The sequence below is a fragment of the Rana temporaria genome, chromosome 2, assembly GCF_905171775.1.
Source record: "Rana temporaria chromosome 2, aRanTem1.1, whole genome shotgun sequence".
NCBI classification, from domain to species: domain Eukaryota; kingdom Metazoa; phylum Chordata; class Amphibia; order Anura; family Ranidae; genus Rana; species Rana temporaria.
In genome coordinates this window covers 465,499,334-465,614,098 of record NC_053490.1, presented here as the reverse complement: position 1 = coordinate 465,614,098, position 114,765 = coordinate 465,499,334, and the positions used below count along the sequence as shown (strand labels likewise).

Sequence of the window (114,765 nt, the reverse complement as noted above, 5' to 3'; positions counted from 1 at the left end):
CTGGATAAACAAAGCTTCATTTTCTAATTACAACATTTCCGACATACAGATTTTTTTCAGTATTCAATAATGACCCATCACAGGTAAGGTGTCTTTCAAATAGCTACACTAGAAGAAACTCAGCATCAATCAAAGTTGGTACAAATTACTTTTATGGTCTTTATTCCTGGGTATAGCTGAGAACTCAATTCCTGCTCCATAACGGGAGCAATCACACTGTGCACACTCACATTTGACACAGCAGATAGTTAGTCAGGTTGAAAAAAGACACAAGTCTATCCAGTTGAACTATAAGAAAATAAGTAAATAAAATTAAAAATATCGTACAATCCCATATACCCAATTCTATTCCCACAGTTTATCCAGAGGAAGACAAAAAACCCCAGCAGAGCATGATCCAATTTGCTACAGCAGGGGGAAAAATTCCTTCCTGATCCCCTGAGAGACAATCGGATTTTCCCTGGATCAACTTTACATTTAAATGTTAGTACTCAGTTATATTATGTACATTTAGGAAAGTATCCAGCCCTTTCTTAAAGCAATCTACTGAGCTGGCCAGAACCACCTCTGGAGGGAGTCTGTTCCACATTTTCACAGCTCTTAGGCCCCTTTCACATGGGGCGGATCAGTAATGATCCACCCCGTGAACCTCCGCTTGCTCAGCGAGGATCGCTCCGTTGATCCCCGCTGAGCCGTCGGATGACAGGGCGGTCCCCGCACACTGTGCAGGGACTGCCCTGTCTTTTCTCCGCTCTCCCCTATGGGGGGATCGGATGAACGCGGAACGTCTGTCCGTGTTCACCCGATCCGCCAGACGTATGGAAAAGTAGGTTTTTCCTCTCGTCACACTTTGGCGGATCGGATGTCAGCGGCATGTCACCGCTGACATCCGCGGCTCCATAGAGGAGCACGGAGCGCCCGTTCAGGTCCGCCAAAAAAACTGGCAGGTGGACCTGAACGGGCCGCCCGTGTGAAAGAGCCCTTACTGTGAAGAAACCTTTCCGTATTTGGAGATTAAATCTTTTTTCCTCTAGACGGAAAGAGTGCCCCCTTGTCTTTTGTGTTGACCGTAAAGTGAATAACTGCGTTAGTGTCTGCTTTCCAAAGCCAACCTTCTCCTTGCCTGACAGCTGGGATTGGACATACATTTAAGGATCCTACACTCTCCTACAACGGTGCAGCTCACCATGCTGCACCCCTGTTTGGTCCAAATTTTACATGTTGGGAGTGGGGCCAAAATCAGAATTCTCAGGAACCTTTGGCCACATCCCACAATGCAACCTACAACAGCAGTGGGAAGTGGGATATTTAGCATTGGTATTGCTACCTGCTAAACGTGACTTCCCTCTCATGCTGTTTGTAAGGGAGCTGGCAGCGACCATGGGTACAGTACATCCATGCCTGGTCACTCAGCTGTCAGCGGGGGACTCTGACTAACAGCTTAATGCAAACAAAATAGTGGGACGGGTCGCTGACACATAAAAAAAGGCCTCCAAAATATATACCAGTTCCTTTTGGGTTTGGTGTGAATTTTAAGAAGGCGCCATATGCAAAAATCAAACAAGAAATTACCCTCCCCACCCCTCAGATTCAACAATGACCCTCATCTAAGCATGCAGCCTGATTGTCCAGAAAAGGGGCCCTCAACATGGGGATGGTACCCAGCCAGGGAAGAACCTTCTAGCAAAGCACCTTGTCACTATATTGAAGAGGACAAGGGCCATGGGCCCAGAGTTGTGGGAGTCTGCATGCAGGAGGCTTATCAGAATTTGGAAAACTCTTTAAAAATAAGGGTGCCGTGGATATCATTTGCCTATTAGCCTTAATTGTCAGAATTGATTTTAAAGATTTAGCCCCCTGTGACCTCAGTGGGGTTTGGATTTACATTCAAAACATGTGAGCTGTTGAATGAACCTACTGCTAACCAAACCCAGGTACTTTCAGATCATCCCTAGCTAGAATCAAAGTATGTGCTGTCTGTCTATATTCTATGCAGAGAAAGATGTATAATAAAAGTTTCAGTTTTTGAAAAACTATCCTTTTGTTCTTAAAGATATGCGTATCTATAGGATTCTACTTACATTTTTGTAATTAAGGAGTATTTTGTGAGCACCACAGCTGATTTATTGTCTCCTCCGCTGTGTATGTCTTGGTCAGCTTAAATCTGCAGGCTTTTCCCAGATTTTGTGGCACTACCCATGGATGGGGAATGCTCACACTCATGTTCTCCCTCTCTCTGTCTATCTCCTACTTTGTCCCGAGGTTTGTGTGTGTTTGGGAAACTGTAAATTGTGGCATAGTAAGTATTTTGTAGTGCAAGGACTGTAGCCTAGGTGGGCAGTATATACAGCAACTAGGAACGGATTCTTTTTAATCAACCCAAATTTAAGCTACTACCACTGTAATGCCCCATACACACGTTCGGAAATTTCACCAGCAAAAGTCCGATGTGAGCTTTTGAACGGAAATTCTGACCGTGTGTGTGCTCCATCTGACTTTTTCTGGCGGAATTTCCACCAGCAAAAGATTGAAAGCTGGCTTTCGAATTTTCATACGGAAATAAATCCTAACGGAAAATCAGTGTGCTGATTTTACTAATTGATTTCTATGTTTCTCATCCATGCTTTGCAGAGATTGCCCCCTGTGTACAGAGCCCTGTGTTAAATGCCAACACAGAGCTCTGGGCTGTGAATATACACAGATGACCAGCAAGTCCCAGCTGTGAATCATTGGTTGGGACTTGCTGATAGGCTCCCATTGTGTACAATCACAGCGAGTGCTGGTGGGATGGGCATGCATGTACGCGCCCTAAGCCCAGAAGTAGGCAGCCACATAAGGGTACATCACTTTGCCTACAGTACTTTGTGGGTGGGTGGGTGGGCGGTCGCTAATTCCTTCAAGAAGTTTTTAGTTTAGTTAATGTGTATGTTACCCAAACATTTCATGTTCCTCATATGTGACTGTGTTTCCATGTATTCGTATGAAAATGTAGCCTTTTATTTGCATTGTTCCCTTTGTGTGAAATACCAAGTGATCCTGCCAGTCCTCCTGCTTTTTCAAACTGACCACACAAGGGCATGTCAGCACATGTATCCCAGCATGGTCAGTTTTCTGTTTTGCATTCTATTTGGGTGCACAGTCTGCCTGTACCCCAGTGGTCAGACCTGTGATGACACCCCCAACCCCCCCCCCCCCCCATGCACAGCTAGTCACTGGAAAAATCTGTATATTGCTACTTCTCTGACAGGTCTCCCTAAAGTCTCCACCCCAGCTGAAAATAGAGGTCATGTGATCATTTATAAAAAATATAAAAAAGGTATCTATAATGTTTTTTTTTTATAAATACACACACACCTTTAAGTAGAGAATTTAAATAAAAAAATAAAGAAATATCAAAGGGGTGGTACGGACTTTAAGGAGATATGTGTTTACAGACGGCAAAATAAAGAGAATGAAGAGATTGTAACTTCACAAAAAGGGCTTAGCAGCAGGCAAGGAGGCATTGGAATAGGATCGCAATATTCATTCATTATTAATTGCTTGGAGTTTTGTTTAATACATCATTACTTTTGGTTTGAGGAACAATTCTATTTACAAAAGATAGGGGCAGCAATGGGAGCCAGAATTTCGCCCAGTTTGGATAATTAATATATGGACCCATGGATGAGGAACTTTTTTTATGGTAAGGTTTGGCCTCAGTTACATTTTTGGAAAAAAAATTATTGACAATATTTTTTATCACATTGAGAGGAGATTAATGCCGCGTACACCCGGTCGGAATTTCTGACAACAAATGTTCGATGTGAGCTTTTGGTTGGATATTCCGACCGTGTGTATGCTCCATCAGACATTTGCTGTTGGAATTTCCGACAACAAATGTTTGAGAGCTGGTTCTCAATTTTTACAACAACAAAAGTTCTTGTCGGAAATTCCGATTGTCTGTATGCAATTCCGACGACCAAAAATCCTACGCCTAGATCGGAATCAATTCGACGCATGCTTAAAATCATTGAACTTTTTTCTTGTCTCGTCGTAGTGTTGTACGTGACTCATTCACATGAGCTCATTCACATGGGTGTACTACAGCATACACTTATGACAGGGCCATGCTTGCCTGCATGGAATGTCAGGTGTTCCGTGTGTCCCTATGCAGGCAGTCCCATTTATGTCAGTTGGAATGCAGCTGCTGAACGGATGCAGCCACTGCTCCCGATTTGAGAGCTGTCCAGGATGACCCCAAAGGGCTGTCAAATTTACATAAATGGGACTGCCTGCTGGCAAACATGGCCATTGCATGGGTGTATGCTGTAGTGTGTCTGGGTGAACAAGGCATTAATGCATCAGTGTAATCAAAAAAAATTACATTTTAAATTTTTAGATCTTCATATTAGAGTACTGGGGAATCAAATTGTTGCTAAAACCCATTTTAAGGAGACTCACCATAACGGTTATCTCCGCATATTGAGTTATTCATCATTAATGGCTCTTAAATTTTCCAAGAGGGCAGTTTCTACACATATGGAAAAATTGCACTACACATGAAGATTTCTCCCAGCTGGATATTATCTTAAACTACTTAAGGACCAGAAGGATTTGCCCCCTTAATGACCAGGCAATTCTTTGCGATACGGCACAGTGTCGCTATATCTGACAATTGCGTAGTCGTGCAACGATGTACCCAAACAAAATGCACGTCCTTTTTTTCCCACTTATAGAGCTTTCTTTTGGTGGTATTTGATCACCTCTGTGGTTTTTATTTTTTGCACTATAAACAAAAAAAAAAAGAGCATCAATTTTGAAAAAAACTAGGGGCCTGATCCACAAAAGGGATACGCCGGCGTATCTACTGATACGCCGTCGTATCCCTGTTTCTATCTATGGAACTGATCCACAGAATCAGTTTCTCATAGATAGGCAGAAGATCCGACATGTGTAAGGGACTTACACTGTCGGATCTTAGGATGCAGTACCGCAGCCGCCGCTGGGGGCATTTTTCGTCGAAATCCAGCGTCGGGTATGCAAATTAGCACTTACGGAGATCCACAAAGCTTTTACGCTTCGTTTTTTCTCCGTAAGTATTAGTTTGCCGTCGCAAAATTAGGGCTGCTTTTACAAAGTGTAAAGTTAGTACACCATGTAAAAGTAGACCCTTCTTTCCCTCGACGCTGTCCAATTATTATTTTTATTTTTTTTTTCCAGCCGCATCTCTTTTTTTTCCCGACGCAACTTTTTTGACCCGGCACGATTCACAAAACTTGGCGTAACGTAATTTCGCGCAATGCACGTCGGGAAAATCGCGTCAGGAGCATGCGCAGTACGTCCGGCACGGGAGCACGCCTAATTTAAATGGGACTCGCCCCATTAGATTAGGAACGCCTTGCGCCGGACGGATTTAAGTTACACCGCTCAAAATTTCTAGGTAAGTGCTTTGTGGATCGGGCACTTAGGTAGAGATTTTGCGGCGGTGTAACTTAAACGGGAAAAATTAAGTTACGCCGGGTTTTTGTGGATCAGGCCCTATATTTTTTACTTTTTGCTATAATAAATATCCACAGTTAAAAAAAAGATTAAAAAGGCTAATTTATAACAACTTTTAAAATCCAATATAAAGCGATGGAAAAGAATCTTAGTAGACATTAATCCATTATTTTGGGTGATAAGACATTGGATCCATTAATACTGAGAAAAGCACAGTTCATATATAGAATGAAATGGAATTAACTGGCAAAGAATATAATCCACCTATCAGTAATAACAATGTGACATTTCTGCATAAGACAGGCTTCTTTAGAAGATGTCAAGTTGCTGTCATCAGGGCCGGATTAACAATGGGGCTGATGGAGCTGCAGCTCCAGGCCCCTTTCTCAAGATAGGCCCATTTGCCCAAAAAAAAAAAAAAATGTTTTTTTTTTCCTAAGAATTTTTTTTTTTTAAGATCGAATTTGGGGGGTTGTAGCTCGATGACCAGAGGTCACAGAAACCCCACATTTGGGGGTAGGCATGGGAAGAGCTACCCCACAACTGGTTAAAATGTGGGACGGCTATCATTTATGGTTCCGGAGATACGGGCCTGCTTGCACAGCCTGTCAGAAGCTACATTCAGAGCGGCCAATATAAATACAAGCTGACACACTACAGCAGACTGATAGGATCACAGTGCTTATAATAATTATTTGTATATTACTCATGGTAATTAACCCCTTGCCACCCAGGCCAATTCTGACACTTCTCTACTACATGTAAAAATCATCATTTGTTTTTTGCTAGAAAATTACTCTATGGTGGTCTTTGCACTTTTTATGTTGCAGGGTACAGAGCTGCACGATTCTGGCTAAAATGAGAATTGCTATTTTTTTGCTTAGAAGATAGATCACGATTCTCTCACGATTGTTGCGGCGTAACATCATCTTTCACATTAAAACAAAAAAAACAAAAAAAAATGGGCTAACTTCACTGTTTTGTTTTTATGGTTTTTATTATTCATTGAAGTGGGAAAATGCAGTGTGACATAACATATTGCAGCAATAGCCATTGTATTCCCTAGAGTCTCTGCTAAAATATATATAATGTTTGGCAGTTCCAAGTAATTTTCTAGCAAATAATATTGCTTTCTAACTTAAAGGAGTTCTCTGACCTAAAACTTTTAACCCGCGCTGTGCCCGGGCTGTAAAAAAATAGAAAATAAACTGTCACTTACCTGCCTACGATCCCCCGTTGTTCCGATATCGCCGTCCCGTTCTCCGGTCCCGGTCTCTTCCGCTTCCTGTGTGTCGGTGACTCATAGTGCGCTCAGCCTATCAGTGGCCGCGACGGGACATTGCTGCGGCCGCTGATAGGCTGAGCGCACTATGAGTCACCGACACACAGGAAGCGGAAGGGGCCCGGGACCGGAGAACGGGACGGCGATATCGGAACAACGGGGGATCGTAGGCAGGTAAGTGACAGTTTATTTTCTATTTTTTTACAGCCCGGGCACAGCGGGGGTTAAAAGTTTTAGGTCAGAGAACTCCTTTAAGAAACAAGTGTTGGACTTTAAGTGGTTAAATTTAGTTACAATGTTAGTTAGTTACAATGTTTCATTTTGTTTACAAACTTCGCAGACTGCCCAGATTTGTTCTTTACACACAGAAGTGTATCCCTTTGATCTAAGAAGGAAGTGTTAGTTACAATGTTTCCTGTTAAAAACTTGGCAGACTGCCCAGATATTTTCTTTTGACAGCTGAAAGTCTCTCCACTTGTTATATGAAAGAATCAGCAAACTCTGCATTGAAGATCGTCAGGGGGGTTAAATCGAGAGCACGATTTTTTTAACGATTAATTGTGCAGCTCTAGCACGGTATTTGCGCAGCAATTTTCAAACTTGTTTTTTTTTTTTAAATGTTTCATTCATTAAAAAAACAGTTAGTTAGTTAGTTAAGTTAGCACAATTTTTTTTTTTGGTATCCTAGGCGATGCTTTACATTTTTTTAGGTTACATGTTTAGAGTTACAGAGGAGGTCTAGTACTAGAATTATTGTTCTCGCTCTAACGATCGTGGCGTATGTAACCTGTGTGTATCTGGCTCTGATACTACCAGTGCCTACCCAGCCACTGACTAGTATCTCTCCCCAGCCTGTCCCCACACACCCTCTCACCTGCTGACCTGTGGATGGGGGAATCACTCCTGCAGTGTTATTGTGTTCTGCCAGTGCGTACAATGATCAGTGTTGCTAACTTTAGCTGGCAGCACTGATTGTTTTAAGAAAAAAAAACAGGCTGGTTGTACTCAAGTTGATTAATAGATTGACTTGTGTAAAACCAGCTAGCCCATACATAGATTGACTATGGCTGGTCTCTGCATAATTGGCGTAATTTCAATCCATGTATGACCCGCTTAACCACTACTCAGTCCCTAAATATCCTTCCACTCCTGTACATAGTGCTCACTGTCATACTCTCCACACTCCTCTCCTGTACATAGTGCCCACTGTCATACTCTCCACACTTCTCTCCTATACATAGTACCCACTGTCATACCCTACACACTCCTCTCCTGTACATAGTGCCCACTATCATACCCTCCACACTCCTCTCCTATACATAGCGCCCACTGTCATACCCTTCACACTCCTCTCCTGTACATAGTGCCTGCTGTCATACACTTCTCTCCTGTACTTAGTGCCCACTGTCGCACCCTCCACACTCCTCTCCTGTACATACTGCTCACTGTCATACCCTCCACACTCCTCTTCTATACATAGAGCCCACTATCATACCGTCTACATTCCTCTCCTGTACATACTGCCCACTGTCATACCCTCCACACTCCTCTCCTGTACATACTGCCCCATCATACCCTCCACACTTCTCTCTGGTACGTACTACACTCTGTCATACCCCCTCACTCTTCCTGTACATACTGCCCATTGTCATACCCTTCACACTCCTCTCCTGTACATAGTGCTTTTTTCCGTACCCTTTGTACTCCTCTCCTGTACATAGTGCCCACTGTTAGACCCTCCACATTCCTCTCCCTCACCTGCACATACTTCCCACTTATATACCGTCCATACTCCTCCCCTATGTGGTTTACCCACAAAAACAGTTCTTTAAAATTATACTGAATATCCTCAATGTTACCAGCTCTAGAATGGACACACTTTTGTTAGTTCAACTAAAGGAAATATCAGTTCTTATATTTGTTCTGCCCCATTATTAGTACTCATTTAATTTTGTGATTACTACTATGATGTATAGAGGAACATCAGGGATCTCAGCTACTCTAAATATAGCACTTATATAAAAAAGTGGCCCTGAAAATATTTTTTAAATGTTGGCAACTGTGCACTTAGGCACTGCCCAAGGGCCACCGTCCACTGGGTCAGTAGGGGGCCCCATGAGATGCTCCTGGGATCCTGTGATAATAAAGCGGTAGTAAACTTTCCTGACATTACTACTTTTTAGAGGCCCTGGGGTAGGTTATGCCACAACGTACAAGTATGCACAGCATATTAGCACATTAGTGTACACTTACATTTTCAGACTGAGCCCTCCAGTGCTGTGATGAATCAGGCGGGGCCTGGACACTTCCATCTTCACCCGGTCTTCCTTCTGGGTTCTGTGCCTTTGGTCACTTGCCTTGGCTGGGCTGCGTTCATGTCATTCCCACGCATTTATTTATTATTTATTACACCCCATTCACACCTCCGCGACAAAACGCCCGACGCCGGCCGCTCGTGCCGCTGGAGGGGAGAATTCCCATTGCTGTCTATGAGATGGTTCACATCTCATAGACGCCGTACACCTGCGGCATGAAAAAAAGTCCCGGACCCTTTTTTTCAGGCGGCATTGGCGTTCGGCCATACAAAGCAATAGGAAGGATTTGTAAAAAAAAAGTTACACTATTCGCGGCAAAATACGCGGCGTACGCGGCGTTACTTGTCGCGGAGGTGTGAATGCAGCCTAAAAGGCCCCACCAAAATCCTCAGCACCAGGCCCATGATGTTCTTAATCTGGCCCTGGCTGTCATAGCAAAATGATTAAAAGTTAGAGGGAATTTCTTTGTCTCAAATTACTGTATAGTAATAAAGAATACCATATTAAACATTTCATTTTTTGTAATACAACAGGTCACAATGTCCCTGCTACTTACAATATGTGGACTGTACAGTAAGGACTTTATCTAAAAGAGAGCTATGCAGTAAGAACCATAAGAGTGATTTTCTAAATGCAAATAGGCTGTTCACTTTGCCCCAGAGTGATCGAAGCGAAGCTCGGTTGGCTTTGAACATCCAATTATCTGCAGGCAAAAATGCTGTTTTTAAAAATTTCCATGCAACTGATTGGGTATTTGTTACAAAGGGAAACTTCACCATAATCACTAAAATGTGGTACTAATTCCCTTGCAAAGTGCAACTTCTCTTGAAAAGTAAACAGCCTATTTGCCTTTAGTAAATCAACCTCATAATGTTTCAGTCCACTTTGATCAATATCATAACAGAAATCCAGAAGGTTTACATTTTTGTTGCATAGTGGGAATTAAAAATGTTTAGAGGGGTGGTAATTTTAACTGAAAAATATCTCAAATGGAAACTAATGCCGCGTACACACCATCACTTTATGTGATGAAAAAAAAACAACGTTTTAAATCATGAAATAAAACAACGTTTTTGAAACTTCATTTTCAAGAACGACGTTGCCTACACACCATCGTTTTTTTCAAAATGCTCTAGCAAAGTGCGGTTACGTTCAGCACTCTTTTCCATTGAAGCTAGCTTCATAACTTGCTTTTGAGCATGCGAGGGTTTAAAAACGTCGTTTTAAACGTCGTTTTGCCCACACACTATCATTTTAATTGACACAAAAAACGACGTTTTGAAAAACGACATAAAAAATTGAAGCATGCTTCCATTTTTTTTGTCGTTTTTCACAAGACATAAAACAACGTTTTCCCCCAAACATGGTAATTTTAATTGACGTTTTTTAAAACGTCGTTTTTTTTCATCACATAAAGTGATGGTGTGTACGCGGCATTAGTGAACTCATATGAAACGATGGTTTCCAAGGGGGGTTAAAATGCTATCTCTGTGGACTACAACATTCTTCTTTGTGTTATGGAGAAGAGAGGGGGGTGTTTTGTAGCCCTAACACACTACCTGTCCTAGAGTGACAACACTGCCTAGTACAGTTGCCACCCTAGGACATGAAGTGTGCGAATGGAAAGGTTACCAGGTTAAATTAAAGCGGAAAAAAAGTGTGAAAAAAAATCCACTGCAGTCACCGCATTTAAGGACATGTAAGCTGCAGCACTTGCATAGACTGACTTATGAATTGCATACACATGTTGTACTTTTAAGGACTTTTTCAGTTTTATGCGATTTATTGTGAGATTGTGATTTTGTCATTTTGTTGCGATTTTTTTCAAAGTACACATTTTATTTCACATTTTCACTTATATTTGTGTATTCACTAAAGACACTAAGAAGGAAGGCTTCAGATTTTATTTGCACTTTATAATTTAACCCAATTTTATTGACACTACTAAGAGCACTAGGCACAACAACATACTCTCATTAAGCTGCAACACTATCATATTTTGTTGGGGTTTTTACTACAAAAATAAAAGACTTCATAGGGTACAGCAGTGTAAAACTGGCCAGCATGTACTGTAAGATAAGCTATGACCTGACAGGCATTGTCACCTAAATTCCCATCAGCGTTTTTTCTTGAATAGGATCGGTACCCATCTGTAGTTGGATTAACTTCTGCCGTAATTATTTTCATTTTTATTATAAAGGATTTATATAGCGCCAACAGTTTGCGCAGCGCTTTACAACATTGGGGGTAGACAATTCAATATGGGAGAGATCAGAGGGCCTTGCTCGTTAGAGCTAATGTGTCATACTCCTGGCCATAGGCCTACTAATATATGGTGACCAGACATCCCCGGTTTCCAGGGACAGTCCCCAGATTGAGGACAATGTCCCCAGACCAAGCCTGTCCCCGGTTTTGTCCCCGGACTGGATTGGAACAGGGGCTGGGGCAATTTCAAAGACAGTCAGTGCAGAATAAAAAAAAAAAAAATCTGAATTACACACCCCCGCTCCACTGCACCTACTAGCTTAAAGGGGGTCTATTTTTTTCCATTATCCGTGCCCCTTTCTGATGATCATATGCTGGTCAAAGCGGAGGGATTATTTCTTCAGTTTTGGGTGCATGCCCATTCTGCTCCGCTCGCATGTTCTTCTGCCTTGGCTCAAGTCCCGGCCAGCTGCCTGCCTGCTTATCTCCTTGCCTTCCCTGGCGGAGTGATCTTCCTCCGCTCCCCACCCAGTAGTAGTCGGGGCCTGGAGAGTAAGACTTGACAGGCTGTGAGGCGGGGGCAGAGAGTCGCTGATTGCCGCCATTACTAGTAAAAAAAAAATGTCCCCGGATTTCATTTTGAAAATCTGGTCACATTATACTAACAACATCCCTGGTTTGAGGCCTTATATGAGAACACTTTACTGTGATGTCACAAAGATTTTCATGACATCTGACATCACATTTGACACACATCAGGACTCTTCAGTCACACATAGGAGTAGACATTCTTTAGCGATCATTTCTGCTCAGAACACAAGCACATATCTTTTAAACCATCTTCCTTCTATACCTTCATTCCTCTCCTTGGGAGGATCCGCTTCTATTGAATCTTCCATCAGCTCATCACAGTATCTGCTGCTGAGGGTCAAGGGGATCAAGATGCCCTCTTTAGTATACCATTCTCTTTCCCTCTGATTGTCCCTTCTATAGCTTTGCCCAGCTAGGTACGCGCCTATATAGCACACTCATTCCGACACTTCACCAATACTACAAATGCTGTTTCACCTTGCCTTGGACTTCATCCCTGCAAAAGGCATTTAGATAAGCACTGCAAAAGACTACATTTCAGCAGCTCTGGGGTATCTGTCTCCCATGCTCTGTCTACCATGGGCTCCACCCATCACTGGCATAGGCGTGCACATGGGGTGTTCTGAGTGTGCCTGGGCACACCCTAATCACCCAGTGCAGAGCAGATTTTCCCTGCTGATAATTCACCAAAGCTCCTAAAAAGAATTAAAAAAATATATAAATAGAATGGTAACGAAAAAATAATACAAAAATAAAATAATAAAAAAACTACCCAGTTTCCAGTACAGGTTTATTTTAAACATTGAAAAATGCAACTAGCCATTCAAAGCCGGTGCCATCATTTGTGCATATTTTTAGACGTCTGAGTCTAAACATATGCACAAATGACTCGGTTAGACCTGATTTTTGTCACAATTTAAGAGTAAAATGTAAGATCACGCAGATAAGCTGTAAAGGCACGTGTAGGTGGCTGTTTAATTAAGCCTAGCCAGAAAGGTCAGCAGTTGCCTGTTTCATGCTTTGTAAATAGGAAAATCTTTTGAATTGCACCTGCACACAATCGCTTTGTTAATAAAACAAAAGACAGTAATTATGAATTTTATTGTGTTCCATAAATGCATGCTAGCCTTAAGTTCTAAATTGCAATTCACTCATATTCTGTAAATAAATGGATGTAAATCGTCAGATTTAAACATTGTGAACCAGGCCCAAAAACAGAGGTGCTCTCCCCGATTATATACAAAACGTCACCATAATTCTTAGGTCCTGTTGCCAATCTGCTGAGGTAGCGGGACTCCAGAATCACTTGCTTTTTAAATAATCTAGAGGACCCAACATTAACTATTTGTATTCCCATTTCACTCATATGACTACACCCATTATCAAGTAAGGAGGTTGGCGGTCAGATTTATGGTTCATTCACACTTCTCGCTTCCTGTACATTGCGCTAACAAATGCACATTAAGCCACGTGTTAATGTGCATTGCGTACATTTTTAATTGGCAATGTGCTCTGAATTTTGAATGGTAGCCCAACATACTAAGGCAATGCAGCTCCCAACACACATGCGCTGCAGGGCACTACAACACACATTAATGCAATATCATTCATCGATTTGCCTTGCGTTGGCAAAAATGATGCAAGTCTGTTTTTGAATTTTCTTTGGTGTGGTGCCAGCCCAGGGTGTGAAAAAAATGCATGTTGTTATTGCAATGCACCAAGGTACTAAGGTCTGCATGGGCATGACAAAAAGTAAAGAGCCTGGCTTTACACCAAACAGCAAACTATGTTAAGGGAATCTAGAAAATATAAATTTCCACTACATGATTAGGTGTTTGAAGTAAACACAAGTTCACTTCACCTCACTTTATTTTAGAAAGTAGCCCCCTTGATATTCATTTGGAACTGAAAATGTGGAAATTAATTTGAATCCTCTTCTGAGTATAACGGAAAGACACAAGTAACCAGAGGGCTTATAATCTTTTATATGGAGTGAAGTCTCTTGAAGAGTTAGTTTGTCTCTTTTCGCAACATTTACTGTCTAGTTGAAGAACTGTATTTAACTCCTAGGCACCAGTTAGCTCATCTACTTCTTTTTTGTTTCGGTAGGTTGAAAGATGAAGGAGAAAAGTTAATTGGTTGCTAGGAAAAATACAGATGGTTCTCCTGTGAGTGATGCTTATTACTTATTACTATAAGTGCATAGGTGATGGATGAAGGGGAACGTCAGTCATGACATGACTCATGGTTCTGTTCAGTTCTTTTGACTTGGGAAACACTCCAGTTGAAGTTCTCATTTAGGACATTTGAGGTTCTTAGTTCCTATTGTAAAGATGATGATAACTGAGAGCCGTATTATATGAACAACTTCCAGGATTCTTCATAGTTTAAAAAGCTGTTTGTGGCTCCTCTTCTACATCTTCATAGGCTTTATTTTGTTTCCCAGATTCTTCATAAATGTTGACTGGAATCGAAGAATCTTTCTCCATTGTTGTTGCCACTAGAATTTCAGAAACTCTGTCTAGGTCTTCTTTCTTAGATTTTTTGAGCCTTCGGATACAAAGATATGTCAGTAGAGAATAGCAAAACTTAATTTAAATGAAAAGTAAATATAAGTATAATTAATAGTACGTATTTGAGGGAATGGTAATGGAGTCTATACAGAAACTTGTCTGTAATTAAAGGTAGCTGAGTGACAACCAGCATGGTCTTTATGAAAGACCGTTCTTGTCTCACCAACCCCTTATTCTATGAGGAAGTAAGTAAAAAATTCAATGGTGGAAGGCCCCTTTCACACTGGCCAGACGCTGGCAGCTGACCTTCCTGTTCAGCAAGAGATATCTCCTCTGATCCCTGCTGAACAGGTGGATGACAGGTACGTGTCTACTCCACTGATGCAGAAAGGACACGGACATAGCCCGCTATTCCTTATGGGGTGGTCGGATGAAAAACAGACAGCCTGTTTGTTCCCATCCGACTGTCAACCAATCCGATCTGCTGGATGGATAAGGAACAGATCCCCATTTGTCTGTTTTTAGCAGACAGGATCGTATACCGGCAGGTGTCAGCAGACATCGGCAGATCGGTTTGGAGCATTCCTTGTGAAAGGGGCCAAAGTCCAGTGGACGTAGTCTATCTAGATCTTTCCAAGCATTTGATAATGTAGCTCGTTTAATCTATAAAATAAGTTCTGTTGGAGTTGAAATCATTTGTACATAGATAGGAAACTGGTTACATGAATGGGACCAGAGAGTAGTGATATATGACTCTGAATGGTCTAAAGTTGTGAATGGTGTGCCCTCAGTCTTGTGGCCAATGCTGCAATTTGTTTATTAATGATATAATGTAATTAAGAGCTGAATTCCAGTGTTTGCCGATGAAGATACCAAACAGGAAGACCATACAACTATGGGCAACTATGTGGCAGATAGGGTTCAATATTGTAAAGATATGTACTTGGGCGCCAAAAATACACATGCAGATTGACAGATTGATGACCAATAGGAGGAGGAGCTGTCATCTGAAGGTGGCAAAAAAATGTAAACATGAGAAGTGAACCAGAAGTGACATCAGGATGTGGGCTGTAATGCATTTCGGAGCATGCGTACAGATTGGTCTGAGGAAGGAGCATGCTTCGAAGTGCATTACCGCCCACATCATGATGTCACTATTGGTTTGTGTGGTCCATGAGCATGGCGTGCGTTCCACCGCCACCTCTGGATGCCAGATCCCCCTCTTATCGGCCATCAATCCTTCCAATCTCTGCTGGTCGGCAACGGGACTCGAAGCCACAGGGGCAGGAACCTGGTCTTGGATTGTGATTGTCAGATGAGCTCATCACACACCTGCATATTGTAAGTTTAATTTATTGTGTTGATTGAATAAATGGTGTAATACTGCACTTTGAAGCGCCTTCTCTACCTCTTTTCTTGCTAGCCACTAGTTGCTTCCACTCTCAGAAGAGCTGCTCGGGTGATAGTGTTTTTAGCTTCTACATCCCCTGTCCTCGCTCCTTTTGGAATCTAAGGCTCCATTCACACTGGCACAGGATCCATTGGAAAGAAGCGCCCTATGTTCCATGTTTTGTCGTTAACATGGGGGTGCTTGTAGATTACAGACTTAGCAATGCCGAGCCTGGGCTTGGTCACAGAGGTGTGCATTTCATTGCTATTAATTTAGAATGACATGCCAGGGCTCACGCATGAATTAAAGTGGAGGTTCACCCTATAAAACATTTCAAATTTTTCTAGAAATTTTTTATAGGGTGAACCTCCCCTTTAATCCATTGCCCCTAGCCTTCAGTGCAACACATATAATAAGGAATATAATTTGTTGGCTTAAATTGCGCTGCAAATTTTTTATTTTTTTTGTATAGTATACGTATGTTGAAAATCGATGGGCAATACAATGAAATACATGCTGTAAATGCACACATGCGTGAGCAGGGGCCCTCAGTGATTCACTAGATGCAGATGGTTCTTTTTGTTGTGTTGCATACACACGGTCACACAAAATTCCGACCGTCAAGAACGCAGTGACGTACAACACTACAACGTGCCGAGAAAAATTAAGTTCAATGATTCCGAGCATGCGTCGAATTGATTTCGTGCATACGTGTTTTTTTGCGCGTTAGAATTGCATATAGACGAATGGAATTTCCGACAAGAACTTTTCTTGTCGGAAAAATTGAGAACCAGCTCTCAAATTTTTGCTGCCGGAAATTCCGACAGGAAAAGTCAGATGGAGCCTACACACGGTCGGAATTTCCAACCAAAAGCTCACATCCAACTTTTCTTGTCGGAATTTCCGATCGTGTGTACGCGGCATTACAGTGTTTACAAATCTTTGTTGAATCCTTGCAAGCCAATGATGCTGGGACTGGATTCAGTGCACATTCATTACCATAGCTCTCCTAATAACACGATCAATGTTGGTCTATGTTCAAAATGACAGCAAATGTTGCTTTAAGGTAGTAGGACAGTTTTGGTGAATCTGGGGTTGTGAATGAATTAAGAACTTACTTCTTCTTATCTTTATAGCCAAGGACAAGTAGGACAACCAAAGCTATAACTAGAAATGCAGCCACAACACCAAACACTACAAGCCAGACTTCAAAGGATTGTTCCCTGGCTGGTGAAAGTGTAGGGGGGATCCCCAGGAACTCCAAGGAGTAGTCATCAAGATAGAATGTACTGCTGATTCGACCTCTGGACAAGCTGCAATTGAAGTACAGTAAGATAATGAGTATTTTATGTAAAATTTTATATAAGCATGACAGACCCTACAAAAAGCCTTTGCCAGTAGAATGAAACAAACTAGGAAATAACTTCTTGAAGTGTAACTAAACACAAAACTTTTTGTTTTAGTTTTGAATAGAGCGGGGAGGGATTAGAACACCTGTCAGTTTTTGTTACTGTCTGTGTTGTTCCCTTTAGAGAAATTGCCCTTCTCTATTAGTCCTGTTTACTTCATCAGAAAACTAATAGAGGGGAAATCTTCCAATGGGAACACAAGTTCTGGTACCCTGGTGACACATCAGGATTCCTACACTTTGGAGGGAATTCCTTTCACTTCCTGTTTTGGCTATTGGACAGGAAGTGCAAAGAAATGCCCCAATGGGACACAAGTGGCAAAAAAATAAGAGTTACTATCCAAAATGAAAAAAATAAAATGTTTTCCTTTAGTTACACTTAAATGACTGTGATTATAACTGGAAAGCATACTTTCTTGCCTTATAAAATGATATAGGGAAGGTTATTCTTAAAAAAAAAATGTAGCCCCCCTCCAAACAAACTATGACCAATGTAGTCTCCGTTTCTGAGTCTGAGAGATCTGATAATATGCAAACCACCTAATCTCCTAAACCAGACACTTATGCCTCGTACACGCGACCATTTTTCTCGCCAGGAAACAAAAAAACAATATTTTTCCGTACGTGATTCCTCTCCAGCCTGACTTGCATACACATGTTCATGCAAAAAAACGTCTGACCAAAGCGCGGTGACGTACAACATGTACGACGGGACTATAAAGGGGAAGTTCCTTTCAAATGGCGCCACCCTTTGGGCTGCTTTTGGGCTGCATACTTGATTCTGAGCATGCACATTTTTTTCCCCTCTGGAAAAGCATACACACGTCCGTTTTTCGCAACGAGAAAAAAACTGACGGGAAAAGAGAGAGCTGGTTTCAATCCTTTGCTAGGGAGCATACACACGACCGGTTTTAAAGACCAATATAAAAAATGGCAGTTTTCTCGTTGTGAAAAACGGTCGTGTGTACAAGGCATAAGAATATTTTTGAATCTGTAAATGACAGTGGCACAGAAAGCAAATACAGATTTGTCGTTTAATAATCTTGAAGGTATTTACCTATGTTGAGGTGAGAGATTCCACATTGGACGCCGGGCTCTTATCCTGTTCAGGACAAGCTATTAAAATTGAAAGCTCGGTCCGCCTAGGGTGCCCGTCCGCTAGTTTCACTACTCTCCATCTTCTGCGCTATGTAGTTTTTTGGTGCTGTGGTGACTGTATGAGGTGGATGCCTCTGCCTGCTGTCTGCAGCATGTAACTACAGTAACTCAGGTGACAGCCACCCCGTCCGTAACTTAGTAGTGTCAGAGGTGCAGCGCAGCAATGGAGGACTGTGTCCCAACAGAACCGAAGCACACATCCCCTGCGCACCACAGCCCTATGATCAGTGACCTGTCTCTCCCTCTCTGTGTCTCTGCCTCTATCCATATGGGATTCCTATGCCAAGTCATGTGACCCCCTGACCCCTCCCCCTGCCATGTCACTGCCATTCGTAGAGGCCGCTCTCCCTCCAGGCCTGTCCTGTACAGCGGCAGAGTGTGCTATGTCCTAATCAGATTGGAGTAGAGGGCTGGTGACAGCTAGACACTGACATTGTATTAGGAATCAAGTAGGTCAATGTAATAGTCAGGTAGGTCAGTGTTGGGGTCAGGTAGGTCAGTGTAGGGGTCATGTAGGTCAGTTATTGTAAGGGTCAGGCAGGTCAGTGTAATCGTCAGGTAGGTTAGTGTAGGGGTCAAGTAGGTCAGTGTCGGTGTCAGGTAGGTCAGTATAAAGGTCAGGTAGATCAGTGTAGTGGTAGGTTAATGTAGGTGTCAGGTAGGTCAGTGTAGGGGTCAGTGGAGAGGTAAGGTAGGTCAGTGGAGATGTAAGGTAGGTAGGACAGTGTAGGGGGTTAGGTAGGTCAGTGTAATGGTCAGAGAGGTCACATGAGCAGGGCAAAGCGGGTAGAATCAGGGGCAGCAAAATTAGGTTTTGCCTAGGGTGTCAAAAATCCTTACACCAACCCTGTCCCAGTGTGACAGTCACTATCTGTTTTAGGATCTCTGACTGCTCCTGACCAGAGCCCTGATGATTAAACAGGGAGAGCAGCTGGTAATTGTAAAAAAAAAAATTGTTTCTGTATATTGCACTGGCCATTGCACGTTTAAATGTATAAGCTAGCCATCTAAGATTGGTACCTTCACCTTGGGTGCCAGTGGACCTTCTCCCAGCACTGCTTAGATGTTTAGGAATATTTATCCATGACTTTCCTATAGTTACATGGTAGTAGTTCTCCTAAGTGGACTACAGTGAGGAAGTGCATGGTTGTACAGAAGCTTCAGAAGGACAAACAGGGTTCTCCAAAAAAAAAAAAAATGCCTGGAGACAGAGAACCTTGTAATGATTACATTTCAAGTGAAGTCCCATGCCTTTTTTTCCCCTTTATAGCCCCATGTCATGTTATGGTCTCTAACTTATTCTGGAAATATCCTCCAACTCTGGTGCTCTATGCTGGCAGCAATGAGTAATGGCCCCACCACTCATCACAAGTGTCCTCCCACATAATTGAATTGCAGAGGAAAAGCGAGGATGTGTCTGACCAGCTTATTACACAGTGCACCAGGTCTATTTTGCCTCTCGGGGGGTCAGGAAGGATTTTTTTCCCCTGCTGTAGTAAATAGGATCATGCTCTGCTGGGGTTTTTCACCTTCCTCTGGATCAACTGTGGGTATAGAATTGGGTATATGGAATTTTATGATATTATTATTATTATTTTTATTTTTTATGGTTGAACTGGATGGACTTTTTTTTTCAGCCTAACTGACTATGTAAGTATGTAACTATGTATTTTGGTGCATATTGGACAGCCATTTTAAGCCACACTGTGCAACTCATATAGCAAAAAGGTGAAGGTAGGACTAGGAACATGGATCCATTATTAAAATGACTATCTAACTGAATATATATTTCTATAAGTTGTAATTAACCTAACCCAAAGAAGCATTGAGAAAAATGGCTTTACCGAATAGCAGCTTCAACTTCTGATTTTGGCACTACCTCTACAAGTTTACCCGGCATCGTTACATAGAAGAAGAAAGAGATTCTTTTTGTTTCTTTGAAAATGTGTACATCATCATTTCTGCAAGAAAAAAAATCTGTATGAGATGCATAGTAAATAATTGACATTCTAGATAAAAAGTTACATTTTATTTATTTACCAATTCATTTTCCTTAACCCATCTAAGCCAAACTGAGTTTAAGGTACTGCTCAAATTTAATACATAACGTTTTCCTAAACTTCTTGCAGGAATGGCTAGATAAAAAGTAAGGGAAGGGATGAAATGCTTACCCTACCTGGCATTTCGTCAAATGGTTTCTGCTGAAGAGAGGGGTTAGGTAGTCTGAACAGTGAAATCCTCCTCAGAAGAGATCAGATGACCAAATGCCTAGGCTTTTGGAGTAGGCCTGGTGCAGCCTTTTTCTCCAAAGGACTATTTCAGTTACTCTTTGTCTATCCCAGCAAGTCTATTAAATAAAGCTTTTAAAAGTTGAATAAGCTTGCATTTAAAGCTGAATTCCAGGTATGGATGTTTGGGTATGTAGCGCTACCACCGCAAGAGCTGCTGATTTTTAACTGGTTGTCCCCCAAACAGCACACAGGCTACCAGCCACCCAAGCAACACTCCATTCACTCTGGCTCCTTTTTGTCTTTTTTTGTGATTTATTGCTGATTAAACTTCTAACAGGAGAGGGGTTAGGGACCATGAGATACTTTAAAACGCTCAGAAGTAGATAGTGGACAGTGCTCCTAGCAGTAGCATTAATGGCTAATAGTAAACAGTCCAATGGCCCCACAGTTGAAGACCATGGGGCAAGTCTTTGGGCATCTGCTTACCCTGCGCCAGTGTGCAAACATCGGTATCCAGCGCAGCATCCAGCACAGCATCCAGCACACAATCTCAGGGGTCAACTTAAGATCACTACTCACATGGCCCCAGGGCAGCTGCCTCATGCCAGTTTACTCCAAACACAACCCAGTGAGTGAGATGGTGCCTCTCAATTTGAGCCTTTGGTCCTGGCACCTTCAGTGTCTCAGACTATTTATCTATATTCCAGTCCCCTTATGGACACTTGTCCCCCAGGGATTGGCCATGACCTGATAAATATTCAGCCTGCTTGATTTGATTCTCCCGTCCTAAGCTCTGGAACTTCTTCAAGAAGCAGAGGAAGTAATGAAACTCCCAGCCTGTGAGACCCTGATTAGGCCAGACAAACAATTACTGCTCCCTTGATTACAGAAGGAGCCAAAGCTAAATTTGCCTTGCAATCTATGCTAAGAGGATGTGTCACATAAATATATTGGTCCAATGTAAATACTGTATGCATATTGCATACCTGGTTGATCCCTGTGGATGAGGAGAATCCACCACTACTACAGGGAACACTTAGAATTTTTCATAATGAATGTGAAGAGTTCTGACTGGGCAATGTGGTGATTCACTTCATAAATGCAGTTAAGCAGGGTTTTCTCATCAATATAGGTAATATAATGATTGAGGATAAACCTGGGCCCAGAAGAGGTTACAGAAAAACATAATCCCATCATTACCGCCAAAAGAATACAAGTTGAGTCTAAACTGTGCACTCTCCAACACAATATCGCAGGATAAATTCAAATTTTCTGTGTATTTAAGACAATTGCATCTTGGGCAGCTAACTACTTTCACTTTGCAAAGACGCACAATATTTTTGCCATTGAACTTGTGGCAGTTTACCACGTAAAACATAAGCAAAATTTAAGAAGTGTTTAGGCACCATGTTTTATATTTGCAATGTGCTATGTCTGAGCAGCAGAAGAGGAAGAAAACAAAAAGCGGCGCCCTCTAAGCGTAGTATGGAAGTTTAATAAAAAGGACAAACAACAATAATTCTTATGAGAGGTTACTCACAAGAATGCAGGGGGTACAGGTATTGAAATACTGGTGTCATCTGTGGCTGGCGTCTGGAGTGCATGGACTCTGCTGGGAAGGTCTTCTTACAGGCTTCAGGCAGCGTGATGGTTAATCCACGAGGTAAGGGCCGAGTGCGGTGTCTCTGGAGGTCCCTAGAAGGCTCTGACGAAGAGACACGCATGTCTCGAACGCGTGCACCGCCCTGAGACTGCATCCGGAAGTGACGCTCTGCTGTTTGCGCTCCACGGCTGCGTTCCACCATGCCGAATGTGGCGTTCCTGCCTCCCCCCGTACCAGCGCTGTGTTACCATCTAGGGACCTCCAGAGACACCGCACTCGGCCCTTACCTCGTGGATTAACCATCACGCTGCCTGAAGCCTGTAAGAAGACCTTCCCAGCAGAGTCCATGCACTCCAGACGCCAGCCACAGATGACACCAGTATATCAATACCTGTACCCCCTGCATTCTTGTGAGTAACCTCTCATAAGAATTATTGTTGTTTGTCCTTTTTATTAAACTTCCATACTACGCTTAGAGGGCGCCGCTTTTTTTGTTTTCTTGTTGTTGTTTCAGAATTGCTTCTTCTTGACAGCTGGCAGCCCTCCAAGCAAGAGTGTATATTTAATATAATACAATTTGTGTTACTGCTCCATGAACTTTCTATGGACTGAACTTTTACCACAAATAATTTTAATTTTTTCATTTTTTGATTACATTTTTAACAACTCTCTCATGGACAGCTGAATTTGACCACTGCCCCACTCCTTATATCCTCCTTTTTACATTTTTTTTACTTTCAGCTATCACATGAATCTCACCTTTTCACCATTCCCCCCTTAAGCATGTATTCTTATCTCCCTCATTTAATTTTGGTGAGCGCTTGATTTTATCTGTTTTTTGCAGAAGAGGAAATCTATGAACTGTGAACCTGATGGCAAATCTACCCAATAATTTGTATGACTGGTCCTGTTTTGCATTTCTGTGCTTTGTCAAAAAAGGTACTTACGAAAAAACGATCTCTTGCTCCTTCACTGAACCAAAATATTTGGACATGGCATATGCAATTGTAGATTTGAACAAATTCATCTCACTGTTGTCCCACGTATACTGTTAATATACAAAATATATGATGTTAGAAACATATACAGTATCTACACGCGCACATATATATATATTTTACACACATCCATGTATACTGTATATACAGTTAGGTCCATATATATTGGAACACAGGCACAATTTTCTTACTTTTGGCTCTGTATGTCACCATAATAAAATTTAAATGAAACAATCCAAATGAATTTGAAGTTGCAGACCTTCAGCTTTAATTCAAGGGGTTGAACTTAAATATCAAGTACAAATTTTAGGAACTGCAACTATTTTTATACACATTCTCCCCATTTTCAGGGACTCAAATGTAATTGGACAAATGAATATAATCATAAATAAATAAAATGTTAATTTTTAATATTCTGTTGAGAATCCTTTACTCGTAATAACTGCCTCAATTCTGAAACCCATGGACATTACCAAAGACTGGGTTTCCTCCTTTCTGATGCTTTGCCAGGCTCTAACTGCAGCCGTCTTCAGTTCTTTGTGGGTCTTTAGTTTTGTGAAATGCATGCTCAATTGGGTTGAGATCAGGTGATTGACTCGACCATTGCAGAATATTCCACTTCTTTTCCTTCAAAAGCTCCTGGGTTGCTTTTGCAGTGTGTTTTGGATCATTGTCCATCTGTACTGTGAAGCACCGTCCAATCAACTTTGCTGCATTTGGCTGAATCTGGGCTGACAGTATATCTGTAAACACTGCAGAATTCATTCGGCTGTTTCTGTCTTCTGTCACATCATCAATAAACACCAGTGCCACTGGAAGCCATGCATGCCCATGCCATCACACTGCCTCCACAATGTTTTACAGATGATGTTGTGTGCTTTAAATCATGAGCTGTTCCAAGCCTTCTCCATGCTTTTTTCTTCCAGTCATTCTGGTAAAAATGAATCTTAGGTTCATCTGTCCAAAGAATGCTTTTCCCAAACTGGTCTGGCTTTTTAAGATGTTTTTGGCAAAGTCTAATCTGGCTTTTCTATTCTTCTTTATGAATGGTTTGCACCTTGTGGTAAACCCTCTGTATTTGTTCTCGTGAAGTCTTCTCTTGATTGCAGACTTTGACAATGATATGCCCACCTCTTGAAAAGTGTCCTTCACTTGTCTGGATGTTGTGAATTGGTTTTCCTTTACCATAGAGAGGATCCTGCGATCATCCACCACTGTTGTCTTCCTTGCACGTCCAGGCCTTTTTATGTTTCTGAGCACACCAGTTCGTTCTTCTTTCCTCTGAATTTACCAAACTGTTGATTTGGCCACTCCCAATGTTGCTGCTATCTCTCTGGTAAATTTGTTTCTTTTTAAAGCCTTATAATGGCCAGTTTCACTTGCATGGACAGCTCCTTTGAATGCATTATGTAGGTTCACAGCAACAGATTCCAAATGCAAATACCACACTTAGACGCTACTCCAGGCCTTTTACCTGCTTAATCGATTAAGAAATAAGGAAGGAGTAGCCCACACCTAGCCATAAAACAGCTTTTGAGTCAATTGTCCAATTACTTTCAGTCCCTTGAAAAAGGTGGGATGGCGTTTCTTAAGAGTGGTCATTTCTAAACCCTTCCTCTGATTTGGATGTACATACCCTCAAATTAAACCTGAGAGTGTGCACGTTCAGCCAATATCCATTTTATAACTACAGCTTGAACATGTTTTGGTAAATACCTGAAAAAAACAAAAATTGTGCCTGTGTCCAAATATATATGGAGCTAACTGGATATACTGTATTGTGTCAAAGGGAGAGAGGGAGACTCTATCCAAGGGAGTCTGAACAGAGTTTCATTAGGTGCATCTGGCAGGCAGCCAAATATGACATCACAAGTTAGAGTTCTCCACAGTGTTAAGTGACGCCTGCATGGTTTTGGCACTAATGTCACTTGGCAGAGCTAGTGTCAAGAGGCAGTAGACTGACCACTAAATAAGGAAATACTTTTCCTATTACTACCAATAAAAAGGAGTACTACACTGTCTACCAATGTAAAATGGCACTTCATTGTCCACCAATGTAAGTGGGAATATCTCTACTGACTGCCAATATTAAGTGGGACTTGCACTATCCATCAACGTAAGGGGGCACCACTAAATGTAAGGGGCCCCTATATGAGATAAGTGGCATTCATTGTTTTCCGCTAACTACCAATGTAAGGGGGTACTTCTCAGATAATCTCGGTTGTAAAGAGGGCTCCTCTGTCATCGACCACCAATGTAAGGGAATACCTTTCCCCTGACCCCCTAAAAGGGGCATTTCTCCACTGACTACCAATGTAAAGGGGCACTTTATTTTTCTGACCATTAGTATCACTTATTTGAGTTCATGATTGTTTCAAAAACATTTTTTTGTATAGAAAGTGGTGTTAAAACCATTTCAGCTCTGGCCATTATATACTCTAGCTATTCCCTTATTCTTTAATTTATACAATGCTTAACTTACTGATTACTACTATAATGCACAGTGAGCTATAGATATATTAATTTTGTGGGGGTTCCTGGACCTGAAAGTTGTTCCATAGAAAAAGGATGAGAAAGGCTGGATTAGACCAATCCAAAAACAACAAACCTGTTTATAGATTAGACCAAGCCAAAACAGCAATTCAAGACAGTAAACTCTAATGTGCATGCATGTACTGTATATAGAAATTGTTGAATCAAACTTTACACTTCCTTCTGTTGAGCTATGTATTTTTTTATTTAAATGTAACCTGTTCTTCACGCTAGGCAAAATAACAAGTTCACTTTATGAGAGGCATCATAAGTGGTCTTTACTTTCTAAGTATGAGGAAACAGATGACATTCGCCCTGCCACATAATGCAGCGCATAACGACCAGCCAATCACCAAGCTTCCACTTTCATAAACTCTAAACTAACACAGGAATTTTCGAATGGCAGATCGGGAAAAGATTTTGGTACCTCCTATAAAGTTAACCAGCTACTTTGCCTGGTTCACCTTACGCCTTCATAATACATTTATATGTAAATACATACAAGATAAATTCAAAATAATGTTGACATTCTCTAGATATTTTTTAACTGATAAAACGAGATGAGCTCTACCCTTACCGCAGCATCTCCTAGTCCAGCTTTCAGACTAATCCTTACTTTGATTGAATCTGCTGTAACTGGAAAGCACAGAAAAAATGTAATTGTTAGTTTTGCATTTATGATACCTTCACAAACAATGGTGTATATATGGTAAACACATTCACGAGAAAGAATAGCTTTCCATCCCCACAAGTGGAATGGACTACACATAGGACTAAAACATCCACAATATTTCAGGATCATGATGGAGAGAGGGTTGCACCAACTCCTATGGACCGTATAGTTCCATCCGGCAGGATACTTTTTTTCACTGCATGCCTTAAACTTACTGATACTAATATGCTGATTTGACCAGCATAGGTACATTATGTATTCGCTTCTCCAGCCCTTTCCTATGGCCAAAAATGATTGAAAATTGTATTTTTCCAACCAAGGTTGCTGGTTATGAAGTATATGTATACTAAAAATGAAAATTAAATGCTAACTTTTTTTTTTGTTTCAGTTAGAGTGGGCGTGAATTTTAATTTCTTTCAGGTTTTTATTTCTGTCAGAGACCCCCACTGGGAGGTCTTTCCTCACATCCTGTTCCACAAGATGTTTTTATTCTCACATCTCCCTGTCTCCTATCTTCTCTCCTTTTCAGCACTGCAGCCTCTAAAAGATGCTTCTGTATTCAATACTTCTGATTTGGATGCTCATGTTCCCTGCCACCAGGTGTATAATATTCACTAGGTTAATTATGAAGAAACATTCTTTGAGTGCATGATCAATAAAGTGGATGTTTCTTCAAGGTTTGCTTTGTTATGGTTTAGACAAAAGAGGGTCTGAAGAGGCATTAAAAAGATTGTGGGAGTAAAATAAGCCCAATGTTTGTGTCAATGGCAGTAAAAATCACTCCCCGCATTGGTGTAAGTGCCAGCAATAACCTGTAGCATGCGTCAGGGCCAGCAATAACCCCCAACAAGATTCTGACCAAACAATAACCCTCAATATAAGTCCAGGCCAACAATAACCTCCTGTAAGGGTCAAGACCATCTCACAAGCACAAATTCACAATGCACCAATATCCCTTTCCTCCTCTGTGATAAACAAGTACTTATCTCCTTTCAACACAATCTCCCCCAAGCACAATTCCCCATCACACCATAACAATACACAAGTCTCACTCCAGGACAAACCCCCCCCCCCCTACATCTAAAAGAACAGATCTTCCTCTATCAGAGATGTCTTCTCCTCAGTACATACCTCTCTTATGCAGACCATTATCCCTGAGATACTGAGAGGCTTCATGTACACACCTCTGCTCTGATCCGCATTGTACCTGAATTTAGACAGGACCACAGCATTGCGGGGACTTCTGTGTACTATCACAGTGCATGCCCCAAAAAGTAGACCTGGGGTACATGTTGGCAGACTCTTTTGGGGCGGTGTTATTTATCTACACCCCTGCCTGCTGCCTTCCCCTGACCCTGTTGAAGTTAGGGTCTGAGGAAGGAACTACAGCACACAGCAGCAACCACAGATATTTGACTCTCCTAGAAGTGTTAAATGCTGAAGAGATTGATTAAGGTTGCAGGACAGAAATAGATGGATGGTAGGAAAAAGGACTGCTAGAAAAGTTAGTATAATACCTCTTCCATTGTAGGGACATGACATTGGGAATTTTTCAGGGAACTAACAGGTTCTCTTTAAAACCTTCCATTGAAAAATAAATGATTACTACTGTTGGATATCAAGATTTGCATAAACTAAAGAGCAGTTGTTTCTTCAGATGCAATTCCTTTTGTGCAAACGGGGGGTGTACTGGACTCTACAACCCGTTCACATTTACAAGGTGCTAATATCTTTATGTAATTGGGGAAAGTAAAGGTTTTGTTTAAAATGTTGGGTGTAATTGTACAGTCATGTAGAGTATAAGCCCTATAATAACATAGCATGAAGTGGTCTATGAAAACCTCTGAGAGCTTAAAGAAGAATATGTCTCTGAAGGATGAAAACTACACTTGCGTCATTAGCTGAGCCAAAAAGCTACTAGACATATAAAGAAAGTTAAAGACTGTCATTGATAGCAAAATAATATCCTGCTTACATGGGTCCCCTTCTGTAGTCCACCCAGCTGTCCTCCCTTCAGCTTTGTTATTGATTTCTAGCCATTCCTTTAAAGGTTGGAAGTAACTCAGTAGAGGTCCGGCATTCATCTTCAGCTCCCCTGTTATGCTCTCCAGGGCTTCAGTCCAAGGTTTTGAATTCCCCAATTCTAACATAGACCTGCAGGAGTTTGTTGAAGTTAATCAAACTGTGAGAAAACAAGACTTAAAAATAAACCCGTAATTTTAAAACATAGTGAAGTATTTAACCCACTTTAATTTATTGCCCGCTGCTGTGGAGTTAGTGATGTCACAGGAATGAAGAGGACCAGTGTGACCGGCAGCCTTACAAAGAGCATCCTGAAACTGGAACTGGTAAATGGTTCTGGTATAATACCTGAATAAGAAGGAAATGTACATGTTACAAATCTAGGAGGTCAACAATGAAGTACATGTAAATAGCAAAAAGTCCAGGTTGTTTGTAAAGATGTGTAATGATTTGAAATATTAGGGTAATATGACACTTAGGCCCCGTACACACGACCAGTTTCCTCGGCAGAATTCAGCTTCCGACCGAGTTTCTGGCTGAATTCTGCCGAGAAACCCGGCCGTGTGTACACTTTCGGCCGAGGAAGCCGTCGAGGAGCTTGGCGAGGAAATAGAGAACATGTTCTCTATTTCCTCGTTGTTCTATGGGAGCTCTCGCCCCGCCGAGCTCCTCGGCGGCTTCAGTGCTGAACTGGCCGAGGAACTCGATGTGTTTGGCACGTCGAGTTCCTCGGCCGTGTGTACGAGGCCAAAGGCCCAGATTCTGGTAGAAAGCCGCAAAAAAGTGCAGGCGTAACGTATCTCATTTACGTTACGCCGCCGCAAGTTTTTCAGGCAAGTGCTTTATTCGCAAAGCACTTGCCTGTAAAGTTGCGGCGGCGTAGCGTAAATCACCCGGCGGAATTCAAATTTGGCGGGTAGGGGGCGTGTATCATTTAAATGATGCGCGTCCCCGTGCCGAACGAACTGCGCATGCGCCGTCCGTCAAATATCCCAGGGTGCATTGCTCCAAATGATGTCGCAAGGACGTCATTGGTTTCGACGTGAACGTAAATGCCGTCCAGCCCCATTCACGGACGACTTACGCAAATGACATAAATTTTTAAAATTTCGACGTGGGAACGACGGCCATACTTAACATTGGCTGCGCCTCATAGACCCAGGGGCAACTTTACGCCGGGAAAAGCCTAATGTAAACGTCGTAACTTTACTGCGTCGGCCGCGCGTACGTTCGGGAATTTGCGTATCTAGCTAATTTGCATTCTCAACGCGGATTTCGACGGAAGCGCCACCTAGCGGGAAAAAAAATGCAGTTTAGATCCGATGGCGTAAGAGACTTACGCCTGTCAGATCTAAGGGATATCTATGCGTAACTGATTCTAAGAATCAGTCGCATAGATACGACGGGGCAACGCAGAGATACGACGGCGTATCTGGAGATACGTCGTCGTATCTCTTCTGAGAATCTGGGCCTTAGTTTCTAATATCAATATCAGCATCTGTAACAAGGTAATCTTTCCAGTGTTCAGATACATTGCTAGAAGATCCCCAAGATTAGTGAACTAGGATTGAGAGAGAGATGTTAACAGAGAAGTTGCTGAGCCAGGCCCTTAATTTATGGAATTTATGAAAAGATGGACAGAAGGACCCAACATCAGTAATAGAAACAAGATATACCTGCTCTCCGATCCCAATAGCTTGTACATGCATATAATCTGCTAAAGTTTACCCACTACATTACTATTGTGATCTCTGAATAACGAATACTTCATCTATCAGTCAACTGTGTTACTGTTCAACACTGAAAAGGAGCCTCCTAAACACTTAGGCCACTTTCACATGGGCGAGCCCATCAGGTCCACCTGTCAGTTTTTTAGGTGGACCTCATTGGAAAGGTCCATACTGTACAGTCCCATGGACAGGTGAGTGTAAACGGAGTTGTGTCTGTTTACACCTGCCGATCTCTGGGTCAGATCCGGTCTGGAAGGGAATCTCTCCTCTTCCGTTTGGGTGGATTGGGAGGGGTCCTTTCACTCCTGGCCACCCATAGAGCAGAGCAGGCTCTGTCCGTATCCGCTTTGCAGTAACTGACCGGACATCCACCAGCTCTGCTCCGATCAGCAGGGGATCTGTGAGCTGCTGATTGGAACGGAATCTGCCCCGTGTGAAAGAGGCCTTATCTATCCCGAGTCCCAAGTAGAAAAACTATGAACCGGCATTAAAAAAAAGCTACTGTTAATGGACTACAATGGACATTATATATATATATGTTATGTAAACTATAAGCTATGTATGTTTTATATCAACAAAACCTTACAAATATAAATAATACACTGTCAGCTGCCATGTTCCCATAAAGAGGTCATTTATTATGCAAACATTAAAAAGATACTAGTATACCTGACCTCTTTAACCCCCCCCCCCCCCCCCCCCCCCCCCCCGTCATAGGTCCTCGATCTCATGGTTTTGGATAATATGGGTGCCCAAATGTCAACTAGTATAATGGAACAGCACAGTGTATTTGAAAGTTCACTGACACAATACCTGATAAATGAATAATCATTAGCGACGTGGAACAGAGCAGCAGGATCACAGTATGTCTCATCATGAGCAACTGGCTCCATTACACCAACAAGGTCTCGCCTAATAGAAAAAGAAAGTGTAAGAGAATCATATACACATACTACAATAGAGGAAATAACACACTGGTGCTATCCAGTTTAAAGTAATTAGATGCACATGGGCCCTCATGTAGAATGTGATCTAGGGTACCAGGACATATCCTTAGGGGCCCTCATCCTCATTGTTCTTCAACATTACCAAGGCCTGTATCTAGATATCATGGGGTCATTGTCCTAATAAATAATCTGTTATAGTCAAATGTGCTTCATACCATACAGAATACTCTATGTGACATATGTGGTTAGAGAAAGCATTCAGACTTACCATTTAAAGTCATGATCTGATTACACAGCTCAATAAAGAGCCTACAAATTAAAAACACATAGTAGCTGTGTATTACAAGAGCTGCAAAGAGGGCTTTGGTTGCTCTTTAAACCCCTCATCTCCCCCAGTTCCTATTCTGGCTTTATCTACACACAGATTTTTTTTTTGAAATGAAACTAAAAATAAAAGGGGAGATTTACTAAAGCTGGTGTGCACAGAATCGGGTGCAACTATATAGTATAGTAACCAATAAGCTTCTAGGTTGTATTGTCAAAGCTTAATTGAACAAGTTGAAGTTAGAAGCTGATTGGTTACAATAGATAACTGTACCAGATTTTGTGTGCAACAGTTTTAGTAAGTATTTAGTAAGTATTTAGTAAGTTTTAGTAAGTGTACATTTTATTGGTATCCAACACTAATGCTCCTGCCCTAGCCTTTGGTCTACTAAGATTATAACCACATGCCGACCAGCGCACGACAATATACGTCAGCACAATGGCTCGGCTGGGCAAATGGGCGTACAGATACATCCCATTTAAATTGCGGCATTGTGGGCACGTGGGTGCCAGCCGCGCGCTCTGTGACTGTGCCCGCGGGACCCGCGGACTCGATGTCTGCCTGTGTCCAGCGATCGAGTCACGGAGAGGCAGAACAGGGGGATACCTGTGTACACAAGGCATTTCCCTGTTCTGCCTAGTGACAGGATATTGATCTACTGCTCCCTGTGATCGGGAGCAGTGATCAGTGTCATGTCACTGGTAGCCCAGGCCCCCCACAGTTAGAATCACTCCCTAGGACACACTTTACTCCTTCATCGCCCCCTAGTGTTTAACCCCTTCCTTACCAGTGTCATTTACACAGTAATCAGCGCATTTTTATAGCACTGGTCGCTGTATAAATGACAATGGTCCCAAAATAGAGTCAAAAGTGCCGATGTGTTCGCCATAATGTCATAGTCACGATAAAAATCGCCACCATTACTAATACAAAAATATATAATAAAAATGCCATAAAACTATCCCCTATTTTGTAGAAGCTATAACTTTTGCGCAAACCAATCAATATACGCTTATTGCAATTTTTTTAACCAAAAATATGTAGAAGAATACATATCGGCCTAAACTGAGAAATAATTTTTTTTTTATATGTTTTTGGGGTATATTTATTATAGCAAAAAGTAAAAAATATATATATATTTTTTCAAAATTGGCGCTCTTTTTTTGCTTATAGCGCAACTTTTAGCGGTGATATGCCTAAAAAGCACCCCAGTGTGAAAGGGGTCTTGTGGTAAAAATGGGAGCAACATGTTCCCTAAAAAGATGGGGTTCTCCTTTAAACCCAAAGTGCTTTATTTACCACTCCCCTTCCTTTATACTATCTTTTCAAGGTACAAGTGTAATCATTTAGAGGCTGAATTAAAAGTTTAGTAAAGTAAATTATATATATAATTAGTTTTTTTTATATATCTTTGGGGAATATTCATTATATTTGTTATAGCAAAAAGTAAAAAATTTGGATTTTTTTTCAAAATTGTCACTTTTTTTGTTTATAGCGCAAAAAATAAAAACCGCAGAGATGATCAAATACCACCAAAAGAAAGCTCTATTTGTGGGAAAAAAAGACATCAATTTTGTTTGGGAGCCACGTCGTACGACCGCGCAATTGTCAGTTAAAGCGATGCAGTGCCGAATCGCAAGAAATGTCTCGGTCATTGGGCAGCCAAATCCTCCGGGGCTGAAGTGGTTAAAGTGAATACAGTCCTAATTACAAATGTCTTGTACAACATAACCAATGAACACACCTTAATATTGTTAATGCTTTTAAAATGAAATATCAGTTTCAATGACATACTATTTATAGATGTCTTCTTTTATAACTGACATAAGCAAATGCTTACTTCATTTCCCACCAAGTCTTCATCCACTGGTCCTTTGGGATTTCTCCTCTGAAGACTTTCCATCTCCACTCCTCCAGCATGTATGTGAAAGGTAATGTGCCGACAATGGTGAGAGCTTGTCTGAGCAAGAAGTTTATTTCAGTTTCTGGAAGTCATTTCACAAACAAATGTGTTATATTTAACACCCGGGAGATATATCTTAGGCACCTATGATTTCTAAATTAATAATAAAATGACATGGGGGGATGCAAATTGCAATTCTTAGTAACTATGGCTCATCATAATGTTGTATCAATGTATATTCCTGTGTTATTTACTGTATCTGTATTACTAAGCATAACTGCTGTTTATTCTATTGTTATGTACTGTGTGATGCATGAAATAAATTAAACCATTTTTTTATATCAGTTTTTAATAATTGGAGCTACATTACAGATTTCAGTTATGACCATGAGAATTGTTAAATATAAAATATGGCACTGTATGTTCAATTAGTATTTATTTTAAAGCGGAGGTTCACCCTAAAAACATGTATTTAGCATTCCATTCAGCATAATTCCAACATTTACACTATGCTGTTTTTTTTGTTTTGTTTTTTTGCTGTACATACCGTCTTATTGTTATTTTCCACCCAGCTTCCGGGTTCTCACTCCCGCGGGAGTAGGCGTTCCTATGCAGAGGCTAAATGATTGACGCCTTGTGAAAAACATCCTCCCGGCGCATAAGGCGTGTCACCAGTTTTCCGAAAGTAGTCGACTTACGTTGGGATATTTATTTTACATCTTCTATGTTCACACTGAGCTTTTATTAATATTGTGGGACTGATGTGCTCCCATAATCTGTTTAGATACAGGCTCTGTTGATTTTCCTTAGGTAATGTAGCCGTATGGCCATTCACAATGCCTTTATTTTGTATATATTTTATGTCCCAGTGTTTGTTCTTGCTGCCTTGACAACCCAGCACATTTGCCCGCCATCCCGCACATGGAGCCGCCGCAAGCCAAGTATCGCGACAATTAATGTCTATGGCGCGTGTGCGGGCGTCTTTTGATGACGTATTCTTTTTAACGTCAGTGCGCCCTAAACACTGTTATGGATCACGCCCGTCCGCCACTATTTAAACAGCCTGACATTTGATATAGGCTGCGCGTGGCGGAGGATGTGCACTTTGCAGTCGAGAACTCATAGCACCTTACAGGTAGATATTTTATTGATTAACCACTTGACCACCAGGCACTTCTCTCCTTCATGTGAAAATCACAATTTTTTTGCTAGAAAATTAATCAGAACCCCCAAACATTATATATTTTTTTTTAGCAGACATCCTAGGGAATAAAATGGCAGTCATTGCAATACTTTTTGTCACACCGTATTTGCGCAGCGGTCTTACAAGCGCACTTTTTTTGGATAAAAATCACTTTTTTGAATTAAAAAATAAGACAACAATACATTTTGCCCAATTTTTTTATATATTGTGAAAGATAATGTTACGCCGAGTAAAATGATACCCAACATGTCACGCTTAAGAGTCTGCTCTACACGGCAGGCGCAGGCGCCGTATAGAGCCTACTAGCAGTTCGGCTACTTTTGGAAAACTAGTGACGCGCCTTATGCGCCGGGGGGACGTTTTTCACAAGGCGTCAATCATCTAGCCTCTGCATAGGAACGCCTACTCCCGCGAGGAGTGAGAAGCTGGAAGCCGGGTGGAAAATAACAATAAGGCCTTGTACACACGACCGAGAAACTCGACGGGCGAAACACATCGTTTTGCTCGTCAAGTTCCTTATAAAGCTGTCGAGAAACTCGGCGAGCCAAATTTCTCCATTCCCGTCAAGGAAATAGAGAACTTGCTCTCTTTTTGGCTCGTCGAGTTTCTCGACAGTTTCCTCGACAAAAATGTACACACGGCCGGTTTCCTCGGCAAAAAAATATCTCCCAGCAAGTTTCTTGCTGGTTTTTGCCAAGAAACTCGGTCGTGTGTACGAGGCCTAAGACGGTATGTACAGCAACAAAAAACAAACAAACAGCATAGTGTAAATGTTGGAATTATGCTGAATGGAATGTTAAATACATGTTTTTTAGGGTGAACCTCCGCTTTAAGTCATTAGTGCAGGCTTTGTCAAGCTTTTTAACTCTCTTTCAGGCCTAAGGGACCCTTTGCTAATTAATAATTAAAGTGGGGTTCCAGGCATAATTTTTTTTTTTTGCAAGCTAAAATTAATCACATTCAATTTAATAGCTCCCCAATCATTCCAGAAATCATTGCAAACACTCGCCTTATATCCTCCAGCTCATGTTGTGGCCGTATCCATCATATGTGTGGGCATGTGAAGCCCAGCTCCTTTTTCTTCCTGGTTTTCAGGGAGAAGTGCATGCTGGGCCATTTTTAGGCACAGTAATGCCCAGAGACTCCTGGGAAATGAGTGTCATCATTTCCCAGGAAGCACTGGGGTCTTAGGACAGGAAGTCGAACCACCTAGGACCAGGAACTAGGCAGATTACGAAATTTGCCTAGTAACAGCCAGATAGAAGTGAGTAAAACATTTTTTTATTTTTTTTTACATTAAAGGTAAGCTGTTAATAGAAAGTTCATTTTTAGGGTGGAACTCCGCTTTAAAGTATGTACAGCCCAGGGTACATTAGCATGAACAGTGAGCTGAGGCACAGGAATAAATAAAAGCATGTATTTGACACCTAGGTCTGTTCTATACAACACTATTATTATTATTATTATTATTATTATTATTATTATTATAAATAACAGATAGCTAAAAAGGTAACTGGTGGTTACATATTTGTCAAGAATTAATGATCACTACAAGAACCCCTTGACACCTCTGGGGAGATTTGCATCACTTTAACATTTACCTAATGAGAATTTTGGTTTTCGGTTTCACATATAATTTATAACAACTTTGCCCTTATACAGATCTGTGTTTACATCCTCTACAAACTACCCTTAAATTAGACAGCTAAACACTATTGCTCAGCAGAGGCACAAGGTGTCCTTTAATGAATTGGCACAGCTTTGTGATGAAGGTTCTACAACTAACATTAAAAAAAAATAAAAAAATGAGGACTCACGTACACTATATTACCAAAAGTATTGGGACGCCTGCCTTTACACGCACATGAACTTTAATGGCATCCCAGTCTTAGTCCGTAAGGTTCAATATTAAGTTGGCCCATCCACCCTTTGCAGCTATAACAGCTTCAACTCTTCTGGGAAGGCTGTCCACAAGGTTTAGCAGTGTGTCTATAGGAATGTTTCACCATTCTTCCGGAAGCACATTTGTGAGGTTAGGCACTGATGTTGACGAGAAAGCCTGGCTTGCAGTCTCCGCTCTAATTCATCCCAAAGGTATTCTATGGGGTTAAGGTTAGGACTCTGTGCAGGCCAGTCAAGTTCCTCCACCCCAAACGTGCTCATCCATGTCTTGATGGACCTTGCTTTGTGCACTGGTCCAAATCATTTGGTGGAGGGGGGATTATGGTGTGGGGTTGTTTTTCAGGGGTTAGACTTGGCCCTTTAGTTCCAGTGAAGGGAACCCTTAAGGCGTCAGCATACCAAGACATTTTGGACAATTTCATTCTACCAAATTCTTGGGAACAGTTTGGTGATAGCACCATCCTGTTTCAACATAACTGTGCACCAGGCACAAAGCAAGTTCCATAAAGACGAGTTTGGGGTGGAGGAACTTGAATGGCCTCCACAGAGTCCTGACCTCAACCTGATAGAACACCTTTGGAATAAATTAGAGCGGAGACTGGGAGCCAGGCCTTCTTGTCCAACATCCGTGCCTGAACTCACAAATGCGCCGGAAGAATGGTCAAACATTCCCATAGACACACTCCTAAACCTTGTGGACAGCCTTTCCAGAAGAGTTGAAGCTGTTATAGGTGCCAAGGGTGGGCCAACTCAATATTGAACCCTATGAACCAAGACTGGGATGTCATTAAAGTTCATGTGCGTGTAAAGGCAGACTCCCCAATAGTTTTGCCAATATAGTGTATATCAGAGGATTTCCCGCACTTTCCCGCTACAGACTGTGCTCATACCTTTGCATTTTTTGAGATGGGAATGAGGGACACCTATTTTTTACTATTCCTTTATATTGGCTTTTAAAATGTACAAATGCAGACATTTTTAAATTGGATGAAAGGTTAAGCACTGTAAAACACTTTTTGAAAGATGAAAAATGCATTTTAAATACAACTATAAAGTTCAAACCAAAATGAGGGACGAATGAGGAGGAAAGAGGGACTTTGTTGCAAATCAGGGACAATCTCTCTAAATCATGGACAGTCGGAAGCTATACCGTGCTTTCTAATCATAAGAGTTTTCTATCTTGGTCCCTTGTTTTAGTAAAGTGCAATACCCATGTACCCCACTAGATGTCACAGTTACATAGTTACATAGTAGGTGAGGTTGAAAAAAGATACAAGTCCAACCTATGTTTGTGATTATATGTCAGTAACATTTGTACTTTTTAGAATGAACACTTGTTAATTCCCAGCAAATGTGTTGAAAAATACATGTATTTTTTTTTTCCAGTGGATCTCAACACAACTTGGTAATGTAGACAGGTAATGTCTACGCATAATTCCTATGATGGAAAATAATGGAAAATGCTTTATCAGGTTGGAGGATAGGAGGTCTGGGGGGTAGCTTGGGGGAGCCAATAAAAAATCGGTTTTACAGATCCAGCATTGCTTATTACACACAGCATGCACAATTTCTGGTAACAGACGTTGCAAAAAAAAATAAAAATGCTGTGTTTGTATGTGAATTTGATCATTTAAATCATTACTCAGTTTTGGCCCTGACAATGCTAAGTATTTGGCAGGTGCAATAGGTTTGCTTGTCTATTCATTGTATTTGTCTCGGCATGGTCTAGAAAAAACAAAGTTTTTTTCGACATGATTCTTGTCAAGCCTGCGCTGCCTACACACAATCGTGAAAAAAAATGCTCGAGCAAAGTGCGGTGACGTACAACACGTACGACGGCACTATAAAGGGGAAGTTCCATTCGGATGGCGCCACCCTTGGGGCTGATTTTGCTGATTTCGTGTTAGTAAAAGTTTGGTGAGAGACGATTCGCTCTTTTCAGTCTTCGTGCTTTTCAGTCTGTTACAGCGTGACGAATGTGCTATCTCCATTACGAACATTACGTTTTACCAGAACGAGCGCTCCCGTCTCATAACTTGCTTCTGAGCATGCACGTTTTTTTCACGTCGTTAAAGCTTACACACGACCGTTTTTCACGACGTGAAAAACGACAACGTGAAAAATGACGCAAAAATGTAGAGCACGTTCTAAATTTTTAATGCCCATTTTTCACGTCATAAAAAAATGCTCTGGATCCCACACACGATCATTTTTATTGACCATTTTAAAAAATGTCATTTTTTAACGTCATGAAAAACGGTCGTGTGTAAGCGGCATTAAAAAAAAAAAAAAAAAATTAAAATAAAACTATCCTGTAAATATTTTTTCAGGTACATACAAATGTTAAGGTAAATATGAAACATTGCATATTACTATCTGTAAGGTGGAGCTATAGGCTATTTTTCACATGTTTCAGCCTAATATTTACATAAACTTTTATGTTTTGAGGGGGTTTGGCCAGGGTCATACCTAGAGCATTTGGCACCAGGGGCAGATCCTATATATGGCACCCCCCAACTTTAAAATGTAAAAACACCCAATACCCAGCCCTGGCTGGGCTGGCTGTGGCTGGCAGACCCTGTCTGGGTTGGGCTGGCAAGCCCTGGCTATGGTGGCAAGCTATGGCTGGGCTGACAGGCAGCTGGCTTCACACTTCCCTCCACGTCGATAGCCTTCTGCCCAAATAATGACCAATTGTGTGGTCTCTGTAAGTTAATTTACTTTAAGGCAAACAGAGAGAATCCTTCTGTGCACTGTTTGCCTCAAAGCAAATCTGGGCCTGTGCAGGCAGTGCACCGCATGTCGACGTGCTGACCTCGACATCAAGTGACGTCACATGTAGCGTCTTTGCACACTGCGGCCTGGAACCCAGAAGAATCCTCCTCCCTTTGCTCCTCTGTGTTGCCAAGCCCCTCCTCCTCCCCTGCAAAAATGGCCCAACGACCCAACACCCCCCCATTGGCTTGTCACTGGGTTTTACCCTTTTGGACTCTTGCAGGAGACTGCGGACATGAAGCCACCAAGCTTTGTGGTGTTCTCAATCCCAGTATGGCATCATTGGCCATGCTCTGAGGATATTTAAGCGTTCCTCCCAGATGGTGTAAAGGCTTAACGAGAGACTGAGGGTACAGAGAAGCTGCAAGGTGAAGAGAAATTGGAGATGGAGACAACCAGATCTGCTGACTCTTTCATTGGAAGTATTAGTGGCCCACGGAGCTGCCAATAAGGGGCTACCACTGGTCCTCCTTTATGGGGCTTGGGCACACAGCAGGGCCCAGACAGCAGGGGGAATCTAATGTGGGCAGGACAGGAAGGATGATCAGGGCAGTGGGGGGTGGAGCAATTACAGGAACAATGAAAGCCGGTTTCTCCTCCTCTTACTCCTGCCCACATCTTATTTCCCCTGCTTTGTGCAGGATGCTTTGTTGCAGGGGATCTGTATCCCTATGCACAATCACTAACTGTGCTCATTCATAACTGAATCATAGTAAACTGTGTCTACTATGCTTCAGTTTATGAATGCACAGGAGCCTCTGTCTCCTGTTCATTCATCTGCAGCGCAGCTGAGGTTGTAGAGAAATAAATTGAAGAATCAATTCCCTTCTCTGTCTTAGGCCCCGTACAGACGACCGAACATGTCTGCTGAAACAGGTCTGCGGACCAGTTTCAGCAGACATGTTCGGTCGTCTGTACAGCCGAGCGGACAGGATTCCAGCGTACATTTGCCCGCCGGGCCTTTTTCCAGCGGGCAAATATTTCCAAACTTGTTTAGAAACAGCCCGCTGGAATCCTGTCCGTCGGACATGTTCGGTCGTCTGTACAGACCTACCGTACATGTCCGAGCGGCCGCCATCCCTCGCATGCGTCGATTGACTTTGACGCATGCGTGGAAGCATTGAACTGGCAGGGCCGCGCACGTCACTGCGTCATCGTCACGGCGCGGCCTCGTCGCCGGGTATCGAGTACGTGCGGATTTCTGTATGATGGTGTGTACAGTCATCATACAGAAATCCCCGGGCAGACATGTACGCTGAAAACGGTCCGGCGGACCGTTTTCATCGTACATGTTTGCCCGTGTGTACAAGGCCTTAAAGGTGAGATATCAGGGGTCTCAAATTTTACCCTGTGAGGGTAAAAGGCTGCCTGCACACAGCATTAGCCACATAGAAAAAAAAAAGAAGAAAAACACTGATTCACACTGTACAGTTCACAGTACATATGTGAATAAGCCAAAATACCTCATTTACACACAGATATTATTAACTTTAGCAGGGATTGTATAAGTTATGTTATGTTTGTGTCTGCCAATAATGATTTTAGTGTACTTTCTGTGAAAATATTGTTTTGATATTTTTTGGAGGGGCTGTCAGATAGGCTGTAGGGGCCCCCGTGTTTTATAACAGCAGCTCTGGTGGCCCAACATGAGGCCTGAAGAAAGATATGTGTGATTGTCTGTTTTCTGGCCCAGGGAGGTGTGATAAACCTTTAGCCCAGTGAGGCCATGGTCATATCAGAGGAGGCATTGGGTGAGGTAAGCGCTTTGTTAGATATGTGGGCCTAGAATCTCTGTTACCCACCCGGCTGAGCTGCTGATGAGGGATGCTGGTGAGGTCCATACAGAGTCATTTGTAACGGATCTGCAATACAGCAAACTACTTTTAAAGGGGAAGCTGTAGTCGGTGTACACCTCCAAAGCCATAATATGACCACAAGGATGGCCACGGCTAAAGTCTACCTCACTGGCATAGAGTATACAGAATGCTTGTTAACCTCCTGAGCGGTGTTCCCGAGTCTGACTCGGGGTGAGATTTTTGGGCTAAAATCGGTAACCCCGAGTCAGACTCGGGCTCGCCTCGCTGGATGTACAGGGAGTGTTTACTTACCTTGTCCCTGGATCCAGCGATGCCACCGCGTTGTGTGAGCGAGCGGGACCTCGCTCGATTCACACAGCGTCCTCCTGTGCCGCCGATCTCCGTTCCCTGCAACGTTACGACGCACGGGGACGGAGAACGGCGCCAAATTCAAAAAAGTAAACAAACACTTTACATACAGTATACTGTAATCTTATAGATTACAGTACTGTATGTAAAAAAAACACACCCCCCTTGTCCCTAGTGGTCTGCCCAGTGTCCTGCATGTCATTTTATATAATAAAAACCTTTTTTTCTCCCTGCAAACTGTAGATTGTCCATAGCAACCAAAAGTGTCCCTTTATGTCAAAAATGGTTTTAGAGCAGCTAGAAAACAGCGATAATAAATTATAATGAATTGTGCGATAGCGATTTGTGGGGAAATTCGTCATAAAAAAATAATAATAATGACAACGACAATTCTGCAACTGAGCAAATTTCAGTGATTTTGATTTGATTACATTATTGAATAATTTTTATTATAATTATATTATTATTTGTTATAATTATTTATAGTTATTTATTATATTATAATTTATAATTTTGTTTTTAAAAAAATGTCATACCCAGGATGCCTATTAGAATCTTGTTTGGTCAGATTTAAGTGAGTTATTTCTAAAAATTGCAGGCCTACACTATAAAACGCCAAATTTCCTTGCAAATAATGGTACCGCTTTCAGCATGTTTTTTCTGAAAGAATCATACCGCCAGGGAGGTTAATGTGTATTTTTCACATTGCACTATATCAGACAGGTTATTTTAAATACCAGATCCTACAAGTCTTGGCATCTTTACTTTTATCTTTACTTTTCCTACTTTTACATGTTTACCTTTTTTGTTTTTAACGGTGACTCGCAATAATAACCATTGGGGCAAAGGAAACAATGTAGAGCCATAGAGCTCATAGCAACAAATGTGATTCTTAGGCCTCGTACACACGACCGAGCTTCTCGGCAAAAACCAGCAAGAAACTTGCTGGGAGATATTTTTTTGCCGAGGAAACCGGTCGTGTGTACATTTTCGTCGAGGAAACTGTCGAGAAACTCGACGAGCCAAAAAGAGAGCATGTTCTCTATTTCCTTGACGGGAATGGAGAAAATTGGCTTGTCGAGTTCCTCGACAGCCTAACAAGGAACTCGACGAGGAAAACGATGTGTTTCACCTGTCGAGTTCCTCGGTCGTGTGTACGAGGCTTCATAGTGGAGGTTAGATCTTTTTTTAATAAGACTTGTAGGGAAATCACATACTTTGTTTGAAGCCTACCTTTATCATCTTCTGCAAACGAAGGTGGTAATAGTTGAAGTGATTTCAAATGTTTAGGTGTAGCCGCAGACAGCGACATGATCTCGCCCACTGCTTCATGAAATCCTTCGTTGGCACCATCTCTCAGCAACATAGGACGAGGGTGATAGGCCATGTCATACTGGATATGTCCAAGCTCATGGTGTACAGTAAGGAAGTCTTCCATATTCACCTTGCTACACATCTTTATCCTAATAGACACAAAAGATATTCATATCATTACTCCCTATTTAGAAACCACAAAAATAGATGTTTGCATTGTGTAAACATACCATACTGGAACAAGAAAAACAGTTGGCATATTTATTAGTAGCACTACAATACAGTTGACTCCAGATATAACTCACAGTAATCAGATTTTCATACAGCAGGCCTCAAAAGCAGAGCAAACATGTGATTGGGAATCAGCTCCACTGAGGCACAAGCAAAAGTAGTCTGGAAAATAAATGAATCACTGCACTCCAGGCCACAGCAACTTTCCTTTTTCCTTGGGATAAATAAAAAAAGTTGGTGCAGCCATGAATGTGAGGATACATTCATTTTTCAAGTAGACAAAAAGTAATTAAAATCATGTAGTCTTCTTCCAACTGATTTGCCAGAATGTAACCAGTACAGCACCCGGGGGCTTCGCAACAAACATATTATGACAGACTGTCACCTGAAAACTTTCCCGTGCTGGAAATGATGTGCATAAAAACTGTGGGGCAGATCCACAGAGATCTGCACCCGCGCAGCGAGATACGCTACGCCGCCGTAACTTTCCCGGCTTTGGTTCGAATCCTGAAATATTGCGCGCTGAAAGTTACGGCGGCGTAGTCTATCTCTGGCGGCGTAACGGCGCGTAATTCAAATCGGCGATTAGGGGGCGTGTTTCATTTAAATGAAGAGCATCCCCGCGCCGAATGAACTGCGCATGCTCCGTTTCTAAATTTCCCGCCGCGCATTGTGCTAAATGACGTCACAACGACGTCATTTTTTTTAACTTAGACGTGAATTACTACAGTGGTGCAGTGAGTAGCACTTTCGCCTAGCAGCAAAAGGATCGCTGGTTCGAATCCCGACCACGACACCATCTGCCTGGAGTTTGCATGTTCTCCCTGTGAATGCGTGGGTTTCCTCCGGGTACTCTGGTTTCCTCCCACACTCCAAAGACATGCTGGTAGGTAAATTGGATCTTGTCCAAATTGGCCCAGTATATATATGTGTGTATCCCAATGCGTGTCACGATCCTACGGTGTAAAATGACCGCACCAGCCAAGCAGACTCTGGCTGGAAAAAGCGCCCAGAGGCGATTCAGTTCGCATGAGTTGCGCTATACAAGTCATTCATTCATTCACCATTCACCATCCCGATTCACGGACGACTTACGCAAAAAAAAAAAAAAATTCCAAATAAACGCGGGAACGACGGCCATACTTAACATGGCAGATCTAACTATACTCAACGAAATACCAGCTTTAACTATACGCCGGAAAAAGCCGACTAGAGACGCCGTAAAAAAATGCGCCGGCCGCTCGTACGTTCGTGGATCGTAGGAAATAGCTAATTCGCATACCCGACGCGGAAAACGACAGGAACGCCACCCAGCGGACGCCGAAGTATTGCATCTTAGATCCGAAGGCGTACGAGGACGTACACCTGTCGGATCTAATGCAGATGCTGTCGTATCTTGGTTTGAGGATTCAAACCAAAGATACGACGTGGGTAATTTGAAAGTACGCCGGGTGATAGGGTATCATTATAAATATATATATATATATATATATATATATATATATATATATATATATATATATATGTGTATATATATATATATATGTGTGTATATATATATATATGTATATATATATATATATATATATATATATATATATATATATATATAGGGGTCACCCACAAAACACGTAGTACACATTTATGATAAATCTAACCAGGATCTACACACCCTGGACCAAAGAAACAGTAGAAATGTAATTTGTATCAAACTGTGATTCATTGTTTTAAATAATTCCATCCAAGGATTTTAAATAAAACTCTTTCTATGTTGTTTTAAAAGCCATGGAAATGTTTATTAATTTCTCTCAACCCCACTGAGGCACATTTAAAGTCCCATCCTACTTTGTACTTTTTTTAATTCTCATATTCCGCAAGGACGGTGCCTCTGAGGTGTTATAATCATCTCATGCTTACACCTATATATAATTGTATTTAAGGTACAGTATAGCAGCACAGAAGAGGGTTTAAAATGTATTTTGCATTTAAACTGCAAAAAAAAAAGACTGGAAAAAAGTTTTGGGGTGACATAATGTCTTTATATATATATGATTTTTTTCACAGCAGTTGTGCTGCAGAAAATTTGGATATATAAAAAAAAGGTTGCAGACTATGTGCAGAGAATTAACTTTTTTTCTCTGCTGCTAATAAAGAAATGTGTAAACCACTGCCAGCTTAATATGGGAGGTCATCTTCCGTCTTGTCAATAATCAGATTTTTCCATCTTGGTGGTACACCAAATCTAGATCAGGTCACCCAATGCCATAAACATAGCCATAGGCGTGCGCACAGGGTGTGCCAGGTGTGCCCAGGCACACCCTAATCACCCTATGCAGCACAGATTACCCCTACTGCCCTGGCTCCCATCTTTCCCCCTGCAGCGTTGGCACTTTCCCTCCTCTTCTATCGGCTGTTGCTCCTGGGATGTTTTAGGAGTGGGGAAGGGGTCAATAAATATGTAATTTACCGACCCCTTCCCTTTCTAAATGAACACCGTGAGCGATCGGTAGTGTGTGTTTGGGATTTGGGGTGCACACCCTAATGCAATAGGCTGCGCACACCTATGAACATAGCCTAATCTTCACGTGTATGTGCAACTTGAGAACCCTTTGTCTACCCATTACAGTACTATATTTGATACCTAAAATCATTCATTCCCAGATCCCAGGCTGTGGGGTGGCACACGGCTTTTCTTCCATCAGTAGGCTCCGTCAGCATAGAGTTTACCCAGAAATTTTCATTTAGGGCAAAGAGGTTAACAGACTTGAAAAAATTTTCAGCCTCTTTAAACATTCTCTCGACTGTCCATCCCTAGTATAAAAAGATACAAAAAAAATGGTAGGTGTTAACATTCACCATGCTAAATATAAAAAGAATATATAATTCAATCCAATAACTTTTCTGTTTTAATATGTGCACCAAAAAGCTCTTCAGAGTATTTCTAACTTTTTCCCAGCCACGACTTTACCAACTCTCTCATTTTGTCCTCCCTATTGCTGAAATTAATATACTTTTCTTATTTCAACTACAGACAGTTTTTTTTTCTTAGTTTCTAATAGACTGGGAAAAAATATCAATAGCTGCTTTTCTTTGTGTTTGTGATTCTGCTGGGATACTTTGCCTTACTTCCCCTCCCTGAGACACCTGTATAAGCAGGGATTGTTCATAGAGGGAACTTGGGGGAACTCAGTTCCACCACCTCTGGCTCAGACCCTTTGGTGCCTACTCACCACAATCACTTGTAAGCACAGACGTCTGTTTTTTGTGTTTACACGTGACAGCTCTGCACTCTGTGTGTAACCCCCTGAACTCGGCACCCTTTAAGACCCTCCTACTGTTTGTGAAATCTGAATGGGGTTGTGGTTGGGTTCCTGCACCTATTTTCTGAGAAAAAAAGCTCAGTGTATAAGAAATGGGGGGGGGGGGGGGGCTTATCAGCGGGCAGGAATATAGGGCCAGATTCACAGTGGAGATACGACGGAGCATCTCAGATACTCCGTCGTATCTCTCAGAGTATCTATGCGACTGATTCATAGAATCAGTTATGCATAGATATCCCTAAGATCCGACAGGTGTAATTGTTTTACACTGTCGGATCTTAGGATGCAGTACCGCGGCCGCCGCTGGGGGGACTTCGCGTCGTAAACCAGCGTCGGGTATGCAAATTAGGAGTTACGGCGATCCACGATGGATTTTCGCGTTCGCTACGTCGCCGCTAGTCTAGTTTCCCGTCGCAAATTTAATCATCGTTTTGGGTGCCTTAACTTTACACAGCTCATGTTACAGTATGGCCGTCGTTCCCTCGTCGAAATTTAAAAATTAACGTTGTTCGCGTAAGCCGTCCGGGAATACGGAATTACGATACGCGCGTAAAATGATGTCACGTCGCGCAAAGCACGGCGGGTAATTCAAAAGGGAGCATGCGCAGGAGGTCCGGCGCAGGAGCGCGCCTAATTTAAATGGCACACGCCCATTTAAATTACGCGGGCTTACGCCGGAGGCCGCCGGCGTAGGTTTTCATTGCAAGTGCTCTGTGAATCAGGCACTTGCGATGAAAACTTGCGGCGGTGTAACGTATCTATGATACGTTACGCCGCCGCAATTCTACCTGAATCTGGCCCAAAGGGACAGTTAGAATTCTTGCTCCCTCAACCAAAAAAAATTTTTTTCTTTACTCTGTCATAGTTGGGGAGGTTTCCCATCCTGCCTTTAAACAAAATAAAGATAAATCTTGAAGATAAAAAAATTATATTTTGCTGCTTCAATGCTTTTTGTCACTGCGGGCAAAACCAGTAGTTGATTCGACCCTAATAACTATCATAAGATCAAACAAACATTCTGAAATAGAATTACTTTAAACAAAAGTCTATCTGTGTGTGACCAGCTTAAAGCAAAACATATAAGTAAGTGAAATATACCAAACACACATAAACAGCCAGCATGTGCTCAGTGGGAATGAGAAGGAATATCTGGACAGCCGCACTCCAAAAATGTTGCCTTTATAAATAAAACAGGGTCACAAAATACATGTCACAGCCGACAAGATACCAGCTGACGCGTTTCGCACTATTATTTAGTGCTTATCATAATCAGCTATGATTAAGCACTAAATAATAGTGTGAAACGCGTCAGCTGGTATCCTGTCTGCTGTGACATGTATTTTGCTATCCTGTTTTATTTATAAAGGCAACATTTTCGGAGTGCGGCTGTCCAGATATTCCTTCTCATTTGCATTGTTATATGCATTGCCAGCACCTGTGGCTCCAGATCCGGTGAAGAGGTTCATCATTCAAATCTTCTGCCTCAAGCGGTGACTCCCTTTCTCTATGTGCTCAGTGGGGCTTTGATTGGCAGCATGCTTTGAGATCAGTTCGAATTGCTTCTGAAATCATCCAGAATTTATTGCAGGTGCAGTTGACTTGCTTTCGACCTGCATTCAGGCCTGTCGCAACAAGACAGGCAAAACAAGCAATTGCTTAAGGCCCCCGAGCTGGCCTGGGGCCCCAGCTGGCAGGCCAGAGTGTCCAGCGGCTTGAAGAGGCACAACAGGAAGGATTTTTAGCAGAAGCATCTGTCTTTAAGTAATGGGGTTACTGTCGTACACACGAATTACACAAAACTAAAAAACAAAACTTCAGCTTCGCCTATGCCGCGCCGTCGTGTCCTATAAGCCAGTGGTCATCAACCCTGTCCTCAGGGCCCACTAACAGGACAAGTTTGCAAGATACCTGAAATACATCACAGGTGATATCATTTGCTGCTCAGTGATTGCAGTATTCTAGGCTGCATCTCCCCAAGGTAATACATAAAACCTGGCCTGTTAGTGGGCCCTGAGGACTGGGTTGATGACCACTGCTATAAGCTGCAGCCTTTCTCCTGCAGTCAACGTGGTACAGGAGATTCAGTTTGTTGTTCCTGGCCGGACTGACAGGAAGTGCACACACTAAGTGCTCTGTGCTCACTTCCTTTCAGTCCGTCCAGGAACAACAAACTCTGAATCTCCTGCCAGCTGCCGCACGGTACACAGTAGGGAGGGGCAGTCATCAAGACCCATTTAGTAGTAAAAATATGGTAGCTGACCATAATAACCCTACCTGGATATTATGTTACATCATAAACAAAACAATTAATTACCATAGCTTTCTTTCCATTTTCTTCTTTACCATCCCATTTCCTTCGTATTGCTTCTTTTTTTAATCAGGTAATATTTATTAAAGCTTTTTGCAAAAATTTACAAAGCAGAGAAAATACTCTATAGTAGACTCTACTGTAGAGTATTTTCTCTGCTTTGTACATTTTTGCAAAAAACTTTAACAAATATTACCTGATTCCAAAAAAGAAGTAATAAGACCCCTTTCACACTGCACTGGAGCGTATTGCAGACCGCCCTTAAAAAGCTGCGGGGGGGGGGCCTCCATGTCCATTTTGCTTGGGGCCCCCAAATTCCTTCAAACGGCCCTGCCTACATTTGAACTGCTGTTCTGAAGTGAACCAAAGTAGACACAGGGGTTGATTTCCTAATACTGGAGAGTGCAAAAGGTGGTGCAGCTGTGCATGGTAGCCAATCAGTTTTTTTTTTTAAATCAAAGCTTAACCACTTCAGATCCGCGCTATAGTAAAAATACGTCTGCAGCGCGGACCTGAAGTGCCAAGTGGCCGTTTTTAAACGGCCTGTCGTTTCTCTGCTGGAAGCGCGTCCCCGCGATCGCGCTTCTGCAGAAAACTGTGTTGGCCGTGTCCCTCGGACACAGCCAATCACAGATCGTGCTGAATGGCCAATCACAGCGGCCATTCAGCATTCGATCTAGCCGTCCAATGAGAGATGATCTCGAATGTAAACAAATGAGATCATCTCTCATCGCCGGCTTTCTCTCCTTACACACAGACCGCGTGTGAGGAGAGAAAGCCTTTTACAGTGCAATCCATCGTTACAGTCTAAAAAAAAAAAACAGTGAGTGACACAAACACTACCCACAGTCCCTGCCAGTGCCACCTTCCAGTGCCACCTTCCAGTGCCATCAGCCAGTGCCACCAGCCAGTGCATTTATCAGAGCCACCTGCCCCTGCCATCAGTGCCACCTGCCCCTGCCATCAGTGCCACCTGCCCCTGCCATCAGTGCCACCTGCCAAAAGTGCAATCTGCCAAAAGTGCAATCTGCCAAAAGTGCCACCTGCCAGTGCCACCTGCCCGTGCCACCTGCCCGTGCCATCTGCCCGTGCCATCAGTGCCGTCAGCCATCAGTGCCACCTGCCGCCAGTGCCACCTGCCCGTGCCACCTGCCCGTTCCATCTGCCCGTGCCATCAGTGCCGTCAGCCATCAGTGCCACCTGCCAACAGTGCCACCTGCCGCCAGTGCCACCTGCCCGTGCCATCTGCCCGTGCCATCTGCCCGTGCCATCAGTGCCGTCAGCCATCAGTGCCATCAGTGCCACCTGCCATCAGTGCCACCTGCCATCAGTGCTACCTGCCATCAGTGCCATCTGCCATCTGCCCGTGCCATCTGCCAGTCCCATTTGCCGTCAGTGCCACCTGTCAGTGTCATCAGTGCCACGTGCCATCTTTTGTCATGGCTAAAAGATCTTTTTCACTTACGGAGGCATACGAAATTATTGCGGCCGACGAGAGCAACGGGGAGCTCTGCGATTCGGATTCCTCCGCAAGGTCAGACGCCGGATCTGATGTTGACTATGAGCCGATAGTTAGCAGTGAAGAGGAAGAGGAGGAAGAGGAGGAAGAGGGGGAAGATGAGGAAGAGGAGGAAGAGGGGGAAGATGAGGAAGAGGAGGAAGAAGAGGAAGAAGAGGAGAAAGAGGAAGAAGAGGAAGAAGAGGAGGAAGAGGGTCCGCCCGCCAGACGAAGGCGTATTGCTAAGGAGGCAGTGCCATCCACCAGCACTGCTGTGCCATCCACCAGCACTGCTGTGCCATCCACCAGCACCGCTGTGCCATCCACCAGAACCGCAACACCTTGTCAAGCAAGGTCACGTACCAGTAGGTCCCATGCCAGCCTTCCCTATTCCCTTCAGTACCCCTTGTGGCTTCCTCCTAATTCAGGAGAAGCCAACATTCCCCCTTTCACTGCCCAGCCAGGAGTCCAAGTGGACACAGAAAATTTTGCCCCAATAGATTTTTTCAGTTTAATTTTTACTGAGGACTTGCTTTCCTCAATTGTTTCCCAGTCCAATCTCTATGCCCAACAATTTATTTCCAGTCACCCCACATCCTATTATGCCCGTCCCTTCCAATGGAGACCCCTTACAGTGGAAGAGTTTAAAAAATTTTTGGGCCTCGTATTCTGTATGGGACTAAACCACAAAAACGAAGTACGTTCATATTGGTCAAAACGCCCCATATACCACATGCCCGTCTTTTCCTCAAAAATGCCCAGGTCCAGATATCAAATGATCATGCGATTCCTACACTATAGTGACAATACCCAGTGCCCTCCCCGAGATGACCCAAATTTTGACAAACTTTATAAGATTCGGCCAATACTAGATTATTTTTCCCAAATTTTCCCCCAGTTGTTTACCCCGGACCAAAACATCTGTGTTGACGAGTCACTTGTCAAATTTTCTGGCAGGCTCGGCATAAAGCAATTTATGCCCTCCAAAAGGGCCCGCTATGGAGTGAAGCTCTACAAATTATGTGACCGTGCCACCGGATATACCTATGCCTTCAACATATATGAAGGAAAGGACAGCCAGCTACACCCCCCTAATTGCCCAGACTACATAGGAACCAGCGGGAAAATTGTTTGGCAACTCCTAAACCCGCTCATGGAGAAAGGCTACCACTTGTATGTGGACAATTTCTACACAAGTTTGCCCCTTTTCCGAAACCTGTATAGAAAGAAGACACCCGCATGCGGCACCGTACGGTCGAACCGGAAGGGCTTTCCTCAAAGCCTCGTCACCAAGAAGCTAAGAAAAGGGGAGACGGTGAGTGCACGCAATGAGGAAGTTCTGGCCGTGAAATGGAGGGACAAAAGGGATGTGTACGTGCTTTCTACCATCCACAACAATACATGCGTTACCATCAGAAGGAGGAATGGGCAAATCCAGAAACCTAAATGTATCCACGAATACAATAAGTTCATGGGGGGTGTCGATTTCAATGATCAAATGATCGAGCCCTACCTTTCCACAAGACGATCATACCAGTGGTATAAAAAAGTTTCAATTTACTTATTCAATTTGGCCATATACAACACGTACGTATTATATCGAAAATCCACTCCAAGACCCAAATCCTACCTTTACTTCCAGGAGGAAATCACCACTGCCCTTTTATACACCAGCAACCCACCAGCAACCATTCGATCCGATGTGGTAAGCCGACTCTACGAGCGCCACTTCCCAGATAAAATCCCTCCCGGACCAACAGGCCGAAATTCCCCAAAAAAATGCCGGGTGTGCTCCAAAGATGGAGTGAGAAGAGACACCCGTTTTTATTGTGCCCAATGCCCTTCCCAACCAGGCCTCTGCATAGATGGCTGTTTCCGCTGTTATCATTCCTTACTAAATTATTAGTCACTTCCTGCCATTTACCTTTACACCCCTTATGCCTCTGCTTGCTCTGTATTTGACCCTGGCTTGTTATTTGACCACGATTCTGCCTACCGATTTTGTTTATACCTCTGCCTGATATGGAACTGACCCTGGACTGTTATTTGACCACGCTTTTGCCTACCGATTCTGTTTATACCTCTGCCTGATATGGAACTGACCCTGGACTGTTATTTGACCACGCTTATGCCTACCGATTCTGTTTATACCTCTGCCTGATCTGGAACTGACCCTGGACCGTTTGACCATTCTTTTTGCCTGCCTCTTGGACTGATCTTTTACCCTGCCAGTGGACTAGTGGGATTCAAAGCACAGGGGTCTCACATGTGAGGGGCTCCAGAATTGTTTTTCTGGATGAAGAAAACTATTGTTTTTGTTTTCTCATTCTAGATTAGGGTCTGGTTGCCCGGAGGCTTCAAAGAGATTTGGGTGGGAGAAGCCTCTACCCCTGTCCCCATTCTGTCCTGAACGAGGCCCTACTTCTGCCTGCTGCCTGTAGGACCTATGCCATCATGCCTGTTGCCTGGACAATTGCATTTTCTTTTGCTGACCAAGTCCCTGCCTGCTGCCTGGACCAGTGCTATCGTCCCGTGGACAACTGCGCTACTAAAACCACAGGTACATTTTTTGTTTACCCTTTGCTTAGCATAATGTATTTTGGTGTGTAATTCTTGTCATGTGTATGCTATGTGTCCCTAGAACACCGGTTGGTCTTCCTTGCATGTTGGGCCTCTGTATGTGGTCAGGCTGTGAAAAAGTCCCACACATGTGGTATCGCCATACTCAGGAGGAGCAGCAGAATGTATTTTGGGGTGTAATTTTTGCTATGTACAGGCTATGTGTTGGCAATATCTTATAAATGGACAACTTTGCATAAAAAAATTGCGTTTTCATTTTTTTTCCACATTTTCCAGAAACGTTTGGAAAAAAATGAATCGTTCAAAAGACTCATTATGCCTCATAGATTATACGTTGGGGTGTTAGCTTTCCAAAATGGGGTCACTTTGTGGGCATTTCCATTGTCCAGGTGCTCCAGGGCCTTCAAAAGTGTAATAGGTAGTCAACAAGTTAGATGTGTAATTTATGCTCCTAGAACACCTGATGGTGCTCCCTGCATATTGGGGCTCTGTATGTGGCCAGGCTGTGAAAAAGTCCCACACATGTGGTATCGCCATACTCAGGGGGAGTAGCAGAATGTATTTTGGGGTGTAATTTTTGCTATGTACAGGCTATGTGTTGGCAATATCTTATAAATGGACAACTTTGCGTAAAAAAAATGTGTTTTCATTTTTTTCCCACATTTTCCAAAAACGTTTGGAAAAAAATGAATCGTTCAAAAGACTCATTATGCCTCATAGATTATACGTTGGGGTGTTAGCTTTCCAAAATGGGGTCACTTTGTGGGCATTTCCATTGTCCAGGTGCTCCAGGGCCTTCAAAAGTGTAATAGGTAGTCAACAAGTTAGATGTGTAATTTATGCTCCTAGAACACCTGATGGTGCTCCCTGCATATTGGGGCTCTGTATGTGGCCAGGCTGTGAAAAAGTCCCACACATGTGGTATCGCCATACTCAGGAGGAGTAGCAGAATGTATTTTGGGGTGTAATTTTTGCTATGTACAGGCTATGTGTTGGCAATATCTTATAAATGGACAACTTTGCGTAAAAAAAATGTGTTTTCATTTTTTTCCCACATTTTCCAAAAACGTTTGGAAAAAAATGAATCGTTCAAAAGACTCATTATGCCTCATAGATTATACGTTGGGGTGTTAGCTTTCCAAAATGGGGTCACTTTGTGGGCATTTCCATTGTCCAGGTGCTCCAGGGCCTTCAAAAGTGTAATAGGTAGTCAACAAGTTAGATGTGTAATTTATGCTCCTAGAACACCTGATGGTGCTCCCTGCATATCAGGCTGTAAAAAAGTCTCACACATGTGGTATCGCCATACTCAGGAGGAGTAGCAGAATGTATTTTTGGGTGTCATTTGTGGTATACACATGCCATGTGAGAGAAATAACCTATTACAATGACAATTTTGTGAGGGGGAAAAAAAAAATTAAAAAAATATTCATTTTGCAAAGAATTGTGGGAAAAAATTACAACATCAAAAACCTCATCATGCATCTTACTAAATACCTTGGAATGTCTACTTTCTAAAAAGGGGTCATTTGGGGGGTATTTGTACTTTCCTGGCGTGTTCAGGGCCCCAAGAAATGAGATAGGCACCGGTACAACAGGTGTGATATTTTTTTTATGATTTGCACCATAGCTTGTAGACTCTCTAACTTTCACAAAGAGCAAATAATATCCACTAATTTGGGTTATTTTTACCAAAGACATGTAGCAGTATAAATTGTGGCCAAAATTTATGAAGAAAAATTAATATTTTGCTAAATTTTATCGCATAAACTAAGAAAAATTCATTTTTTTTCAAAATTTTCCGCCTTTTTTCATTTATAGCGCAAAAAATAAAAAGTCCAGAGGTGATCAAATACCACCAAAAGAAAGCTCTGTTTCTATGAAAAAAAGGACAAAAAATTCATTTGGATACAATGTTGTATGACTGAGTAATTAACATTCAAAGTGTGAGAGTGCTGAAAGCTGAAAATTGCTCCGGGAACGAAGGTGGTTTAAGTGCCCAGTAAGCAAGTGGTTAATTGAACAAACTAAAGTTAGAAGCTGATTGGCTACCATGCACAGCTGCACCGCAATTTGCACTCTCCAGTGCTAATAAATCAACCCCACTGACTCACAAAGATCACCATTGTCCCTGCTATAGTGTAGTTTACTCCCACATTCTATTCTTCCACAAAGTAGGGTTGATTTACTAAAACTGGAGAGTGCAAAATCTTGTGCAGCTCTTCAAGGAAACCAATCAGCTTCCAGGTTTTACTGTAAAAGCTTAATTGAACAAGCTGAAGTGAGGAGCAGATTGGCTACTATGCACAGATGTTTACTATTCATAGCTGTGGTGTCCCTTCCAGAGTACCTTTCCAGGGAACATATTTCCCTACACTGATTGCAAGACTTGTTTAACCCCTTAACGCCCGCCGCACGACTATTTATGTCCACAAAATGGCACGGACAGGCAGAAGGACGTATATATACGTCCCTGCCTTCTAGCGGGTGGGGGGTCCGATCGGGACCCCCTCCGCTGCGTGCGGCGGGCGGATTCCCTCGGGGAGCGATCCGGGACGACGGCGCGGCTATTTGTTTATAGCCGCTCCGTCGCGATCGCTCCCCGGAGCTGAAGAACGGGGAGAGCCGTATGTAAACACGGCTTCCCCGTGCTTCACTGTGGCGGCGTATCGATCGAGTCATCCTTTTTATAAGGGAGACTCGATCAATGACGTCAGTCCTACAGCCACACCCCCATACAGTTGTAAACACACACTAGGTGAACCCTAACTCCTACAGCGCCCCCTGTGGTTAACTCCCAAACTACAACTGTCATTTTCACAATAAACAATGCAATTTAAATGCATTTTTTGCTGTGAAAATGAGAATGGTCCCAAAAATGTGTTAAAATTGTCCAAAGTGTCCGCCATAATGTCGCAGTCACGAAAAAAATCGATGATCGCCGCCAATAGTAGTAAAAAAAAAAAAAAATTTATAAAAATGCATATCCCCTATTTTGTAAACGCTATAAATTTTGCGCAAACCAATCGATAAACGCTTATTGCGATTTTTTTTACCAAAAATAGGTAGAAGAATACGTATCGGCCTAAACTGAGGGAAAAAATAATTTTATATATGTTTTTGGGGCATATTTATTGTAGCAAAAAGTAAAAAATATTGAATTTTTTTCAAAATTGTCGCTCTATTTTTGTTTATAGCGCAAAAAATAAAAACCGCAGAGGTGATCAAATACCACCAAAAGAAAGCTCTATTTGTGGGAAAAAAAGGACACCAATTTTGTTTGGGAGCCACGTCGCACGACCGCGCAATTGTCTGTTAAAGCGACGCAGTGTCGAATCGCAAAACCTGGCCTGGGCATTTAGCTGGTCCGGGGCTTAAGTGGTTAATAAAGTTTACGATCATAATCTTTTTTTACTGTCATACAATTCAATCTTTAAAACATTATTGTGGGCATAACTTTAAAGCCTAAATGCAGCCAAAATAAAAAATAAAAAAATAATCAGCACATCAGGGACATAACTAAAGTCTCGTACACACGACCGGTTTTACCTTTGGGAAAACTGCCATGAGAGCTTTTGGTCGGGAATCCCGACCGTGTGTATGCGCCATCGCAGTTTTCCCGACAGGAGAACTGCCGGGAAAAAAAGGAGAGCCAGCTCTCTTTTTTCCCGCCGGGATTCCTGGCTGTCTTTTCCTGGCAGTTTTCATATGTGAAAAACTGCGATGGAGCATACACACGGCTGGGATTCCCGACCAAAGCTCCATCGCAGGTTCTTCGGTTTTCCCCTCGGGATTCCCGGCAGACTTTTTACCGCCGGGAATCCCGTACGTGTGTAGTAGGCATTACAGTCAATAGGATGCATCCCTTGTGCTGATGCCACTTCTTAAAGTGAAATCCTCCTCTGTCTATACATTCCACCCCCACCTCTGATTGTTCTGCCGTGTGTGTCCCCAATGGGGAGATTCACTCTCACTATTTGTCCTGTTGACCATTATCACCGAGACTGAAAGCGAGGAGAAATAGAAAATTTGACAGTTGTCAACACAGCAAGAGGTGAGGGTAAATCATCCAGTGGGGACAAATGGTTTTGGTGACAACTGTCTAAAGAGGGAATTCCCCACACTTTGGGGAGATTAACGATCATTTTCTGTAGCAGCTCCAAGACTGGAAGTAAAAATAAAATGCAGCAAAAATAACACATGCAGCAAAAATAACCTAATAGGGGTTCTAAGCTATTCATTCTCATCCAAAACTTCTGGCTATACATGCACTTTAACCACTTGCCCACCGGGAGATTTACCCCCTTCTTTAAGACCAGGCCCTTTTTTGCGATCCGGCACTGCTTTACTTTAACTGACAAGTGCGTGGTTGTGCGACACTGTACCCAAATAAAATGTATGTCCTTTTTTCCCACAAATAGAGCTTTCTTTTGGTGGTATTTGATCACCTCCTGTGGTTTTTATTTACGCTATAAACAATTTTGAAAAAAAAATATGTCTTACTTTCTGCTATAAAACAAATCCAAACATTTTTTTTTTTTTAAAAGTCAAATTTCTTCATCAATTTAGGCCAATATGTATTCTGCTACATTTTTTTAATAAAACAAAAATCCCAATAAGCATGTATTGATTAATTTGCGCAAAAGTCTTATGCCGCATACACACCATCACTTTATGTGTTGAAAAAAAATGACATATTCTGTGAAGTAAAAAACGACGTTTTTGAAACTTCAATTTTCAAAAACGATGTTGCCTACACACCATTGTTTTTTCACAATGCTCTAGCAAAGCGAGGTTACGTTCACCACGTTTTTCCATTGAAGCTCGCTTCATAACTAGCTTCTGGGCATGCACGGGTGTAAAAACATCTTTTAAATGTCGTTTTTTGCTACACACGGTCAATTTCTGTGAAGTAAAAAACTACGTTTTGAAAAACGACACATAAAATTGAAGCATGCTTCAATTTTTTTTTGTCGTTTTTCACAAGACATAAAACAACGTTTTCCCCCACACACGGTCATTTAAAGTGACGTTTTTAAAAACGTCGTTTTTTTTCATCACATAAAGTGATGGTGTGTACGCGGCATTAGCGTCCACAAACTACGGGATAAATTTACGGAAATTTTATTAAAAAAAATAAAATGTCTTTACTAGTAATGGCGACGATCAGCGACTTATAGCGGGACTGTGACATTGGACACTAAGTGATACTTTTTGGGGACCAGTGACACTAATACATTGAGTAGTGGTAAAAAATATGCACTGTTAGTGTACTAATGGCACTGGCAGGGAAGGGGTTAAACGTGTGCCTAGAGCGTGCTTGCTAACTGTGTTTTATGGGGGGTGCTTGTACTATGGGAAGGCAGAGATCCATGTTCCTGTTCTGTAGGAATACAAGATCACAACCTTCCCTTCTCACAGAACAATGATCTGCCTTGTTTACATGGGCAGAACGCTGTTCTGCCTGTGTCCTGAGCGGTCGGCGGGTCCCGGCAGACATCGCGTCCACTGCATCCACTGATTGGCTCCCATTGTGTCCATTTACAGCAGGAGCGGGTCGCGCCCCAGACTTGGAAGTGCAAAATCATGTACAGGTACGTGATTTTGCACAGGAGAGCCTCCTGGCTGCCGTATATATATATATACAGTATATGAATGGCAAGCGGTTAAAGCATAATGAAAACATGGTATACAATATTTATCTCATTTCACAGTTCTAATACAGTTACCTGATTGTTCATTGTAGGAGTCACATCAATGCTTTCTCTGTCTGGATAGGGGACTGTTAATGGGTATAGATTTGTCCAAAATCTGCCCCACATATCACCTATAAGGATACAATATTTTGTAAGTGTGGTTGCAATGTCTCATTACAAGAAATTTACATTGTCATACATTTTACACACTGGGCGAATATCGTCCGAAACCAGGCAGTAAAGTAGAAAGATTCGGCTCATGTGTGCAGCTCCTTTTTCGATAGAATCCGATACCGACTTCTGTTGAATGAGCATCCTGGAAAACCAGTGGCCGATCGGCATCCGATCAGTGCTCCCTGCCAATGGCGGAGAGTGCTGACCAGTATGTTTTGATGAAGGGGCAAGGAGCAGTGGCGGGCAGTCCAGTCCCCCTATCAGTAAACAATAGCACAGCGGGTAGATCGCAATACGAACAATGCATAGTGCAACAAGCTCCTCAATAATTTTTTTCGTTCAGCCCGCTGGGTTGAATGAAAAAAAAAACGTACCGTATGTAACACAACCTAAATGTGCAGGTAGGAACTATGTACCTAATAAATGTGCCGGTAGACATCCTGTGGAACTGATGTACTTGGCTCCATACTTTTTTTGCAGATTTCCTCTCACATAGGCATGAAGCTCCTTGTACAGTGGCATGATCTAAAAGCACAGGAAACGGTATGATTAATCCAGATAAGAATTTAGATAGAGAAAGATAATGAGCATAAGTTTAAGCTGAAAATGATATGACCCTGTCATAAAATACATTAACTTTATTGGGCCATTAAGTCAATAATTCCACAGTCAATTTAATTGCAGAAAAAGATGCCAGTTTTTAGTAACTCAATGCCAATTCCACACACGATTTTCATTGCTGTGTGCCATTTGCTCTTCTATGTAACTGAAAATTATGCTATTAGTTTGGCATGCGGGCACCGCAGCACACTGATTTAAACTCCAATGTAAGGTAAATAAAAGACAGGCTTCACCTCAGATCCCAGCCTATCGGTCACACCCTTTGAACATGTTTCACCCACATTGGGCTAATTCTTCTATGAGTAAGCCCAATGTGGGTGAAACATGTCAGAGGGGCATGACCGATGGGCTGGGATCTGAGCTGAAGCCTTTCTTTCATTTATCTTACATTGGATTTGAATACGGTGTGCAGCCATACCTGCATGCCATATTCAATTTTGGAGTGAGATATGCTCTAGTTCTGCTAGCACCTGAATACTGGGAGACTGGTACTTCAGGCTTGGAGCGGCACTGATCTGTTATGGCATAGGCATTCAATTTACTACAGGTTTTATCTCATGGATTGTCGGAATATATAGCGTGCATTACTTCTTTTGACCCTAAAATCTATTTTTGTATATGTGCATAAAAGCCAATTCAAAAAATGTCATCAGTACTAAGCTTTGATGAGGTGTACAGGTGAAACTCGAAAAAAATTAGAATATCGTGCAAAAGTTCATTTATTTCACTAATGCAACTTAAAAGGTGAAACTAATATATGAGATAGACTCATTACATGCAAAGCAAGATAGTTCAAGCCGTGATTTGTCATAATTGTGATGATTATGCCTTACAGCTCATGAAAACCCCAAATCCACAATCTCCGAAAATTAGAATATTGTGATAAGGTGCAATATTCTAGGCTCAAAGTGTCCCACTCTAATCAGCTAATTAAGCCATAGCACATGCAAAGGGTTCCTGAGCCTTTAAGTGGTCTCTAAGTCTGGTTCAGTAGAAATCACAATCATGGGAAAGGCTGCTGACCTGACAGTTGTGTAGAAAAGCATCATTGACACCCTTCATAAGGAGGGAAAGCCCTTTAAAAGGTAATTACAAAAGAAGTTGCAACTTCCCAAAGTGCTGTATCAAAGCACATTAATAGAAAGTTGTGTAGAAGGGAAAAGTGTGGAAGAAAAAGGTGCACAAGCTGCAGGGATGGAGAGGATTTTCAGGAAAAGGCCATTCAAAAGTGTTGGTGGCTTTCACAAGGAGTGGACTGAGGCTGGAGTGAGCATCAAGAGCCACCACACACAGACGGATCCTGGACATGGTCTCCAAATGTCGTATTCCTCTTGTCAAGCCACTCCTGAACAACAAGCAACATCAGAAGCGTCTTACCTGGGCTAAAGAAAAACACACCTGGTCTGTTGCTCAGTGGTCCAAAGTCCTCTTTTCTGATGAGAGCAAATTGTGCATCTCATTTGGAAACCAAGGACCCAGAGTATGGAGGAAGAATGGAGAGGCACACACTGCAAGATGCTTGAAATCCAGTGTGAAGTTTCCACAGTCTGTGTTGATTTGGGGAGCCATGTCATCTGCTGGTGTTGGTCCACTGTGCTTCATTAAGTCCAGGGTCAATGCAGCTGTCTACCAGGAGATTTTGGAGCACTTCATGCTTCCTTCCGCAGACGAGCTCTATGGAATTCTGACTTTTTTTTCCAGCAGGACTTGGCACCTGCCCACACTACCAAAGCACCAAAACCTGGTTTAATGACCGTGGGATTACTGTGCTTGATTGGCAAGCAAACTCGCCTGACCTGAACCCCATAGAGAATCTATGGGGCATTGCCAAGAGAAAGATGAGAGACATTAGACCCAACAATCAGGGCCGTCTTTACCGCAGGGCAAATGGGGCAGGTGCCCTGGGCCCTGTCACTGTTGGGGGCCCAAAGCAACCCTCTTTAAAAAAAGAAAAAAAAATGTTTTTTTTTTTTTTATTTGTTTTTTTTTTTAGGGGTCCGGAGGCCCCCAGGGCCCCAGATGGCAACCCCCCAATTTTTTATTTATTTTTAAATAAAAAAAACATTTTTTTTTAATATATTTTTATTTTATTTTTTATTAAAGGGCCATTTTTTTTTTTAGAGGTCTGGGGGTCCCCAGGGGCCCGTAGTTCCCCAGGGCCCCGGATGACAACCCCCCTTTTTTTATAAAAAATTTTTTTTTTATATATTTCTTTATTTCTTATATATATATATATATATATATATATATATATATATATATATATATATATACATATATTATATTATATATAATATAAATGTTATTATTATTATTAAAGGACCCAGAGGTCCCCAGGGCCCCCGGATGGCAACCCCCCTTTTTTTTATAAAAAAACATTTTTTTTTAATTTTTATTTCTTTTTTTATATATATATATATATATATTTATTAAAGGGCTCAGAGGTCCCCAGGGCCCCATGTGGCAAACACTCTTTATTTTTTTTATAAATGTTTATATATTTTTTTTTATTGAAGGGCCCAGAGGTCCCGGATGGCAACCCCCTTTTTTTTGTAATTTATTTTTATTAAAAAACAATTATTAAAGGGCCCAGAGGTCCCCAGGGCCCCAGATTGCAACCCCCTTTTTAAAATATATTTTTTATATATATTTTTTATTTCTTTTTTTCTTTTTATTAAAGGGCCCAGAGGATGGCTACACCCCTTTTTTTATATATATTTTTGTTTATTTCTTTTTTCTTTATTAGTTTTTTTGTAAAGGGCCCCCCCCGCTTCTAAATTCGCGGCAGCCCCCCCCTGCTTCTCAATTTCAGGCGGCAGCACCCCCCAATCCCGGTTCTCTGCTCCAGGAGGACCATGCCTGAAGCTGTGTAAGTGGCCCCATAATTCCTGATGGCGGCCCTGCCGCCCGTTAAGCCCCTGTGCTGCCCACAAATCAGGCTGAAAATCATCAGCGGCACGCAGCCAGTGACAGTACTGCTTACCTTCCCAGTGTTTTAAAATGTACAGCACCCCTGGCTTCCCTTTAGATGTGCACTTCTCCCTTCCTGCCACTGGGTGCTGCTTGTATATAAAAGTGAATTAGAATGTGATTTTATAACAGCTAATCTATATTATAAATATACGTTTTCTGTAGAGTGTGCCCAAAGTCTTTATAATATTTGATGATTCACTGCAGGTCTGGTCAGTGTTTTAAAAAGTTCCTCTATTTTACACATGGCATGGCATGGGGTCACAGCACCGTCTGTCCATTCTGCTTTAGCACCATGGGACCCCATGCCATGCCATGTGTAAAATAGAGGAACTCTTTAAATCACAGACCAGACCTGCAGTCCAGGCTGAGTAAGGCCTCAGAGCACATGGCATTACTGTCTGTATTTAACTGCTTGATGGGCTTATTTGGGCCTGGCTGGTTCACATGTATGTGTTTTGGCGGCCCACATTTGCGCAGGCACAGCAGCCCATTCATTTGAATGGGCCGCCATGCCTGCGTTTCCTGCAAAGAAAAGCGCATGCCTCATGTAATAGGCTGCGCACACGGCACGCCTATGCCCATCAAGCACTGAAATACAGCACTGTCTGTCCATTCTGCTGTCTGCTGTGACTTATCTGCAGTTCCCGCACTGTCAAACTTGCTGCATTTTTAGACGTTTAGGTCACGCTTTTAAAAACACAGTGCGTTTGTGTGTGCAAGAACTGCAGGTAAGTAGCATGGTGCAAAAGCAAAATGGATTTCAAGGCAACTGTATTTTTAAAATGCTGAATGCACTTTTTTTCTGCAGGAAACAAAGGCATGGCAGCCCATTCAAATCAATGGGCTGCTGTACCTGCACAAATGAGGACCACCAAAACATACATGTGAACCAGCCAGGCCCAAAATAAGCTGGAGGGGGGCCCAAAAAAAATGTTTGCCCAGGGCCCAAACCATATTAAAGACGGCCCTGCCAACAATGCAGAAGAGCTGAAGGCCACTATTGAAGCATCCTGGTCTCCCATAACACCTCAGCAGTGCCACAGGCTGATATCTTCCATGCCACACCGCATTGAGGCAGTAATTGCTGCAAAAGGGGCCCAAACCAATTACTGAGTACATATGCATGCTTATACTTTTTAGAGGTCCGATATTGTTCTATGTACAATCCATGTTTTATTGATTGCATGTAATATTCTAATTTTCGGAGATTGTGGATTTGGGATTTTCATGAGCTGTAATCCATAATCATCACAATTATGACAAATCACGGCTAGAACTATCTTGCTTTGCATGTAATGAGTTTATCTCATATATTAGTTTCACCTTTTAAGTTGCATTAGTGAAATAAATTAACTTTTGCACGATATTCAAATTTTTCGAGTTTCACCTGTATATGAGAACATAAAACAAAGCCATTTGAAGTGGCAATGAAACAACCATTAATGAGAAATAACTGATTGCAATTCTTAGGACTCGTTCCCACATGCCGCTATAAAACGATCCACCATGGATTTGATTTGACAGGGGGGTGAGAAGGGGATATGCCTCACCACCCAAGCTAATAGTGTTGGCTATTATCTGTACAATTACCTCTTTAAAAGTCGCTTCCACATCTACTATGAGATCATCCCGGCTGTATTTATATTTATCTTTGGCCAGAGTTTCATAATTTCCTCTCCAGTAGTCTCCATAATCCTGAAATTCTGAAACATGATCAAAAAGCATTAACTGAGTTGTTTTTAACTAAATATTTCTTACAACGCGTAAGCAACTCACTTTTTTTTTACTCCTTCTGCTTATTATTCCGATCTCTATGCAGATTGTTTGTCTGTATCCAGTATGATTAAAGTAGAACTATAGGAAAAAAACTTTTGTTTTTTTCATTTTGGATAAAATAAGGGTGGGTTATAATCCCTGTCAGCTTTTTTTATTATTTTGCCATCTGTGTCCCATTGGGGAGATTTACTTTTACTTCCTGTCCCATAGGCAAAACAGGAAGTGAGAAGAAATCTCTGCAAATTAAGGGAATCCCTTGACCCTCCCCCAGGTCACCATAACTAGTGTCCCAATTGGAAGACTTCTCCTCTATTACTTTTTTAGGGGACAACCCAAAATTTGGGATTCTCTTTTACTGTGTTGCTGAAACAAATTCATAAAGATACATTTCATAAAATGTAATAACATTTTTGTAGGTGGAGAATTTTTAAATAAATGATACAGAATAATAGTTCCTGCGCAGGAGACGAACGTGAAACTCCAAGCAGAACACTTAGGAGTATGGAGTTATTAAAAATGAGCATTGTGATTCAACCATTGAAAGTGCATATACATTCCTTCTGTGTGAATGAAGCAAAAAATGTATTTTATTAGGCTTGGTTATGTGCTGGTCAAATGTGTTTCATTAAAATTTCCATGATACTAAAGGCGGACCTTCACTCTCCCAAGGACGATCCCGCCTCTCCACCCTCCTCCCTTCCTCTGCAGGAATGGGGCATTTTTTTTATTTAATGTTTGCCCTGCCTCCCCATGCATGTAACTCGCACATTACCCACTGTGTGAACAGGAGGAGGGGGTGGACCTATCGGCGCATCATCGAGAGGCCCACCTGTTGAATTCGGAAGAGCTGGTGGGCCTCTCGATGATGTCAGAGTAAACATGGTGGCATGGGACGGAGCTGTGGCCGGGAATGAGAGTATCTCAGTGGGTCAGCTAGATGGGTGAGTATCTGAAATGTTTAGATTCCACTATCACAGGGATATGCAATTAGCAGACCTCCAGCTGTAGCAAAAATACAAGTCCCATCATGCCTCTGACCCTGGGTGTCATGCTTGTAGCTGTCAGAGTCTTGCTATGCCTCATGGGATTTGTAGTTCTGCAACAGCTGGAGGTCCGCTAAATGCCTATCCCCGCACTATCAGGTATGCGGGGCCAAAAAAAATAAAAGTTGGGGAGGTCGGCTGTAGTTCTTCTTTAATGCTATCTAGCAGGCAAACATGGTATTTTCCATTTTATATTCATGAAAAACATTAAACCAGCACAGGAAAGAGTCCCAAAAAACATAATTATTTGCCCAATTCACACAAAAGGAATGTACATTCACTTTCACTAGGAGAAATGCTATGTTTTTTTTTTTAGATAAATACACCCTTAGGCCCGGATTCACAAAACACTTACGCCGACATATAACAAGTTACGCCGACGTAAGTGCAAATGTGCGCCGTCTTATCTGTGCGCAAGACCCACAAACAGAGATGCGCCTAAAACCAGGCTACACCCCGCCGACGTATCTTTTTTCAAATTTTCCTTTTTATTTCGTTTCTTTTCCAAGAAAACAAAAAGCAAGAAAGTGATACAGGAAACATAAGAAGAGGACTAAGCATAGTCCTATACATCAACATATATATGGAAATTATATTTATTCTCTCTCTTCAACTCTATTTACTATTCATAATATCTGTATCACTACTAGTTTCAATCCATTCCTCTATGATAGACCAAATACTTTCTACTTCTAGACTAATTTTCAGACTACCCGAGTATTCCATCTCCCACTAAATATCCATTTATTCTTTATCTAAAGTACTAATTCCCTCCTTATTCCCGCAGCACTTCCTTCCTCATTTTATCCCCCCTTTCCCTCCCCCCTCATCCCTACCTCTAGACCCCCTTCTTCCCCCATTCCCCTCCTCCAGCCGTCTATCCTCAGGCCGGAGAGAAGAATTAGGAGAAGAGGGAAAAAAAAAAAAAAAAAAAAAGGAAGAAAAATTTTTCTTAACAAGACAATACAAAACACCCCTCCTCTCCTCCGCTGTCCTCCATCCGTGCGCAAAATGTTCTCTCTCCTATTTTCCTTCTTTCTTCCATCTACTGCCCTTTATCTTATTCTCCTATTAGCTTTTTACCTTCCTCCGACTGTAAAAATAATTCCCAAGGTGCCCATATCATTTTAATTTGCTCTTTCTTATCTATTGTTTTTGGGAGGAGTTTCTCCATTATCCCTATTTTCCTTACTTTTTTCAGCCACATAGATATTGGAGGTGCCTCGGGGTCTTTCCATTTTGTTGCAATGCAGCTTTTCGCCGCATTTATCAAATGACACATCATTGATCCCTTATATCTCACCGGATATATTTCAGCATGATGTAGTAGAAAAAACGATGGGTCAACTGGAATATGATATTCCGTAAATACTTGTGTAATTCTCCGTACTGTACTATCTTGCTTACGCCGGCGTAGAGTGGGTGCACATTTAGGCTGGGAGCATGGTGCTGCTCCCATTGATTAGTCATTCAAATATGAGGGAAATACGGCAATTCACTAACCTGCGTGCGCCCGACGCAGGCTACGAAAGGTGCGCACAAGTTGTACGTCCGACGTAAAGTTAAGCCCCATAAAGGAGGTGTAACCCAGCAGCAGACATGCAAAGGTCTGCACCAGGGAACACAAGCCGGCCAAGCCGGCGTATTTTACGTTGGATGTGTGTCTGGCTTGGCGTAGGTTATGTTCATGGCGTACGCAGTGATGCGGCGTATGTTAGGCAGTTGTTCCGACGTGGTTGTGAGCATGCACATGGGGATGCGTTCACGTCACGGCGCATGCGCAGTTCGTTAAAAGTACTTGTCTGGCGCTCGGACCATCATTTGCATGGGGTCACGCCTCATTTGCATGGATTTGCATGGGTCAAGCCCACTTCCACCTACACCGGCCTGTGCCTTCGAAACCTACGCCACGCCGACGCAGCGTGGGGAGCACTGGCTTCCTGAATTCCATGCTTGCCTCTCTGCGCTGCGTCGGCGTGGCGTACATTGGTTTGCGCTACGGCGGCGTAATGTGCGCCCGCTCTCTGTGAATCTGGGCCTTAATGTGTATAGCTAGCCAAAATGCTTTTCTTTTTTTTTGGCAAGCAAAGAAAAAGATAAAACCCCTGTGAGTTTTTTGTTGTCATTGTTTGTGTCCTGTTAGGGAGACCTCAGAAGTGACAGGAAATCTCTTCAAAGTCAGGAGAAATCCACTCTCTATTGTCTCCATTGGAAAATCTCCCTCTTTACCTCTTGCTTTAGTGACAATTATTTTGGATTGCCCGTTACTTTTTGTTCTGCTGAGAGTAATCAGCAGGAGAAATAGAGAGGACGAGTCTTCTGAGCAGGCGTACATACAGCAAAAAAGAAAAAAAGGTTCTAACCCTCTAAAATGATTTAAAAAAAAAAACATTTGGATTAGAATTTAACTATGATACACAAGTTGTCTTATTTCTCACCATTGATACGAGCAGCCTGGTTTTCCAAATCAACATATTCCTCATAGAGTTTCCTCATTTTCTTGCCAGCTTTTGCTCTCCATCCTTCCCAAGCCCAGAGCCTCTCATTGTAATCAGTGCTATCCAACATGATACTGTCCAGTCCTGAATATACAAGATAATATTAGGGACATTTTCTTCAGTTTTACAACCATGTTTAGATTTTTTATTACAAAACCTTGTATTATGAGGAATTATGAATCTCAAAGATGTTTGAATGAAAAGTGACAGGATGTTAATGCAATGTCTGCATATTTTTCAATAGGCAATAGTGCAGTGGCCGTGCGTCCATAGAGGGCGCCAGAGCCCCACCCCCTCTAGCTCCTGCACCGCCACTGAATACAATACACAGATTCATGCATTGCAGGAATCTGTGTATTGTTGCTGCCGCCCACTATTCAGATGGCCTACCCCCTGTCGAGTGCCGGCCATCTGAATAACGGCAGCTGGTTGGCTTTGGAAGTGCCTATCAGAGCCAGCGGCTTATTTTTTCGTTTGTTTGCGCCCCCCAAAAATTTGGAGCACCAGCCGCCACTGGTGAACCGTATAGCCAGGCCGTATACAACAAGATTTACTAGACACCAAAGAATGGAGTAAAAACTCAACTCTGAGCAAACAGCTACACAGCTTTATTACCTACTGTATACTGTATGTGAGCTGTCCAATAGTCTTTGCAATTCTGTTTAGCCAGCATTGTAATCCAGATATCCCTGCCAAATGGCATAGACAGGTCCTAGACAACCATTGCTGTTACACAGCACAGCTTGGTCTTGGACACACCCCTAATTCGCTGATTGGACAATTAAGTATTTGCCAAACATTCCCAGAAAAAAATTACCAACATTTCATTGTGCTCACCAACAAATGTAGCATTTCTTGTCAAACTTGTTTATTATTTTTTAAATATAACAAAGATTGACAAATTGAGTACATACAAGGATGGTGGTACAATATTCAAATAGTAATAAAGCTAAACATATTTATGAACAGGATGAGTACATAACAATTTAAAAATGTAATGAGTAGAGCAATAAATAAACCAATAAAGTATTACCGTATATAATCGAGTATAAGCCGACCTGAATATAAGCCGAGGCACCTAATTTTACCACAAAAAACTGGGAAAACATATTGACTGAAGTATAAGCCTAGGGTGTCCATCTGCATGCCTCACTTTGCCTTACTGTGTCCATGTGCATGCCTCACTGTGCCCATGCCTCACTGTGCCTATGCCTCACTGTGCCTATGTCTTACTGTGCCCATGCCTCACCGTGCCCATGCCTCACCGTGCCCATGCCTCACTGTGTCCATGCCTCACTATGTCCATGACTAGACTGACGTTTAACATGGGAGTCTATGGAAGGGGTGCCCGGCTTTGAAAAATCGGTGCTCCCCGGCCATAGGTCCCCCAAACAACAAACTTTGCACACTTGTAGAGGAAGAGTGGGGCTACATGTGTGCCAAAGGGACCTACGGCCGGCCGGTACCGGGTCCCCAAAGTCCGGGAGATCAGGTGAAAAAAGGTGACTCGAGTATAAGCTGAGGGGGGGCATTTTCAGCACAAAAAAACTTGGCTTATACTCGAGTATATATGGTACATCAAAAGCATTCGAAAATTCCATCACAACAAATGTAGCATTTAATTTCGCTCACTAGGGATGGGCCGAACACCCCCCTATTTGGGTTGCACCAGAACACCATGAACATGGAAAAAGTTCTAGTGAACATGCAAACTCAATTAAAGTTTAGGCCCCTTTCAGACTGAGGCAGGAGCTGCGGTTGCGGTATAACGCCGCTAAATATAGCGGCGCTATACCGCCGGGATTACCACGGGATTCAGCCGCTAGCGGTGCGGTATTAACCCCCGCTAGCGGCCGATAAAGAGTTAATACCGCCCGCAATGCGCCTCTATAGAGGCGCATTGCGGGCGGTATTGCCGCGGTTCCCATTGTTTTCAATGGGAAGGAGCGGTGAAGGAGCGGTATACATGCCGCTCCTCTCACCGCTCCAAAGATGCTGCTGACAGGAGATTTTTTTGTCTCCCGCCAGCGCATCGCCTCAGTGTGAAAGCCCTCGGGCTTTCACATTGAGTCTGCAGTGCAGGAGTTTTTCAGGTGGGATAGCAGCGCTATTTTTAGCGCTTTACCGCCTGAAAAACTCCTCAATGTGAAAGGGGCCTTAGGGGACATGAACATGAAAATACAAAAGTCCTCATTTTAAAGGCATACATGCAAGTTATTGCCATAAAAAGTGTATGGCGACTTAGGGGATATGTATCATTGCAAGAAAATGTTTTTAAAACAATAGTTTTTAAAGGAGCAGTAATTCTAATGATGCTTAAAGTGAAACAATAAAAAGGAAATACAGTGGAACCTCGGATTGCGAGTAACGCGGTTAACGAGCGTTTTGCAATACAAGCACTGTATTTTTTTAAATCCTAACTCGGTTTGCGAGTGTTGTCTTTCAACACGAGCAGGATTCAAGCCAAAGCAGTGTGCAGTAACGCATTTGGCCTGAGGTGGGGGGGGTGCGGGAGCCGAGCGGAGCCGATCGGCGCAGTTCGTAAATGATCGGAAAGACACGAAAATACGACGTTCGCGAGCCTTTACGATGTTTGCCAAGGTCAGCCGAGCAGTCCTCGGGCCTTTTAGTGTGTTCCCGAGGTTCTCCGGCGCCCCCCCACCTCTGGCCGCATGCGGTATTGCATGCCATTGAAGTCAATGTGGAACAAATTATTTTCTTTGCCATTGACTTCAATGGGGAAACTCAATGGTGAGTACTTCAATGGTGAGTACTTTGGATTACGAGCATTCTCCTGGAAAAGATTATGCTCGTAATCCGAGGTTCTACTGTATTCCTTCAAATATCGTGCCTCGGGGTCCCCTTAATCTGCATGTAAAGTGGCGTATCTGTACAATGTGTAGAACATGCACAGCAATAATTACATTTCTAAAGGAAAACATTTAATTTCCTTTAATTGGTTGTGGCTGTAATGTATTGCCAGTCCATACCAGGCTCTTCGTGTCTGGTATGGATTTTAAGGGGAACCCCACACCAAAATGAAAACAAATTGGCGTGGGGTCCCCCCAAAATCCATACCAGACCATTATCCAAGCATGCAGCCTGGCAGGTCAGGAAAAGGGGGGCGAGCGAGTGCCCTGCCTCCTCCTGAACCATACCAGACCACACACCCTCAACATTTCATTGTGCTCACCAACAAATGCGACATATCACTGTGCTCACCAACAAATGTAACATTTCACTGTGCTCACTTTTTGGATGCTGACTTCCAAACACTGTTATGTTAACTTAAAGCTGAAATTCAGGCAGATATAAAGACATAAACTAATGAAACTCTGAATTTATTTATACATCATTAATGTACATTTTATGCAAGCAGTGTATCAGCCTTTTGCAATCCTAAGTACCTTTGCGCTCAGACTGGGAGAGGAAGAAGCAGCACAATGAGCCAATTATTTGTGATGCAGCGCTCACGCAGTTCACCTTTCACTGTCCAGGCACAGTCTGTGGGAGGGGCAAGATCTGTAAGTGTTAATTGCAGCAGTGTTAGCTGCAGCAGAGAAAAATGCAGGGCTATGGTGGGTGACTAAGCTTTGAAAATCTAAAGCCGCGTACACACGACCATTTTTCGTGATTCTTGTCAAGCCTGCCTTGCATACACACGATCGTGAAAAAAAATGTGGTGACGTACAACACCTACGACGGCACTATAAAGGGGAAGTTCCATTCGGATGGCGCCACCGTTTGGGCTGCTTTTGCTGATTTTGTGTTAGTAAAAGTTTGGTGAGAGACGATTCACGCTTTTCAGTCTTTGTGCTTTTCAGTCTGTTACAGCTTGACAAATGTGCTATCTCCATTACAAACGCTAGTTTTACCAGAACGAGTGCTCCCGTCTCATAACTTGCTCCTGAGCATGTGTGTTTTTTCCTGTCGTTAAAGCCTACGCACAACCGTTTTTTCACGACGTGAAAAACAACGAGAAAAATTTGAGCATGTTCTAATTTTTTAATGCCCATTTTTCACGCAGATAAAAATGCTCTGGAGCCTACACACAATCGTTTTTAATGACCAATTTTAAAAATTTAATTTTTCACGTCATCAAAAACGGTCGTGTGTACGTGGCATTAGGACTGGCTGGACAGAAATGCTAATCATTTATAACAGGGGTCTCCAAACTTTCTAAAGAAAGGGCCAGTTTACTATCCTTCAGACTTTAGGGGGGACGGATTGTGGCCTTTTGGGAGTCAAACATGTCAAGGGGCCAGATTCATCAAGAGATACGACGGCGGATCTCCTGATCCGCCGTCGTATCTGTGAGAGCCGACGGTCGGATCTGTGAGATCCCACGGTCGGAGCTATGCGACTGATTCATAAGAATCAGTTCCGCATAGATCTCCCTTAGATCCGACTGGTGTAAGTGACTTACACCAGTCGAATCTTAGGCTGTAATCTCCCGCCGGCCGCTAGGTGTCGTCGCTTTTTTTTAAACGTCGCATATGCAAATGAGGAGAACCGCCGATTCACGTCCGTACGCCCGCCCGTCGCTCTTTTTTAACGTCGTTTGCGTTCGGCTTTTTCCGGCGGAGAGCTACCCCTGCTAATATGAGGGGTAGCTAATGTTAAGTATGGCCGACGTTCCCGCGCCGAGTTTTAAATTTGTTACGTCGTTTACGTAAGTACGTCGGGAATACGGATGGCCGTAAGTAACCTAGCCGCCGAAAACAATGACGTCCTAGCGACGTCATTTGAAGCATGCGCACTGGGCTTTTTCGCCGGCGGCGCATGCGCAGTTAAATCGGCGCGGGAACGCGCCTGATTTAAATTGTACACTCCCCCTAGCCGCGGAATTTGCATTCCGCCGGGGGGAGTTAGGATCCGCCGGTGCAATTTGCGAGGTAAGTGCTTTATGAATCATGCACATGCCTCGCTAAATTTCACCGGCGGATCGTAAAACAGGTAGATCTGGCGGATCTAAAGATCCGCTGAGTTACATGAATCTGGCCCAAGGGGTCCAGTGGGAGTAAACAATACCATATCTTTGGTGTCAGTGAGAGGAATAGTGCCCCACTGTTGGTGTCAGCAAAAAAGTGATTCCCCATTGTTGGTGTCAGTGGATGGAATAGTGCCGCAAGGGCAGGATGAAGGCAAGCAAAGGACCACATCTGGCCCCAGGGCCGCAGTTTGGAGACCCCTGCTTTATAAGGTAAAACAGCTTCAGTATAAATATGTTATCTGTGCATTCAGCTATTTGGCTGCAGTGCAGCTTTAACCTTGTTTATTAGGTGCAATAGTTGCAATAGTGATGAACAACCACAACATCCAATGATTCCTTGTTTGAGGCTGCTATGGGTTATTGTACTTTGTACAAACTCATTACACTTTCCCTATCTTACTAATAAGCCAACGTGTCTGAACTTTGTTACCATAACTGCAAAGTGGGAAACAACTGCTAGCTGCAATATGTAAAGTCTAGAAAGGATTGCTAGTATATATTTTAATGGAACTACATCCCCAGACTCAAACAGTAAAACAATCCAAACAGTGGTACTTTCTGGGTGCTTTATATATATATTTTTTAAAAAGATACAAAAAATATACTTCGTACTCTCCCATTTTTTGTAACCCTTTCTTTGGGGTTAAAAGTGCCCTGCTAGCGGTAAAGCTCTGCTAAAACTAGCGGCACTTTACCGCAAACGCAACGTGTAAAAGCGGTCTTATGCCGCGTACACACGATTGGAAATTCTGACAACAAATGTTTGATGTGAGTTTTTGGTCGGAAATTCCGACCGTGTGTAGGCTCCATCGGACATCGGAATCTCCGACCACAAAAATTTGAGAGCTGGTTCTCAAATTTTCCGACAAGAAAAGTTATTGTCGGAAATTCCGATCGTCTGTATGCAATTCCGATGCACAAAAATCCTACGCATGCCCGGAATCATTAAACTTAATTTTTCTCGGGTCGTCGTAGTGTTGTACGTCACCGCGTTCTTGATATTTGGATTTGTGTGATCGTTTGTATGCAAGACAAGTTTGAGAGGAAATTCAGTCGGAAAAAAATCCACGGTTTTGTTTTCGGAAATTTCTGATTGTATGTATGCGGCATGAGTCTTTAAATTAGAGAGCCCATTCACATGTGTGGTAATTATGAAGAAGGAAACAACACTCAGTCACACCCTTATTGCTTTTACTATATGTTCTTGATGCCTGTTTGCTGTGTCACTTTGAATAAAGTTTGTTAAATGTCAATAAAAGCGTTGTTTTTCTAGTGGGAATTGCTTAAAGGGGAAGTTATGTAGAGGAAATGATCTGGTGTAGTTAGATTGTGGTGTGAAAGCAGGCATTTTTATAAACTCTCTGCGAGATGGATGTGTATATTTTGATCTATTTGACACTTGGCTTGAGCTAGGTGATCATAGAAAGATTGTCATGGTCACTTGCTGGCACTAACTCTTGCTGGTTCCAACATTTTTTTGACAAGAAAACTCTGCCACTGACAATAATGCTCAATGCCTCTGTTCCTACCTGGCACGGTCAGTATTGCTGGCTAGTTGATGCCATTGCCCACATGCAGAAGCAAATGTTGTCACAATAAGGCTGCTCTGTACAAACAGGAAGTGGCTGAAGCTGCTCTATCCTAGTCCTCTATTATTTCCCAGTGCATTTTGGGATGCAACAACCTACACTCCCTCTCCCCAGCACACAACTAACACTTTATAAATGCTTCACTGTAAATGCCATAGGTGTGGTTTTGATGTGGTTCAGTGTTGCCAACCGTCCGTATTTTTACGGACAGTTCGTAAAAACGGGGCACCTTTTTCCCCTGTTCGTAAATGTCTGTGGTTGCGGGAATGTGCCAGTAAAAATAGCCGAGATTGGTTCGGCCTGGAACTGTGCATGGAGATTGAAGGCAGGGGGTGATTGGAGGCAGGGGTTGATGGTGGCTGTGGTGGCACCAAAGAGGGGGATGGATGCAGGGGGAGATTGGAGGAAGGGGGTGCTAGTGGCAGGGGGTATTGGTGGCTGCGATGGCACCGCAGAGGGGGATGGAGGCAGGGGGAGAGTGGAGGCGGGGGGTGTTAGTGACAGGGGGTGATTGGAGGCAGGGGGTGTTGGTGGCACCGCAGAGGGGGATGGTGGCACCGCAGAGGGTGGGGGATGGAGACAGGGGTTGTTGGTGGCACCGCAGAGGGGGATGGAGGCAGGGGGTGATTGGAGGCAGGGAGCCTGGGGGAAATTGGAGGCAGAGGAAGATTAGAGGCAAAGGGAGATTGTGGCACCGCAGAGGGGGGTGAAGGCAGGGGGTGTTGGTGGCACCGCAGAGGGGAATGGTGGCACCGCAGAGGGTGGGGGATGGAGACAGGGGTTGTTGGTGGCACTGCAGAGGGGGATGGAGGCAGGGGGTGATTGGAGGCAGGGGGAGATTAGAGGCAAAGGGAGATTGTGGCACTGCAGAGGGGGGTGAAGGCAGGGGGTGTTGATGGCAGAGGGGGGATGGAGGCAAGGAGGGATGTGACTAAATAATTTGCCCTTATTATATCGAAAATAGCAAAAATATGTTTTTTTACCTAAATATCTAAAATCGCATTGCTATTTGCCTAGCATACTTGTTTGTAACCTAAATACTGAAATTTGCACCTAAAAATGTAATTTAGTAACTTTTGTGAAATGCCAGTAAAAACGTGGCTGCCCCAGTAAATTTCAGGTGTCGTGCCAGTAAATTTCAATGTGGTAGGTTGTCAACACTGGTGTGGTTACATTGCAATACAATTAATAGAGGTGGCTGATGAGCATTGATGCCTTCTGAAAGCAACATGCTGGTTAATGTTTAACACAACACAAGGCTACTGCACCTGTGTGTACTGCACTGTGTGGTGTTCATTGTAATATTCAGTGCAGGCATTGATGGGCAGTTATTTTGGGGGTAAAAACAGCACAGTTCTTAAACACAGAGGGGTAGATTCACAAAGGAGATACGACGGCGTTTAAAATAGCCGAGATTGGTTCGGCCTGGAACTGTGCATGGAGATTGAAGGCAGGGGGTGATTGGAGGCAGGGGTTGATGGTGGCTGTGGTGGCACCAAAGAGGGGGATGGATGCGGGATGGACGCCGTCGTATCTCTGAGTCTGGCCGATTGTATCTATGCGCCTGATTCATAGAATCAGTTACGCATAGATTTCTATTAGATCCGACCAGCGTAAGTCTCTTACGCCGTCAGATCTTAACTGCATATTTACGCTGGCCGCTAGGGGCGTGTACGCTGATTTACGCCTAGAATATGTAAATCAGCTATGTAAATAGTATACGTTACGCCCGCACAAACATATGCCATTCTACGTAAATCTACCCCAGAGTAACCAGATTGGTTGCTACAAACACCCTTTGGAATAATAAGCGGCTCAGGTATGACAACAAAACACAAGGGCATTACATAATGTGTTAGTCCCATCCGGGGTGACGATAAAGTCAATCCTGCATTTTGCAGGGTGCCTTTAATATTCAGGATAACATTTTTGTTTAAATGATTGTGTAAGAAAAGTCCAAAAGTATCAGAACAAGAAGATTTTTATTGTATTAGCATGCATGTGCAAATATGTAAGCATGCACGCTAAGCAGCACATGCTCACACACATGCAGGCTTGCCACTGGCATTGTTGCAAATGGTCTATTTAGGCTGGATTATGACATTAACAGATTGCTGAGTGGTCTTAACTAGTTTCTGATTGCCAGCTACATCCGCCATGATACCACTCTGTGTCCTCACATCTCCTGTCACCACTACTAGGGATGTTCGACAAGAGGAGCAAGAGAAGGCCCCTCTCTATCTCAATCTCCACCATGGACATGACAGATTGTAAGTGCATATACCCAGGAATAGGAGGAGCCAATGACCAAAACAGTCCCCAAACGAAAAAGTTAACTGGGCAGCAAAGGAGAGGTACCCTGGTCAAAAGTGGAGTGCAGATGAAATGCTGCAACTACTCTAACTATTGGTTTCCTCAAATGGCCTAAGCAACTGGGTATAATAATCATCATGAGGCATAGCAAATGAAGGCTATAGTAATGGCAGCATATGTAGAAGGTAGTTGACTCTATGATGTCCCATAATCTAACGAGATAAAAAAAACACTCCTAGAATGCATGACAAGGAAATCCCAGGAGTCTGCAGACTGGAGTTACTACTACCATTTTGTCTTGGGCCAGAAAGGCAATAGTAACTTGAAAAAGGTAAAGAAAATGGTATCTCTCTGCATCCCAACTACAACAGATGGAGGAAATTTACCCATGTAAGCTCTGCCCCTCACTACTTAGGAACACATCTCCCTTCAAACTTTGCTCAATTGTTCTCATTAAATGATATACCACTTTTGAACAAGACTCAGTTAAATATGAACTCTGTATAAACGTTTTAAACGTATAACATTCATAAACTTAAATGGATGTTAACTTGGGATTTCTTTACCTATTTCAAACAATCCCATTAAAAGTATCTAAGTCCTATTTATGAAAGCTAGAGCAGATGTTTTCTGCTTTTCTTTGGCATAGCAGACACCACAGAACCCAATATAAACTTCTTGCATTACGGAAGACTCTGGGAGGAGCAGATGCCCCATATGTGGCTCTCTATCAGAAAGCAGCAGTTCTTCAGAATTCTTAACTGGTTTCACCACATTTCCACAAAGCAGTGGGTTCAACTTGAAAACGTTATGACCTCTGCAGATCTATTGGCTTTACTTCGAACTACCATCGATTATCTCTCTGACATCACAAAACAAACTCTTCTTCTGTTGGACCAGGCCATTACAAATCTGAGGATTTCACAATATCATGGCCCATGACACCTTTTTTTGGCAACCCAGCTTTCCCGTCTGCTTCTCAAGGCAATAGTTGTGGCCCTTGGACTAAAAGAAACCATTGTATCTCAACTAGATTTTGTTTATTTGTTCTATTGCAAATATTTCTGAACTTGAATCTCCCTCAACAGCATTCGGTTACTAATTACTTCTACAGAATACTTCTCTACCTCATGTGGTATCTCAAGTATACTCAATCTGCTCCTCTTTGGCCTACCCAGGATTACCCAAATATACATTTGTCTGAAAAAAAACTAAATTATCATTCTTTCACATGAGTGGAAGAAATGTTTTAAATTAACCCAGAAACTATCAATAGCCACCAGAATTGAGGAGAATGAACTTAAATTGATTACTAGATGGTACAGATGCCTTAATCATCTTAATCGCATGTATCACTATCCAACCATTTCTGATGTTTGTTGAAGATGTCACAAGTCAAAAGGGAATATGACACATATATGATGAGAGTGCCCACTGATTAAAACATTTTGGGAAATCATATTTGATATATAATGTAAGATTACAATGACACAAATTCCCAATTCACTAAATATAGCTTTACTATCCATAAAACAAGGCTCCCTTAAAATAATCAAGAAAGATATTCTTTGCAATTAAATTTCAGCAGTGAGTGTGGCGATTCCCCGCCATTATAAATCAGAAATCGTTCCACCTTTAGCAGAATGGGCAATAGAATTTGATTATTTTAGGGATCTGGAAAGAATGCTATCACAAGAAAATTACAGGTTGGAACAGTATAGAAATACCAGTAATACAGAATGTTCAGAACTTACATATGCAGCTTTCAATATATGGATCTCTGGCAATATCTTCCCTTCCTATGGGATCCCAGAGGTACACAGTTTTTGGGGTTTCCTTTATTTAAGTAACAGTGTTAAGAACCCTAAATGTTAATAGCCTGGTGAAATTAATCTGTATAATGATTAGCAGATACAGTCAACACTGTAACTTATATACTTATAAATATAGTTATCTATTATTTAAAATAGGGTACAAAGGAGGTGTTAGACTTTGGGGATGCATTCCAACATACAAATGAAAGATTTATACTATGTCTTCCTTGGTTTTAATTGATCTGGTATTTTGTTTGCTTTGTACCGTTTTGTGATATTACTTTGTTTAAAAAATAAATAAAATAAGATTGAGTTAGAAAAAAAAAAAAGGTATTAGCAGAATTTTTTTATGATTCCTTCTATTACCACTGAGGATTACAAATATGTAGGTTCCGCTTTAAAGTAAATACTTTTATCAATATGGGCTACAATTTTACATATTTGTTCCTTGCATATACAGGCTGCGCATATGAAGGGCTGCATCGCACAAAGCAAGTCAGTGAGTCACGGACATATTAAAAACAATACACTAGTCAATACAATACAATACAATACACTGTGGTGCTGAGCATATTTAAGTGGTTGCTAAGAAAGAGACTGAATAATTGCACACTGAAAGCCCTCTATAGTAGCTAATCTACAAATCTCTATATTTAATCAAATAACAAAAATATTGTACACTAAGAACGTGAAAACATCTAAAATAAAATAATAAAATATAAAAATTACTGTATGGAAAACACTAAAATAAGAACTAAAATGTGCACGCACTAAAAGTTTGCGTTACTTTTCTTTTACATCTAAAGGATTAATGGCAGGAATATGTTTTTTTACACCCAGTACCTGGTTCAAAAGGCAGGCATATCGATCCATTTGGACTGCATACCGTTTCTGTGCTGTAGATTGTGCTCATTTCATTTAGGATTTGATTCAGCTGTAAAACAGTATTGTAGATATTAAATGACCATATCAGTCTGATAAAATATATTTAAAGTATAAATAAAGCTAAAAATGTTTTTGTGGAAAAAGGTTAGAACCCCTGTCTGTTTTTCTGTTGGTGTCCTATTAGGGAGATTTCCCCTCACTTCCTGTCCCGGAAGGCACAACCGAGTGAGTTGAAATATTGGCTTTTCCTATCACTTTCAGAGCTGAATTACACTTTGGTGATCTGTTGCGATGCATTGCCACACATTATGTGTTAATGTGCTTTTGCATGTTAATGTGCATTGTGTTAGGGCAGTAGCAATGTATCGTGCATTGTATTCCAGGGCACAAAGCATTGCGTGTCATTCAAAATGAACCCCCCACTCTAAGGGCATTCACACCATCAAACAATATTTGTTCTCAGACCCACCCATATCCAGACAGCAAGCAGTTTTCCTGCTAGAAGCCATTAATATTATACTTACCCACAATTACTTTGCCCACCTTGATGACTTCTACTTGCAAATTAAAGGAACAGCGATGGGAACCAGATTTACCCCAAGCTATGTAAACTTATACAGGTATATGGGAAAATTTGAAAAATAATACATCCTCGCCAAGAATCTATACCACCAACATATTTTGTTCCACAAACATTATATAGTCGATCTGATTCTCATCTGACAGGGTGACATGGAGAAGATACCAGAATTCATGAATCATCTGAATCTAATCAATTGTGGCCAGATTCACGTACGGCGGCTCAAAGTTGTGCGGGCGTAGCGTATGTAATTTACCTTACGCCGCCGCAAGTTAGAGAGGCAAGTGCTGTATTCACAAAGCACTTGCATCCTAAGTTACGGCGGCGTAGCGTAAATGTGCCGGCGTAAGCGCGCCTAATTCAAATTGTGAAGAGGTGGGCGTATTTTATGTAAATATAGCATGACCCCACGTAAATGACGTTTTGAACAAACGGCGCATGCGCCGTCCGCGGTCGTTTCACAGTGCGCATGCTCCAAATCACGTTGCAAATAGTCAATGCTTTCGACGTGAACGTAACCTACGCCAAGCCCTATTCTGAATCGACTTACGCAAACGACGTGAAATTCTACGGCAGTTCCGACATCCATACTTAACATTGGCTGCGCCATCTTTTTGGTGGTTTATCTTTACGCCTGAAAACGCCTTACGTAAACGGCGTATCTTTACTGCGACGGGCGAGCGTACGTTCGTGAATAGGCGTATCTCGCTGATTTACATATTCTAGGCGTAAATCAGCGTACACGCCCCTAGCGGCCAGCGTAAATAGACAGCTAAGATACGACGGCGTAGGAAGACTTACGCCGCTCGTATCTTAGCAACATTTAAGCATATCTCAGTTTGAGCATACGCTTAAATGTAGGACGGCGCGGATTCAGAGTTACGATGGCGTATCTACTGATACACCGGCATAACTATACCTGAATCTGGCTATTGATGTCTAACCTTCACTTACCACACACCCAACCACTATAGACTACCTAGACATTACCATCCAAGGGAACACAGACGGATCAATTACCACCACCAATTTCTTCAAAAAAGCAGTAAGGCAAAAGTTATCTTGATTTCAGAAGCTGTTATTACAAACCGTGTCTGAAGAACATCCCATTCGGACAGTTTAAAAGCTTGCGAATGAACTGTTCAACTGACAACGATTTTCAACACAATCACAAACCTTAATATCTAGGTTCAAAACCAAAAGATACCCTAATCATTTAATCAAGGGAGTCTTCAAAAGAGCTCAGGGCACCTCATATGATGATTGCCTCGAACCATCCACCAGAAAAGAACTTACATATCCTTCATTGAATGCAACTTCATTACAAGGTACAACATAGACCACATTGACATGTTTCACAATTAGACCCACTTCTCTAATCCGATTTACCCCCGCAACCCAGACTCATTTTTTGGGGAGCAAAATCCATCAAAAATGATCTAGCCCCCAGCAGACTACCACCTACCCAACAACATCCCAAGTGAATGAAGATACAGGATGCTATTGATGCACCGATGCACACATCAGGTTTTTTTTTTCCTCAATTCAATATAATTTTTTATACAATTTTAATCTTAGTTTTTTTTTTTTTTTTTTACATTTCATTACATATATATATATATATATATATATATATATATATATATATATATATATATATATATATATATATATATATATGTATATATATTTATTTATATTTATTTATTATTATTTACATTTATTAATATTTTTCACATTTACAATTTTTACAACTCTTCTTATACATTGTCTCCCATCCCCCTCCTCCCCCAACCTCTGACCAGCCAATACTTTAAAAGTAATTTCTCGTACACATAAATCTATCCCTCCCTCTTAGGTTAACCTAATATAGCAACATCTACTCTGACCCATTTATTGAACCTAGTACCACCCCCACATCTGTCATTACGTAGCCACTCCCACCTGTCAAACTTCAAATGCCTGGCACCAAATCCCTCTCTCATTTTATTATTATTTACATTTATTAATATTTTTCACATTTACAATTTTTACAACTCTTCTTATACATTGTCTCCCATCCCCCTCCTCCCCCAACCTCTGACCAGCCAATACTTTAAAAGTAATTTCTCGTACACATTCCCACATCTGTCATTACATAGCCACTCCCACCTGTCAAACTTTAAATGCCTGGCACCAAATCCCTCTCTCATTGCTGCCTCTGAACACAGCCAGCGTTTGGACATCTATCGGTCTGGTCAGTAACCCCCCTGTTCTCTTTTTCATTTGATAATCCCTCGGCCTCTCTACCACACATTTCCGCATAAGACGCATTAAGGTGAAAAAACACAAGGGTCTACAACCCCTTTAAGTGTGGGAGACATGGTACCTCCTCCGCTCTTGACAGCTGTCAGAGCGGCTCCATTCTCTTCATTCACCAGGTTGCCTACTTCCAGACACCATTCTGCCTATCCTCACAGCCACTCAAAGTGTGGGAGGTTCCCCTCTTTTCACCCCAACATCCTTCCCTCTCTCTCCCACCCCACTCTTTCTTCTCTTCTCTTCCCTTCCCTCCAGCCCTCTTTTCCTCCTCACCCTTGAGCAATCAGTCTGCTACCCCTCTCCACATTCCAAGCTTTTGCATTCTAATATATGTCTTTATCTCACAGATCTATGTGCCAAAGGCACCCCCCCCAACAGGACCGTTATTTAGCAACTTTCATCAGCAGGTTAGTGTCGAGATTCCCCTTTATACTATCTGCACAATACTAGAGTACCCACAAAAGTATGGTCACCCCAGACGATGCAAGTTGTTGTGAAACGTGTCGGAACTCTACTGCTGCCATGCACATTTCTACATTGATGTCCTTTTTTATTCAACTAACTGTAAGTGTTTTTAACCGGTATTAAACATTCCATGTTTGTACGGAATCACACTATGTGCCTTTCATTTTCCTCCATGTACCCTGGGTATGGTTTCAATTTTCCATGAGTCATCTCCAAGCTGTTGATACCTCCCTCATCTGTTATCAAGTGAAGACTTCATTGTTTCCTGTTGATCGCATTTTCGGTGTTTGCTGGTATATCTTCTCATCTACATACGTATAGCCTTATTGACCCTTTAAGCGTATGCTCACTTGGGTTCAATATATCTGGTAAGCCTCCCCCTCTGGTGGTGGGTATTATCACTACATGTTTAGTTCATTAAGAATCACCGTGGGTTTGCAATAACTACTGTTGGAATTGGTTCATTCATCTATCAAGTTCACGTTTATTCATATGGACTTACACTTTTGTACACAGTTTTATTGATGTTGGATTCAGACAATCAGTGTCTTTTTATCATCATTTATCAGTTTATCCACAAATGTGAATGGGCCCTCAGTCCCAGTGTCAACAGTCACCAGGACAAATAGGGAGGGTGAATCTCCCCAGAAGAGGCACAGATATATATATATATATATATATATATATATATATATATATATATATATATATATATATATATATAGCAGTACAGTGGTTGGCTACTCTGCCTAGCAGCACTAGGGGTGTTGGCTTGATTCCCAACCATGGCACTACCTGTCTTGAGTTTGCATGTTCTTCCTGCGTCTGTGTGGGTTTCCTCTGGGTACTCCAGTTTCAGTCTTCACTCCAAAGACATGTTGGTAGGTTAATTGGCTTCTGACTAAGTTGGCTTTAGTATGTGTATGTACTGTATGTGAGATAGGGACTTTAGATTGTAAGCTCCTTGATGGCAGGTACTGATGTGAATGTACAATAAACATTATACACTATATTACCAAAAGTATTGGGACTCCTCCTGCCTTTACACGCACATGAACATAAATGGCAGCATTGCAGTCTTAGTCCATAGGGTTCAATATTGAGTTGGCCGACCCTATGCAGCTATAACATCTTCAACACTTCTGGGAAGGCTGTCCACAAGGTTTAGGAGTGTGTCTATGGAAATGTTTGACCATTCTTTCAGAAGCGCATTTGTGAGGTCAGGCACTGATGTTGGACAAGAAGGCCTGGCTCACAGTCTTCGCTCTAATTCATCCCAAAGGTGTTATATCAGGTTGAGGTTAGGACTCTGTGCAGGCCAGCCAAGTTTCTCCACCCCAAACTCGATCATCCATGTCTTTATGGACCTTTCTTTGTGCACTGGTGCGCAGTCATGTTGGAACAGAAAGGGGCCCTCCCCAAACTGTTCCCACAAATTTGGAATCAGGAAATTGTCCAAAATGTCTTGATATGCTGACCCCTTAAGAGTTTCCTTTAACTAGGAACCATAATGGGTCAAGCCCAACCCCTGAAAAACAACCCCACACCATAATCCCCCCTCCACCAAATAATTTGGTCCCTAAAGACATGGATGAGCGAGTTTGAGGTGGAGGAACTTCACTAGCCTGCACAGATTCCCAAACTCAAACTGATAGAACACCTTTGGGATAAAATTGGGGCAGAGACTGTGAGCCAGGACTCCTCATCCACATCAGTGCCTGACCTCACAAATGCCCTTCTGGAAGAATGGTCAAACATTCCCATAGACACACTCCTAAACCTTGTGGACAGCCTTCTCTGAAGAGTTGAAGCTGTTAAAGCTGCAAAGGGTGGGCCAACTAAATATTGAACCCTACGGGATGCCATTAAAGGTCATGTGTGTGTAAAGGCAGGTGTCCCAATACTTTTGGTAATATAGTGTATGTAACGCAATGCATAAATTGATGGTACTATATAAGTACCTGTAATAAATAAATAAAAAATAGATAAAAGGTTGTAAGCCTTCACCACTTTATACAAAATGAAAATCAAGTCCTGGAGATACTATAAGTTAGTTAACATTTTGTAATTTAGTAATACAGTATGGTGTTTAATGTGAGAGGTCCATACAGTCTGTTTCTCATCCTTACTCTAGTGTAGTTTTCGTTTGGTAGAGCAGATGTTCCCTTTTGTCCAAGATAGATAAGCTGTAATTTCACTAAATCGTCCGTGATTTGGTCTCGTGGGTATCTTGCGGAGAAGTCGCTGGCATTCTTGTAAAACGCAGACCATTTTGCTCCTTCTTCATTCTAGAATAAAGAAATATACATATTTTCAATTATGTTACCAGCAACTATTTAAAACAAATCTGTCCAGACTGTGAAAAGTTGTGAACTGTCAGCGTCTAGAGGCCTAACTGTAGATATAATCAATCCACATGTAATGACCAGTGTTAATTTTGGCAGCAAATTTCGATTTAGTTTTAGTCTTAGGACTCAGTGGCGTATCTAGGGTATGGCAGCCATGGTAAGTGCCATGGGCGCCATGGAGAGGGCGGCGGCAAAAAGCCACCCCCTGCATGAAAAAACCCCCACCGGCCGCCTCCCGCACTAATGTAGCTCCCAGCGCTGCGCCCGCCCTGCTAAAGCGTGGCGCCGGCACAGCAATTGCTAATATTTCTCCTTCTGCCTGGGGAGGGGGGTGACAGGTGCACCCAAGACGGCTGATGACTGACCAAACCGGATCCACATAGGGTAGTGGCTGCGTTTGATGGGCACAGTGGCTGCAATTGATATTTTTTTTTTCAGTTTGTTTGCGCCCCCCCAAAAAAAAAATTCAGCACCAGCCGCCAGTGGTCCCCGGTGTCCCTCTCTGTCCCCGCCGTGTCCCTGGTTATCTGAAAGATGGGTTTCAAATGTTTTGACAAGGGCGCAGTTTCAGTGCTTGCCATAGGCGCCATTTTCACTAGATACGCCTCTGTTAGGACTAACATGTAATTTTAGTTTTAGTCCCATTTTAGTCTGCAATTGTTTTAGTTTTAGTCGTATTTAGTCGACTAAATCTCCAGTATATTTAAGTCAACAAAAATCGAATGGTGTAATTAAATTGTAATGCATTAGTTAACATTTCTCTACAATGTCCAAACTAATTATATATTGCTGGAGTGAAAAATCGAATATGTTATTATTTATGGTATTGAGGTATGAACATGCACTACAGACCAGTGTTAATTTTGAAGTCAAATTTTTATTTAGTTTTAGTCTAAAGCCCTGTACACACGATCGGTTTGTCCAATGAAAACAGACCGATGGACCGCTTTCATCGGACAAACTGATCGTATGTGGGCCCCATCGATGTGTTTTCCATCGGTGAAAAAAAATAGAACATGTTTTAAAATTTTCCTATGGATAAAAAACTGATAGAAAAAAACAATCGTCTCTGGGGAAATCCATCGGTCAAAAATCCATGCATGCTCAGAATCAAGTCGACGCAGGCTCGGAAGCATTGAACTTCATTTTTCTCAGCACGTCGTAGTGTTTTACGTCACTGCGTTGGACACAGTCGGATTTTTGACTGATGGTGTGTAGGCAAGACTGATGAAAGTCAGCTTCATTGGATATCCGACGAAAAAATCCATCGGATTAGATTCCATCAGATATCCGATCGTGTGTACAGGGCATTAGTCTTTTGACTAAAATGCCATTTTAGTTTTAGTCATATTTTAGTCATCTGAATTATTTTAGTTTTAGTCGTAAAATAGTATTGATTTAGTCGACTAAAATGTTTTAGTCGTTTTAGTCGACTAAATTAACACTGCCAATGACACAGCCTGTCACTGATTTGTACAGGCTTCCTGTCTGTGGCTGAACATAAACACCTGACATCACCCACCTCAGAAATACGCTTATCTGGGTGGTGTATGGCCCTAAGTGGTCATATGCATGAGCCCTTACTCGGTATGTATAGGGTGTTAGTGAGTGAATGGAGAATGTTTTTCTGTTTCTCCCAAACCAGTGTTTGTATTAGCACTCTGTAGCCAGGCAGCTTAGCAGGAACCAATTCTTCACCAGAAACCAAAGTAAAGAAAAAGCTACATAACATAGGGGTGACATTTTTCAGAGAAAATATACACTAATCCATTTGGTTTATAGGACATTTTCTAAATGGCTAAAATTCTGATACATATCATTTGGATACCAAACCCACAAGCACTCATTTTAGAGATGACCTGACCTCCCCTGAAATTCTCCACAACGTTCTCTACAGTATGCACTTTAATGCCTCGAGAAAAAAAGTCAGACGGGCTTTTTTTCTAGGAAAGTCCGGTCGTGTGTAGCCTCCATCTGACTTTTTTTCTTGGAAGTCTGACGGACCTAAGATGGAGAACCTGTTGTCTTTCTTTCCGACGGACTCAAGGCGGACTTTTGCACGGTCAAAAGTCCGACCAAGTGTACGAGGCATTAGTGTTACTAAACCCACAACAGTAAAATCAGTCTGTATATGCAGTAAACCATGTTTGTTATTCTCACTGTGGAACCTGAGGCCCCGTACACACGGTCAGACCGAACCGATGAGAATGAACCGAAGTTCAGTTTCATCAGACCAAACCGACCGTGTATATGCCATCGGTCTGTTTTCCTTCGGTCCAAAATTTTAAAACATGCTTCAAAACCGAACCGATGGACCGCTGCCCGATCGGTCCAAACCGATGGTTAGTACAGAAAGCATCGGTTCAAAACCTGCGCATGCTCAGAATCAAGTTGACGCATGCTTGGAAGCATTGAACTTCATTTTATTCAGCACGTCGTGTGTTTGACGTCACCGCGTTCTGACCCAATCGGTTTTTGGAACGATGGTGTGTACGCACATCAGACCATCAGGCCACTTCAGCGGTGAACCGATGAAAACGGTCCGACGGACCAGTCACATCGGTTTGGTCCGACCGTGTGTACAAGGCCTGAGGGTTTAATCCTCTGTATTGTGTAAAAAGGCTGTTTGATCCTCTCTTCCCTGACTCTCCCCTTCTTCCACTGTCCCCAAACCATCTCCTGATAGAACAGAGCCTTGGGGCAAGCTGCACATGCTCAGTTTAGTGTATTGCTAGAGAGCTTTTTTGGGGGGGAGAATGCAAGGGGTTAGCATAGGGCCAATCAGCACTATGCAGAGTACCAGGGGTCCTGCAGCCTTATAGGACAATCAGAATAGAATGAAAACTCCTCTTACAAGCTTTAACCAGACACTGAGAGAAGCCACAAGACTGCTCTAACTGCTGATGAGAAAAAGTATTTAGTAGTTTTATACTTACGGAAATAATTGCATTTCCATGTTCTGTGTACAGTGGGAGACCAGATTAGTTAATGCAGGTTCTGGATTTCGAAACACAGTGTTTCTTAAGGCCCATACACACGGTTGGACTTTTTGCCAACAAACTTCAAAATTAGCACGTTTTCAAAAAAATCATAATGTGTGTACGCGGACAAACTTTTTTGGTTTTCATCGGACAAAAGTTCAGTCTGCAAACGGACAAACTTTTCGGCAACAAAAGTCCAACGGTGCAAAGTCCTATCATGTGTACAGAAATCCATCGGACTTTAGTCCGAAGTACAAACACGCATGCCCAGAACCAATGTTAAAATCAACCAACAATAGCAGAAGTTGACCAAAGGGTGGCGGTAAAGAGCAGAAAAGAGCAGAAAAACCATGTGATGTTGGTAAAGTTTTGGGAAAGTTTGCAGAAAAGTCCTGTCTTGTGTATGCTATGGGTGTTCCCGGCCAACGCCCTTCAAACAAAAATCCACGGAAAAGTTTGTTTGAAGTCCGATCGTGTGTATGAGGCTTTATGCCACGTACACACACGATCGGATTTTCCGTCAGCTGCTTGCTATGGGGGCACTCGTTCATGCTCGCTCCCGTGTTTCCATAGATGGCTCGGCCCGTCCCCACTCCCTCCTCAATGGCTGTGATTGACAGCTGTCTCTGACCCTTTGAGGAGGGAGAGAGCCAAGAGAGATGCTGCTGTAGTTCACATTACTGGATTGAGGTTGGGCTCAGGTAAGTATAAAGCCTCATCCACACGGTCAGACTTTTTAACAACAAACTTCAAAATTCCCAGGTTTTCAAAAAAATCCGACCGTGTGTACGCTCCATCGGACAAACTTTTTCGGTTTTCATCGAACAAAAGTTTGCTCTGCAAACGGACAAACTTTTTGGCAACAAAAGTCCTACGGTGATAAGTCCTATCCTGTGTACAGGAGTCCATCAGACATTTGTCCAAAGTACAAACACGTATGCTCAGAACCAATGTTAAAATCAACCAATAATAGCAACAGTTGACCAAAGGGTGGCGGAAAAAGAGCAGAGAAGAGCTGAAAAACCATGTGATTTTGGGAAAGTTTGCTGAAAAAGTCCTGCCGTGTGTATGCACACCAAGTTCACGGCCAACGCGGCCACGGAAAAGTTTGTTTGAAGTCCGACCGTGTGTATGAGGCATAGGCCGGGTACTCACGAGCAAACATGTACGGTGAAACCGGTCCGTCGGACCGTTTTCACCGTACATGCCTGCCAGAGGGCTTCTGTACGATGGTTGTACTAACCATCGTATAGAAGTCCGCGCGTAAACATTACGCGGGGCGTGTGCGTGTCGTCGCCGCGATGATGACGCGGCGATGACACGGCGACGTGGGCGGGCCTGCCATTTAAAGGCTTCCACGCATGCGTCGAAGTCATTCGACGCATGCGAGGGACGGCGGGCACTCGGACATGTACGGTAGGTCTGTACTGACGACCGTACATGTCCGAGCGGGCAGGATTCCAGCGGACGGTTTTAAAACACGTCCAGGAATATTTGTCTGCTGGGAAAAGGCCCGGCGGGCAAATGTTTGCTGGAATTCGGCCCGCTCGCGCCTACACACGACCGAACATGTATGCTGAAACTGGCCCGTGGACCGGTTTCAGCATACATGTTTGGTCGTGTGTACGGGGCCTTAAGGCATGCATGCACAGCAAAGTTTACATTCACGATAAGGCTCTGTGCGTGATGATGTGACTCCTGTGTGCATCCTGTAAAGTACAGTGCCTTGAAAAAGTATTCATATCCCTTAGAAATTTTCCACATTTTATCATGTTACAACCAAAAAACGTAAATGTATTTTATTGGGATTTTATGTGACATATCAACACAAAGTTGCAAATAATTGTGAAGTGGAAGGAAAATGATAAATGGTTTTCAACATTTTTAACAAATAAATATCTGAAAAGTGTGGCGTGCATTTTTATTCAGACCCCTTTACTCTGATACCCCTAACTAAAATATATTGGAACCAATTGCCTTCAGAAGTCACCTAAATAATAAATAGAGTCCACCTGTGTGTAATTTAATTTCAGTATAAATATAGCTGTTCTGTGAAGCTCTCAGAGGGTTGTTAGAGAACCTTAGTGAACAAACAGCATCATGAAGGCCAAGAAAGAGTATGGCACAACTGCAAACCTACCAAGACGTGGCAATCCAGCTAAACTGATAGGCCAGGCAAGGAGAGCATTAATCAGAGAAGCAGCCAAGAGGCCCATGGTAACTTTGGAGAAGCTGCAGAGATCCACAGCTCAGGTGGGAGAATCTGTTCACAGGACAACTATTAGTCATGCTCTCCACAAATCTGGCCTGGAAGAGTTGCAAGAAGAAAGCCAATGTTGAAAGAAAGCACCAAGAAATACTATTTGCAGTTTGCGAGAAGTGATGTGGGGACACAACAGACATGTGGAAGAAGGTGTCCTGGTCAGATGAGACCAAAATTTAACTTTTTGGCAGAAAAGCAAAACGCTGTGTGGCGGAAAACTATCACTGCACATCACCCTGAACACACCATCCCCACCGTGATACATGGTGGTGGCAGCATCATGTTTTGTGGATGTTTTTCTTTAGCAGGGACAGGGAAGCTGGTCAGAATTGATGGGAAGATGGATGTAGCCAAATACAGGGCAATCTTAGAAGAAAACCGGTTAGAGTCTGCAAAAGACTTGAGACTGGGGCGAAGGTTCACCTTCCAGCAGGACAACGACCCTAAACATACAGCCAGAGCTACAATGGAATGGTTTAGATCAAAGCATATTCATGTGTTAAATGGCCCAGTCAAAGTCCAGACCTAAATTCAATTGAGAATCTGTGGCAAGTCTTGAAAATTTCTGTTCATGGACGCTCTCCATCCAATCTGACAGAGCTTGAGCTATTTTGCAAAGAAGAATGGGCAAAAATGTCACTCTCTAGATGTGCAAAGCTGGTAGAGACATCCCCAAAAAGACTTGCAGCTGTAATTGCACTGAAAGGAGGTTCTACAAAGTATTAAATTGGGGGGGGGGGGGGCTGAATACAAATTCACACCACACTTTTCACATATTTATTAGTAAGAAATTTTGAAAACCATTTATCATTTTCCTTCCACTTCACAATTATGTGCCACTCTGTGTTGTTCTATCACATAAAATCCCAATAAAATACATTTACGTTTTTGGTTGTAACATGACAAAATGTGGAGAATTTCAAGGGGTATAATACTTTGGGCCAGATTCACAGAGCAGATACGACGGCGTATCTCCTGATACGCCGTCGTATCTGTTGTTCTATCTATGCGACTGATTCATAGAATCAGTTACGCATAGATAGCCATATGATCCGACAGGTGTAATTGTTTTACACTGTCGGATCTTAAGATGCAATACCGCGGCCGCCGCTGGGGGGAGTTTGCGTCGTAAACCAGCGTCGGGTATGCAAATTAGGAGTTCTTTCTTTCCTGGTTCCTTGTCAATCTTGATGCGCCACACGTATTGACGTATCACGTCGGTTCAGATGCTAACTGTGTGACCACGCCCGACATGTTTCGTCACATAGGACTTACCCATGAGTAAGTCCTATGTGATGAAACATGTCCGGGCGTGGTCACACAGTTAACATCTGAACCGACGTGATATGTCAATACGTGTGGCACATCAAGCTTGACAAGGAACCAGGAAAGAAAGCTTTCAAACAGAGGGCCGGATTCAGAAAGAGATACGACGGCGTATGTCCTGATACGCCGTCGTATCTCTGAGTTCTGCCGGTCGTATCTATGTGACTGATTCAGAGAATCAGTTACGCATAGATATGCCTAAGATCCGACAGGTGTAAGTGTCTTTCACCGTCGGATCTTAGGCTGCAATTCCAGGCTGGCCGCTAGGTGGCGCTTTCTGTATTTTTACGCGAGGAATATGCAAATGAGGATTTACGCCGATTCAGAAACAAACGACCGCCCGGCGCTTTTTTTTACTCCGTTTGCATTCGGCTTTTTCCGGCGTATAGTTACCCCTGCTATATGAGGGCTAGCTAATGTTAAGTATGGCCGTCGTTCCCGCTCCGAGTTTTGAAATTTTACGTCGTTTGCGTAAGTCGTTCGCGAATACGGCTGGACGTAATTTACGTTCACGTCGAAAGCAATGACATCCTTGCGACTTCATTTAGAGCAATGCACACTGGGATATTTTACGGACGGCGCATGTGCCGTTCAAGTAAAACGTAAAAAACGCGGGGTCAAGGGAAATTTAAATAAAACACGCCCCCTACATCCCCATTTGAATTACGTGGCCTTACGCCGCAACACATACGTTACGCCGCCGTAACTAAGGGTGCAAGTTCTTTCTGAATAAAGAACTTGCGCCCAAAGTTAGATCGGCGTAACGTATCAGAGATACGTTACGCGGGCTGGACAGATACGCCATTGTATCTGAATCCGGCCCAGAGTGTTTGCAGTGCGGTGGAGTGGTGAGAATGCCTTTGGCTGAACGTAGGTCCGCCATGACCATTATTACACCAGTTGAGGATATTGAGGAGAATTGTGTTGCTGTGATTCATTGCTGAATTTTAAAGTTCGTTTGTGAGTCCTGACCATTCGGTATTACACTATTGTGCACTTCCTTTTTTTCTTATCATCTATGTGGAGCTATTTGGATCACACTGTTGGCAACGAAAATCCTGTCTAATCTATTGGAGAGGTCTTGGTTTAAGCTTCTTTGCCAAAGCACGCGACTGTTAGGCTTATTGTTTTGGTGAGTGGCCAATTTGATGGGTGAAGGAATCACTGAACACATTTGGTGTGGTGGAAGACTCTGAAGATTACAAGTTCATTTATCACTTATGAACTTTTTGCTTTTCACTTTACATTTTTTTCACGGGTTCTATATATATTTTAAATTTCTGTTTATTTATAGCATTTGACATTCATTTTTTGAAAGCTATTATTCACATTAGTTACATTCATTTTTGTATCTATTATTTGTGTTTACTTTTTTAAGAGGAATATACACATATTCACTTTAGCGCTGCTCTATATTGCTGACACTCAAAAGTGGGTTTTATATATTTACTTATTCAAATAGAAGGAATCTGTAACAGCCATGCATGGCTAAATACAAAGGAAGGAAGTAATATTTTTTATCAAGCAATTAGCAAATAAAACCATTTTCTTTATTCAAGTCAAGCACTATTAAAGCGTTTTGCTTTTAGATGTTACAAAACCATTTCCTCTGCTCACATTAGTCTTTATCGTTGAAAGGTCTTTCAATTTCGTTACTTTATGGCCATAATATACTTTACATATACAGTATGTCACAATGCAACAATCCTAACAAGGCTGAGCTTTTTTAGGGTCAGTGTTACATTTATCATGCATTATCACTGTTTTTACAAGATCCTTATGCCGCGTACGCACGACTGTTTTCAATGTCATGGAAAAAAAACAACGTTTTTCTCAACGTGATTCTTGTCAAATCTGCCTTGCATACACACGATCGTAAAAAAAAATGCTCGAGCAAAGCGTGGTGACGTAGAACACGTACAACGGCACTATAAAGGGGAAGTTCCATTCGAATGGCGCCACCCTTTGGGCTGATTATGCAAATTTCCCTTCTCATAACTTGTTTCTGAGCATGCACGTTTTTTTCCCTGTCCTTAAAACCTACACACGACCGTTTTTCATGACGAGAAAAACAACAGCGTGAAAAACGTTGAGAAAAAATAGAGCAGGTTCTAAATTTTTAATGCCCATTTTTCTCGTCAAGAAAAATGCTCTGGAGCCTACACACAAGCGTTTTTAATGACCAATTACAAAAATGGCATTTTCTCGTCATGAAAAACGGTCGTGTGTACGCGGCATTAGAGTTGTAGAAGCGATATACAGTATAGAATGTCTACCTGATTATGTCTAATACAAGGTTCTTGTGAAAGCCTGTCATTTGTAGTTAAATCCTATGACCGTGCATTTCAATGCTTTGTATTCTTCTGTGCAGCCTTCCATATTAGGAGCAAATAGGGTGGTTACAAAGTCATTATAACACTTCCTATCGTGCAGTGCAAGTTAGTGATATGCAGGCTGAGAGAGCATTAACCACTTACGGACCGAGCCTGTTTTTCGGACTCTGTGTTTGCAAGTTAAAAATATTTTTTTTGCTAGAAAATTACTTAGAACCCCCAAACATTATACATTTTTTTTCTAACACCCTAGAGAATAAAATAGTGGTCATTTCAATACTTTTTGTCACATCGTATTTGTGCAGCGGTCTTACAAGCGCACTTTTTTGGGAAGAAAAATTCACTTTGTTTAATTAAAAAATAAGAAGTAATAAGTAGTAATAAGTTAGCCCAATTTTTTTTATATAGTGAAAGATAATGTTACGCCGAGTAAATTGATACCCAACATGTCACGCCTCAAAATCGTGGAATGGCGTCAAACTTTTACCCTTAAAAATCTTGATAGGCGACGTTTAAAAATTCTACAGGTTGCATGTTTTGAGTTACAAAGGAGGTCTAGGATTAGAATTATTGCTTTTGCTCTAACAAGTGATACCTCACATGTGTGGTTTGAACACCGTTTTCATATGCAGGCGGTGCTCACGTATGCGTTCGCTTCTGCGCATGAGCTCGTCGGGACGGGGCGCTTTAAAAAGAAAAAGAAACTTATATATTTTACTTTATTTTATTGATTTTAAAACAGTTTTTTTTTTTATTTGGGTCACTTTTATCCCTAATACAAGGAATGTAAACATCCCTTGTAATAGAAAAAAAGCATGACAGGTCCTCTTAAATATGACATATGAGATCTGGGGTCAAAAAGACCCCAGATCTCATATTTGGACTTAAATGCAATTTGAAAAAAAAATGGCCCTGTAAAACGTATGGGCGGAAGTGACGTTTTGACGTTGCTTCTTCCCTTCTATGGTATGGAGATGGGTGGGGGCCATCTTGCCCTCACTTGTATCCATTCCAAGGAGGGAGAGAGAGGACCTGATCGCCTCCGCTGCTACTGATGGCTCCGGTAAGCGTCGGAGGGCGTGGGAGAGTGGCGGGAGTGGGGCCCCTCTCCCGCCACCGATAACGGTGATCTTGCAGTGATCTCGTGGCGAATCCGGTGCAGAGACCACCATAAACAGGACCGCCCACTGAAAAGATGTATATATACAGTGGGCGGTCGTCAAGTGGTTAATGTAAATTTATTGGGTCCTAACCTGTTACTTCCCAACCTTCTAAAAAGAGCATAAACTATGCAGACTAAGAACTTACCCCTTCCATGTCTCCAGCTACACAGAACATGAAGACGTAATACACTACTTTTCTTTATACTGGCTTTTTAAAATAACAAATGCAATCATTGTTGTATTATAACACTTTTGATCATGATGTTATCTGTCTACCTCTTCACCAATCAGAGAACACCTTGTATTCATTGATCCAAATACGCTGTACAAGGCTGTTCCTGAATGGCTGAAATGCCATAGGACTGATTTGTTTTCTTTCTAGGCGCAGAAGGGAATTCTGGCCAGTCTTTGAGTGGCTGCACTCTATGGAGGAGCAACACAGCCAAACCTGGACAGTATTGTAAACCTGCGGAGAGGGTAGAGTTAGGTGCAATAGCAAATTAATATGAACTTGACTAGGGTCCCATACATACTATTAGATTTTCTGCAGATTTTTGTCTTCAGATTTACCAAAACCATACAGGTATAATATGAGGTCAAACCTTAATAGCTTCAATTTGTATGCAATCAGGCAGGCCCTTGCACTACATGCTTTTGGTAAATCTGAAGACAAAAATCTACAGAAAATCGAATAGTGTGTATGGGGCTTAACAAATTAAAGCCAAGTTCCATTTAACAATTTCTAATTCTAAGCAGTTACAGTAACACGTTTTCTTCTTTGGGGGGGTAAAGTTTTTACACAGGGCTTTTCTCAAACAATAGGTGCTGGAACTCAACCACAACCCCCCAAACCCCTCCCCCATACACACCCTCCAAATCACATCAAATAGTGGGTGTGGTCAGTCAAATTTCACGAACAGTAGGAGGGTCTTAAAGTGGCATTAATTACCAGGATTGCATTACATACAGAGTGCAGAGTTCAGGGGGGTTACAAACAGAGTGCAGAGCTGTCACTTGTAAACACAGAAACCGGACTTGTAAACTGTGTTTACAAGTGATTGTGGTGAGCAGCCCCCCCCCCCCCAAGGGTCTGAGCTAGAGGTGGTGGAACTGAGTTCCACCAAGTTCCGCCTGAAAAAAGCCCTGGTTTTACATAAATTAATAAAAGCTTGCTATTGCAAACGCCTCTGTCGGTGATAAATGGTTTGTCTCAACCCTCTAACTACCACTTTTCTGGACACGTTGGTCTGATAAAGGAAGTTGAAAAATATTCGACTTACTGGCCAAATTACCAGGTTAAAATACAGGAATAAAGGCCACAATAAAAGAAAACAAATGTTGCCACCACATCAATAAGCTGCAAAACATCTGGAAAGTATTCACAGTGCTTCACTTTTTCCATATTTTACTATGTTACAGCCTTATTCCAAAATGGATTAAATTCATTATTTTCCCCCAAATTTTACAAACAATACCCCCATAATAACAATGTGAATGAAGTTTGTGTGAAATCGTTGCAAACTTATTAAAAATAAAAAATGAAAAAAATCTGACGTACATAAGTATTCACAGCCTTTGGTCAATACTTTTGTTGAAGCACCGTTGGCAGCAATTTCAGCCTCAAGCCTTTTTGAGTATGATGCTACAAGTTTGGCACACCTATTTTTGGGCAGTTTCTACCATTCTTCTTTGCAGGACCTCTCAAGCTCCATCACGTTGGATAGGAATCATCGGTGCACAGCCATTTTCAGATCACTCCAGAGAGGTCTGGCCTCTGGCTGGGCCACTCAAGGACATTCACAGAGTTGTCCCGTAGTCACTCCTGTGTTATCTTGGCTGTGTGCTTAGGGTCTTTGTCTTGTTGGAAGATGAACCTTCGCCCCAGTCTGAGGTCCAGAGTGCTCTGGAGCAGGTTTTCATCAAGGATATCTCTGTACATTGCTGCATTCATCTTTCCCTTGATCCTGACTAGTCTCCAAGTTCCTGCCGTTAAAAAAAATCCCCACAGCATAATCCTGCCACCACCATGCTTCACTGTAGTGATAGTATTGGCCAGGTGATAAGCGGTGCCTGGTTTCCTCCAGACATGATGCTTGCCATTCAGGCCAAAGAGTTCAATCTTTGTTTCATCAGACCAGAGAATTTTGTTTCTCATGGTCCTAGAGTCTTTTCAGGTGCCTTATGACAAACTCCAGGCTAGCTTTCATGAGGAGTGGCTTTCGTCTGGCCACTCTACCATACGGGCCTGATGGAGTGACGCAGAGATGGTTGTTCTACTGGAAGGCTCTCCTCTTTCCACAGAGAAATGCTGGAGCTCTGTCAAAGTGGCCATTGGGTTTTTGGTCACCTCCCTAAATAAGGCCCTTCTCCCCCGGTCGCTCAGTTTGACCAGGCGGCTCGCTCTAGTTCTGGTGGTTCCAAACTTCTTCCATTTACGGATGATGGAGGCCACTGTGCTCATTGGGACCTTCAATGTTGCAGAAAATTTTCTGTACCTTTCCCCAGATCTGTGCCTCGATACAATCCTATCTCTGAGGTCTACAGACAATTCCTTGGACTTCATGGCTTGGTTTGTGCTCTGACATACACTGTTAACTGTAGGACCTTATATAGACAGGTGTTTGCCTTTCCAAGAACTGTGGACAGCTGAGAAAAGATTAAGGACCAGATTCGGGTACATTTGCGTATCTTTGTGCCGGCGTAGCGCATCTCATATGGGCTACGCCGACGTAACATTGAGAGGCAAGCTGAGTATTCACAAAGCACTTGCTCCCATATTTACGCCTGCACAACGTAAATAGGCCGGCGTAAGCCCGCCTTATTCAAAGTAGGCAGGTAGTGGGCGTGTTGTATTAAAAATGAATCGTGACCCCATGTAAATGCATGGCCGTACGAATGGCGCATGCGTGCGCATGCTCAGAATCACGTTGCATATACTCCCTAAGAAACGACGGCTCAATGCGTACAACGTGAACGTAACCTACACCCAGCCCTATTCACGTACGACTTACGCAAATGACGTAAAATCCGACGGGAGTTCCGACGTCCATACCCTACACGACTTAGACCATCAAATCATGGTGGGAAAATCTTCCAATTAGGACACTAGTTTTGGTGACCGGGGGCGTTCCAAGGCATTCCTGCATTTCCTGTTTTGGCTATGGGACAGGAAGTGAAGGTAAATCTCTCCAGTGAGACACAGATAGAACAAAAATCTAATAGGGGTTATAACCCTTCCCTGCTCTATCCAAAGTGAAAAAAAAGTTTTGTCTATAGTTCTACTTGAATATAATTCTAGCACTTTGAACTCTGAGAACATGGTACAAGCTGGGCTTCCCCACTATCTGCATCTGCTGTGATGTAGTAAAATACCCTAAGCATGCATTAGTCTGTACTTTAGGCCTTAGCAAGTACATTAGCTAATACTTAGAATATTAGGGTTTCTCAACCAAGGGTTTGTAGAAGCTGTTGGTGCAAGGGTTCCTTGAGCAATGAAGAGTTTCCAGCTCCCAGTAACCACTGATAACAATTATCTTTTTAGCTGCGTGTAAGGGGTGCAGTTTTCCCACTAGTCCTGTCTAGACTTTCCTTCTCCCATTGACCATTAATATGAGGGGTCCGTCTACAGATCACTAATGTACGGGACCACTACATCAACTACCAGTATAAGAAGACACTTTTCCACTACAATTTTCCCCGTTGGTGTTTCATTTCATGCTTCTTACTGAAACATTTATATCTAATGCCTTGTACACATGATCGGAATTTCCAATGGAAAAAGTCATACAGAATTTTTTCATCGGAAATTCCAACCGCGTGTGTGCCCCATCAGACTTTTTTCCGTCGGAATTTAGAAAGAGAACATGCTCTATTTTTTCGGAAATTCCGTCTGTAGGGAACTCCGAAGGAGAAAAAAACACTCATGCTCAGAATCAAGTCGACACATGCTCGGAAGCATTGAATTTAATTTTTATCGGCTCGTCGTAGTGTTGTACATCCCCGCATTCTTGACGGTCGGAATTTGGTGTGACAGTGTGTATGAAAGACAACTTGAACGTACTTCCGTCGGAAAAATCAGTCGGAGTTTATCCCGACGAAAAATCAGATCGTGTATACAAGGCATTAGAGTAGGGGAGTGTAAAAAACCTGACATGAAAGTTATTTCAAGGGTTCTTTTGTATTAAAAAAGTTGAGAAAGGCTGCTCTGAGCAATACAGGAACCCAAGAATCCATTGCAGATTCATCAGTGAACACTAATCCATGCAGATTAAAGGGGTTGTTAAGGTTTGTTTTTAGTTTTCTAAATAGGTTCCTTTAAGCTAGTGCATTGTTGGTTCACTTACCTTTTCCTTCAATTTCCCTTCTAAATGTTTTCTTTCTTTGTTTTCTTTGTCTGAATTTCTCACTTCCTGTTCCTCCTCAGTAAACTGTTCTGGCTGACTAACCCCCATGGATGATGGGGGCAAGTTTACTGAGGAGAAGCAGGAAGTGAGAAATTCAGACAAAGAAAAACAAATTTAGAAGGGAAATTGAAGGACAAGGTAAGTGAACCAACAATGCACTAGCTTAAAGAAACCTATTTAGAAAATAAAAAATGAACCTTTAAGCTAACGTTTATGTGTTTTGTTCTAAGTCCCAAGTTGGTGTTATAGGAAGTGATGCCAAACAAAGTTGTATGGTCATTTGATGAAAATGATGCAAAGCTTATGGATTGGAATTTGCAATACAGCAAAATATGAGCTCTTTTACACGCTACTACAGTTTTGATTACTATGCTGTTGAAACAAAATTTTAAATTTAAAAAATCTACCCACAACAATAATGTATAAAAAGTTGTACGTACCATTTTTTGAGCATTTTCATTAGTGATGTTAGTGTTGTATTCCCATTGTGCTAATGCAGATTGGTGATACACCTTTTCTCCAACAGCCTGAAACTCCTGTAAGAATGCACTGGCATCGCTGGTTACATCTTGAGTAGAAGACCCAAACAGAGCCAATGAGCAGAGAAGCCACAGAGGACCCCACATCTTCTTCCCTGAGCTGAGACTCCCCAAACTGACTGACGCTCCTTTCACTCAGTGCTGCTGAACATCAGTGTATGTTTCCAGCCTTTGTACCACACTGCCAAAGGTTTCCTACAGCTATTCAGGAAGTGTTTGTCTTGTTTGGATAAGATTCTTTATTATCATGATACTGTTCACTGTCCTCGTTATCACTGGTAGGAGGTAACGAAAGCAGATTTTTATATTTCACTAGGAAATCACCTAATAATAAAATCAAATGGTAGTACTGAAAGATTATCTTTCCTATGTTTACCATCAAATAGTTCAACTTGATAACAGTTAACTATTACAGTTTTTTTTTTCAATTTGTTTTTTGGCAAGTTTTTACGAAAAGTTGAATAAATTCTGTTTAAAGGTCTCTATGTGGTTTTCCCCATTACTGTTGTTATTTCTACTATACTGTTTTTTAACTCTTACTAAGACATACATACTTTTAAGCTTTCTTACTATGCACTTTTTTTTTAGAAGTCAGTTTCAGAAAAGTTTTAACTCTGAGAATGATTTCAGCAGTAAATAAGGGAGTGCAGTCGGAGCTCTGTCCTCATATAGCACAAGACTCTGGAAAATATACACCGAACCAAAGACCCAATTGTGTATGAGTATCACATTCCATGGTCACGTGAGTCCCCCTGTAACAGGGCCTCAATTTTTTATACTGGGCAAGTGAGCCAATTTCCTTGGGGGATGAGCAGGATTATGAAAAAAGCACAAATGTTTTATTATTGAGATGACATTTCAAGCAGCATTTTGTTTCTGGAAACCTTCATCAGCGTATTTGAAATGAGAACTAGTAAGGGCATTTAAACATGAATACATTACACTGAGCTACAACTTGGCATTTTCGTGCAGCAAAGAGAAAGGCATCATTATATAGTGTCTGCCATCTTCACACAGCTACATATAAAAATGCTAAAATGTCAGAAAGCATTGGCTCAGTGCCATGACATCACATGCCGTGGAACATCCTTTTTTGGGTGCCTTGGTGTCACTCACACATCTTTGCTTTGTGTGTAGAAGCCTAAAAGGGACATTTTCTCATGGAAGGACTCATTAATGCCTCCACTCTTCCCCCACAGAAATAATAGGAAAACGATTGGATTCAATAATTTGGATGTGCGCCATTGATAAAACCATTGGTGTCACTAAAGGTCAAGGACCTTTTCTATTTTCTTTTGTATGTTTAGTAAATCATCAATAGGTCTATTTTTACTAGACGTAATGTCAATCTGCAATCCCATCGCTCTAAATACTTGCTGATAAGGCTGGTTAGCTGCTGTCAGAGAGAAAAGCTGATTGGACAAATTAAAACTCCTGTCCAAATTACTACTTTCTCTCCTTTACTTGTCCCACCCCTCTCTGATTTTGTTCACAGACACTGAAGAAGCAAGAGTTGTTGCAAAACACGTACAGCATTCTGCACTAGTCTGCTATTTTGCTTGCATTAAAATGATTGTAAACAGTCAATTTCTTTAACCACTTCAATACCGGGCTTTAAAACCCACCTCCTTCCCGGGCCTATTCTGGCACTTCTTTCCTACATGTACAAATCCTCATTCTTTTGCTAGAAAATTACTCAGAACCCCCAAACATTATATATGTTTTTTTAGCAGACACCCTAGGGAATAAAATGGCGGTCATTACAACTTTTTATCTTGCACCGTATTTGCGCAATAATTTTTCAAACGGCTTTTTTTTGTAAAAAAAATGGTTTCATAAATTAAAAAATAACAAAACAGTAACGTTAGCCCAATTTTTTGGTAAAATATGAAAGATGATGTTACGCCGAGTAACTAGATACCTAACATGTCACGCTTTAAAATTGCGTACACTCATGGAATAGTGCCAAACTTCGTTACTTAAAAATCTCCATAGGCGACACTTTAAAATTTTTACAGGTTGCCAGTTTAGAGTTACAGAGAAGATCTAGTGCTAGAATTGTTGCACATGCTCTAACGCACGCGGCAACACCTCACATGTGTGGTTTGAACGACGTTTACATACGTGGGCGGGACTTACGTGTGCGTACGCTTCTGAGCGCGAGCTACCGGGGACAGGGGCATTTTAATTTTTTTATTATTATTTTTTATTTTTTATTTTACTTATTTCTTTATTTTTTACACTTTTTTTTTTCAATCGCTTTTATTCCTATTACAAGGAATGTAAACATCCCTTGTAATAGGAATGTGTGTGACAGGTCCTCTTTAAGGAGAGATGCGGGGTCAATAAGACCCCACATCTCTCCTGCAGGCTGGAAAGAATGAGATTGTGAAAAAAAATTCACAGATCTCATTCAAACTAGCCGCAATTGCGGTTTGTTTACTTACGGGGACCCGGGCGTGACGTCATCACATCGCGCCCGGGCCTCCGACGGTCATAGAGATGACTGGTGACCAGATGGTCACCAGTCTTCTCTATGGCAAACATTCGGCGGACGGCGATCATCTCTCCGGGCCCCCGGTGGGACGGGAGAGCCCGGAGAAGCACCGGATGGCGGCGGGAGGGGGGATGTCCCCTCCCGCCGCCTGTAAGAACGATCTAGCGGTGGAACCGCCGCTATGATCGTTCTTACGGTGCGCAGGATCGCCGCCGCTAAAAAATGATATCTCCATGATGCCTCTGGGTGCAGGCATCATTGAGATATCCCCCCGCAAAGCCCATCACGTCATATGACGTCCACCCAGGATAACAGGTCCCCGTTTTGGACGTCATATGACGGCGTGCGGGTGTCAGGTGATTAAAATGAAATTAACAAACATGTCATACTTAGCTGTTCTGTATGCAATGGTTTTGCACAGAGTAGCTCCACATCTCGGGTTCCCTGTCGGTGCTCCTGACTCCTCATCCCCACCAAGTGCCCCCATAGAAAGCTTGGAAATACAAAAAGAAGGGACCCAAATGGTGGCCCCCAGTCGGACTTTAGCAGCACAGTAAACAATAAAGATATAGAAAAATAATATTTATTAAGACATAGACACATACATGGTATAAAAAGAGACATGAGAAAAGGTTAAAAAACATATACATAGAAATACATAGTATATGATGTGAACCCAAGTGCGTCAACGCATTTCGTCGCTAAGCTTCATCAGGACACATTTGGGATTCGTTGGTTGGAAAAAAAGGAAAGCGGACTCACTATCTAAAAATAAACAGATATGTTTATAATTGGAATAACAACACACATTTTTTGGAAGCACTGTTCTGTCTGACATGTGTAGGCATAGAGACAGACATATATATATATACCTTGCAAGAGAGTCAGTCTTGATGAACATATAGTTAAAGCGGAGCTCCACCCTCCACCTCCACTCCCGCTGATCGGAAAACTATGATGAGGTCGCAAATTTCAAAATAAACCCTTTAAAATCAGAAATCCTAAATATACGTGTGAAGCTACAGGAGGAGAGAATTTTCAAACAGGACTTTTGTATGGAGGGACACCGAGTTAAAATACTTGGGAGTTAAAATAACATCCTCATTGGAGACCACTTATCAGCTGAACTTTATTCCTCTGTTGAATGTCATCAAAACCGACTTAAATAAAATAGCCTCTAGACAAAGGTCATGGATAGGTAGGATAAACTGTTTTAAAATGGTAATCCTTCCTAAAATATTATACAAGATGCAGATGTTGCAGATGTTACCAATCCCAATGCCAGATACATATTTTAAAATATTAAACACGCTATTGCGTAGGTTTATTTGGCAGAACAAAAAGCCCTGTATAAGTCTGGAGGTGTTAATGAGAGATAAGGCACAAGGTGGGTTGGGGCTACCAGATTTAAAAATGTATTACACTGCTATTCTTATGTCACGGGCAGGGCCGGACTTACCATTGGCCTTGACTGGGCTCAAGCCCAGGGGCCCCACCCAATAGGGGGCCCCCTTTAAAAAAAAAAAAAAAAAAAAATTTTTTTTTTTTTTTTTTTTTTTTAGGGGTCCGGAGGTCCCCAGGGCCCCGGACGGCAACCCCCCTTTTTTTTATTTATTTTTTGTAAAAAAATGTTTTTTTTATATATTTTTTATTTTTATATATATAATATATATATATATATATATATATATATATATATATATATATATATATATATATATATATATATATTATTATTATTATTATTAAAGGGCCCAGGGGTCTCCAGGGCCCCCGAATGGCAACCCACCTTTTTTATTTTTTTATAAAAAAAAATTCATTTTTTTTATATATATATATATATATATATATATATATATATATATATATATATATATATATATATATATATATATATATATATGTTTTTATTAAAGGGCTCAGAGGTCCCCAGGGCCCCATGTGGCAACCCCCCCTTTTTTATTTTTTTTATAAATGTTTATTTTTTTATTTTTGTTTATTTTTTTATTTTTTATTAAAAGGCCCAGAGGTTCCCAGGGGCCCAGAGGTCCCCAGGGCCCCCGGGTTTGGCAACCTCCCTTTTTTTATGTATTTTTTATAAATGTTTTTTTTTTATTATTAAAGGGCCCAGAGGTTTATTTTTTCTTTTTATTAAAAGGCCCAGAGGTCCCCAGGGCCCCGGATGGCTACATATATTTATATATATTTGTTTTCTTCTTTATTTCTTCTTTTTTTTGTAAAGGCCCCCCCGCTTCTCAAATTGCGGCAGCCCCCACGCTTCTCAATTTCAGGCGGCAGCACCCCCACCCCCCCTAGGTTCTCTGCTTCAGGGGGCCCATGCCTTAAGCTGTGCAAGGGGCCCCAAAATTCCTGATGGCGGCCCTGCGCATACCTCCCAACACGCACGGATTCTGTGGGACTTTCCCGCACAGACAGCTTCTTCCCGCAGTCCCGCAAAAGGGTTAATTTTCCCGCACTGCAAGAGGAAGAGGCAGCACGGAAGCAGGAGGAACCGGAGTGGTGTGTGGAGGACTGTGGCTGCTGAAGGGAAGAAAGCCGAGAGCCGGGCTAATGACAGTCTGTGGCCCCGGCTGTTGGCACAGGTGAGAGGCACTCCCCCCCTCAACAACTGCAAAATCCCCCCCCCCGCTCAACAACTTTAATGCGCTCCCCCCCGCTCAACAACTTCAATTCGCGCCCCCCCCCGCTCAACAACTTCGATCCCCCCCAATTCTCGGCTCCAGGGGGCCCCTTCAACACTCAAGCCCAGGGGCCCCCACCACCCTAAGTCCTGCCCTGGTCACGGGTGTTGGAATGGGTAAAAAATACTAAAGAAAAATCATGGGTTTGATTGGAAAGTCAGATTAGTAAGGTCACCCTAGGGAAAGTGATATGGATCCCAACACATAAAAGAGGATTAGACGAGCATGATCACACGTATAGCAATGGCAATGTGGGACATGGTGCACATAAGGGAAAATGGGAATTCGATTCCCCTTTGTTACCACTTTGTGACACAAATAATTTTGTTCCTGGGATAGAGAGCCTGTTCAGGAACAGGATCATGCAAAAAGACGCACAATTAAAAGATATCACAGTGGGTGGTAAAATATGCACTTTTCATGAATTGACTAATAAAAAATAGATAATGGCAGTAAATAGGTGGAGGTATGCACAGTTGAAACACTTTGTGGAGTCACTACCCCAACCGATTAGGTCTGAGGGCTGCCTGCTTCCATTAGAGAGGCTGTGCTTAGCTTCAGACGGAAGGAGAGGGATCTCGAAGATATACAGAATTTTGACTGGACTAAAGATATTGTGGCCCCCCCATTTATTAAAAAATGGATAGAAGAGATGGGAATAGGGCATAATAAAATAGATGTCGGTAAAATATTACGGTTGACACATGCTATATCACCGGATTGTAGTACGACAGAAATGAACTATAAAGCCCTGTACACACGATCGGTTTGTCTGATATAAACGGACCAATGGGCCATTGTGTGTGGGCCCCATTGGTTTGTTTTCCATGGGTGAAAAAAAATAGAACATGTTTTTAAAATGTTCCTATGGATAAAAAACTGATAGAAAAAAACGATCGTCTGTGTGGAACTCCATCGGAGAAAAGTCCACGCATGCTCAGAATCAAGTTGACGCATGCTCGGAAGCATTGAACTTCATTTTTCTCAGCACGTAGTAGTGTTTTACGTCACCAGTCAGTCAGATTTTTGACTGATGGTGTGTAGGCAAGACTGATGAAAGTCAGCTTCATCGGATATCCGACGAAAAAAATCCATCGGATTCGATTCCATCAGATATCCGATCGTGTGTACAGGGCATAAGTGTCTGTCACGCTGGTATATAATACCTGATAAATTACATCAGTACCAAGAGGACACCTCCAACTTATGTTGGAGGGGATGCGCAGAAACTTGAACGATGTTCCATATATGGTGGACATGTCCCAAAATAGATGCATTTTGGAAAGAAGTACTAATAACAATGGAAGAAATTACTGGCATTAAAATACCTGAGGTGCCATGGGTTTGTCTGTTCCACGGGGTTAGTATATCCATTAAACAGTATAAGAGAACATTGTTACCCCCATCTCCTAAACGCTGCAAAAAGTGTAATCCCTAGACAGTGGAAAGATACTGAGAGCCCTTCGATGAGGAGTTGGTTATGTAAAATCAACACAGGAAGATAATCGTAGCACACTGCAGACAGGAACTAAAGCTAACAACACGGTTGAACAGCACTGCAGGCCTGTAGTGCAACAGTTAATATAGACTTCCTGGGATGGCCTTGGTGGGGCCATACAGGAAGGAGAGGAGATAAGAAGGTAACCAGAACAGAGTCAGGCCTCTAATGGACAGATGGAGACAGGTAAGCTGCCAGACTATTGCATATCCATGACAGTACCTTCCTTATTACGAGGCCTCCCCCTTCCCCGCCTGGGTCTGGGTTTAGAGGGAAACTTCAGATGAAACTCCTTCAACAGATGAGGTGCAAAGACCTCTGATGCAGGAACCCAAGACCTCTCCTCAGGACCAAAGCCTTTCCAATGAACAAGGTACTAAGGAGCGCCTCTACAGAGTCGGGAATCCAGAACTTGACTGACCTTGAATTCCTGATTATCCTCAGAGAGGACGTAGGGAGAGGACGAGAAAACGTATTGAGGACTAAAGGCTTCAGAAGGGAAACATGGAAGGAGTTAGCGATTTTGAGGCTTTTGTGAATCTGAAGTTTGAAACAAACTGGATTCAGTTTAGACGTTATAGTATATGGACCAATGAATCTTGGAGCAAACTTCAGAGAAGGAACTCGGAGCTTGATGTTCCTGGTGGAGAGCCAGACTTTGTCCCCTGGCATAAGAGAAGGCGGTTTACGCCTGCGGCGGTCAGCAAAGCCTTTGAATTTGTCGGCAGCTGCCCAGAGGGAATCATGAACGTCACTCCAGATGGAATTGAAGGACTCCTGAGCAGAAGCCAAAGCTGGCATATCCGGAGAACAGGTCATGGGAAGCGGAAGTTGAGGATGTCTTCCATAAACTGAGAAAAAGGGTGTTCTCTGCGAACTGGTATTTACATGATTGTTATGAGAAAATTCCACCCACGGAAGTAGAGAGGACCAATCGTCATGATGAGCGGAGACTAAGGTACGAAGAAAAACCTCTAACTCCTGATTAACCCTCTCCGTCTGCCCATTGGATTGAGGATGGTAAGAAGAGGAAAAATCCAAGGCAATATTGAGGGATTTGCAAAAGGCTCTCCAGAAGCGAGACGTAAATTGAACACCCCTGTCGGAAACAATATGAGAAGGAACCCCATGGAGGCGGAAAATTTCTCGAACAAAAATGGGGACCAAGGCAGGAGCAGAAGGAAGACCAGGAAGGGGAACAAAATGAGCCATCTTGGAGAACCGATCGACTACCACCCAAATGACCGTATTACCGTCAGACAGTGGAAGATCGGTGATAAAATCCATGGCAATATGAGCCATGGGCTCCTTGGGAATGGGCAAGAGCATGAGGAGACCAGCAGGAGCTTGTGTGGAGGATTTAGACTGAGCACGGACATGACAAGCCTCGACATAGTCTTTGACCTCCGAGCGGAGTTTAGGCCACCAATAGTGACGACTAATGAGTAAGAAGGACCGGAGGAAACCAGCGTGGCCCGCCACCTTGGAATCATGTCCCCAACAAAGAATCTTAGCTCTTAGCTTAGTGGGGACAAAGGTCTTACCAGGAGGAATTTTAGAGTTCAGGGTGGTAGAATAGGCAACAATGCATGAAGTTGGAATGATCGGCTTAGGTTCAAGAGTGGGCTCCTCGTCCAAGGTGTCAAAGGACCTAGAGAGCGCATCAGCCCGACCATTGCAGGAACCAGGTTTGTACGTAATCGTGAAATTAAAACGGGAAAAGAAGAGACTCCACCTGGCCTGTCTGGGATTCAGACGTTTAGCATTCTGTAAGTACTGTAGATTCTTGTGATCGGTGTAGATCGTTATGGAGTGAGGGGAACCCTCCAAAAGATGATGCCACTCCTCTAGCACCAATTTGATTGCGAGGAGTTCCCGGTCGCCGATGGCATCATTTCTCTCTGCCTGGGAATTTTTTTTGCAGAAGAACGCACATGGTTGACATGTCTTCTTAAAGAGTTGAAGGAGCACCGCTCCCACCCCCACTGAAGAAGCGTCCACTTCAATAAAGAATGCCTCCCCAGGATTTGGTCTCCTCAAGAGAGGTCCAGAGACAAAGGTCTGTTTCAGATCGTGAAATGCAGAGACAGCTTCGGGGGGCCAGTCTTTGGCATTAGCACCCTTCTTGGTCAAAGCGATAATAGGCGCGGCAATGGAAGAGTAATTCCTGATGAACTGCCTATAATAATTTGTGAAGCCAAGAAAGCGCTGTGTAGCCTTGAGGCTAGCAGGAAGAGGCCAGTTGGTAATGGCTAAGACCTTCCCAGGATCCATACGAAGACTCAAGCTTGAGACAAAGCATCCTAGAAACAGGACCTCAGAACATTCAAAGGAACATTTCTCCAGCTTGGCATAGAGATGTTTGTCTCTAAGGCGCTGCAGTACAGTGCGGACGTTTCTGTGGACACGCAGATTTTCCTAAAAGATAAGAATGTCATGCAGATATATGACAACAAACTGGTACAGCAGGTCCCTGAAGATTTCATTGACAAAGTTTTGAAACACGGCTGGGGCATTACACAACCCAAAAGGCATGACAAGGTATTCGTAATGGCCGTCTCGAGTGTTAAAGGCAGTTTTCCATTCGTCACCTTCCTGTATTCGAATGAGGTTGTACGCCCCTCTGAGATCCAACTTAGTGAAAATGGAGGCACCCCTCAACCTATCGAATAGCTCAGATATTAAGGGTAAGGGGTAAAGATTTTTAATAGTAACAGCGTTTAGGCCTCGATAATCAATGCAGGGTCTCAAGGTACCATCCTTCTTGGCAACAAAAAAGAACCCTGCTCCTGCAGGCGATGATGATTTCCGGATGGAACCTCTCTCAAGATTTTCTGTGACATACTCAGACATGGCCTGGGTCTCCGGGATGGACAAAGGGTATGTACGACCCATGGGCAGAGTTGCTCCAGGAACAAGGTCAATGGCACAGTCAAAGGACCTGTGGGGAGGAAGCACCTCAGCCGATTTCTTACAGAACACATCCGGGTAATCTGAACCTCTGATGAAGTCACGTGACGTAACGCGTAAAGGTTAGACGTGACCGGAAGTGACGCGATACCCTGACCGTCCACCGGAAGTGCCGCTGTTTGGCGTTTTTACCCGTTTTCTTGATGTTAGCACATTTTTTTACCTTTATTAAATACAAAAGTGCTTACATACTTCACTATGAGAGCTTTTTATTTCCATATTTGCTCCTGATATATGGTGTGGCTATCCTGCTGAGTGGACTTCGCTTTTGCCTGGACCTGTACCGTTATTAGACACAGAGAACGTCCCTCGACTCTATCAGCACGTGGAGGATTCTGTGGAATACGAGTTACCCACTGTTTGGATCCTGTCCCAGGCTTTGGAGGATTTCTTTGATGCACATTACCCAGTGACTGGAGGTAAGTGCTCTGTGAGCCCAGGCTTAGCGAAGTGTATCCAGATTCTTCACATTGATGTCCCAAGGGCAGAAGACTTGTTTATCACTGACACATCAATATTTTTCACTCAAATTTCAGTTTTGAACTTTATATTGGATTTAGTTCCATTCTGGGGTGTCTTTCACTTTTATGCACAGCCCATTGGTTTAGTTTACAAATAGATTGTTATCAGTCCCTATGGACTGTCTTGTTATTCACTGTTAGATTTTTATTTGCGCTCATCATCCTTTATTTACATCCGGGTAATCGCTGTATGCAGTGGGAAGATCAGAAGATACCGATGTGGTAGCAACCGGAAGTCTCTCCTTGGGAGTCACCTTGGAAAGACATGACGAGAAACATGAAGGGCCCCAAGCCAGGATCTGCCCAGAGACCCAGTCCACATAGGGAGAGTGGAGCTGTAGCCAAGGAAGGCCCAATACAATGGGGGTAGAGGCTTTTGGTAGAATGAGAAAGGATATCCACTCCTGGTGGAGAATCCCTATCGACATCCTGAAAGGTAGTGTCTGGAAGCGAATAGGCCCCCCTGGGAGAACAGTGCCATCAATTGCCGAGACTATCAGCGGCATTGTGAGGGGTGAAAGGGTGAGCTTCATAGAAGAAGTAGTTCTCCAGTCCATAAAGTTGCCGGAAGCCCCTGAATCCGGATATGCAAGGATCGATTGGGAAGAAGTGCTTACATGAAGGGAAACCGGAAAAAGCAGACGGGAAGGTGATGTTCCTGGGTCCAATACTCCACCTTCTAAATGTATTAGACCCAAACGTTTCCCGGGCGAAGCGAGCAAGAGTCACGAAAGTGGCCCTTGCCTCCACAATAGAGGCACAAGCCCATAGTTCTGCGCCTAGCACGTTTTAATTTAAAGTAATAATAATAATAATAAGTAAAATTCAATTTAAAGTAATATTTCACTTTTATTGTTTCACTTTTAGCATTATTAAATTCACTGCTCCCGAAAAAAATGCAGTTTTTAAAACTTTTTTTTTGCAGGACCCAGGTCCCCAAACACTTTTTAGGACAATAACTTGCATATTAGCCTTTAAAATTAGCACTTTAGATTTCAAATGTTCGAGTCCCATAGACTTTAATAGGGTTCTAAAGTTCACACGAACATTTGGTGTGAATGAATGAATGAATGAATGAATGAATGAATGAATGAAAAACTTATAAAGCGCGGCGCATGCGAACTGAATCGCTTCTGGGCGCTAGTTGTTCGTGTCTCATGACATCAAAAGAGCAGAGTTTTGATCCGTCTTCTGAAAGTCAGGTGGTTTTCCTCCAACCGAATGCTGGTTGGTAAAGCGTTCCATAGTCTAGGACCCTGAAAAGCAAACCTTCTTTCTCCTTTGGACTTGTATTTGGTTTTTGGTACCCTGACCAGATTTTGGTCGGTGGATCGCAGAACGCGATTCGAATTGTGAGGTTCTATCTTGTCGCAAAGATATTGCGGAGCCTTCCCATGGATGCACTTATGTGTCAGGCAGAGTGCTTTAAATGCAATTCTGTCTTTTACTGGCAGCCAGTGAAGGGTTCTCAACGAAGGTGAGATTGATTCCCATTTTTTTTTCCCAGTAACCAGTCTGGCGGCCGTATTCTGAACGACTTGCAGACGGGAGATTTGGTACTTTGGGAGTCCGAGGTACAGGGCGTTAGCATAGTCCAGTCTGGAATTCACGAATGTTCCCACCACGACTGCTACGTCTTCTTTGGGGATAAATGGAATAAGTCTGCGTAGTAGGCGCAACAGATGGTGCGCTCCGCTGACTACTGACCCTATTTGTGCGTCCATTGTCATGAAGGTGTCGAAGATGACCCCGAGACTTTTGACTTTGGAGCTAGGGGTGATGATTTGGCCCAGAATGGGCAAGGGTGTCCAGGTTGTTGCCAGTTGACTCTTTCGACTGGCGTGAAACATAAGGAGTTCTGTTTTTGAACTGTTGAGTTTAAGATAACTCTTAGTCATCCAGTTTTCTATCAAAGAGAGACATTTCTCTAAACTGAGATGATGATCCTTTTTGTTGCAGATGCGAAAATACAGTTGCGTATCGTCTGCATAAGAGTGATAGAGTAGTTCTTGGCTACTGATAATATCAAAGAGAGGGCGAAGATAGATGTTGAAAAGCACCGGTGACAGGGGGGATCCTTGGGGGACTCCACATGACACCGTGCGCTTTTCCGACGTGAAACAACCCAATTTAACTGTTTGTGATCGGTTTTCAAGAAAGGAAGAAAACCATGGTAAATCACCTTCTGCGACTTCTGCTACCTTGGCTAGTCGCATCAGTAACAGTTTGTGGTCTACCGTGTCAAAGGCTGCGCTTAGGTCCAGCAGAACCAGGAGACAAGATTCTCCTTCGTCTGCGGCCTCGAGGGCATCGTCCCATATTTTGAGTAAGGCCGTTTCTGTCCCGTGTCCGGGACGGAAGCCTGATTGTAATGGATCCAGTAGATTGTGGGTATCTAGATGCTGTTGCAGCTGTTGTACCACTACTTTCTCCATTATCTTGGAGAGAACATTTAGGCCTGTTATGGGACGGCGGTGAGTTGGGTCCTTGGGATCCAGGTTAGGTTTTTTCAAGATGGGCTGGATTGTGCCCTCTTTCAACAGGGATGGCACTGTGCCTTCCTTAAATGACTGGTTTATAAGCTGTGTGATGGGTGGTGCCAGGATGTCGGCACATTCCTTCAGCAGTTTGGTGGGGATGATATCATTGGGCGATGTGCTGTTCCGCAAAGCACCAATGATATTTTTTGTGGTATCGATGGAGATCGGTTCCAGAGTGAACTTTGTTGATTGTAGAGCGTTTCTGTGGGTGTTTTGTGGTTGATTGACGGTGGGGTTGAGGGGGGTATTGTTTTGCATGATGCTTTCCCGGATTCTTTCAATTTTGTTGATGAAGAAATCCGATAGTTCATTGCAGAACTCTTGGGTGTCTGAGTTGGGGACTTCAAGACATCCTGGATTCATGGTCTGGGTGACCATCTTGAAGAGTTCGCGGGGGCGGTTTAGGGCGCTGTTAATCGCCATAGAAAAATGATGTTTCTTGGCTTTGAAGATTTCTTTATGATATCGTGTTGTTATTGCCTTGTAGATGATGAGGTTATCCTCTGCAGGGCTTCTTTTCCAGGCGGCTTCCGCCCTTCTGCGCTCTTGCTTCAGAAGCGACAGCTGGTTGTTGAACCAGCCGGACTTTCTTTTTCGGATGCAGGCTTTGCGTTTCGGTGCTACTAAATCGGCTGACTGTAGCAGGGCTGCGTTTATGGCATCCAGTGTATCTGCGGCTGTTTGATGTGGATGGATTGTTTTGATTCTGTTTCCCAAGGTAGATTTGAAGAGTTCCGAATGGAGCTTCTTCTGAGATCTAGCCCAGTGTATTGTCACCGGCTTGGGTGCTTTTATCACTGGGGGAATTTTGGAGATTATAAAATTGATTGCATGGTGGTCTGTCCATGGCAATGGTTCATTTTCTAAAATGCTTATTTTCAGATTTTGTCTGAAAATTAGGTCGAGTGTGTGACCTGAAGCATGTGTTGGCCCGCCTATAAGTTGCTGTAGCCCTAATCCCTGCAGGTGATCAATGCAGGCGTCCGCAATGGGATCCTGTGCGGAGTTGGCCCACAGATTAAAGTCCCCGAGCAGCAAAAGGTGTTTGCTGTTAAGGGTATAAGTGGATATAAACTCCGTTAATGATGGCAAAAACTGCGATTTTGGCCCAGGTGGCCTATAGCAGAGGAGAATGTGAACAGTCTCCTGGGGGGAAGTTTGAAGTTGAAGAGTAAGGGTTTCCATGAATGGAAGAGGATTTTGAAGGGCTGGCTTAGTGATTGTAATGCGATTCTTGTGGATCACCGCCAGGCCTCCTCCTCTTTGCCCTATTCTGTTTTCCGTTATAATGCGATAGTTTTCTGGCACCAATTCTCCGAGAATGGTGTTGCAGTCGTCTGAGAGCCAGCTTTCTGTAATAAAGAGGCAGTCTAGATCGTTTTGTAGTAAGAAATCGTGGATTTCTAATCGGTGTTTTACTGCCGATCTTGTGTTGATCAAAGCACATGATATGTGCTCGAGCTGGGTTAAATAGTTAAAATTTTTGATGGTCGATCGTCGATCGAATCTCAAAAGTTGCTCTATTTTTAAGGCCTTTTTGGTGACGGCTGGTAATGCTGTTGCGAATTGTCTCAGACCCCGAATAGAGTCCGCAGAGTATCGCAGATTAGCCATTGTCGCCAGTCACATTGTCGTCAGTCTTTCCTAATTGCGGCGGCCGCGAATGAGGCCTGGTCTGGCGCGGATGCGGGAAGAGCCGCGAGACGCCGGACGTGATGGGTGGAAGACTGTCCAAGTGAGCCGTCACTCGTTGAGTCTTCACTCCCCGATTGGTCCAGAGGAAGGCGAAAAACCCCAGGCGTGCTGTGCCAATCTGCAGCGATCGGGGGAAAAAATTCCTTCCTGACCCCTTAACGGCGATCGGTGCAACCCTGGATCAATTGGCTAGGGGGGTGTGGTGGACCCTGCCTGGCTGCACTATCCCTGGGGAGAGCCGACTCGTTTGAGAGCGTCCTGCTCTCACTATCCCTGGGGTGTGTTCGCAAGTTCTGGTGCGAACCAAACAGGGGGGTGTTCGGCTCATCCCTACTAGCTAACTAGCTTACTATAGCTGAAACCATATCATACAGTTTGTCTAGAACGATGGTTCTCATTTTGGTTGACAATTTTTTGTCGCAGATTAGTAAATTCTCTTTACATAACTTACATTTTAGGTGGTTTAGGTTTCGATGTCTCTGGCCTTGTTGAATTTAATATTCAATAGATGCTTATCAATGTTTGTAGTATTTCTATAGCCTGGCAATGTTTCCTATATTTATTTTAATTCACATGAATATGTCACAGTGACATTAAAAAGCTTCAGTAGTTAAAAGCGTTCATTAAACAGTGACAAAAACAATAGACCAATTTGCTGTTACTT

At 42.5% G+C, this 114,765-nt stretch overlaps 1 protein-coding gene across 1 annotated transcript; it reads right to left on the bottom strand.

Moving 5' to 3' along the window:
• Positions 1-12,953: 12,953 nt before the first annotated feature.
• ACE2 (angiotensin converting enzyme 2) lies at positions 12,954-99,903 on the bottom strand. Its single transcript, XM_040338663.1, has 18 exons — positions 99,580-99,903; positions 84,452-84,610; positions 78,935-79,025; positions 67,323-67,466; positions 63,656-63,768; positions 58,888-58,996; positions 58,331-58,428; positions 45,537-45,706; positions 42,584-42,813; positions 33,242-33,386; positions 30,943-31,041; positions 28,625-28,747; positions 28,353-28,531; positions 26,282-26,340; positions 23,122-23,222; positions 20,185-20,301; positions 16,893-17,087; positions 12,954-14,421 (listed from the first exon to the last, which is right to left on the bottom strand). The coding sequence occupies exons 1-18, from the start codon at positions 99,763-99,765 to the stop codon at positions 14,259-14,261; spliced, it is 2,481 nt and encodes an 826-aa protein (XP_040194597.1). The 5' UTR covers positions 99,766-99,903; the 3' UTR covers positions 12,954-14,258.
• Between the last annotated feature and the right edge of the window lie 14,862 nt (positions 99,904-114,765).

Excerpts from the sequence above, each read along its gene's own strand:
- ACE2 (XM_040338663.1), bottom strand. The coding sequence starts at position 99,765 with ATGTGGGGTCCTCTGTGGCTTCTCTGCTCATTGGCTCTGTTTGGGTCT. Across the intron at positions 67,467-78,934 it reads ATGCCTGCCTTTTGAACCAG|GACTGGACAGTATCATGTTG; the intron begins GTACTGGGTGTA and ends TTGTATATTCAG. Across the intron at positions 28,748-30,942 it reads AATGATTATTCATTTATCAG|GTATTATACCAGAACCATTT; the intron begins GTATTGTGTCAG and ends CTTCTTATTCAG.